General features: G+C 38.4%; 2 protein-coding genes and 1 non-coding gene across 3 annotated transcripts in view; all 3 read left to right on the plus strand.

The window, feature by feature from the left end:
* Positions 1-23,134: 23,134 nt before the first annotated feature.
* LOC127577163 (AP-1 complex subunit gamma-1-like) lies at positions 23,135-94,539 on the plus strand. Its single transcript, XM_052028106.1, is given in 24 exon segments — positions 23,135-23,261; positions 23,264-23,334; positions 24,361-24,485; positions 30,101-30,242; positions 34,680-34,776; positions 36,206-36,282; positions 40,306-40,401; positions 43,004-43,084; positions 43,784-43,895; positions 48,778-48,832; positions 51,332-51,445; positions 52,019-52,159; positions 55,534-55,588; positions 58,193-58,315; positions 61,166-61,255; positions 63,251-63,378; positions 63,505-63,609; positions 66,621-66,762; positions 68,578-68,704; positions 70,445-70,546; positions 77,693-77,725; positions 77,728-77,852; positions 80,128-80,226; positions 89,097-94,539. Coding segments are annotated over 24 exon segments (2,469 nt in total). The 3' UTR covers positions 89,199-94,539.
* Positions 44,236-44,322, plus strand: LOC127577546 (small nucleolar RNA SNORD71). Its single transcript, XR_007957395.1, has one exon. It is a non-coding gene; the product is annotated as a small nucleolar RNA SNORD71 (small nucleolar RNA).
* A 22,346-nt stretch (positions 94,540-116,885) lies between the features above and the next one.
* The window catches only part of LOC127577345 (PH domain leucine-rich repeat-containing protein phosphatase 2-like), a 98,571-nt gene continuing 71,277 nt past the window's right edge, over positions 116,886-144,179 (plus strand). Inside the window, exons 1-3 of the mRNA XM_052028471.1 lie at positions 116,886-118,784; positions 121,623-121,924; positions 138,296-138,429. Coding sequence (XP_051884431.1) covers positions 118,368-118,784; positions 121,623-121,924; positions 138,296-138,429 — 853 coding nt within the window. The 5' untranslated portion in view covers positions 116,886-118,367. The remainder of the gene's footprint in view (positions 118,785-121,622; positions 121,925-138,295; positions 138,430-144,179) is intronic.

Raw genomic sequence — 144,179 nt, forward strand, 5'->3', positions numbered from 1 at the left:
TTTCGAGACAAGTTGGTTTTGCAACATTCTATTCTCGGAGACAGCCAAGGAATATTTGGCTTAAAAGAAGTTAATTAATTTTCGGAGTCCAAAGACCACGCTAACCTTTTGTATGTAAACTGAAGTGGTATGAGACTGCTCATTAGTCTTGCACATTAACCTGAATCCTGTTTGGACAGCTTTACAACTGAGTTGCATCTAAGTTGTTCGCCATTTTTGTGCAATCATTTGACCTGTAAAGTGCTGTGGTAAATTGACATAAGAAATGCACTGGATACTGAACAGAATTTTATCATTATGGAAAGAGAAAATGCTGAAAATACTGAGCAGTTCAAGAGCATCAAGCTGGAGAGAGAAACAGAATTAACATTTCAGGATGATGACCTTTCATCAGAACTGGGACAAGTGAGAAGATGTTTTTGAGTTGTAGAGAGGAGGGAAGGTGTAAAGAACAAAATTACTTGTTTTATAATCACTGCCAATTTACAATATTGTTTATATAGTATTATACTGTACTATTTGTCTTCACATCAAATCACTTTTAGAATATTTTTGCTAGGTGCTCTGTATAGTTATATGGTTTGAAGATTTTGTTTAACCCAGCTCTAGATTTTCCTTCCCAATCCCTTTTCTGTTGCGCTTTCTTCTCGTATCAGAATTATTGAGGTTAGCCAGTGTGAACTTTTTCATGTTTGCTGTCACATTCAACAGGATCATTTGATGTGCAAGGTACGTTGGTTGATCTCTTTGTCCTTTTTCTTAAACTCTTTACTTCCATACCTGACACCTCCCCCAAATATTATGGTCCACCAAATCATAAGTAAAAAATGATTAAAAATGGCCCAGGAAAACCTTGAAAACTGATGTTAAATTGCACAAGGGCTTTTTTAACTGTCAAATTAGGAGAAATGTTGTCAGACTAATATTTAATGGAAGATGCAATTTTGGCAGCCTATTACTAATTGATCTTTGATATTATGAAGAAATGAGTTCCAATGCTTGTGCATCATATTTACTTATAGCAATATTCTGTCAGAATAAAAACTAATCATGGGATAATACATCATGTAAGTTTCTGTCTTGCATGGTGGAGAATGGTGGAGAATGATGGACTAATTTTGATACTGAAAAATTACTTAGTACACATTTACTGAGCTAGAGTTCTTAAATCTCATTAGTAATGTATCCTGTTTTTCCTGTGAATAATTCCTATTATTTAAGTATCTGTTTCTCATTTTGGAATATGTGGTTGTTATATATCCATAGAAAACTTTGAAAATTGACTAAGATTGGGCATCACTACCTCTAGTTAAATTATGATTAAAATGCCTTTACTTGAATTGAGCAAAACATTTTCATATGTTGTACACCAGGTATAAATATTAGAGTTTTGAGATACATTTCTCTGTTTTCATTGAAAATGTATCTTGTATCAGTCCTCATGTTCTGTAAAACAACATTTTAAAATCCTATGTTGTCCTCAGTTCAAATTGTTATATTTTCAATCCGTCATTGATGAAGCATTCTTTTATGATTTTACAATATGTTTTTCTAAGTGTTTGCTTGCAGTAAAAATGGCATGCACAACACTGCATGTTATTCATTTCAAAAGTAAACCTTATCTCATTCGTTACTTGGTTTCTTATTGAGTGATAAGAAACCAGATATTGTAAATTAAATCTGTACTCCATTTCTCACCAGTTTCTCCATACTATAACTTAATTTAAAAAGTAAAATATCATTGGCATAAGACGTCTTGTGATTTATCTGGTCAGTGCCTGTGTACATTGAACAACAGTGTATTGATATACAATTTCTGTTTTCGTAGTGAAATAAATGTACCCATTAAATTTGAATCTGCCTCTCTTTTAATGAAATGAATACATGAAGGATTATTTCTGACCCTCTCCTTTGAGAATCTCAAAATGTAGTTGCCAAGGTTGCCATTTGCAACATCTAAATTTTCAGTAGCTGGTGTGACAGTATCTTTAAAAGATAAGATTTAAAGATAAGATTTTTTTTATTAGTCACATGTACATTGAAACCAAATCTTGGTGACTTTTTTGGCAACTCCTAAAAGAGCAGATCATAATTCAAAACTCTGATTTTGACCAACAGATCAAATTTTGTCTTTTGTTGCATGATTTTTTAAATTTCATTTGTAGCTTAAGAGCTAAATTGTAGTAAACTGATACTACCTAAATGAAAACACACAATATTTGTTCTATGCCCTTTCCTGTTTCACTCTTTTAGAAACTCCTTGAAAATGTATTTTTAATGTAGTCAAGATCACTTGTAACATATCTGATATCAAAGACCTAATAGCATAAAGAATACATTTTTCATCAAAGCTTACTTGATTTCTTTATACGTCAGTACTTGTTAAGTCATTGCCAGGGTGGAAATTTGATTTTAAGCAGTACTCTTTTGTTTCTATTTTGTATGTTCTGATGTAATGGCATTCCATTGTATCTAAAACATTAAAAGTGCAACCAAACACAGAAAGGATATTAAAATATGAAGGAAAATTGAAACACTGCTTTTTCTGAATTTACATGGCCATGTTATACCGTAAAAGTATTCTTTTAAGAATTTTTTCAGTTTAATTTTCATTGTAAATCCCATTCTATTTGAAATAATGTGGTGTTTTGGCATGCCATTTTGCCTTTAGCATGTTTATCATTTTGTAGATAGTCTAGTTTCTTTAAAGCTCTTTTGTTCTTTATCCCTTGCCTTTTATACTTTCTCATTGCTCACCTCCTGTAGTAAAATAGTAGTGAAACTGACCAAAAGCTATCTTTGACATGAGGGCAAAGAGGCATACAAGAGCTGCTCAGGATAATTGAGCTCCAGTTTCTCCTGTTTCCTTTACAATTTGACACAGCACACAAACAAGGATAATGAATACATGTTGATTTATTGCAACAGGACAAATATATTGTGTTATGTGCACCACTGATGATTTTTTTTCTTCTTCTATTTCTCTGAGGTAGTGGGGGGGGGCGGTTTATAGAAGCTTTCTTACAATTTGCAAACACTAAAACATGTTACAAGCTGTAACAAGTTACTCATTCTGCAATGCCTTGCATTTTTCAATTAAAATTTGTGATCTATAGATCACATAAATTTAGGAAATAAACAAATGTTCTCTATGATTGTAAAGAAATTCAAATACTATGAGCCTTCCATTACCAATACCTAATAAATTAGGTATTTTCCTCTATCTCGTGCAGCATATTTTTGAATATTAAGCTAAAATAATATTTCATTTGCTATTGCCCTGTCAGATTATTTGACACAAGTAATTTGCCAAACGTAAACAGTAAATTCAAATGTGTGCTATTCAATGAAGGGAGGAATATAAAATTATTTCTTTATCAATTCAATTTCAAAACTTTAACCCCTGGAAGTTTTTTGTTTGGATTGTCGAGAGATATTTTAAAATTATTACTTTTTTGGTGAATTAACATTTTTGCCTTGTAAAATTAGTTTGAATAATAATTGCTTTCATCCTTTGTCAATGTGACAACAATGCAGCAGTCACTGCTGAAACTCTAGATACATTATTTGTGCCACCATGATACTCATCGCTTGCTTCAAGGGTTGACAGAACATATGAATTTTAACTGCTACGTGCCATAATTTATGTGCCATAGAAATATTTTGTCCCATCTTGGGAGGCAGTATTGCTGTATAGTAACATATTAAACAATGGCAAGGTCGATATACTTTATTCGTATTCCACCATATATGGAAAGATCAGTTATACTGGCTGTCAACATTTTACCCCATTAGTGGCATTTAGTATCAAGATATTTGGGGTTGAAAACCTAGCAAAGCTTATTTTGAGCCATTGCTCATTTCAATATATTTAATGATTTGACCATTGTGCATGTTGCATTAATATTGAAAAATTATTGCAGTTTTATAAAAATAATTAAAATTATTATGCAACTGATTTGAACTCAACACGGCTTTCGCACATTAATTTGTTTTTTATATTACTTTGTTAATGAAAGGAACACAATGTACATTGTGTTTTAAGCCCTGTTGTATTTTAAATGCCAATACAAAATAGCAATAAAAATATGATAATGCATTTGTTTTTTTCTTCTGTCCTAAAGCATTAATAAACAATTGATCTTTACATCATAAAGGGATAGAAAGGACAAAATTATTCATCTCCTAATTAATCAATGGAGCCATGAAAGAGTGCATGCATTATTCATCTATATTAACTAATGTTTTGCACAAACTGAGCTTTTATTTTAATATTTGTAGCTGGACCACATTACAATAGCAGACTATCTATGACCATAATTAAAGTATACTCATGAAATCTAAAAATGTTCAAAATTAACCAGTGGAAATCATTGTCAGGTACCAGGAATTATTGTGTCTTAGAAATTGCTAAGAACTGTGAGTAACCAGAGTTCAGGAAAGTTAAAGGAACAGGAAAGCAGGAGAAGGTTACTGTGTACATAAATGACCCATGTGAATTTACTTGAGCCAGCTCACAGAAAAACCTATGATTTGAAATGTGTTTCTTATGTATGGTTTGTTTAATGATAAAGTAATTACAGTGAACATTTGGAATTGAAATCAAGGGGACAGCTTGTAATCTTGATTTAAATAAAAGGAAGCAAGGATCAATATACTTTGATGAGTCCAAAATATATTGGTAATCCCAAATTTGAGCTTGTCATATACCATGGCTCCAACAAGAGGCAGCTCCATTCCAGTCATGGACATTTTTGGGAGTAGATGCTGAACAGTTAGCTGACAGAGAATGCAACATCATAATTTTCGATCTAATGTCAGAAACAACGCAAAATGCAACCAAACCAAATATGCAACTTAAGACAGGCAATCTTCAGAAGCAGAAGAACCAAATGTATAGGCTGAGACTACTTAGGAATTAACTCTTAATGATAAATGAGCATTCTTCAAAGGCCTTGCATGGAACACAGGACATGCAGAGTTGAAATGTTAACTCTGTTTCTCTTTCCATAGATACTCCCCAATCTTCTGAGTGTTTCCAACATTTTCTGCTCTTTTTTCAGATTCCAGGCTCTGCAGTTCTTTTTTTAATTTTCAAAATAAATAAAAACCTGTAGATTGATAAACAAGAAAATTAAAAAGGAGTTTAGGGAATATAACTGCGTAAAACTGATAGAAGCTGATCAATGGTTAAATAGTAAATTCTACAAAAGTAGATTAGTGGAGGGATTGGGGGAGAAATTAGTTAAAGGCCCATAATTAGTAATATATAACACAGATTGGAATAGCAGTTACAATGGAACATAAATTAAGTGAATGAGATAAATAATGGGATATGGAATTTAATTCAGGAAAATATAAAGTTATTCATTCTTCTGTATCTGCTTAGCCTTACTTATAACTGCTTACCTGTCTCTCTTTTCAATCCAGAACTGAACAAGACTGTTGGGGAGCAGAAGGTCAGAGCATATCAGAAGAAACACTGTCACTCAATCTTATTCTTGCAGGCACTAACTTAGAATGATGTCCTCTATATTTCAGAAGGTAGACTAGAGGGGTCTGGGAGATGTATGCAAATCTGAATAGGATGATTCAGAAAGATATTGCCATCAAACCTTCCTGCAGAGTCCCTCATCTTTATTGGCCAAATCTATTTAACAAAAAAGATGGGAATACACTTCAGAGCTAATTGCACAGTTCTGCCTGCCAGCAAGTTTTCAAAGAGCCTTGAGCTCTGATTTACATGTAGAAAATGGAAACTCCCAGCCACATTTGAGCCATGACATGATACATATACTAAGAACAGATGAGGAGTTTTGATTGGAGTCTTTTCAACAAATTGAACACAAGGGAGCCTAATATTAAAAATAGTTTGTGTTCAAAGAGAGTGACAGAATCAAGGGTGGATAATTATAACCATTAATATCAACTGGAGGAAACAGTCAGAAACCAATTAGAAGAATACCTTTATGAATATAATAAATTATAGTAAATCACATGGCTTCTAGGAGAATAAATTTGAATAGTGCATAGGTTTTCTGAGATGACGGCACACCAACTAACATATATTAGGATTTTCAAAAGATCTTTTGTAAATTATTGCAAAAAATCCATAAAGTGAGTTTTATTATGGGCTGTCTAAGGGGAGGGTAGCCCACAATAATCATTGGGGAAACCAAGTTACATTAAAGGAAAGGGTGTGAGTGAGTTGCTCACCCTTATCACTTTCTTTTCTATCTAGCCTCTGATAGTAGAGACTGCTAGGTGTCAAATTGTCTCAAATGACCACATACCTGCTCCCCCACCTACCTGAACTATTATCAATGTTGGCTTCTGGACTGCTATTTGTCATCAATAGCAATCTCATGTTCCTTTGGTGAAGTTCAGCACTCTTCCTTCTGCCATGCTATTACAATAACTTGTAGATGAGAAAACACAGAAAGGAAGAACTACAAATTTGCACAAGTGTGATTTCTGGTTCAAAACTTTGTGGTAAACAAATCTGAAAAAAGATTGTTCACTTCATTTGCTCTACATTGAAGCAACTGTTCAAGAATCTTAACTGGCTGGGTATAAAGGGCTAGGAAAAACTGGACGGAAAGATGACTCGTTGGAACCACTCATTGACTGCTTAGTGATTTCAGAGCTGAAGTAGCTGACAGCATATTTGATTTTTTTGCTGCCTCTTTATCTTAATATTCCATGTATTCCTTACATGACTCAAGGGCTGCAGCTTCAAGGAGAATAAGTAACAAAAATATACACATGGAGTGTTGCTGAAGATTGGTTTCAGCACCACTGTTCTTTTTGTTGTATATTAATAACCAAAAGTTGAATATACAAAGCATAATTTCAAAGTTAGGCAGAAGACACAAGATTCACAAACTTGGGAGACAATGGGGAGAGTAAGAACGGACTTCTGGAGGATATAGACTGCTGAAATGAGCAGATGGATGTCAAATGAAATTTAATGCAGAGAACTGAAAAGTGATATAGTTTGGTAGATAGGATCAGCAAGGGCAATGAAACCTAAATGGTATAATTTTGAAAGGGTGTATAAATTGAGAGTCTTGGGGATATAAACACAAAAATCTATGAAGATGGAGGATCAATCTGAAAAGTTATGACTAACACCTATGAGATCCTTAAGCTTTATTAATAAAGGCATAGGTCTGGATATTAATTCCAATGAACAAATGGCTATTGGGAACACATTGGAGATTAAGTGCACTGAAGATGCTTGCGTGCTGGGAACTCACCAACTTCCCCATTTAACCTGAATATGTCAGACTGCAGGTGAGCAGCCTCTGGGGGAGGAGGGTTTCAGTTTTTTAATAGCTTATTCAGAATGATATTAACATGAGTTTTTGAAAAGAAAAGAATCTCCCCATTTGTTCACAATTTAGCTACTTGCACCAATGTCAAACTTTCAAGCTGATGCCAGTATTGAGCTTCTCCTACCACTCATACTCACCATTGCCTAAACCTCATCGAAGCTCCATGCTCACCAAAGCTCACACTTGAAGACAGTGCACTCTGATGCTGTCAACTGTGGAGCAGCAAGGATTGGAGCTTCTGGTGCCAGAAGCCTGACAGCACAGACCCTCATCAGGAAGGGAGGAGGAAAGACAGTGCAGACCTCAAAAGATGTGGTGTGCACATTGCTGACTGGAGCATCATCATTATTCCTTCATTTCCGTTCTTCAACCAAGTTATGTCTAGATCCCAAACCCATTCTTTCCACCACTCCCAACCCCCAATGCAATACAAACCAGTTATGGAACCAACACCAATGCATATATTGTACAGCTTCCGTTTCCTAATCATCTATCCTTGTCTCAATTTTCACACATTAAAAGGCTACATGCCAGTATGAACCAAAAATATGCATGACCAGAGAATGGTCAACAAATAACATTTCTGAGTCAAAATAATAGAAACGTACATTTTAATCTTGCGGAAAATTCATGTGACCACATCCTTGTGAAACATGATTCATACTCTTGCTGAAAATTCTACATGGTGCAACCTCAGTGGTAGAGGAAGACTGTATTGATCGCTGGTCCAACTGCTGAGATGCTCTTGGGTAATGTCCTGCATTTTGGAGCCCATGAGGACCTCACTAAAGATGCTCCATCTGCATCTGTGCAGGAGCATCCATGAGGAGTCTGGAGAGCATTAAGAGGGCAGTAATGGAAGAGTGCATTGATCACAGCCCTCACTTCCATGGCCTCTTACTCATATATCCCTTACCCATATATAAGTGATGAACAATTGCTGCACCTCTGAAGGATGCTTATGTATCCAAAGTGGCATTCATGGTAATGCAAGCTATGAGGTCCCATATGCATTTGATTGAACAGTCCATGCACCCACTGTTTTAACTTCGCTCGCTGTAGAGCTAACTCCTCAATTTAGCAAATATGAAGTTTGCAATTTCTTTTTAAATAATAAAGCTCAAATTGAATTATACATATTGCTAACACAACAACTCAACCTAATCCATCAGAGAACACTTATTAATTATACCCTTATAAAAATACATTCTTTTTCTGTTCATCCACTAAAGTTATATATCTAACCATTGGTGGGTACAATGCAAGCCTTGAGTGTAGGCCTGAATTGTGGATGGTTGATCCTCTAGAGTGAGAAAAGTGAAAGGTTTTGCATAATCTGCCTCACATCACAAAAACTAGTTTCAATATAATATTTTGTCACCACATTCCACCATTTTAGCTTGTGGCTGGTCAATTTGGGTAAGGAAACCCAAAAACTGCAGATACTGGAAATTTGAAATAAAAACTGAAAATGCTGGAAAAGCTTGGCAGGTCAGGCAGCATCTGTGGAAAGGGAAAGTGAGTTAACATTTCGGGTCAAAGACCCTTCACCAAAACTGTGAAATGACAAAACAAGTTAGTTTTAAATTGGTAAGGGGACGGAGGAGAGATGGACAGGACAAAGAGAATATCTCTGGTAATGTGAGGCCGGCACTACTGTGGTGACCTTGATGTTTATGGAACCATCTCATTAATAGCATAATGAGAGCAGTTAGACAGAGAGAAAGTAAACAAAGGGACTTGTTAATGCTGTGACGTGGATATGGAGGAATTTTAGGGCATTTCTTTTCTGGCTCAGTGTCAATAATGCCCAATGAAAATTTATAAAATCCAGATGCTGGAAAACTAAAGAGAAACGGAAAAAGCTGGCAACAGTCAGCAGGTCAGGAAAGAGAAATAGAACTAATGTTTCAGGTTGAAGACCCTTCAACAGAAGTGGGAAAAAGAGAAATATAATGCCCGAGATGACATCCCATCAAGGTCTGCAAACCACATCTGCTACAACTTCTCAAAGGTGATTCCAGCAGCACCAAATAGTGCTGATTACTCTATACATTGTCACAACAGAGCTCTGGGTAGTTTTCTGCAGTGGTGCAACTGTATCTGAAGTACTCTGATTACTGATTTCTTTTTCCTTTGCTGGTTAGGCCACAGCTCTCTGGAGGTCTAGTAGGGCTATTCCTGCAAGGATGCCCAAGCTGTTGATACATGTTGGCTTCAGGCACCACTGATGATTCTGCAGCTATCATTCAGCATCTGGTCAATTTTCATTTTGTGTGGGCAGAGCATTTCAAACATATTGACATTGAAGTAACATTGGGCAAGCATAGAGGTTCTTTTGGATGTGCATCCCATTTTGAACGTGCAAATTTCTGAATTATAATGTTTTGGACAGTGAATTTGTGTCTTATCTTCTCAACGTGGCCTCAGTAAGCCACCAAGACATAGTGTCTACGTTGCAGTCTTGGTAGTCTTTTTGACTGCTGATCCTGCTGTCCCCATTTACTGAGTAAAATGGTACGGAAAAACATGCAGGTTTCCTGGAGGCTAGTGGATATCTTCCATCTTTATAGCACAACCGTAATGGAGCATAATTATTCAATGAAGTAAAGAGATTATACTAAACCTTAAAATATCAGTGGTTTAGCTGCAGCTGAAGTTCAGCCTTGGCACACTTGGGATGTTAAAACTTTAGGGTGCAGTAGCGATTTACCAATATGGTCCAAGAGTGGAAAGGTTTCTGTTGAGCGGTGGTAGCCTTGCACTGACACTCCGGTGCATTATTGAAGGACTGCTGCACAGCTGGAGCTGCCATCTTACAGATGAGCCTGTTCATTCAGGTGCATGTAAAGGATCAATGGCACAATTTCAACAGGCAGGGGTTTCATCAGTCCATATTCAGGACAATATTTTTCCTTGAGTCAATGTCATTAAGCAGATTTGGGTTGAGAGTGTAGAGGGAAGATAGCTGGTATATAGAAGTGAGAGGGAGGCAGTGAGATAGAGGCTGGTAGGTGGAACCAGATAAGAGAGGGATGATGGACAGATGGAATAAGGTGGGGAAGGGGAAGAGGCAAAAGTGAGGAGAATAAACTCAGGTAGATAGGTATGTGGGTGATGACTAGATGGAATGAGGTGGGGGAGAGAGTAACAAGTCTAGATAATGAAGGAAGGAGTGAGGAATAGTAAACCAGATCGAAGGAGGTGAATACTATTGCATTCAATGCTCCCGATGATCTGCATCAGTGAAACCAAGCATAGACTAGCTGACCATTTTGCAGGGCAACTGCACTCTGTCCGCAACGGCCAACTTGTGCTTCCGATTGCATATCATTTCAACTCCCCTTCCCATTCCCATTCCCAGGATGACCTGTCTGTCCTCTTCCCATTCCCATTCCCACCCCCTACTACCAGGGTGAGGCTAAACGCAAACTGGAAGAACAGCACCTCATATTCTGCTTGGATAGCCTGCAGCCCGATGGTGGAATTTAACTTTTCAATTTCAGGTAACCTACACACCTTGTATTCCTTTGCCACTCCTACCAGTCCATCCAAGATGTCTCTCTTTTGTCACCTTTTCCATTCCTCCCCCCTTTGTTAACCACCCCCACCTGGTTCCACCTGCCCCTTGCCTACATACATATCCATCTTTCTTTCTTCTTCCTTGATCCACCTTTGCTACCCTTCCCCCCACACCCACACCCAGTTCCATCTGCCCAATCTCCCCACCCCTTCCCCGCTTATCTGTTTCCACCCATCACTTACCAGCCTCTGTCTCACAACACCTTCTCACTTCTATTTAATGGCAATCTTCCCTCTACATTCTCAGTCCTAATGCAGGATCTTGACCTGAAATGTCAACCATCCCTTTGCCTCCACAGATGCTGCTTGACCCATTGAGTTCTTCCAGCACTTTATTTGTTTGCTCCAGATTCCTGCATCTGCAGTCTCTTGTGTCTTCATTAAGCAGATTATCTGATTATCATTATAGTGCTATATTGATACTGAGTATGTGCAAATTAGCTGCCTTGTTCTCTATCAGAATGTCTGTAATTAAAAAAAATATTTTGAGGGTGAGATTATGAAAGGTGCCAGCTTTTTTTAAGATTTTTAAATCTCTGCCATGGCCTCCTGTCTCTACAATCTCCCATAGATCTCAGTGATCTTCCAATACAGGACTCTGGTTTGTAATTCCAATTTCACAGCATATTCAGTCTTGCCTTCTGATAATTTGACCCATAGATCTGGTGTTCCCTCCAAAACCTTTTCACCTCTCAGTCTTCCTTTAAGGCACTTCATAGAAAGTTAGAATTTTGGTTAAACTAATATCACTGCATGTGCAATAACGTTACGTTTAACATTTTGAGATTTTACTTTGTTAAAGGTGATAAACTTATGTTGTATCTATTGAAATCAATATATCGTGCAATTTTATTGTTTTTAGTATGTCCTGTATCGGCATTTATGAGCTATTTACTAAATCTAGTTCTAATTACAGCAACAAACCATTCCATCTCTCAAGATTGTATCAAGTGTATATATATCTGACATATGATGAATTTTATTTCTGGATAATAAATGTATAGATTTAGCACCTAGTCTATACAGTCAGGCCTTTTGATATATGGTGGAATATGAGAAGTGTAATCGGAGTTATGACTCACCTAACCTGCCCTTCAAGATCTAATTGTGTAAAATAAAAAAATTGTTCGTGATCTGGATTTGTTTCTCAAGTTGTTGCTTTGTGAGATGCACCAGGTGTAACCATATTACTGCAGGTGCCAAGTTATAAAGGAGGGGGGGGGGGAATAAATATTAAATTCACATCCACCACCCTGGGTAAAATTTACCCAGGAACAGGTTGTAAAGGTAAGGACAGATTTCATGTGCTCAAACAATAAAACAGACCAGCACCCGTTGTAATTTTTAATGACAATGAATTCAAGGAAGAAGCAGGAAGCCGAGAAGCCTTTCGACCTTCAGCCGAACCACTTTCAACTCGCACCACGTGACCGCCTCCCCGACTCGCCCGCAGTGACGTCATCACTGATTGCCACGAGTAAATCCGCAGCACTCCCTCGCTACTCAAGTCACATCCACGTTTTAAAAAAAACACAAATCCTCCGTCCGAAGCAAGCTCATTAATTTACAGCCAAAATAAAAGTAATTTATTTTTTTTCAAAGAAGTAAGTTATTCCTCCTCAAACGTACAGGAGATAAACATCTAGGAGATATTTGCCGTGAGGATTTTTTTTCCGGAAAAAAAGGTCAGTGTAACTCTCCGCATCCGGTGGAGGGTGCTGAGGCTGGGGGGGCCGCCATTTTGGAGCTGGAGCTGGAGCCGGAGCCGCCGGTCCGCCCGCCCGCCCGCAGGAGTCGCCGTCCGCGCCATCGCTTCGGCTGGTAGGTGTCCGCGCCTCCCCCGGGCCGTCACCCGTCCCTCCGCTCTCCCTGCCACCGCTAACCTGCCCTCTTCTACACCACCAAGATGTGCTCTTCCTTCTCCTCTCCCCCCTGGCCTTGGGGTGGAAGTTTTTTTTCTTAGCTGGGGGCCGGGAAGCCGGGAGCCGGGGGGGGGGGGGGGAGAGGAGCGGGGCTCCGCTGGGCGCTGGGGACTGGGGGGGAGGAGCGGGGCTCCGCTGCTGCCCGCGGCTCGATCTCGTCTCCCTGCCCCTTTCCCCATTCCAGTGAACGCGTTCAGCCGCATTCTGAAAGCACCGGTTCTCCAATTTTATCGGACAAGTTCCTTGTGCTGTGATGTTCGTTCTTCATTTATAACTCCAGAGTAGTTTTACGCGGAAAAATTTAATGTTATCCGAGTCCCACTTTATTGCATATTCGGAGAATGGGATGTCCACAGGGAGTGTACTTGGAGAAGTTTAAAATAGCTTATTGAGATGCAGCAATGAAATATGCTCTGCTAGTACCGAGTGATCTGGCTATTTTGAAAGTTTTTTTTTGTAACTTATGTATGCAGTTTCACAGAGAGGAAAATTTTAAGAGTTGCCAGTCAGATTTGGATAGTTTATGGTTGAAGTAAATTACTGAAAAATTGTTACATTATGCTGGCTGTCACATGAGCAGCAGTGACTTTTATTGTGATAGTTAAACCAAAATTTTTAGTAGGCTATCATAGTAACAATGGTGATTATTCTAAAGAGAAGCACTCTGACTCTACGTTCTAGACCAAGAAATAGTTTAAGGCTATGAAAGTCTCTGGTGCAGTGGAACTAAGTATATGATAATTTGACAAGTAAATGTCTCAAAGTATCATTAACAGTAAAAACATTTTAAAGATGCAACATTATCTAAAAGATTTAAATATGATTGTGGGAAGTATTATCAGATTGGTCAGGTAAATTTTAAGCTACATTCCTTACTTTAATACACTTCAGTTGTTTATGGTTTTTGCTTGAGAATTTAAGTACATCAATGTTGAATTATGAAATGAATATTTAAATCTTCTGACCATTGTTTCTGTTTGTTTGCATCTCTGTATTTTTGTATTCAGTTATCTCATTGAGTTGAGCTGGCTTATTGGTCCTCCACTCACAATTTTTTCTAAGTTTTAAAGTATGGCACCAAGTTAAAACAAATTAGTCAGTTTTTTTAAGTAAACACCATGTATGCTAATCAAGAGGTGACAGGTTCCTTGCAGGGGCATGTGATTTCATCCATTATAACTTTATTTCACCATTGTGCTTTTTTAAAAGGTGATTGCTGCTGCATTGCCTTGATTAGTAAATGGATTACAGATCAAATTGCATGATCGCAAGTGTAGAAGAGCTTAAAAAGTAGTCATCTCTCTTGTGCGAAACAACCTGATTAATCAAATGGATGTGTTTTAGGAGTATTTTAAACTTTGTTGAATTCATTGTAGAGAAAGGGCCCTTTAAAGTCAGAAGATCTAAAATCATTGCTACTCTTGTAGGGTCTTGGAGGTTGCTTATTAAGGGGTTACAGAACTGTTTGAGCTTTACTGCAGATTGTTATTTCGCAAACTGTCCATTTCTCAGTTATTGCAGACTTATTTGCCAACAAACAAAAAAATGTATAAGGCAACTAAATTGGTTCTAAAGATATAAAAAGGTGCTATATGAATGCAAGTCTGTTAACCTCAGTATCTAAGAACACCTGTAAATCCTATAGTACAGTCAAAGAATACAAGGACAAAAGAAAATTGGAGTAGTCCTTCAGGCCTTCCTCACCATTCAATATAATCATGGCTGATCTAAGTCCTTGATCTATCAAATATTTATCCACCCTCCATTTTAAATACTTCTAATGATGCAGCTTCTTTCACCTGCTGGGGCAGAGAATTCCAAATATTTATCACCCTCTGTGAGAAGAAATTTCTACGAACCTCAGTTTTCAATTACTGGCTCCTTATCTGTTAGTGTCCCTTTGTATAAGTTATGTCCCTTTGTATAAGACTCTCCCACTAGTGAAAACATCCCAACATCTACCTGTCAAGCCCCCTTAGGATCTTGTATGTTTGAATAAGGTCATCCCTCATTCTTCTAAACTCCAAGTAGTACAGGCCCAAACTATTAGTTTCACTTGACTGGGCAACCCTCTCATCCAGGAATTAGCCTGGTTGAATCTACTTTGTACTGCCTTCATAAGTTTACCATATCGTTTCTTGGGTAAGGGGACAAAACTGTATGCAGTATTCCAAGTGAGGCTTCACCAACACTTTGTGAAGTTGCAACAAAACCTCTCTGTCTTTAAAATCAAACCCCTTTGCAGTGAAGGTCAAAATGCCATTTGCTGCCTTAACTACTTGTCAGACCAGCCTGCTAACTTTTTGCGATTCATGCACCAGAACACCTAGATCCCTACGTACTTTACTCACTTGCAACCTCTCCGTTTAGATAATCTACCTCTTGATTTTGATACGTGTTGTTGAATCTTCATTAGAAGGCCAGAGATTGGCTGAAAAGAATAATATTTGCAATAGACGATGAGCGTAAACAAATCTCAACCACATTACATGCTATAATTCAATTAAATGACTTGACAGGACAGATTTGATTCTCATAAGATATTTATAGTGAGCCTACAAATTTTAAAACCACCTGAACAAATTCGACTATCTATATATATGTAGTAATGGCTGGTTAAGTTATTTTGTTTTCGCCTGCAAGAGTGCTGTTAAATCATTACTGTAATTCTACTGCCTTCTGGGGTTTTAACACCTGTGTGAACCTGTTTATTGCCAACCTCTCCACCTGATGTAGTTATCAAGAGTTTTCAGTTGTTGCGAAATATTGCAGAAGTTGATTGTTACATTTCGAATAAATATGAAGTCTGAAATCTTCTGACTTCATAGGCAACTGATGTCCTGGAGATTAAAAACAAACAAAAAAATTATGTGCTGAAAATGAAATCAAAACAAAGTGCCTGTGATGCAAGATCTTAAGCATTAACAGTGTAGATGTATCAAAGGTACAATTTCTTCTAAAAATTGAGCTATAAGAGCTGTAGAAATTTACAGATAGAAAAACAGAGTGACAGTTCAGGTCAATGACCTTCATCATGATTTTTTTTAATAAAAGGTCATCAGTTTGACCACATCTCTAGCATTTCTGTTCTTATTTCTGATGCCCTAGGTGGGTGTAAGTTTTGATCTGGTATTTACTTCTCCATTGTGCAGTTTGTTGGTGTATGACATTGGAAAAATTAACTTTCTCAAGATTTCTGAAGCTGTTGTAGAAATTACTAGCTGGGGAAAAAAAAAACTATGGTCAATATAGTTCACCTCCTTCCGTGTGTTTTGAACTTATTATTGGTTGTATACACCTGGCCTGCATTTCTTTTGGAGTACAGAAGATTTGGTGTGAATTTAGTGAGTGTTTAAAGAATTCATCAGGGTAGGTACAGAAAAGCTATGAACTGTGGGTTTACCAAGAATGATGGGGTATAATAAGATTAGAACTAAGCCAATTGAAGTACAGATACTTTTTTCAAATCAACATAGGACAAGTGTGAAATTCGTTACGACTTGGAAAGCTCCAATAGTGAAAAGATTTGGGAACCATAGATCCAAGTTACAAGATCTTAAGTATCAACTTAATGTAGAAATAATTTGATACATGATACAGCTCAAACATTCTTGGAAGAAATTTAGTTATTTGAATAATTAAATATTACCTTTCCATCATTTTCATGGACCAAATGCAGTCAGATGGGATAGCTTCAATGGGCATTTTGGTTGGCATGGATGAGTTGGGCTAAAGGGGAATATACTTATTAATTGCATCTTTCAGCGCTTGGTTTTCCTCTTTTTCAGTGCCCATTTAGACACTTAAATAACATCATCAGCTCTTCCACCACACTCTCAGGCAGTGTATTCCAGATACTCGCCACTCCCTGGGTGGGAAAATGTCCCCCTCAGATCCCTCTAAATCTCTTACCCCTTACTCTAAATCTATGTCCTCTAGGTTTATTTACTTCTAAGGGGAAAGTCTTCTGCAGTCTGCCCTATCTATACCCTCATAATTTTATCTACCTCAATCACGTCTCCACTGAACCTCCTCAGCTCCAGTCTCTTCAACTGAAATGTTCCATCCCAGGCAACATCCTGGTGAATTTCCTCTGCACCCTCTCCAGCACTATCACATCCTTTTGCATCTTGCAGTTCCACTGTTTTCTCTCTATTGCCCTCATTCATTGCTCTCTATTTACACCTCCAAATAGATTAGCTGTGATTGACAAGTATTCATTAGTTTCTCTCAGACTGCATCGGCAGCATTTGCTTCAACTGAACAACTTTAGTCTGCACCTGATCACAGACATTCCTGTGTTCTTTCCATCATCCTGCCACCATTCCCACCCCCCCCCCCCCCCCCAACTCAGCAATTTAACAGCTTGTTTTCTGTTTGGATGAAGGGTCATTGATTGACGACAGAGCCTTTTCCAAATATCAACTATTTACTTAGCACTGGTCCTGATGAAGGGTCTCAACCTGAAACATCGACTGTTTATTTCCCTTCATAGATGCTGCCTGACCTGCTGAGTTCATCCAGCACTTTGTGTGTGTTGCTCCTGAATTCAGCATCTACAGAATCTCTTGGGACATCCTTTGGTGCAGTTTATAGTTCCAACCGGTGGAAGTCTTTCCCCCGATTTCCAGTATCTTTTTTTATTAGTTCTTTTTGGTACAACACTTGTTCAAATGGTACCTTTAGGTCAACAGCTGTTGCTCTCATCTCACCTGAAATTCAGTACTTTTGCTGAATGATATCTTGAGCTGAATAGTTGAATAGAATCCAAACTAAGCATCAATGTGAAAATTATTGGCTAAATGAGTAAATTATTATTACAGACTAGATTCAACAGCTGTTAGTAGTTCAGATCATCTACCTTTTAGAAGTGTATTAACTGCAGTCCTATCACTTAACCTTTTTTGACGTACAGATCATGCCCAATTACTTGTCTTGCAACCCTTCCATACATCATCATTCTGGTTGCCCTCTCCTGTTTCCTTTCAATGTAAATGCGATCACAATTTATAAATTCGGAAGATTCTCAATTTTGGGTCAAAATTGACTTTTTTGTGCACCTCATCTGATTTATACTTGCTACCTTTGTGCATTGTTACAATTGCCTTGATTTGTTTCTAAGAAGTAACATCTTTTATTTTCAATGTCCATTGTTTGTATATTTATCTAAGTCCATTCCTTGATTATCCTTGGCTAATATGCATTTTGCAGTTCTCTACATGAAGTTTCATTGGTAACAGATTTCACAGTTCTCTGGAATAGTCAAATCCTCCCATAACAATCTCTTATGCTTTGGATTCTGATACCCTCATTATTTGAATGTCTAGTCATTTGTATCTGTAACTCCTTGCTCCAGTTTGTTTGTGAAGATATTAAAGATAATGCCAAATCAAGAAATCTTGTAGGAGGGGGGAGAAGGGATGATGGTGTGTTGTGTCCCATAGATAACGTTCTTCCAGGTAAATGGGGAATCCCTGTACTCTAGTCTCTGGGTTCTACCAGATAACCAGTTGGATTGTGTAAAATATTTCATTGATTTCCTGCTTTTATCAGCCATTCCAGAGGAACTGATATGCATGTATGGCTTTTTACTTCCTTGTCTCTTAAGTTCCCTTGACGAACTCAAAGATGTTTCATGCTAACCAAAAGCTTTAGTGCTTTTGTGGCATCAGTATTTATATCAATTGATGTGCCTTTATCTTGTTTTACTTGTAATGGATAGATGTTGTTGCTTGCTTTCCTTTGTTCACTACTCAAGCTTTCTTAGAAATGTTTGGTAGTCTGCTTTGACCAGGAAACCCATTAAGCTTGTTGCTTTGGCTTTGCATTGGTATACACATACAGGTCCATTTCATTCAGAATCATAGAGTAATACAGCTCGGAAACAGGCTCTTCAGCCAACTCGTCTATGCCGACCAGCGCGCTCACCTAGTCTCATTTGCCCACACTTGGTCAAATCCCTTTAAACCTTTCCTGTCCATGTGCTTATCCAAATGCCTTTTAAATGTTATTGTACCTGCCTCAACTACTTTCTCTGGCAACTCGTTCCATATACATACCATCCTATGCGTGGAAAAAGTTGCCCCTTAGATCCCTTTTAAACCTTTCCCCTCTTAGATTAATCATCTTCAAGGAACTCTTTCATGGTATCTTTCCCATTGTGGTTGACTTAAAGTTCCTTACAGCATTCATACTACAAGAATTTTTATGGTTGATAAAGAATTTTTAAAAAAATGTCAAAGTCAGTGTCCCAGACACTACCATCTCCAAACATAAGTATGTTCTGTCCCACCACCAGGACACACCCAGTAGAGGTGGCGGCACAGTGGTATACAATCAGGAGGGAACTGCCTGGGGAGTCGTCAACATTGATTTTAGATCCCATGAATTTTCAAGGCATCAGGTTGAACTTGGGCAAGGAAATCATCTGCTGATTACCACCTACCATTTCCCCTTGGCTGATAAATCAATAGTCCATGTTCAATACCACATGGAGCAAGCAGAGTGACAAAGGTGCAAAATAGACCCTGGGTGCGGGATTTCAATGTCCAATGCCAAGAGTGGCTTGGTTGCACCATTACTGACCAGGCTGGCTGAGTGTGAAAGGACATTGCTGTTGGATTGGGTCTCCAGCAGGTGAGAGAACCAACAAGAGGGGAAAAACCTACTTGATATCATCCTCTCCAGTCTACCTGTTGCAGATGCATTTGTCCATGACAGTATCTATAGGAGTGATTACCACACAGTCCTTGTGGAGTTGAAATCCCATCTTCATTGTGTTCTTTGGCAATACCACCATGATAAATGAGACAGACTGTGAACAGATTTAGCAACTCTGGTTTGGGCACCCATGAGGCACTGCAGGCTATCAGCTGCAGAATTGTACTCAACCATAATCTGCAACCTAGTGACTTGTCATAACTCCTGCTCTACCATCACCATCAAACCAGGGGATTAACTCTGCTTCAATGAAGTGTTTAGAGGGTATGCCAGTACAGCAGCAGGCATACCTCGGAATGAGTGATCGACCCGGTGAAGCTATGAGATAGGACTACTTGCATGCCAAATGACATGCAATAGATAGAGCTAAGCAATCCCACAACAAACAGATCAGATCTAAGCTTTGCAGTCCTGCCACATCCAGTTGTGAATGGTGATGGACAATTAAACAACTCACTGGAGGAGGAGTGGCTCCATAAATATCCCCATTCTCAATGATGAGCCCAGCACATCAGTGCAAAAGAGAAAGCTGAAGCTTTTACAGGAATCTTCAGCCAGAAGTACCTTGTGGATGATCCATCTTGGCTCTTCCAATGGTTGCCAGTCTTTAACCAATTCAGTTCATTCCATATAATATCAAGATCTGGCCAAAGACATTGGATACAGCAACGGTAGTACAGCTACAACACTAGCATCTACCTGACAATGTGGGGAAAATTGCCCAGTATGTCCTGTCCACAAGAAGCAGGACAAATCCAACCTGGCCAATTACCACCCATTAGTCTACTAATCATCCGCAAAGTGATGGAAGGGATAATTAACAGTGCTATCAAGTGGCATGCGTAGCAAAAACCTGGACAATTTTAGACATGAAAGTAAGTGGTCTTAGTAATTTTGTGAGTACATGGTTGGAAGCACTGGATGGCACCAACTGGGCTAAACAGTCTTGTTTAGCCTTGAACAGTTGTTAGGGAGAAGATTCGGAGTTGTTGGCCAGGGAATGGACTTCATTGTCATGAGCAAAGATGATGGTTTTCATTTCCCAATATTTAGTTGAAGTTTCTGCTTACCCAGAACTGATTTTCAGACAATCACTCTGATTTGGATGCAATGAATGGGTCAAATGATGCTGGTGAGGTACACCTGGGTGTCATTATTGTGCATGTGAAGCTGACGTTGTTTTCATATGATATTACTGAGGGGTTGTATGGGAATGGACGAAAGATGAAGCACTAGGACTCACTAGTGATTTTTTTTAAAAAAAAGTAAGAGTGGAAACAAAAGTTACTGCAACCAGGTAGGTAAGAATGCAACCAGATGGGAGTGGTTCCACCCTGCTAGACGAGGTGATTGAAGAGAAGCTTATGATGTCATTTTGAAGAATAGAAATCAAGCGTATCTTTGCATTCCAGAACTATGATGGAGTAATGAGTAACTTTAATAGATGAGAACAGAACCTGATTGTGATTTATATAGTCCAAACAGATATGGCAGTGAATAAATAAACCACTTGTCCACGATATCTTTTCATGTCCACGTCTCTTGGGCAAGAAGGAATGGAGACCATAGAATGGAACAGACCTCTACAATAAGATGGACTCTTGACCTTGCAATCTACCTCGTCATGGCCTTGCATCTTATTGTCTGCCTGCATTGCACTATCTCTGTAACTGTAACATTATATTCTGCATTCTGTTATTTCTTTTCCCTTCTACTACTTTGATGTACTGATGTGATGTAATGATCTGTATAGATGACATGCAAAACAAGGTTTTTTCACTGTACCTCGCTACATGTGATAATCTGTTTACATTGATATGACATAGCATCACAGAGGCTTAAATATTTTTCCATGTAATAACCTTAATTACATGGATTTTAAGCTAAAAATTTCCTGTGAAGTTCAATTACCGCTAAGTTTGAGGGAAATGCTTATGTTGAAGATGTAAATTTGATGATAAAATTGAGCAGTAACTAAATGGTGAGGTGATTAATCTGGCATTTAGGACATGTTTCAAATTGCTCCTATTACTTAGTTTTGTTTGATGCTCGGGATCCCACCCCCTGCATATCTAGTTTAAGCCCACACTAGTTGCACTAGCAAATCTTCCTTCCAGTATATTGGTCCCCCTCCAGTTCAGTTGTAACCCATCCCCCTTGTACAGGTCACCTCTGCCCTAGAAGAGATCCCAGTGGTCCAAAAATCTGAATCACTGCCCCTTTTTCGGTTGATTCAGTATACATCAATATGGTATACAACAAACTGAAATAGGCAGGACATCTCCTACACTATGAAACAGTCACAAAGTTGTCATGATGAGGAATTAAGAGAAATCATTATTTTAAGTCGTTTGTGTAATCACATTCTTAAAATGTGTCATCCTATTCTCCCCCTTCCCCCTGCATCAAGACAGCTTAAGAAATATATCACCATTCCCTTATTGTAACTGGGGCCACTGTAGTTCATAAAGGCCTTTAGTTTACTTAGGATATTTGAAAATGGGCATTATGTGCAGCTTTCAGTGCTGCTGTCTATTTTATGCAAGTGGAAGGGAGTTATACCCAGCCACCATACTGCAAGTTACAGTATGCCTACTCTGAAGTTATCAGCAGAAGAAAATGGAAATTAAGCATTGAACTTAATTGAGATTTGCATCTCACTGCAAAGGGTATATACAAATTTATTAAATCTTTCCTTTTCCAAATATCTATATAGTGGCTAATGGTTATAAAAACAACCCAAATTAAAGATGTGAGCAGCTGTCCTTAGAATGATGCAAAATAGGAGGTCATTTAATGGAGCTGTAAATTTTATCTAGTTCTCTTTTTAAAAATGGCTTCTGATTCTGCTTCCCATCACCCTTATAAGCCCTTACCTTCACAGATTTGCCAATCATCTTGATACCCAATCTGTGTCCTGATTACCAGCCCTTCTGCTGGAAATACATAAGGAAGATTTAAAGTTTCTGATAAGTTTTAAGGGGTTGGTTGGAATCCTCACTAAGAGGATTTGCTGTTTATTTGAATGCTTTATGATAAAGATTTAAAAGCTTCTGCAGTAGTACTTAAAGAAATTTCTTGGCAAGAGTTCTGAATATTTACATTGATTCTGACCTTTTGGTTTATGATTAGTGATTCTTTGAAATATGAATTCAAAAAGCTATTGGTGTGCAAGGTATTTTGGATACAAGTATAAACAATTGTTTCTACAACAAGGTCCATGCTTGTATTTATAGTAATCCTTCAATCATGTTTTCTTGTGTTATACAGTTCCAACAAATGAAAGTATAATTTTTTTGTATTGTAAACATATTTAGATGCAGGTGAATTTGTACAAAGATACCATTAAGTTTTGACCATCTCCTAAATAATGCATACCTGTCAAGCAAATTTGTTTTATAATGAAGGCTTGTTTGGCTTGTATCAAAATTTAAGTTGTCCCAAGTATGTGGCACACAGCTTGGAGTACCATTTTAAAAACCTGTAATTTATCTATTGAGTCAAAATGGTTTGTTTAAAAAAAAATAAACTACAATATTATGTTCAGAGGCTTTTTTTTTTAAACCCTAGAGGATGCCAGCCCCCATCAGATTGAGGGAGCTAATCCGGACTATCCGGACAGCCAGGACTCAGGCTGAGGAACGAGAGATGATACAGAAGGAATGTGCTTCAATTCGTTCTTCATTCAGAGAAGAAGATAACACTACCGTTGTCGAAATGTGGCAAAACTATTGTATATGCATATGCTAGGATATCCTGCACACTTTGGACAGGTAATCTGGGGTAGTTTAAAAAAGAATAAAGTGAGGATGTGGTTCTATTTATCAAATTTATTTTGTTCTGATTAGCAAGCAATGAATATTTGACTAAATAGTTTGTTCTTGTGTTTATCTCTGAATTGCTCTCAGATTTAAGAAATGTCACCGTGTTAACTAAATGTTGAAGAATTGAGTTACACAGACTAGGACAGCTACAGCAATGTACATGGCATAAATATTGGATTGATATTCATTGAAAAGGTGATTTTTGGGTATGCCATTGAAAAAAGTTTCCATTCCTCTGAATTAGTGAAGAAGAATAAATGTCCTTTCTTGTTTCATGTTTGGTGGACATCCCACTTCAGGGTGTAGGTCACCTGGATGTTGAGAGTAGACTTGGGTTTTGGTGCTTGAAACAGCATGAAGCATTTAATCTGCTAACTAGTGAAATGTAGCCTTTGCAAAGTTGGAATATGTGAAGGGAAGAAAATTCATGGGGAAAAATTCATGAATTTTAAATATAGTTACTCCTTTTTATACAAAAAAAGCTTTGCATGGTATTTCCTGAATCTACCAGGTTTTCCTCATCCTTTACCTTTTTTTTTATATTAAGTGTCTTGATTGCTTAGTTACATAAATTTTGACATTGGTTCTCTTTTATTGTTGGGATTACTTATTGAGTTGCCTGTTATTTACACATCTCAATTACAACTTATAAATGTATGGCAGTATTTTGTAACTGATAAAGCTTTCTGGCTTTAGCACTGTTTTATGATGGACTACAGATTTGACTTTGAGTAAGTAACAAAATATGTCTAAACAGACCAGAAACTCATTATACTACGAGCACTTTTCAGTGTCTTGCAGTTTTTTTTTAAAACAAAGTTAATTTTGTAATCAACATTTCAGAGCCCAGAGCCTAAAAAATTGTCTGTCTTGCTGGAATTTGGTGAAGTAGCTTCAACAGTCCTGTTTCTTTTGAATGTTAACGCATTGATTTGTGATGTTTTAAGTATTTTGAGGATGTTTTGTTTATTGCAGCTGGAGTGCCTAAAACTGATAGCCTCACAGAAATTTACAGACAAACGAATTGGTTATCTAGGTGCAATGTTACTGCTTGATGAACGGCAAGATGTCCACTTGCTCATGACAAATTGTATTAAAAAGTAAGTACTGACTTTTAAACAATTAAACTTGGTATTGTGATGTTAAGCATGTAATATTTGCATAATAGCGGTTCATTTCACCAACTGAAGGCTGAAATTCTGTGTGTAACTTATTACTGTTTGGTTAGTCTAAAAGTATATCAATGTAAATGCTTTGGGTTTTTGTTTTCAATTATGTTCAATTTGTATTCCTTTTGATCTAACCACTTCTAAATCAAGTTTCTGTTATTTGTAAATTTTATGACTATGGCTTGGGTGTTACTCTGCATTTAAGATTACCTCAAATGTTTGGTTTGTTGGGTTTGTGTGTTTATAGTTTATTAAAGCAATCTAACACTGAGCAGGTGGCCATTATATTGTTTCAAGGAACTGGGATGAGAAATCCAGAAACTGGGGTTGAAAGAAAGGGTATTCTAATAAGGAAGCAGCAATAATGGGCAGTATCCCTTTTTTTATGACTATATGGTGTAACTGTAGATCGATACCTATTATTTTATACTAGAACATTGAAGACAGCATCTGAAGTGGCAGACTGTATTGCTGTGATCACTTTAGAACATAGAATGATTACAGCACAATCCAGGCCCTTCGGCCCACAAAGCTGTGCCGAACATGTCCCTACCCTAGAAATTACTAGGCTTACCCATAGCCCTCTATTTTACTCAGCTCCATATACCAATCTAACAGTCTCTTGAAAGACCCTATCGTATCAGCCTCCACCACCATTTCCAGTAGCCCATTCCACGCACTCACCACTCTGAGTAAAAAAAACTTACCCCTGACATCTCTATATCTACTCCCCAGCACCTTAAACCTATCTCCTCTTGTGGCCACCAATTCAGCCCTGAGGAAAAGCCTCTGACTATGGATTGTTTATGGATTCTGACTTTGTTTATGGATTGCAGATCGAGTTATGTTCCATGGTCTGTTATTGATTTCCACAGTCACATATTAGTGAAGTTCTTAATTTCTATTTGTACATTAATTTTCCACATCCGTGATTTGTGGGGATGGGTTCAGAGAAGACCACAACCCATGTTGGGGGATTAAAGCCATGGGTGATCTGTATCCAGTCACTCAAGTTGACCTCTTGTGAATTCAGTTTGGCTTTCCAATCTTCATCAGGTTTGAAATTCACTTGCTGGTGATTAGAATGCATGGATCTGGAAGGGCTTGGTGCCTTCAGCTGCTGGCTGGGGTCATTAGGAGATCCTGGTGAATGGGGAAGTTTCTTTTCCTCATTTCTATGGGTTTTGCAAAGGACTGATGTCATGGCATATTGTTAGAGAAACTGTGGGCCAGAAATGACAATGAAAAGGCAATGTAGGATTTGGGGTTCTGCTGAAATGCTCCTTTCACATTGACTGGACTATTATATTTGCAGGGATGAATTTGGTGTTGATTGATCCCATATATTCAGTTATTCAGTCTGTTATTTCATATGGTTAAATTATTTCATTTTGTTGTTATTGGCAGAGATATGCTGCTTTTTCAGATGGTACTAATTGATTGTCACAACTCCAAGGTTAGATGCACGGATTCTGACAATGTTTGTTGAACCTCTGAAGTATTTTCTTCCCCACCAAAATGTACTACCTCCACTTATCTGCTTTGATTTTCATTTGCCATGTGTTCTACTGGTTCACCAATCATCTTATCTGTTACTTATCTGCCCCATTGTTTACCACAGTTGTCTCTTCTGAAAACTTTGTAAGAAAGGCATGATTTCAATCAGGTCATAATTATGTATCAAAACAAGCAGCAAGCTCCAGCATTAATCTTTGGGGGAACATCTCTGTTAGTCCATCTAGTCAGGGAAAATAACAATTTACCACTACTTTGCGTCTTTTATCCAATTATGTGTCATTACTCCCAACATCCCTTTAGTTCCATACGCTTCAATTTTGCAATTTTAATCTGTTGTTTGTTAAATGTTTGCCCTCATCAACTCTCTATTTATTGTATCTCAATCAACTAAAGTGAACTTGATTTGCATTTATTTTTTATTAATTATCCCATACTTTTCTATGTGATGAATAATTGTCTCATTTTATTTGCACAATTCTCACTGATGTCGGGCTGATTAATTGCCATTTTCAGCTCAACTCAAATCTTTTTTTGAGCAGTGTTGCCCTTCTTCAATCCTCGAGTATTCTGGCACCACCTCTAGCTAAGGAGCATTTATAAATTGTTGCTAATGATAATCCGGGATGCATCCTACCAGGTCCCTAACTTGGACTGGTACCAACCTTTAAGTGCTACTACCATATCTACTTTTTCAATATTGCTACCATGCCCTTCTTTTATTCCTACATGACCAGCATCGTTTACTGCCATGACAAGATTGGTGCAAAATACCCACTTTGTTCTTCACGCTTTGGAACCCCCAAGATTTCTTTCTTTTGCACACTTCTTTTGACAACCATTTAATATTATTTACCTTTTAATTCCCTTTATTCATTTTTGGTTCTATTCTCTGAATTCATTTTAATTTTCTATTGTTTTATCAACTGCACAATTCTCATTGGCATCCTGTTTAATATTAATTATATTTTTGGTCATCCAGGGAGCTTAGCTTGAATGCACTTCCTAGCCCCTTTGTGGAAATGCCCAGTCATACCCCAGCCCCTTCAAAATATTTCTATTCTTTCACTGTCAACTAATTGTCTAGCAGTTAACCTGTCTAGCTGGACCACCTCTGTTTTTAATTCTCTAAAGTTATCCCACTTCCATTTAAGCATTTTTATACTTAATTGCACCTTGACGTTTTCCATAACAATTTTAAACCTATTTTGTAAAGCAGTTCCCCAAATGCTCCTTGATTTGAACGGTTCCTCCAAGTACTTTTTTTTGTTTTCCTGAAGTACTAACATTGCTTGTTTCCTTGTTATGCTGGAATTATTTGATATCAAAATTCTTTTGTATGTCTTTCAGGCCTTCTCTCTTTGCCTAAATATCCTGCTATTTTACAAGTTTATTTTTGAATAATTAAATATGCTTCATTAAATCTTATTGAAAGGCAGGCACAAGTTATACTTCCATTTTAAATATTGAAGAAAATAGCATGAAGTAGCTGGATGTATTGAAATTAAGATTTTATGATGATGTACTGGTGTGAGTAATGAGCTAATTATTTCCATTAAAAATCCCTGCCACCAGTGAAGGTTTTAAGAAATAAGAACAGGAAATGCTGGAAACACTTAGCAGGTCATGTGGGGAAGGAAACAGGTAATTGCAACTGGGAAAGAGAAAAACAAGTTAATTTTAAGTAATAGAAAAGGTTTAAAGAAATGTTTTGAAGCTTATTCAGTTTAACCATACTAGTTGAGCTTTTTTCTGTCACTTTATCAATTACAATTTGAAACTAGTTTAAGTTTTTAAAAATGAAATATTTTATTCATTGACTTTGCTTTTTACCAGAAGTTTAATTGGAAAATTTAGTGATTTAGTCTATGACCATTTGGTGTACTTTTTCTGTGCTTATTGCATCTGGGGCTGCAGTTGTTTGGAGTTGTGAATGTACAGCATAATAGGGTGAAGGTTTCTAATTTTAATTGTGCCAAATCCTTTTACAAAAATTATTATATATCTATAGAGGTCGTCAAAGGATAAAGTAGGATGTAAATCAGTTACAGTTATGGGTGGAGAAATGGCAGATGGAGTTTAATCTGGGCAAGTATGAGGTGTTGCACTTTGGGAGCTCAAATGTAAGGGAAAAGTATGCAGTTAATAGCAGGACCCCTAACAGCATTGATGTACAGACAGATCTTGGGATCCAAGTCCATACCTCCCCAAAAGTGGCAATGCAAGTAGATAGAGTGGTAAGGAAGGCACATGGCATACTTGCCTTAATCACTAGGGGCATAGAGTATGAGTCAGGAAGTCATGATGCAGTTGTGTAAAACTTGGTTTAGGGCACACTTGTAATATTGTGTGCAGTTCTGGTTGCCTCGTTACAGGAAGGATGTGGAAGCTTTGAAGAGGGTTCAGAAGAGGTTTACCAGGATGCTGCCTGGATTAGAGGGTATTATCGATAAGGAGAGGTTGGACAAACTTGGATTGTTTTCTCTGGTGTTTTGGAGGCTGAGGGGAGACCTGATAGAAGTGTGCGCGTGTTTGTATATATACATAACATTATGAGGCATAGATAGGGTAGGCAGTCAGAATCTTTTTCTCAGGGTAGAAATGTTGAATACTAGAGGACAAATTTTTTTACACAGTGGTAGGTGCCTGGAATTTATGTGGAAGCAGATACGATAATGGCTTTCAAGAGGCTTTTAGATAGGCACATGAAAATACAGGGAATGGAGGGATATAGTTCATGTGCAGACAGAAGAGATTAGTTTAATTTGGCATCATGCTCTGCACAGACATCATGGGCTGAAGAGCCTGTTCCTTTGCTGCATTGTTCTAATGTTCGATGTAACATGCAGTAAAGGGGTTGCTTTAATGGGCAGATCATGCTCAACCCAGTTCTTGCATTCATTCCTTGTACAATCCCTATGGCTATATTAATCTTTTAATCTGATACATTAAAAAATTGACTTTAATAACAAAATTAGATATTTATAAATGTATTTAAGTGATATAAATTAAGTAAAAACATTAATGGTATGCTTTTCAAAAAAAATATAGAAACCACTTTTCATTCCAGGCCAGGTGAATGGAGCTAAGCTACAGAAGTGAGTCCCGTGGTACTGCATGACTGAGCTTTGTTCCTGAACTCAATGCTAAGTCTAGAAGGAAAGCAGGAGATCAGAATTCCATCAGGTTAAGTGACAAGTTTTGGAGTTAGCTATAACCTAGACTTCCAACACAGTCAAGAGTTTATCTGAAACCTTTATTTCAGGGTCATTAGTGTATGAAATGTTTGTGGTTTGTGACATGCTGAGGTTGTGGTGTTCCATTTATGCAGGTCAAACCACCTTGTGCAGCATGTTCATCCTGTAAGGAAGTTAAAGACTTCAGCTGTATTGGTGAAAGTATCAAATGACAAAGGGATGTTTTGCTGTTTATATCCATCTGGACTGTTGCACATGTTTGAGTAATCAACTGAAGTAGAATGGGTAGCATGGGTCAGGTTACCTTCAGGTTACTGCCAACCTTGGCTCAGTCTCTGCTCACAAGAAATTGTACTTCATAAGAAATACTAAGACTAACAAATCAGTGTGGATTAGGCTTCATACTTCATGACTGATAGGAATTTGGTGATTGTCATTATTTACAAGTGTTCAGTGGTGGAGTTCCAACTGAAACATCGATTCTTTTCAGGGGAAGGAAAAGGGAAGATAGGAACTACAAGGAAATAAAATGAAGCCAGCATTCCTTCAAAATTGATTGTACTTAGTCCTTGAACAATTCCTGTTCACTTGGCAAATTTTAATCTATTTTAAAAGCTTAAACTAGCACGAAGGAGGTGAATATCTTTCAGAGCCACCTTTTTGATTGATTCTGACTCGTATCTGGATGCTCAGTTGAGGGAGCAATCAGGATTGGTGTTGCTAATGACTGCTGCACCCTCTGATCAAATAAAAGGAAGGAATAACCAGAGAATTAAGTTCAATTGTGAAACTGAATCATAATTCTACATTGAGCCTTTTAATTTTGTTTTGCAGTGATTTGAATCATAGTACTCAATATGTCCAAGGTTTGGCACTCTGCACACTTGGCTGCATGGGATCATCGGAGATGTGCAGAGATCTTGCAGGAGAAGTGGAAAAATTACTAAAGACATCCAACTCCTACCTAAGAAAAAAGGTAAAAATTTTTTTGGTCTTACTGCACTGTTAATTATAAGGCAGTTTTTAATTTCTTCAAAAAAACTACTAATTTAGTTAGAAGTGATATTCCTTTAACGAAGCCATGCTTGCTTTCTTTAATCAATCCACATTTGTCCAAGTACAGGTGATACAAACATACCTATTTGGTTGACAATGAGGATGAAAGCAACAAATTGCCAGAGATATCGATCGTTAGTAAAGGGACAATAAGGAAGCGCAGGGTAATTAATTTGCAGAGAACTAGCAAGGCAAAGTAATGAACCGTCAGTAACAAAACCAAGAAGGAGAGGGAGTTTGGAGTATATGTCACACAGATCTCTGAAGGGACATGAACTGGTAGATAAGAGGTTATGGCATATGAGATACTGACATGATTACACTTGAAAAGGTAGGGATTGAGCAATGATCGTCAGCATGGATTTGTTAATGGGAGATCCTGTCTGATTAATTTGAGTTGTTTGAAGAGGCGACTAAATAAATTGATGGCCCTGCAGTTGATGTGGTTTACATGGACTTCAGTAAGGCCCTTGACAAGGTGCCACATGGAAGACTGGTCCAAAAGGTTAGAGCCCATAGGATCCAAAGCAAGTTGGCAAATTGGATCAAAAACTGACTTGATGGTAGAAGACAAGGTGATGGTGGAGTGTTTCTGTTGTGATTGGAATTGTGTGACCAGCAGTGTACCACAGGGACCTGTTCTATGACCTTTGCTTTTATATACATGAATGATTTAGAAGTGAATGTAGGGGATATGATTAGTAAGTTTGCAGATGATATGAAAATAGGTTGTGGTATTGATAGTGATAGTGATAGATGATAGTCTTAGGCTGGAGAATGATATTGATCAACTGTTAAGTTAGACAGAGCAATGGAATTTAATCCTGATAATTGTGAGGTGATGAATTTTGGGCATCCAACAAGGGTAAGAGACAAAATGAGTAGTAGTTCCATAAGGATTATTGAGTGTCACAAACCAGCAACAAAAGAAACACACTGAGCATGATTCAGTGTTAAAAAATTTTATTAATCACTACTTATGATAATAGTAAAATAAAAGTTAAAAATGTTAGTATGTTAGAATTCAAGAATGTTAAACCTCGAACGTTAACCCCAAAACTAAACTCTTCGTGTGTGTGTGTGGACAAAGTCCAAAACTCCCAGTTCCTGAATGGTTCTTAAAGTTCAGTTCCGCAAGCCATAAGGTGAAACATGAGCAAGGGCTTCTTCAACAACCACCGTTGTCTGAAGATAAGATGTAGATGTAGAAAAACATAGAGAGAGTACATACGAAATCCAAATGTTCCACGATGGAACCCAAACGACACTTCAGTGTTTACTCGGTAGTGACTTCCTCACCCCGAAAGCATCCGAACCGTGGTCGTCCACACATAAATACCTGTTTCCTTCTACAGGTCAGCAACAAGTGAACTCCACCGGATTACTTCCAACTTCCATACATGGGTTTCAGTGGCAAACACAGTTATTGTTTCTCATCCATCGATAGAGAAAACAAGCAGGCTGGTGTCTCTCTCCCTTCTCTCTCTCTCTCCTTCTTCTTCTTCTAACCTCTTCAACAACGTCATTACGTCCTTTATCTTCTATTGACGTAAGCACGCCCCACACACACACACACACACTCTATCTTAAAGGGACTTTCACTGAGTCCGTAACATGAGGAACAGAGGAAGGGACCTTGGTGTGGAAGTCCAAAGATCCCTGAAGGTGGCAGCACAGGTAGATAGGGTGGGTGAAGATGGCATACAAAACACTTCATTAGCCAGGGTGTAGAATGTAAGAGTAGGGAGGTCTTGGTCAAACTTTATAAAATGTTGCTTCGGCCACAGCTACATGATGAGAAGTACACGATTGCACTGGTATGGCTGCAGAGGAGATTGACCACGTTGCCTGGGATGGAATTTTTCAGTTATGAGGAGAAACTGGAGAGGCTGGGTTTGTTTTTCTTAAAGCAGAAGAGGCTGAGGTGTTCAAAATTGAGAGGCATAGCTATGGTAATAGACATGAGGCTGTAGTTTGAAAAAAGGAACAGGAGACCTGAAATGGACATGTTTTAGAAGCATCTGGTCAAGCACTTGAATCGCTAAAGAATTGTAGGATGTGGGCAAAGTGCTGTTAAGCGAGATGAGTGTAGATGGGTACTTGATGGTTCCATAGACATGGTGGGCCAAAGGCTGTACTCTGTTTTTAAAAGGAAAGTCATAGAGATTAAGGTAAAATTGGTTAAGCCACAACTCAAGTGCTGGGAGCATATATTCAGAGAAGACTAATGAGCTTGTGGCCAGGCATGGAAAATTTTTGAAATGTCCTGAATGGTGGGTGGGAAGGCCGCAATTTTCTCAGCAGCAAGGCCGATAATTTTGTTACATAGAATTATGACTGTCAATTAATTGCTTTTAACATTTAGTTAATGTCAAGTTGAGTTTATTGTCATAAGCACAGGTGCAATGAAAAACTTGCTTGCTGTAGCATCACAGGCACATAGTATTTGAGTCACAACATTCATAAGGAAAGCATGTTAATCATAAATTATACTAAACTAATAAAGAAGGACCACAAGTGGACAAAAAATAACAGAGTCCATTGCAGTGCAAAGTGAAATAATGCAATTGCAAATTAATGCATTAATTGCTTGCACTAACCAGAGTTTTTAAAACTTGACTTTTTTGGTCCACTGGCCTGGCATATTTCTTTACCATCCTCTGACAGACATTGCATTTCTGGACCATCCTCCAAAAGAGAATGCGATTGAAAGCCCCCGCCCTGACAATGTTTTTCATACCATCTCAATGATGGAAATGTCAACAACTGCCTGATCTGATCTGCCAGGGGTGCTGCCAATAGATCTGCTGGGGTGAGGGTGTAGGGCAAAGAGGAAATGAGCCTTGGCATTGGGACTGATGGAAATCTCCCTCCCTTGCATCTCGTATGACTTGGGACTAAGAGAAGGAGATGGTGACTCAGCCCCTCAGACTGCTTTGCCATTTAATAAAATGACTGATCTGACTGCAAACTCAACTCTGCATACCTGTCTACCCTGGTAACCTTTCTCCCCTTTTGCTCATCATATATTTATCTGCCTCTGACATTTTAAAAAAAAGTTCAAAGGCACTGCTTCCACAGCCTTTTGAGGGAGTGTTCCAAAGATTGATGACCCTCTAAGAGAAGTTTGACTGAAGTGGGAGACCCATTTATTTTAAAATAGTGGCCCCCTAATTTTGAATTCTGCCACGGGAAACATCCTCTCCATCCACTTTGTCAAGACCCCTTGGAATCTTTTGTATTTTGATCAAGTCCCCACTCATTCTTCTAAACTCCAGTAAATGCATGGCTAACCTAGCCAGCCTTTCCTCCACAAGACAACCTGCACGTTCAGGTATTAGCCGACTAAGCCGTTGAACTGCTTCCAACACATTAGCATCTTTCTTTAAATAAGACCACCGGTACTGTACACAGTACTGCAGATGTGATTTCACCAATGCCTTATATCGCTGAAGTATAACCTTACTACTTTGTTATTTAATTCAACAACAGTCTGTTACCCCAGATTCCTCTGCAGTCTATTATTAGATATGCACATTTATTTTTTTCCTGCCTAAATGGACAATTTAACATTTTCCCACATCATTTTTCCAAATCATTGCTCATTCACTTAACCTATCTATATCCTTTTGTAGTCTTCTTCACAACCCGAGTTCCTTAGTATCTTTGTATCATGAGCAAATTTAGCAACTATACCTTCAATGTCTTCAAGTCATTTATATATCATAAAAAGCCGATGCTCCAGCACTCCATTCCTGTTCCATATCATTGTTAGATTATGCCAACCAGAAACAGTTAATAATTTGTTAACTAGTTAATTTTTGATCAGCACCAGAATGTTACTTCCACCTTCTACCTCCTCCTCCCCTATCCCAATCCCTCCTTCCCTGTCCCTTGGTGCCCATGTTGTGCTCCCCTTACGCCCCCACCTCCAGGGCCTAATTGTTCTTTCACTGGAACCCAACCTTGTTTTTGTAATGAATTTTGGTCCTCTGGATTTGTCAGCAAGTACTGGAGTCAGAGCACAGAAGCCACAACTTTGGTACAACCAGTGCACTTTGGCCCATTTTAACTGTTCCAAAGAACACAGGTACTACTGATCATTTCTTGTGCTTTCATTCGAATGGTTGATTTAAAGAGCAGAAACTTAGTTTTGTACTTACTTGTACAAAAGTGATTTTTTTGGGGTGCATTTAAAAGGTACATTACAATATTTAATAAATACAACATAATTACATAACTTGCTAGATTTTAACAACAAATTGTGTGTGGGCCTGTTTAAGTTTATATTTAAAATGTTTGCTTGCAAAGTTTTTACATTGTACTTTGAAAATCAAAGATTGATTTTTTTTTTCAGGCAGCATTGTGTGCAGTGCATGTAATTAGGAAAGTGCCTGAACTCATGGAAATGTTTCTGCCAGCTACAAAAAATCTGCTGAATGAAAAAAATCATGGTAAATTTTCCACTTTAAACATATGTCATTATATGCTAAATTATATTAATGTTTGAAAGCTGATTTCTTTGTAATATAATGCAATTTCATTTGTTAAGTTTGTGTACTTAAAATGCACGTATTGCTATTAATAAAGTTACCCCTATTAATGCAGGCTATTAAAGCAATTGCACATTAACGTGTATTTATCTTGATTCATTAATTGCATGCCAATGAGAAAATGAAGTTTTCAAAACATAGCTCCACTGTAGTTTTGGGCCATTTTTGACCTGGCACGTCATGTCAGAGCTTAGGAAACACCTCGTGTTGTTAGAATTGTGCAGCACAAAAGCGGGTCCTTTGGCAAACTTGTCCATACCAATTGTGATGCCTATCTACGCTAATCTCATTGGCCTGGATCTCCCTACTCCTTTCCAATCCAAGTACCTCTCCAAATGCCTATTAAATATTGTAATTTTATCTGCCTCTACCAGTTCCTCTGGCAGCTCATTCCACATAACCACCACCCTCTGTGGAAAAACTTGTTCTCTTCGCTGAAAATCTCTGATCTCTTCCCTGCATGCTGAACTGTCTCCTTCCACCACTTCTTTCCCAATGTAAGAGTTCAGATTAACCCTGTCCCCTTCTTGACAACCATTGTACTTGCTCTGCTGAACTCCAGAATTGCAGGTAATGGCTCTGATTCCCACCACCCTTCAATCTCTGTAGAAGCAAGAGAGAAAGGAATTTATTAAGATTCTTCTGATTTGACAATGTCTCCTCATAAACAGGTAACATTACACCTAATCCCATTGTAGACAACTAGAATTGATTTTTTTCTCTGCAAATTTCTTATTTTCCAGATATGTGGCTAATTATAGTTTGACTGCTATAAATCCCACTGTTTCTATGGGATGTACTGTGTGAGAGTAAACTTAACACAACCAAGGAATCACTGAAAAGTTGGGCATTTGACTCTTAAGGAATTTAAAAGTATGGATTTTGATAGTTGGGTGGTCCAGATAGATGATGGATGTCTGTGCTTTTTAATGCAATTTAATAAGTCAGAAACTCATTTATAGGAATCATTTCAGGCCCTTAGAGGAAATGTACCTCTTATGTAGCACTTGAAGAGCCATAATTGCTCATTAATGGAAAATTATAATGGGACTGAGATTAAAATTAATACAAACTGTAGAGTTTGTCATGCATCTAACTGGGCAACATCAAGCCCAGTCTTGGTGCCTGAAAGAGAAAGTATTCCCTTGAATGATGACTCCACACTTTGAAAACTATTAAGAATGGCAGACATTAGGAAGGAAGAAACTAAACTGAGCTTTATTAAAAATTGAACATTTCTGTAGTGCAGTTATATTTAATCCAGAATACATTCTCAACTATTAATTTTAAACTAGTCTTCCTGTGGTATAATGTTTATTCCCTATTCCAGGTGTCCTTCACACATCTGTCGTACTTCTCACTGAAATGTGTGAGCGAAGTCCTGACATGTTGGCACACTTCAGGAAAGTAAGTAACCATACTTGTATGTTCCTTATTCTACTTGCAGTTTTTAATTTGTTTATACACTCCTGCAGTTGTGGTTGTAGACTAAACTAATTTTAATTAACAAATAATCATCCCATTGTATTTCTGTGCAAGCTGGCACTCTGGCTAAAATGTCAAATTCACTGCTAGTTGAATTCATGGATCAATTAGTAGAAACCAATAAATTGCACCCATGAACTATATATGCAAGATCACATTTGTAATAGTTATTAAGTTAAAATATAATTAAATATTAAATTATTACTACAGGGGTTGAATTTGAATTCCCTATAGAATTGTTGATGAAAACACTTTGTTATATTAATATCATGTACTTGTTACTTAATTTATTTTGGGGTGTTGCAGATCCTTCATATAAATATACCCTTCATTTTCTGGGATGGACGCAGCTCCAAAAGCAACCTAAGACCATCCAGGAGAAAGCAGTCTGCTTGATCAGCACCCCATCCGTCACATTAAACATTTGCCTCCACCACTGGCATACCATGACTGCAGAGTGCTCCAAATACACTCCTGTTATTGCCCAGACTATTCCAATAGCCTCTCCCAAACTTGTGACCTGTTTGAGGAAGACAAGAGCATCTCCACCTGCATATCCTCCTCCAAGTTGCACGGCACCCTGACATGCTAGTATATCAGCCTTGCTTCATTTTTGCTAGATCCAAATCCTATAATTTCCTACCCAAAGCACTGTAGAGTACCTTCACAAGAAGAATCTCAGTTTAAAAAAAGTGGCTCCCCACCACCATCTGAGGTTCACTTGGACTTTGGCAATGATTATTTCTAATGGCTGCTTGCTAAAAAAAAATGAAGAAACATCCTCTGTCGGAGAATGGTTAGTTTAACTTTAGCTCAACACTTACCAGGATGTGGCAAGATTATTCCCTGTTCCATGCTTTCTCTTATCATTTTAAAAAAAATCGGTCCAACGCATAATCTCATCAAATGCCTTCTAAATAGTGTAATGAATCTCAGCTTTGAGTTATTATTTCCAGCTTTGAGTCTCCTAATTGAGGTACAGTTAACTTATGGAACAGAAGCAAAGAATTTCTTCATGGTATTATGTACAAATAGAACATATCAGGAAGTTGTAATAAGAGAAGAACTGGGGCTCCTTTCACTTAAACATTACCCTACTAAGTAGGGTAATGAATCTCTGGAATTCTCTGCCAAGCCTCCAGGGTGATGGTGGCCAAATCCTTAAATGAATTTAAGGTAGAGATAGATAAACATTTGAAAGACTGAGGAATTGAGGGTTATGGGGAACTAACACAGAGGAGTTGAGGCCAGCATAGATCAGCCATGATCATATTGAATGGTGGGGCAGCCTTGAGAGGCCTCCTGGCCTACTATTCTTGTGTGTTCTAAAAGTCTATATAAATGACTTCAAATGGACACTCCCCATCCATTATGCTACTGACCTCAAAATTTTGGACTGGATTGGTTAATGTGGTCAACCTTTCACAAATTCATGCTAATACCTTGACTTGTTCACATATAATTAAGTGCATGGGAGTACTTTCCCTGATGGTACTTTCCATTTATTTTCCAACAACTGATGTTACAATGGAAGGTAGGTAGATACTTGCGTACTTCCCAAATAACCAAGCAACAGTGGAAATTTTCCAGTGCAATGCATGATTCATGAAACTAGAATGCTTTGGAAGTTAGGAGTATACCCTAGGTGGAAACAATGAGACCTGGAGATTTGCACTGTTATTTTCTCCATCACAATTATATTAAAAAAAACTGTCAATAAATAGGACCCCTCCCCTCCAACCCTGTTTATTTTAGTCCTTCTTCTGACTCTTGTACTCTTGCTTAACTGCAAGGAGGAAAGTGCTAATTTATCTATTTTGGCACTCCTTTTGTCCATTCTGTTATAAATTGCATTTGTCTTCAGTGGTCCCACACTCACCATTATCACTCTCTGACACATTCTAATATTTGTTTGCTCTGGTCCTTGAAAGTTTTTGAATTTTTCTACATGACTTTTTGATTTCTCTCTTGGTTGCCATGTCCAGAGATTGACTAAAATTCATCAGGGAAATTTGGCATGTTTTCCTGAAACTTTCCTAATGGAAATTCTCCAATATAACAGCATGGTTGATAAAACAAGAATGCTTTGGAAGTAAGTAACTAATACCCTGGTTGGAAACACTTGTACGTGGCAGTTTGTCCCATTACTTTCTCCATCACCATTATTTAAAAAGTCCAATAAATCCAATGAACCACAAATCCATTAAATAGCACATTTCCCTCTCTCCTCTTTCCCCCTTTTCCCCCCCCCACCCCCCCCCCCCCCCCCCCCCCCCCCACCCCCCCCCCCCCCCCCCCCCCCCCCCCCCCCCCCCCCCCCCAAACACACACCATTACTAAAAAAGTGTTAAAGCAAAAAGGTAGAGACCTAGGAAGAGGATAGCCTGAAAGGTAGATTGCTTTCATGTCAAAATATTTTCCAGATTTCCATCAAGAAATTTATGTCACAATGTCTTTTAGGTCAATTTGTTTTAAATAAGAGGGGAAAGATTTAAAGGGTACTTGAGTAGCAAGTTATTCGCACAAAGCGTGCGTGTATATGGAACGAGCTGCCAGAGAATGCTGTGGAGGCAGGTACAATTACAACATTTAAAAGACATTTGGACAGGTACATGGATAGGAAAGGTTTAGAGGGATATGGGAGAAATACAGGCAAATGGGACTAGCTCGGGCAAGTAACCTGGTTGGCGTGGACAAGTTGGCACAAGTTTTGCCCCAGCAAGAATGACCCTATTTGTGGAGTTTGGAAGAAAGAGGGCTGAACTTACTGAAACATAATTTGAATTCTGCAAATGTTATTGAACCCTGGTCAAGTACTTGGATAGGAAAGGTACAAGAGAGAGAAGGGCCTAATGTGGACAAATGGGATTAGCATAGAAAAGCATCATGCTTCGCATGATCATGGTGGACTGAGAGGGCCTGTTTCTGTGTTGTACAGTTAAATGGTTCTTTGATTTTAAGCAAGATCTCAAGGAGGCATGGCATGTTAAATGTTCAAATGCTGCCGCTAGTGGCAGAGTCCGAATCAAGGAGCATAGTTACAAGATGATGAGTCATTTAAAATGGGTGCATGGGAATTTCTCCTCATGGAATTCTCTACCCAGAGGATTGTGGAGGCTTGAATATTGGAGCTGTTTAAAGAGGAAGATCAGTTTTTGAAAATGTGGCAATTGAGGACTTATACGGAGGTGGCACAGAAGAGGAGTTGAGGCCTGGGGCATATCAGCCATGATTGTATTGAATGGCAGGGCAGGCTTGATGGGCCAAGTAACCCACTACCAGTACTATTTTCTTGTGTTCATTTATATTAATGAAAATAGATGCATATTTCTTGCATTCTTTAATATTTAAAGAAGGGGTTTGAAATTCTGTTTCGTGTGGGTGGGAAAAGGGTAATTTGTAGGTTTGCCTTTTGCTTTTTTTTGTCAAACTTCGATCTTCACAACAAAAACATAGACTGCTATCTGCTAGAATTGATTTTCTTTGAACATGTTTCCCAATATTCTCACAAGTATGTAATTTTTTTATTCATCTCTCATTGCAAATCCTACATGATTCTAGAATGAAAAGGTAAGATTTACATTCTGGAAATGAAAACTACACACTGCATGCTGGTTGGGGGAAATAAGTGTAAATTTATTGTTCAAGGCCAGTGTACATAATGGAAATCACTTTCTTAAATGTTTAATGTGCAAATAAGTATATCAAAATGTACTTATTTGAAGTTGTATTCTGATGCAGAAAAGAATGATTTGCTTGTTACATAAATGAAAATATAAACAATAAAATATACATTGCAAATCCTTGTTTAGCTGAGATTTTTAATCACTGATGTGGCCTTGTTTTTGTCAGTATGGTTCTATTGTTCATGAAGGCTTTAATTTTAAGGTTTTTGTTTCCAATATTGTTAATAAGTTCTGAGATCTAACACTTTGTTTTTTTCAGTTGGTTCCTCAGCTTGTTCGGATCCTGAAAAACCTTATCATGTCTGGCTACTCACCAGAACATGATGTCTCTGGCATTAGTGATCCTTTTCTTCAGGTCAGTCTTTGTGCTCCTTGAATCATTTCATAAGATTTGTAAATAAGGGAGGTGACATAATTCAATGTCATCTAGTGTCTTCATGATCTTCAGCTGGGTGGTTAATTTTGAGACCAACGTTATCTTTTAGTGGCACTGTGCTCCCAACTGTTTTGATTGTACTTGGAAGAACAATTCAACATGGTTTATAAATGCAGTGCAGCCTTCCTGACACAATTCATGTATTCACTGAAAGAGCTTCGGATGAGATAAATAACCCAATAAAGTCTAAGATTTGAGCTACTTGACTTGCCCACCAGCCTTACTATAGTATTGTGCAGTACTTTGCCAGCATAATTTTATATCTTTATGGGTGCACAAACTGTGTAACGTGATATAATGCTACACAACAAAAATTTTATATTTTATTTGTCTCTTAATATTATAAGCTGAATTTAAAAATTGATAACTTGGATTTCAGGATGTCATTGGTGAATTCTTAAAGCCATTTCATCTTGGAAAAAATATCTATTTTAACCATGGAAATTGAATGTCATTATTTATGGCTCATGGATCGGCCCCTAAAGGCTTACATCCCTTGCTGAATACAGTAGAAGCTTTAATTAACTCTCAGTTTTTCCTGTGCAATGCTCCATCTTTTATAGTTAACAATGCGGCGCGTGAATGAATGTTACCCCTTAAAGATATTGATCCTTGGTGCCTTGTGCTCAATGAGCTAAATGATAGTCACATAAAAACAAATTCTAGAAACACTCAGCAGGTCAGGTAGCACAAGTCGAAAGTGAAGCTGTTAATGCTTCAGGACCTAGATCCGTACCCAGTTCTGACAAAGTATTTAGAACTTGAAATGTTAAGTTTGTTTCTCTTCCCACTAATGCTGTCTGACTTGAGCTTTTCCAGCATTTTCTGTTTCAGATTTTCAGCATCTGCATCTCTTTATCATGATACGAGTTGTGGGTTATACTACAGGAAGTCCCTGGGTTACGAACGGGTTCCGTTTTGAGACTGTTCGTAACCCGATTTTGTGTGTAACTCAGAACAGTGTCCGCGCATGTGCACTTGGCCCGGGGATCACGGCCGCACATGGCCTTGGCCGGGGACCATGAAGGTCTGTTCGTAAGTACGGATGTTTGTAAGTCGGGGACTTCCTGTATTTGAAATTTAGTTCCATTAGTATCTACTTAAAAATAAAGGACTCATTATTGTACTGAACTGTCAGCCTTGTTTTGTGTGCATGGTTTTTGATGGGCTAAATTAATTTGCTTTAAGAGAAGAATTTGGTTTAAAATGGAGGAATAACTAAAGGGCATGATACTTGGTTCTGGATACTTATCAAGAATGACAATTTGATGTGCTTAAACGTGATCTTACAAATGGCTGGCTAGTAAGCAAGAAGTAGTGACCAATGTCATTAGGAATGAAAAAGGACGGATGCAAGACTTTGTGGTCTCTGAATTGGAAAATGGGTATTTAGTTCAAATATACTTGCAGTGCAATATTTGGAGAACAAATTATAGTCATTAGAGAAAGGTGAAATTTGCCAGTAGGGTAATAAGAGGGGTTTCTGAAAAATGTACAAGCATTGTTGCCATTCTCAATTCTGTGCTTTCTACAGCTACGTGGGTAGGGGAATTACTTGGTAAATGTGAAAGATTTTGGAAATGAATAAGTATTATTCCCAGCTTTGAGTCTCCTAATTGAGGTAAGTTAACTTATGGAACAGAAACAAAGAATTTCTTCAAGATATTATGTACAAATAGAACACATGAGAAAGTTGTAATAAGATAAGAAGAACTGGAGTTCCTTTCACTTAACCTGAGAAAATATGGAGACATTTAGATTTATGTAGGCTTTGGGGTTATCTTTTCTCATCTGAGTCAGCAACTGGTGGCAGAAAGATCAAAGATATATTGTTTTGCATGTGGCTTGCTGGGTTATGATATGCAACAGTGACCAAGGTTGAATTTGATTTGTAAGCAGAAGTAGATAAATAATTGGGGGGGGGGGGGGTGTTGAAGGAATCACATAGGCAAAAGAAAAATATTGCAAAAGCTGGAAATCTGAAAGAAACAAAATGCTGGAAGTCGGGCAGCTTCTGGAGAGTGAGAAATAGATTAAAATTTCAGGCCAATGACTTTCATGATGAGAGGTCATTGAGCTGAAAGGTCAACTGTTTCTCTGCCCACAGAAGCTACTTCATCTGATTATCTAAAACCTGTAATTTTTTATGTTTAAAAATTCTAAAGGCTTTGAATAAGTGACAAGGGGATGGATATAAGTAAATAATTCTGAAACTGATGTAAAAGTGATAAATTATAACTGTTGTAAAATTCTGGAATGGAATCAATCCCGAATCCTTGAGGATACTGATTTGTGGAATTGCAAAGTGCATTAATAAACTGAGCTGAAGGTACTTCAGTGGAGTTGACAGCAAAATAAAGCATGGTGCTGAGTGCCACAAAAGAAACTTTGTTCTACTGTTGTAAAACCTTTTACACTTGCACTGGTGTTGAGAACAAAGTTCAGTTAATGTCACCTTTTAAATATTTTTTAAAAAATCACTTTTTTTTTACATTCTAAATACTTTTTTGTCTAATTCTAGGTTCGAATATTGCGGTTATTACGAATGTTAGGAAGAAATGATGATGACTCAAGTGAAGCTATGAATGACATCCTTGCACAGGTGAACACAACCCATCAAAATTACTAATCATCCAGAGTTTATGTAAGAACTGGAAATAATCTGTTTTCAGAATGTGTAGTTGTGACTGGTGTCTGCTTGACTACATTTCTACATGCTTTTAAGTCTACAGATAAAAATGCAATTTAATCCTGACCAATTCCATTCTTTGTATAATGTAAATTTTTAAGGTAGGAAAATGGGAAAATCCTGACTAGCTACTGCTTGAGGCTTTTTCTGTGGCACGTAATCAGTGTCAATTTCATTTTTCTACTGTCTACATCATTTGCTGTTAGAATCTACCTGTATTTCCACGCACACATGAAATGATTTAAACCATTTTCTTTTAACAATTCATGCGCCTTAACTATTTCAGGACTTGGGGTGTATTGCCAGCTTGGGTTTCCTGCTCTAAGACTAATAGTTTTTTAACTCACCATCTTGTGTTATGAATCAAATTTCGCCTGTATTGCAGATCTGCACTGCATACCTAATGTTAAAAGAACTGGATGTAATTCTGCGAAAGGTTACGTTCAAGAGACTGTCATCCATTACTTTAAAATGGATCCAACACAAACTTGAAGATGGGATCAATCCAGATTTTAAAGAAATACTCTTGTGCTGAACGGAATGCTGGACTATCTTTTTCAAGATAGTTTGAGGAAGACTGAGATTTTCTTATTGTGTATTTTCATTTCCTAGGTTGCAACAAACACAGAAACCAGCAAAAATGTGGGTAATGCAATTTTATATGAAACCGTTTTGACTATTATGGACATCAAGTCAGAGAGTGGACTGAGGGTATGTAGCATAAGTGTTATCTTTTTGAGCCATCTTAATTACAAGGTCAAATGTGTAGTTCAAAATTTGTCTTGGGAATAAGGAAAATACCACTAAACTGCCTGGAGAAAGCACTTGAAATGTGCAAAAGGATATTTGGGATATTTGCTAAAGAAAAGAATAATGCTGCTCTGTGTTTTTGTGTTGGATCATCAAATATCTTAAGAAAATCTATATGAACCTCAAGCCAGTAAAAATGAGATGTGCACCAGTTTATGTACTGTTTGATATGATTTTGATTGAAAAAGGAAAAATGACTAGTCCAGTTTCCGTATGGAGGTTATTTGACTTAAGTTGGAGCCGTTCCTCTTTCTGGTGTTGTCAGATGATGAAACCATTGAGTGATCCACTGGCAGAGTTTTCTGTAACCATGCTGATCATCAACTTTCTGAGACAATATCTAACCAGAAAAAGGAATGTTTGGATGACTATCATGAAAAGCTGAAATTGTGTACGTTTGCCATTTTTCTTTAGATGAGTGGAACAGGTTCTAAAACTGTTCAGGCTTTCGTTCTTTAAAATAATTCATGGAAATCGTACTATATATAGCATACAAATTGTCTGGTTAATAAAAAGCACAATTAACCCCATCAAAATAATTACAATGTGATTTTGGCTGTGGTGGCCTTTGATCATTTTATTGTAGCTGTTATGTTAGTTTGGACAGACTTGTCCTCCTTTTGAAAGTGGTAGTGAAGGAACTATATTTTGCATCACTCTCTCTCAATTTACAGCATCCACAGCAAACATAATTTGGCAGTGCAATGGTTATTCAAATGTTATCAGTTTTACTGGACATGTGGATGTATGAAATTCACTGTATTCAAGACAACTTGTTTCTTTTGCTGCAGCAGGTGATATTTAGTTCCAGGTATCGTGCAGCTAGCATTTGCAATATATCACAATGGTATTTCAAAACGGAATAGAATTTAACACTGTTGAACCAATTAACTGGTCCATTGTTATCTGTATAATAGGTGAAGTATTACAGCTTTTGAATTTGAACTTGCACCTCGTGGGGTCAGAAGTAATCTTGTACTAATTCGCGTTCTGATTCTATTAGCATGTTTTCATACAGCATTCCCAATTTATATTGTGTGCCTCAGTATCTTAAGAGCACAGGCAATTCAGAGTACCAATAAATGTTAATTGTTTTTGCTAGATGCAATCTTTCAGATGTACTGCTCTTTCCAGAGCCTAGATGCATTTCAAAGGACAGAATATGGAAATTGCAGGATTTCCTGGATTCTGGATATCATGGGAGGTAGCTGACTGTTAACCAGCGGCCTGGATACTTGATTAAGGAATTTAAGTTCAAGTGATTCAGTAAATCTTGAATTTGAAAAGTTAGTATCAGAGCATTTAACATAAAACAACTGGATTGTGGTAAAATATTTGGTTTTTTGGGAAGGAAGTCTGCTATCCCTATCTAGTCTGATCTGTGGAACATCAGATTCACCAATGATGTAGAATGGTTCAGCAAACCACTCAATTCAGGAGGCTGTGAGGAATAATAAACACTAATCATCTCAGTATGTCATTGTTCTGTAAATGAAGGAATAATAAACACTAATCATCTCAGTATGTCATTGTTCCATAAGTGAAGGAATAAGGTGGTGGTCAATGAGGGAGAACCAGTGAGGAATTTGGCAATTAATGTCACTCAAGGAAATTTCAGAGAGATTAAATGGACTAAAATAGGAAAACCCTACAATAGCCAGAATCCCAGGTGTCAAAAAGTTTAGTGCTGAAATGATGGAATGCTTTCATAAAGATCTTTCAACATTCTTTAGATTCTGCAACAGTCCACCAAGTGAAAGGTAACAAATGAAAGTGCTATTCAAGAAGGGAGGAAAGAAAAAAATAGTAAAATTATCTGCTGTCAGGAAACTGCTAGAATTCATCAAATATGCAGAGCAGGATTGGGCAGAATCAACATAATTTTATGAAGTGAAAATAACGTCTAATAGATCTTTGAGGCTATAACTGGGCAAGGTAAAGAGGAGCTGCCATTGGATGTTGTATATCTGAATTTTCAATTGCTTTTGATGGGGTGTAGCAAACGTAGTGGTTTCTCAAAATAAGGGTCCACTGGGTTGGGAGTAACTTTTTAGTATGGAGAGAAGATTGGTTAAAGAGCAGAAAAAAAATTGTAGATATTTTTCTGGTTAGCAGTCTGCCATTAATTGAGTACCACCAGGATAGTACTGGGCCCTTAGCTTTTCACAATTTATATTAATCTAAATTACCATTAAAAGGAGGAGGTATTAATCTTGGCTGGCTTAAAGGTGGATAAATCACCATGGCTTGATGAGATTTATCCCAAACTACTGTGGCAGGTAAGAGAGGAAATTTTTGGAGCACTAACAGACCACACGTGAGATGCTGGATGATTGGAGGATGGCGAGTGTAATACCTTTTTTTTCCCCAAGAAAGATGGTAGGAATAGGCTAGTTAATTACAGGCTGGTGAGCCTAACATCAGTAGTAGGGAAGTAATTGGAAATATCCTGAGGGACAGGATTAATTTGACAAGCTGCCACGTGGGGAACTGGTCCAAGAAGTTTGAGCCCATGGAATCCAAAATTGGCTTGGTAACAGGAGGATGATAGTTGTTTTTACATTGGAGTCAGTGACTAGTGGTGTACCACAGGGAATGGTGCTTGGGCCCTTACATTATATACATTGCAAGTGAGTGGAGGTGTGAATGTTCACAGATACATGAAAATTTGTGCTGTATATAATGACAAGGGTAATCTTGGTTTACAGGATGATATTGTATATTTGGTAAGATTGGCAGAGCAATAGCAGGTGAAGTTTATTCCTAATAATGCATGATGGAAGGATTAACAAGGCTAATGAATTATAGATCCCTAGAGAATTGAGGAGCAGCAGGACTTTGCTGTAAAACTCCTAGGTAAACAATGTGGTGGTGAAGGCAGAAAGTGCATTTGCCTTTATTAACCAAAGCACAAAATATAAGTGCATGGAGATCATGGAACAACTTAATAAAACACTTGTTAAAATAGCTGGAGTACTGTGTTCATTTCTAGTTGTCTTGCTCTAGGAAGCTCATGAGTGTACTGGAGATGGTGCGGAGGAGAATTACCAGGATGGTGTATTGAAATGAAACATTCAGCTGTGAGGTGAGACTGGATAGGCTGGGTTTCCTTTGGGGAGGAAGCTGAGGCAGGACTGATTCAATACTGAGTTATGAGAGAACATAAACAGGGTAGGTCACCAAGAAAATTTTCCCAGTAGTACCATTGTCTAAAACCAGAAGGCATAGGTTTAAGGTAACAGGAGGTTTAGTGGGGATCTAAGGAATTTTATTTTTACTCAAGTGGTTGGACTCTGAAGCACACTGCCTATGATGGAGGCAGAGACGCTCAACATTTAAGAAATACCTAGATGAGCACTTGAATTGCTAAGACATAGAAGACTGTGGACGTAATAGTGATAGATGGGTACACATAAACATGTTGGGCTAAAGAGCTTGTTTTTATGCTATAAGAATCTGACTTAATTGGATTTTGAATACTATCTTTTCAACTGAGATGGATTTTAAGGGTAAGGAGTCAGCCAGATAACTGAGATGAGAAGAAATTTCCTTTTGGAGGGTTGTGAGCTCGGGAGGAAACTGCTAAAGAATTATGGATAGGTGGGCAAGAAGATGGCGGGAGTATAATGGGGAAATAAAAGATTATCCTCTTTAGTAGGGAGATCAGAGGTATTTTTGAACAATGAGAAATTAGTTAAAAAGTATTTTGGTATGCTGGTTTGTGGGATGCTGTAAGTAAACCTGTAGGAAGGAAGATTGAACTGATAAGGGCTTTATTCTCTGGAATTTGGAAGAATGGAAGGTCATCACATTGAACAGATTCTAAGGTGACTTTACATGGTAGATTCCCTGTGTATCTTTGCCGTGGAAGGAAGCTGGAACACACTATTTGTGGGTAAAGGTTCAGCCACAAGACTGAGATGAGAAATTTCTTGGAGGTTGTGAAGTTTTCGAATCCTCTGCCCCGAAGGATATGGATGTTTATTTAAGTAAAATCGAAGCTGAGATATTTTGGGACTATAAGAGAATCAACTATTATAGATCAGGTAGTAAAATAGAATTGAGCCAAAAATCAGATCTTACTAACTGGCAGAAAAACTACATGGCTTCATCCTATTTATGCTGTTAGAACCATTATTGTGTAGAGTCACCAGACTGAATCCTGGACAGGAAAATTGCTCCAGGAATGTGAATAAGGACAACCTATTCTCACTAAGGTTCTGAAGTAAATTTCATGTAGGCATACAAGATTGAGGATGATTAACAGCAGAGATAGCACAGGGCATTTTCACCTAGTCAGAAAGTTTTGCGATGCAAGGCATGGTCTTGGGCAATGGGTTGTTAACTCCTTGAATATCAAGGGAATTGGAAGATATGGTGTTTATGCAGTAAAGTGTACTTAGCACAGGTTTGGTCATGTTCCTGTTTAGTGGAGCAAGCTCAAGGGAGTATGGCCTATTCACTTGATTGGAAAGAAACACATTATATGAGGAGTCCTCGGATTATTGCATTGTTCAATCAAAATGTGTGCTGTGCTTTCTCGTTGCAAACTTGTAAATATTTAATAGTAAAATAAATTAATATAATGCACTTGTGTAGAGATAATCCATCTGTCAAAGAAGGTGAAGAATGGACATTTGGAGTTGGCACTGTGGCAAAAAAAATGTAAATGACATAAAACTATGGAAACCTCCAATAATGTATTCAGTTTGACTTTGTGTATAATTTAAAATTGTTTTAAATTGATTACACATAATTAACCCAATATAAATGTCATACTATTTGATTCATTACAGGTTTTAGCCATCAATATCTTGGGCGATTCTTGCTAAACAATGACAAAAATATTAGGTATGTTTGTAAACAAGCAGTTTTATTAAAACTTAATATATTGACAAAAGCAGAATGTATTAAGAAAAGAGGGAAACAAACCTTTCATTTGGTTTTTATACAAGATGGGTTGTCTTAGGAGGGAAACAGGTAGGGACAGAATTGAATCACTTACTCTACAGCTAATCTTATCAATTTATGGGGTCACAACATTAGCTGAAGGTGTCAAGATCTGCAGGCTGTATTCAAACTGCCACTGCCTTAAATGTTGGACCCCTCATTGTGCTTGCCAATAATTTCCATATGCTCTGTGACCACTTACTCATACAACAATAAAACGATGTGGATGCGTGGGTGAGAATCTCCAGATCAGTTGCCTTGTGATCAGGATGCTTTGCACAAATTTTGCATTCATTCAGGTTATTATAATATATGAAGAGTTATTTTCCTTGGGATTATCTTGCTTTTTTCAACTTGAGTTTAGAATACAAAAGTAATAGTGAAGTACTAGCAGTCCACCTTCATTTATAATTTTGTATTATAAAGTATGTGCATCCTGATACCACGGTATATTTCAATGTTTAAAAGCTTAATGGGATTTCTTCACAGTATTTTCAATCCACAGTTAAAGCAAAATTATTAATTATTTTAGACATTATACTCTCTGTTTTTAATCTTTTTAAAAATTAAGACAATGGACAGTTATTCAAAGGAATATTGATGACATATTGATTGCATCATTTTATGATTGTGCAAGATTTCCACTTTGGAAGTAGGGTCATGCTTAGGAATCACTGCATTAGTGTTATGACTGCTCAAAGAAAAAACTTGAGTGCTTGGTTCTGTAGGGCCTTATGGTAAATACTTTTTGCATGTTTTATACTTAAAGGTAGAGTTGTTCATTGTTATGAAGTTAATTGTGATATAGTTAAGATCAATTAAACTCTTTCAGCAAACTAAATGTAACTTTTTTTGCTTTAAGTAAATTAAAAATAATTTACAGTTAACAGTTTAATTTGACTAAAATGCAACCAAAGCTTTATAAAGTGTACATTAAATGTGCATTCAAATTGTATACATAAGTGGGGTTCTCCAAAGTACATAATTTGTTTTAAAATGCTATTGCATGTTCCTGAAGGTTTGAAAGGGCTTCAACTATACACACACTTCAAAATTCTTCATTTCCACCTTGCATGGCCCATCCTCTCCTGATTTGTCATCATACTAGTTTGACATCAAAACTGAATGACAGAAATTACATGCACCAATATATTGGGAGGACTGAAGTCATTATCGGTTCCAGACCACCTGTTGCATCCCTCGCCCTGGTCATGATCTGAAACCAAAAGGCTCCTTGTTATGTTAGCATCCTATTAGTTCCAGAGGTGAGCTTCCAATCCCATATATCTTCCATCATCAACACTGGCCACTTGTACCTCAAATACCACCTGCCCCAGCTCATCTGCTCCTGTAAGCCTCATCTGCATCTTTGTTCCCTTCTGACTTGAATATTCCAATGCCCTTGTGATTAGCCTCCCATCTTTTCACTCTGGATAAACTTAAGCAAGTTGTAACACCACAGAGTGATTGGTCCAAAACTCTCCTGCCCTTATTATTTGCAGTGTTTAATTTACCCATAATTACCATCTATATTACAATTTGTTCTGCAAAGTCTGCTTATTTTGTTCTAAAATCCCACCCCCACCCTTTGCTGCTTCCTTCTCCATCACTAATGTTTGTTAGGCTCACTATCTTCCTAGAACTAAACATCAATTCTGGCCAAATGGTGAGCATGCTTTCAATTGCCTAAACAGTAATCATTGGAAATCCTCTTTAAATCTGTTTCTTTTCCTTAACCTTTGAATTGTTACTTAAACCATACCTCTTTGATAGTTTGATAACCTCTCCAAATTTTGTATGATTCTGAATGAGACACTGCTTAATAATACACCTATGCAACACCTTGGGATGTTCAACAAAGTTAAGACTTTGTTTAAATGCAGTTTGTACAGAGAAATGTTCACAGAACTCCATTTGCCTCCCCCTCTTTGTTGTACCAGATGGTGGGAAGAAAGAAAACGTGGAAGCATGATAGGAACTGGAGGAATATACAAATATTTGAAAGTTATGGGACTAGTGAACCTTGCAAATATTGGATGTGCTTGGTGGATTTTGAACATTATAATTTTAAATGGTATTATTGGAGGTTAGGACAAACCATATTCTATTGCACCATTCATAATTAATTGAAAAAATATTTTTCTTTGGAGCATTCATAAAACTTGATATTCAATTAGTTATTACTGCAATTAGATGTTTGATTGTTACAAAATGTGTTAATTGTGTGCTTAATCCTTGCGATTTTTATTCACTCAACAGCCCTAATTATATTTTTTCTGCAACTGTTACATGTTCATTTTGAATTTTGTGTTTGTTCAGATCATTGATCTCTTTTGAAATGTCTATGGTTATTACTAGAGATTTTAAACTTCTACAATTTTTCTTTTCCACCATCATAAGGTATGTGGCACTAACATCGCTGCTCAAAACTGTCCAAACAGATCATAATGCAGTCCAAAGACACAGAAGTACAATAGTGGATTGTTTGAAGGACTTGGATGTATCAATTAAAAGGTAAAGATAACTTTATTGGATGTTTGCAGATTGTATACTTTAATCTTCTACATACTTCATAATAACTACAATATTTATTAATTTCATTAAGTGACTTTGCTATCATAAGCAGAAATTTGTGGGTCCAGTAACCCTTTATGGGTGATGAACTTGGTTATCTCATGATATTCTGTACTTGGTTCCTTGTAAGTGAGCTATACTTTGGGTATTTAGTAGACTAATGTTGAAAATATTGCAGAATTAACTGCACAGTTCCACTTTTTGAAATATAATGGTTTACTGAGAAGAAGATTGTATGCTAGTTTAACATTGCTGACTTGCAATCTGTACAGTGAGAATAATTGTAAAAAGAGTTAGTGTTTCACCATTACTGGTTTCTTGTTCAACCTAAAATTTGAGTTGTTTATTTTGCTTTATAGCAGTAACTGTATTAGATTCCTGTTTTCTAAAGATGTAGTTTGTGAATGGGGCTAATTTACCAGGTTATAATTTCAATAATTCCAGTGTTAGAAAAATGTTCTTTCTGTTTATTAAAGCAGAGTATAAAACTTGTTTCTTTATTTGCTTAATTAGGCGTGCAATGGAGCTGAGCTTTGCTCTTGTAAATGGAAATAACATTAGAGGAATGATGAAGGAATTGCTCTATTTCCTGGATTTATGTGATCCTGAATTCAAAGCAGATTGCGCATCTGGCATCTTTCTTGCAGCAGAGAAGTAAGGCTTGAAATTCTGATGCTGTACAAATGCATTGCTAGTTGTTACTGATTTAGTATAATATTAGACATAAGTTTATTCGAAGCAGCAAAATTGTGCACTTGTATGGCATTATAAGAAGTATAAGGTTAATAGGTGATTTTAAATTTTCCTCAATTCATGGACTGCCTAGGATTGTAGACTTTGTAAGATATCTTGTGTACTCTTAAAATATTCAAGCAATTTTTATTTAAAAATCATGTAAAGCTATGACTCCAAGGCCATTTGAGCATTGATTTAGTGACGCCTCTCAAGTGCAATCTGGTTAGTCTCATTTGCTGGCTTTTTCCCATTTCCTTCTCAAAGTAATTATCCAATAATCTTTTGAAGGCTGTTTACTTAATCAGTATCCACTATCTTGTAAGTCAATGAATTCCAGATCCTAGCCACTTATCATGATAAATGTTTCTTCATATTCCATCTGGTTCTTTTGCCATTCATTCTATATCTCTACATTCCTGTTATCAATGGTTCAGCCATTGGATACAGTTTCTCATTGTTCACTGTGTCCAAACCATACATAATCTCTTGACCTTCTCTGCTGAAAGGAGAATAACCCGTGCTACTCTGTATAACTAAACCCTCAAACCTGGAACCATTTTAGTAATTCTCTTCTGGAGCTTCAAGACCTTCATGTTGTTCCTAAAATATGCTGCCCAGAATGGGGAACAATCGACTGGATCTTCATGGATCTGGTTAACCACTTGTGATTCTTGCCCATTTGTAATGTTCTGATGGCACAAAGGTTAAGTTACCAGGCTACTAATCTAGGGGCCTTGATCACAATCCAGAGATCTCAGTTTGCATCTCATCCTGGCAGCTGTGGAATTTAAGTTCAGTTACTATTTCTGGAATTTGATGGAAGGAAAAAAGCAACAACCAGTCTTGGTAATGATGACCACGCAACAAAAAAATTACATTGGATTGTCGTGTGAACTCATCTGGCTCGCAAATGTCCTGTGGGGAAGGAATTTGACATCCTATCCAGTCTAGTCTTCTTGTCATTTCAGACCTCACCAAGGTAGTTGGGTCTTAAATGCCTTTTCAACTGGCCTGGCCAAGTACTCAGTTGTACTGTTACTGCTACATTCAACAGAATAAACTGGATGGATCACCTGGAAACAACCTGGGCACTGAGTTGGAATTCAAATTTGCTCCAACCCTCCAGTTGACCTTGCAGAGTCCTCCTCGTAAACACTTGAGGACTTGCATCTCAACTGGGAGTGCTTTCCCATAGATGAGTCAAGCAGCAGCTAATTGTGCCTCAGGTAATGCACCACACTCCTCCATCTCAAACCCTGGGTACATCCTGTCCCACCAAAGGGGCAGGCATATAGGCAGAAGGGAGTAGCCCTTGGTGTCCTTGACACTGACCTAATGTCAGGAGACAATGGGATCTGAAGTTGGCCAAGGAAATCACCTGATTCTAGTTAATTCCCTTCCTCATTTGTTGAAACAGTGCTCCTCTGTATTGAACATGAAGCAGTGAATGTAGCAAGGGCAAAGAATGCTTTAAGGACAATGTTAAATTCTCCACCATCACAAAGAACACCTCCAGTAACTCGGCTGGCTGGGTCCTGAAGGACTGCCACACTGGGTCTGCAGTGGGTATTGAGTGGACCAACACAAAGTAAATCTGCTTGACCTCGTCCTTGTTAAATCTGTCTGTGGAAGATGAACAGCGCACAATCACATTGGTAAAAGTGACCAATGCATCATCCTTGCTGGAGACAATTCTGCCTTCACATGGAGAACAGTCTTCATTTTATTGGGTGGCACTGCAGTTACACCAAATGGCCCAGATCTGGCAGCTCACAACTAGGCAATGATTTGGTTCATCAGCAGAAATATACACCACAGTCAGTGACCTCATGATTTGGCATATCTCTCTTCAACTTTGTTATCAAGCCAGGGGATCAACAGTGGTTTAATGAGTACAGAAAAGCTTGCAGGGAACAGTAAAAGGCATTCCCAAGGATGATGGAGTGCAGACTACATGCATGCTAAATGACAACGTAGCATACAATAAGAGCTGAAAAATCTCATAACCAATGAATTAGATGAAAGCTCTGTTTGTAAATAGTGGAAGATAATAGGACACTGTTCCAAGACCATCCCTATGCTCAAGGATGGTAGGCCCAGTGAGTGCTAAAGGTAAGGTTGAAGCAGTCATAACCATGTTCAACCAGAAGTGCCAAATAAATGATCCGTCTTGGCTTCCTACTGAGATCGCCATCATCACAGATGCTGGTCTTCAGGTAACTTAATTTGCATTGCGTGGTGTCAAGAAATGACAGAGCACTGGATTGCAGCAAAGGCTATGGGAACAGACAACTGCAGTCGCACTATTGATGACTTGCACCTCAGAACTAGCCATGTCTCTAGCTGAGCTGTTCCAGTACTGATATCTATCCAATCATATGGACAATTGCTTAGGTCTTACTCCCAAGCTTCACTAAAGCATTGGAAGCTGTCATCAACAGTGCCATCAAGCAGCACTTACTGGCCAGTGACCTGCTGACTGATGCCCACTTGTATTTCTCCGGACCTCATCATCGCCTTGGTTCAAACATGGACCAAAAACCGAATTCGGAAGGTAAGGTGACAGCAACTGCCTTTCACATCAGGGCAGCAGTTGACTGAATTTGGCATCAAGGAGCCTTGGTAAAACTGAAGTCAATGGGCATGTAAGGGAAAACATTTCAATAGTTGGAGTCATACCTTGCACAAAAACATGGCTGATTGTTGGAGGTCAAAGCCTGATTGTAGGAGTTCCTTAGAACATTGTTGACGTTCCAGACATCTTCACCTGCTTCAGTAATCTTCCTTCCATCATGTCAGAAGTGGGATATGTGTCGATGATCACAGAATGTTTGATTCCATTTGCATTCATCAGCACATGATGCAACCTAAGCTTTTCCGCCATCTGCAAGGTGCCCATGTAGCTCCAACTATGATGAAGCTGCCCTTCAACCATCTTGAACTTTTCGCTACACCACCAGCTCCTGTCCCACTCCTCCCCTGCATATATACTGACTACCTTTCCTCTTCCCTTCCCCACCAGTCCTGATGTAGGGTCTTGACCCAAAATATTGCCAATTCCCTTTTTCTCCTCAGTGCTGCTTGACACACACTGAGTTCTTCCATTGGGTTTATTATTTTTTGCTCTCTTGTTTCTGCTGGTCTCAAAGCTGTTGCTTTTTGAACATAGTGACTGCCCATTATAGCTGAGGTCATTTGTCTTTATTTTAAATAGGCAAGCATATTTGGAATATTCGTTAGCAATTCAAATAATTCTATTGGCAAGAAAAATTCATATCACTTTTCTTAATTAGGTATGCACCATCTAAGAGATGGCACATAGACACAATAATGAAGGTCTTAACAACGGTAAGTGTGATCTTGGCTTAAACAGCAGTATTTATTTTGTTACTGTCTATATGTATTCGACTTGATGGTTTCTTGGGTTGGTCTCTGGATTCTGGGCTCTCAGCTCCATCTGAGAAAAATTAGGGCAAATTTAATAACATTGCATCTTTTCAACTTGGTAAATATCTGAAAGAAAAGATGGGGAAGAGTGTCTTGCATTGACTATAGTTATGTATTGTTTGAACAAGATCCACTGTAACCATTGTAACACTCTTGAGATTCAGATGCTGACATTTAGGCAAGAGCAATGAGCTTCAATAAACACGTTCTGTAGCAGTTTGTTTTTCTCGGGCCATCCTTGTAGCCATAATCTGTCTCCATACTTTGTGTAAAGTTTCATTTGTGTGAAGGTTCCTAAACAGCTAATTTGACCAAGAGCAGGTTATGTTTTATTCAGTGTAGGTGTCCTTTTCTGAGACTCTCATGGTGTTAGGCAATGAACTGAAGGCAACCCCTGTGTTACAGGGGAAGGGGTGCTCATTCCCATAAAACAGTCTATATTGTGACTCTCGGTGACAAGAAGCTGCACCATCTGCACGTGCGTCAAAAACACCAGTTATAAGAGAAATTATTTATAATATTAAAATTCCATACGAGTGATTTTTATTATTCCATACGAGTGATTTTTATTCCACATCTCGAATTTTGATCTGTGAATTCTGTAAGGTTGAATTTCCATTACCTGAATGGCTGTAACGTGGGTGTCATTGTAACCTGGCTATTCTGCCACATTTGTTTGCAAGGGTCACGGTTGTCATTCTCAAATCATAATGCTTAGTTGGTCCAAGATGCTTGCAATTTTTATTGCTACAGCATAAATGCTGAAACTACTGAAGTTGGGGAAAATCAATCTTCAGCATTTGAAGATAGTGATAGGAAGTTCATAATCCGTCAAGTTTTTTATGTAAACTGATGATGTCAGCAAACCAAGTAAGGGTAAAATAAAAGATTTTTTGTAACATATTTAAAGTGATGCATAACAATATACTACAAGATTTAAATTTGTGAACTATTTGCGTTCTGGAAAGTGATGTAATGGGTTATAGTTCCAATGACCTGGGTATGGTCCTGATCTCAGGTCCTGTCTGTGTGAAGTTTGCATGTTCTATGGTGGCACAGTCGGTAGTGATGCTGCTGCATTGCTCCTGCAATCTGGGTTTAATCCTGATCTAGGGTGCTGTCTGTGTGGAGTTTACACATTCTCCCCATGATCATGTGGGTTTCCTCTGGATGATCTGGTTTTCTCCTGTATTCCAAAGACATGCTGTAGATTAACTGACTATTAAAAATCTCTTAGTGTATGTAGGTGGTAGGAAAATTGGGAGTTGAGAAATTACCTATGTGGGACTGTTGGGAAAAGCTCAGATGGCATAACTTGATAGGCTGAATGATCGACTATTCTGTAAGAAAAGATGTTAAGAAATTTGGAAAAGGGGGAATTCCTTGGTTGCAACATCCTGATTAAGAAAAAATGAAGTATTGTTTGGTTAGTTGATGCCATCTCCCCGCTTCAGCAGGAGGTGTAGGGGAGAGGGGGCAAGTCTGTGATTCATGTTCAACTATCAGCTTATGGCTTGTGAAAAGATGAGTGTTTTCAAAGAGCAATTGTCTGGAGCATTATGGGTGAAGAGTTCAGCTGTATCTGGAAGAAAAACCTTTTAAAGTGAGCTCATGTTTTTGGTTGTGAATGTTTTAAACCCTGTGGTTGCACAGAGCTATACTTCCCTAATGATCATCTACATGGCACACTAAAGACTATGATGGTGTGCCAGATTTGGTATCACGCAGCAACATCACCACCTACTGTGCTGCAATGCCACCGCAGATCATGCAAATCAGACTGAGGTCAGATTTTTCAGGTCACAAAAGATAGAAGATTTCAAATGTTAAAAAGTTGCTTTGTTAAAGAGTGACTGTAGAGAGCAAACTGAGTTAAGGTGGATAACTGGCTAGTTCTGATGCAAACAGGATTGAGTGCCAAGGGCTTCAACATGCTTAGATGGGAAGGCGAGGGTCTGTTCCTTGAGCTTGCAATTAGGGGTTTGTTTACAAGAGGCCAAAGATAGAAGTCAGAATAGGATGGAGAATTCATGTGATGGGCAACTGGAAGTTCTGGTCCTTAACTCTTTCTATGTCGTAAGTTAATATGAGTAATGAGTATGGGAAGAGGGTATTAAAGAACAAAATAGAGAAGTGTAAGGAAAGAATTCCCAAAGTTAGAATTTAAATAGCTGAAGGCTGGTGGTCGAGAGCTGGGCAAACAATACTAATGCTGGAAGAACGTGTGTTCTCATGCTGGAAGTAGTCAAAAATATCTTGAGTTCAGTGTGTGGATGAAAGTTTTAAAATGGAGTCATTGAGCGACCATGATTCTTAAGGTAAGTATACTCACAAGCATTGTTTCATTCAGGATAGAATGTTGCTTCAATGTCTGTAATTTACATTTCCTGTATTATGTTGGTTTATCTCAAAAGGTTTAAGCTGAAGTACAGCTTGCGTCAAAAAAAGTTTTTCACTGGAAGTGCCAGCAGGATTGTAAAATGCTTTGTTTTTTTTAAATTTTAGGCTGGAAGTTATGTACGAGATGATGCGGTGCCTAACTTGATCCAGTTGATAACCAACAGTGTTGAAATGCATGCCTATACAGTACAGAAACTTTACAAAGCTGTCCTGGAAGATATCTCTCAGGTACATTGAGGTGTTATATTTGAACTTGTTCATGATTGAAAGCACAGGTGCCAAAACCTAAATTGCATTATTGATTGAAGCGAACCTTCGTGTTTTAATTTTACAAGAGAAGACAGTTTTATTTTTAAAATCCAGTTGTAGTTATTTTGTCACTGAGTTAATACTTTACCCCATTCTGATCATTGATAAGCAAACATTGTCAGAGAGTTGCTGCTTGACATTTGGGCACTGTAATCCTTCAGCTGCTTTGTCTTAGAATTTTAAATTCTATCATGCAACAGAATGAAATTTGGATAGCTTTGGGCCAGTAGGTTACACGTGTAATTTAAAGTGGGGAAATGTACATTGATATAAATAAAAATGAGGAAAAAAATTCTTTCAGCCCATCTAAACTTCTTGAACAACTGAATTCTCCCTTTGTAGCACCTAATTATATTTTAAACAAATACACATTTAAAAAAAACAGAAGCAGGCATGGGCTCTTCTGTCCCTCATCCACAGTCTGCCTTTCAGCTTGATCTTTCATATTGGATTACCTTCCTGTTCTAAACACACAACCCTTGATTTCTCCCAGTATACAAAAATGTATCGATCTGCTTTAACTGTATCTCTGCTACCTTGTCAACATTTGAGTAATTTTATCAAATTGATTTTAAACTAATTTCCATTTAGATCCTGGGATTTCAATTTTTAAAATATACACTAACATCTCTTATCTGGGATGTGCCAGACTTCAAGTGTTTATGTATCACATATGATGGTTAACCTGATGTTGGCCTCACTGTTGTGCCCCAGGGTTCAGTCCAAACATTCCATCTTAAGTGTTAGTTGACCAAGCTTTTGCTACAATTTAATACACTTGTATTAATGTATTTCAGTGTCATCACTACTGACTTTCCAGACTAAATTTAATCCTTTCTAATTGTTCATCATAGCTTATCATTGTTCATTTTGTCTTTTTTGTACTCTCCTGACACTTGAGAATTCTTTCTCATTTCCCCCTCCTCCTATCTAAATGCTGGTGGTTATTGTGCAGATAACCATTCAGATTTTTGTGCATGGACTGATTATAATAAAACTGTACAATAGTACACTGTTAGGATAACTGGCTTGTAAAGCCTTAATATCAATTTTGTAGATTTGCATTTCCTGTCATGGTTTGAATTAAATTACTGGATGCACCACATGGATATTAGAAGCTATATTACTGAAGTTAAGCTGCTGAATTTCTGAGCTATTTTAGTCTTTTGGTTGAGACATTTTTTTCATAAGTTCACTTCCTTGATGTATCTATTTTAAATCTTTTCTGTTGGCATTTGCTGCATTCCCCTGTTACATTGCTGTCTTTATTTCTATCATCAGGATATTTCACCTCAATACAGTTGGCCTTGGCCAGCTGGTTATTTGTGTACATGAAAATCTTATGTTTTCACTTCATAACCACTTAATGATCCCCTGCAAGTATTCTGCTTCCTACTTTCCAATTGGTTTCTCATGTAGATCACATTTTGTTTATAGTTGATTCCATGTTTACAAATGGAGACATGACAAAGCTTTCTGAAAAACTAAATTGTCTATATACTGTATGTATCTTTAAAGATTACAATAAAAAAATGGAATATTTTTCTCCCTGGTTTAATAGCTGTTGTCAAGTAGAAACTTCAGTCTGCTTAATTTGTCAAGTGAAGGAGACTGTGACTAGTGAAGAGACTTGAATTCTATCATTCAGTTTATTCCAATAAGCTTTAAATTTGAAATGTTGCAGTGTTATCGAAGTAAACTTGGCAGCTAATTTTTGCACAAAGATTCAAATATAATAAATGATTAGTGAATTTGTTTTGCTCGGGTGTTTCATGGCTGTGTTATTTAAACCATTGGAAGTTGTCCTGCCGTTTAAAAATCATACAGTTGGATTATTGCATCATTCATATTGAGCTTGAATGTCTGCAGTGTGATTGAATCTTGTGACTTGTTTTAAAATATTCAATAAACAAGGTGACACTTGAGAATTCTTTCTCATTTTTCCCTCCTCCTATCTAAACCTATGCCGATTTATTATTGTGTGGATAACCCCTCAGGTTTTTGTTTTGGAATACATCCTGTTTGAATGCTCTTTGCAGTATATTCATTTATTTTGTCATTTTGATCAGACTTTTTGCAAAAAAATCTGCTCTTTGCTGATTAACATTTATATACATCTTTTTTTAATAGAGTTGTTTTGGACTTCCTGACTAGAAAAGCAATCTATCAGTTCATAAATCTAAGAAATGTTAACTTCAGTCCATACCGACATTTTTAAGACCCCTTGTTTCTTGTATGAAAGCCATTGCAGCTCCCCCTTAAAAAAATACTAATTATCCAGAAATTCAAATTAAGCAATGTGTGAAAGCATGGTTGAGTTAGAATTTAATCCTGCAAAATTTCAAAATATTAAACTGATTGATCAACATGGTGAGAAAGCGACCAGATGGAAATAAGATTTAACAAAAGTCTTATTTGCCCATACTGCCTTAAACTATTCACAACAATTCTGATGTAACTCTGGATGAGGTTGCTTTCATCATATACTCCTGTTCACCTAGTCATGAACATTTGGATGGATCCTGCTATTGGGACTAGTTGTTGGACAATATTCATTTTATGTTTTTATGTGGATAAATAAAAAGGTGTTTATCCTATCCTAATATGTGCTCTTTAGTTTTGATCCATAGTTTAGTGCCTCTGAAAAGGTGCTGAGGTGTGGTTGATCTTCATTTGACATTTAATAAATCAACAAATTGTGACTAGAAATGGTTTTAGTTTCAATTTGTAAGTATATTCAAGGCTTATTAACTGATTATTTTTCAACAGCAACCTCTTGTACAAGTGGGTGCTTGGTGCATGGGAGAGTATGGTGACCTTTTAGTTTCTGGCCAATGTGAAGAAGAGGAGCCTATTCAGGTAATATTGCTTTTTGAAAGCGGGCTATTCAAATAAATTCCATATGAGTCATTGCGCTTAGAAGTAGAACATGAACATTCTTTAATTTAAAAAAAACTGCACTGTTGCATAGCAGCTGCATGGCTTAATTAAAAATTGAAGCAAAATTACAAATTAGAAGTACAACAAAGTGAATTGCTGGAATATGTTTCCAAATGTACTACATGGAGCGTTGTACTATTTGGTTGTAGAAATATTGTTACTGTTTAGTCGTTTTTGTGATTTCATGCAGTTTATCTGAATACTTGCAGCGGAAACCAAATGAACTTTGAAAGTCAAGTGTAGGTGATTAGATTTTCTCTTGTTGGTAGATGGTGATTTAACTTGCAGATTGTGTAAACTAAATTTTAATGTTCTGAACTTTTTCATAGACCCTGTATATATTTGAATCACAGAACATTTATGACATGGGCAGTTTGGCACATTGTGAAGGTCAAAAGAGCTACTCCATCTACTACCACCTTCCGACACTGGGGCTCGTAGCCCTTCAGGTCATGGCATTTCAAGTGCACATCCAAATATTTTTTTAAATGGGATGTATGTTTGTGCCTCTACGATCCTTTTGAGATGGTGAATGACCTGACTAGTGTTTTGTAGATATACACTAAAGGTCCCTTTGCCTCCAGTCCACTCACTATCCTCCCATTAATTCCCTTAATTTATTGCAGTTTCCCAAATGCATCACTTCACACTTTTCTGGAGCAAATTCCAGTTACTATTTTTGTCCAACATTACTGCAGTCTGAAGGAGGCAGTGATTTTTGTAATTTCTGCAGTTTTTTTTCTGTCATGTCTCTGTTTCGGTCTAAATTATTAATGTATATTTGTAAAAGCAAAGGACTGACTATTGACCCCCACTGATAAAAGCCATTTAGCCACAAATACACCCATCATTAGCTTTTGCCTCGTGCCGGTGAGCCAGTTTTGGATCCAGTTTGTCAATCTCTTGGATTCCATGGGCTTTCACTTTGGTGACTAGCCTGCCATGTGGGAATTTAAAAAAAGCCATGCCAAAAATCCACTAAACAAAATGCAATGCTGTCAGTGCCCTCCTTGTTACCTGATCAAAAGTGATTGATTTAGTCAGATGCTATCTTTAACAAATAGAGATTCCTGATTGATCTGTCTTTCTGTAAACAATAGTTCTGTCTTTTTAAAATGGATTCCAGTCATTTGTTTATTACCCAAGTTAAACTTGTCTATTATTCCTCCTCTTATAAACAATTGTGTAACATTAATAACCTGGTGTAACCTTCAGCTGGAAAGAATTGAAAAATTGGAGTCGGTCTCTATTTCCTCCCTTCCTTGCCTTACCAGCTTGGGCTATATTTCATCCAAGCTGGGGGATTGATTAATTTAAGATGATGGACCCCTTAATTCTTCCTCATTTTCTGTGTTTGTCGTATCCAAAATTTCACAAGTGTTAAACAATATTGTTGTTCCACAACGTTGGCATCATCCCTGGAATTGTTAAGTATTCATTGAGAACATTACCACTTCTTCCACCTTCCAACATGGGGTACATTTTTATAATCTTTCTTTTTATTCATAAACCATTTTTGAACTTAATTTCACTTGACAATTTTTTATACTCTTTCTTTGCTAATTTCCCATTAATTCTCCTATGTTTTCTATATCTTCCTAGCTTTCTGCTATGTGATAGGAGCTGGCGTAAGCTTCCCTTTTTTTTTTGCTTTGTCCCACCCTCTACGCGTCTTTTCATTCAGTGGGCTCTGAATTTGCAAAATCAGTTCAGTTTTGTAATCACCCTTAATCCAAGTTGGACTTCAACTCCTCTGTTACCTTTGTCCTTCAACTTAGATTTAGCATAGTTTCATTAATTAGGTTCATTTTGATTGGAAGACAGAACAGAGGACAGCTTAATACACTATTTGAACTTGTGTAGAGTTTGTTGAAAATGAATATCTGATCATTGTCTTTTTTTTTGCCCCAACAGGTGACAGAAGATGAAGTTATGGATGTATTAGAAAACGTACTACAGTCTAACATGTCAACCTCTGTAACAAGGGGCTATGCTCTCACTGCAATTATGAAACTAAGCACAAGATTTACTGTAAATGTGAAGTAAGTAACTGTTTCTGCTAAAGGTAATAAAGGTGAGGAAAATTAGTATTTTTAAGTATTTAGTGACCCAGTTTAGTTTCCAAGCCTGTTATTTATGGGTCTAATATAACAAATCATATTTTTCAGTCGAATCAAGAAGATCATATCTATCTATGGAAGCAGCATAGATGTGGAACTTCAGCAAAGGGCTGTTGAATATAATGCACTTTTCAAAAAATTTGATCACATGAGGTATGTGTAAACTATAAGTAATTGGACGTTGGAATGCTCAGTTGATATAGTTTGAACATGGCATCCAATTTTCAGTAGCTCAGTAAATTTCTTACTCAGGCAGATTATTGCTTGTTAAAATTACAGAATTTATGGCAGCAATCCTAGTTGTCTGTGGTATGTTGTTGATTTAATAATATTTTATTAAACTGCATACACTTAATGTCTAAATCAGCTTGGGTAACTAGTTCAGTTTCAAATAATTAAAAATGCAAAACTATAAAAGCAATCCAGCTAGTTCCCTAATCCTGTAACTTCTTTCCTTTCAGATGGTTATCCAACTCCCCTTCATTCTGCTTCCACTACTCCTACTCTTGGCTATGCATTCTTGACTTTAACCACTTGCTATGTTTTTCAAAAAAAAATCCTCATATTAGTTTTGGCTCTTTTGTAATTATCTTCATTTTGTGTCCTCTAGTTCTTGAGACCACTGCCAAGGAGGACAATTTCAGTCTGTTTTTGTAAAAACTTATTTTGCATATCTCCATCATATATCCTTACTACCTTCTCGGTTCAAGGATAACAGTATGTAAAAGGGTAGGTGTAGTGGTAAGCATTGCTGTCTCATGTCTAGGTTACCAAAAAAGTAGATGAAGGAAAGGCTGTGGATGTTGTCTACATGGACTTTAGTGAGGCCTTTGACAAGGTGCCATATGAGAGGTTAGTTCAGAAGGTTCAGACATTAGGTATCCATGGAGAGGTTGTAAACTGGATTTGAAATTGGCTGTGTGGGAGAAGACAGAGTGGTAGTGGATGATTGTTTCTCAGACTGGAGACCTGTGTCTAGTGGTATGTCTCAGGGATCTGTGCTGGATCCATTGTTGTTTGTTGTCTATATCAATGATCTGGATGATAATGTGGTAAATTAAATCAGCAAGTTTGGAGGTGTTGTGGACAGCGAGGAAGGCTTTCAAAGCTTGCAGAGGGATCTGGACCAACTGGAAACATGGGCCAGAAAATGGCAGATGGAATTTAATGCAGACAAGTGCGAGGTGTAGCATTTTGGAAGGACAAATCAAGGTACGACATACACAGTAAATGGTAGGGCACTGAGGAGTGCGGAGGAACAAAGGGATCTGGGAGCTCTGATACATAATTCCTTGAAAGTGGCGTCACAGGTAGACAGGGTTGTAAAGAATGCTTTTGGCATCCTGGCATTCATAAATCTAAGTATTGAGTATAGGAGTTGGGATGTTATGGTGAGGTTGTATGAGACATTGGTGAGGCCAAATTTGGAGTATTGTGTGCAGTTCTGGTCACCTAACTATAGGAAGGATATCAGTAAGATTGAAAGAGTGCAGAGAAGATTACTGGTATGTTGCCGGGTCTTCAGGAGTTGAGTTACAGGGGAAGATTGAACAGGTTAGGATTTTATTCCTTGGGGCGTAGAGAATGAGGGGAGATTTGATAGAGGTTTACAAAATTATGAGGGGTATAAACAGAGTAAATGCGAGTAGGCTCTTTCCACCTAGATTAGGAGAGATAAGTACAAGAGGACATGGCTTTAGGGGGGAACATTAGGGGGAACTTCTTCACTCAGAGTGGTAGGAATGTGGAATGAGCTGCCATCTGATGTTGTAAATGCGGGCTCACTCTTAAGTTTTAAGAATAAATTGGATAAATACATGGATGGGAGAGGTCTGGAGGGTTATGGACTGGGTGCAGGTCAATGGGACTAGTGGAATAAAGTTTTGGCACAGACTAGAAGGGCCGAATGGCCTGTTTTCTGTGCTGTAGTATTCTATGGTTCTCCAGAGACCTTTGTTTAATTCTTGGGTGCTGTTTGGAGATTGCACTCTCTTCCTGTGACTACATGGGTTTCCACAGGTGCTCCAGGTTCCTCCCACATGCCAAATCTGGTATTTTAATTGGCCACTGAAACTACCCTTAGTGTTGGTAGATGACAGGAGTGTGACTAAAGGTCTAATAACTGCAATTTTCTCGTTCTTAGGCACTACTTGAATCTATAAATGGTTCAAAAATAATGGCCAGAGCCACTGCAATTTTCCTCCATTAATTCTTCCGGCATTCTAGGACACACCACAGCTGCATTGGTTGATATAAACCATGCATATGTGATTCTAATTTATCTTTGATACAAAGTTGTAAAAGAGACTTAATTTAGAATAATGGGTTAAATACATTTTAAAAAGTGTTGTACATTTTCACAAATATGCAGAATCAAATGCATCTGAATGTTTCACTAACTCAGTACAAGTTGATCTACAGCTGATTAAGCACTAGAAAGATAGAAGAAACACAGAAATCATTTTATGGCCAAGGTGGTTGACCACAAATCTAGTCTGTACGTGAATGGAACCAAAACTAAGATATGAAATATGTCATTAGTCAAAATCTTGTGAGCATTTTGTACATTTGCATAACTTTGTGGAGTTTTGGTCTAATAGTTTCAGGAAAATTTGCAGAGAAACTGAAGAACCATACCAAGTGGATTTCAGTGCTGACTTTTTATCTAATCATAACACAATACCACATGAAGGCCTTTTAAGCAATTGAGCTAATATTGTTCTCTCTAGGTGTTTTCCTTTGTTTGTAATTATATTTTCAGGATATGTCTTTCATACCATTCTAAGTTATTCTTAAAACCCATGCTCTGTGTTTAAATTAGTTATGTTTCTTACGAGTTATCCTGAATTCACCACACAACCCTCCACATCAGAAAGATTATCTTGCCAAGTTGCTTGCATGTTAAAAATAATGAATGTACTGTTGCTTCCAAGTACCTTTCTAACTTTGATCCTTTGGCTATATATGGTGTAGATATTTGATCAGAAAAAGTAGCTACTTATTAAGACCAACACTGCATATTGGTAAATGATTTAAGTGCAATCTTCATTTTTTTCATTTTAGGGCAAACATTTTCTCTGAAATAAATTCAGAGCTGGTGATAAATATGAGGAATTATAATGCTTTGTAAATAGGTTGAAAGGTTAAAATTTTGTACACGATAGGTCTGCACTGCTGGAGCGAATGCCTATAATGGAGAAGATAACAACTAATGGGCCTACAGAAATTGCACAGACTAATGGAGAGGCAGAACCCATAATAGTGGATACTAAATTAGCATCTAGTACCACTCAGCCTTCTAGCCAGGTAAAACAAAACCTTGAGACCATATATCTTTATGTTGTACTTCAATATATAACAGTTGTATCCATTGGATATCCTATTTCTAAATACTGAAATGTACTGAATGGCATCAAAGTGACACCAACTAAATTTAATAAATCCTTTGATTTAGTTTAGATGCATTTTTTTAAAATAGTTCCAAGCTGCTTATAGCATGTCACTTTGTATATTTTTCTGCATGGGTAAAGCTATGTTTGAGGTCATTTGATCTATTTAAGGTGATAAAATCACTTGTAATTAAAAACATCTTGATCAATTTAAGTGGCTGTTAAGAAGCTGAAGGTTGGTTCCAGTACCTAACTGGAGAAAAGCAATCTAATTTTTTTCTCTTATGCATCTGACATTTTAAGATTTAACATCTGAAATGTTTTTTTATGTTGTCTATGGTCAGAATGCAATTGCTCAAGAGAATCAAATTTTTCTATCCTAGTAATTTGCACCTTGAGGTTAATGATTAATGATGAATGGCCCTTATCAGAAGGGTAACGATCAACATGCGCAAGTCTGTGTTATTACAAAGTTCAGATGTGTTATCAGGAAGTGGCTGCAGCACAGTTTGGGCATAAGGAGATATCTACAGTGTTCTGAGAATTACTACCCAAACTTTAACTTCCAAGTTTTCATTAGAGAGCACATTTCTTCACATTTCAGGATCGGATGGGCATCGGACTTGAGTATTTAGCTTTGTGTGATCATAACCATTTGCCAAGTTTTATAGGGAACATTTTTGTTTTCCCGATTTACAACAGACTTGAGTTATATGAATGTCTTATCTTTAAAGAAAACTATGTTATTAATGCCATAGTAGTGTTCATTTTGAATTTAATTAAACTTGACTGTAGTTGATTTGAGAGAAGACATATAGGCAGGTATAGCATTTTTTCATATTGGATTAGTAGAGAATCAAAGTATTACAAAATCTAATTTAATCTATGATTATAATTGATAAAAGTAGCTTTTATTAAAAAATGCAATAAATTCTTTCTTTTCCATTTTCATCAGAACAGAATTATGCATGTCTTTGGTCAATGATATTATATTCTAATCTAATCATGACTGCCGGAAATACACACTTTTTTTTATGGCAATTAATGGCAGATCTAGGCTAATGAAGAAAATATGTGGTTAAGGCTATAAGCTTGTAAAGTCATTTAATTTAATTTGGGGTACTGAGTAGTCAAATAAGAAACAATAACTGGAAGTGTGTACTTACAGTGATATCTAGCTTGGACATGGTACCCACTTTTTTCTTCAAACCCAAATGTGAAATATCTTATTAACGTGCCTTTTGTGGGTCAGTTTTTGGGAAGCTGGCTACTTGAGCAAAATATTGTTGGTGTCTCATGGGCCAGAAGAGAATATGTGTAGATAAAGTAAGGGAAAATATTTAGAATTTGTTTGTGATTCCTGTTTTATCTGAGAGTTTTTAAAAATATACTATTCTGACTACCAATTTGAAATCTTCGGCATTTTGCAGTATGAATTTTAAGACAGTTTTAAGTTTGCACTGCCAACTTTGTAATTGACCAATGATGCTGACTTTTCAGCTGTCTCATGGTATGATTATTGTAGTTAAAGATGACATTTTGAACTAACTCAGGCACATAAATATTAGTACCTTGAAATGGACTGGGTGCTGAAGGAATTTGATGCCCATATTCATATATCAACGTGGTGGACCACCATTCCATTGATGACATTGAACAGTTTAGAATCATTACCAAATTAATTATCTAATCTCTGAACATGAAGATGTATACAATACAATTTCTTTTTCAGGCCAATGACTTACTGGATTTGCTTGGGGGAAGTGATGTGACACCAGTGATTCAGACCCTCCCACCCAGTAAACCAAACTCAGTTGGAGGAGAACTTTTGGATCTGCTAGGAGGGCTGGATTTATCAGGTTAGCCTCATATGAACTTTCTCAAGTTAAGTATAAGACAGGAAGAACTTAGACTTTTCACACAATTAACACCAAGGATGGGTTTAAAAAGTCACTACAAAACATGTAAGCATCTAAATAGATCACTTGGATCGTGCTTGTTTCAAGTCAAAAAGGAAACTGAATGAGGTTCACGGATGAGCCAGATGTAGTGGTTTGTTATGAGGAAGGAGAAGATGTTTAAACTTAGATGGAGGAAATATACAAGTAACTAAAAGATCCTCATCAAAATGAATTAACACATTGAATATAATTGTATGTTTCAATTGAAATTGAATATGGCAGAATGAAACACCAATGAATTGGCCATCCTGAAACATGATTGACCAAGAAGGGTGCCATGTTTAACATGACTAAAGTGTGTTCAGGAAATTGGAGAATAGGTGCATAGTTTTATTCGGGATCATTCTGAGGAAAAATCCTCTGATTATTAGATCTTCTGTTCACGAACCAGAAATTCCCAGGAGTCTGGAGACGTACTTCACGGAAGCTTTGAGCACATCCATATACCAGATAATATCCTCCCATGATGGACCTCAAGATAGTTCCCTGTTTCAGGAGTCTGATGTCTGGCGTATGAAGGAAGAGGCTTGCCCAACATAGCTGACTGAGAGTAACTAGAGCCTTAATGCCTGGGAGAGGATCAACATTGTATTCGTTATCCTTCCATGAATTTGGAAGATTTTGTGGCATTTTGGTGGTATTTTCCTAGGAGATGCCATGAGATGCCCGCTGAAGGTAGTCAGAAACATGTTAGATCATTGTAGACTGTTTGTCAGGCTTGAGGTCTCTATCTTCAAAATGCCATTTTCCTCAATCAACTGAAGGTTGTGCTGGTGCATTGAAGACTGGCTAAGACACTAAACCCTGAGGTATGAGAAGTGGTGTGTATTTGCTCACGTCTTGCCATGAGCCTTTATTGTTGGAGGGCAGTGTGGTGCAGCAGAGGTAGGTAGGTAGCAGACCTTGGTCTTCTGGGTGTCGAGTGGAAGGCCTATCTTCTCGTCTGCTTCTGTAAACAAGTTGACAATGTTTTGGAGCTTGACTTGCAAGTGCGCACAGATGCAAATTTCTTCTGCAGACTACAGGTCAACCACTGACATTCAACTGACTTCAGTTCTGGAGTGTTGTTGCCTTAAGTTGAACATTTTCCCATTATTTCAGAAGATTAGCTCCATTCCCATGGGAAGTTTGTAGGTGAGGTGTAAATTTGCTGCGAGAAAGATTGAGAAAAGTGGCAATGATGCAGCCTCATTTGAAAATGATCTTCACTGAGATTGGTTGTGAGGAAGACTGTTAGTATCATAGCTTGATGCCACTGTGAAACAGAAATAAGATGGAGATTAATTTCTGTGAGCCATATTTAAGGAGGGTGTCCAATTCCCCTCCAGATTGATGGAGTCAGAGGCTTAAGGGAAGTTGAAGGCCATGGTGATGCTCCATGAAAAGTATGGGCAGCTGTTTCATTTTTAAAAAAACTGAGGTACGTCATTTCATTTATTTAGTATTTCTCATGCTATAGAAGGACTACTGAATTTATATTGGTTCTCTCAGCATTGCCATCAGTCCCATTTCCCCACTTATTTCCCAATAACATGTTCTTGGATGCCCATCAACTCTCCCCAGTTCTCCTCTCTCAATATTGTAGCTACCAACAAATCTGGTTTGTGTGTAGGTTAACTGAGTTGTTTTTATTTGCAGGGGGTAGCATGCCATTAAATGTCCAAGCTCCACAATTTCCACAGGCACCATTTCTGTTGGATGGTTTAGCGTCTCAGCCGGTCTTCAATGATCTAAGTTCAGGTAAGTTTTGTTTTTGGATTTCAAATGAATGTTCCTTGCTTTATTCCTTGCTACTTCACTATCCTGACAGAATCTGAGTATTACTTAGTGGGCACTGCTCAATGCACAAATTCTGTTCTGATATCAAGAACATTAGATATTGACTAATTTCACTTGAACCCCTTTCTGTTAAATACACAAATATTGTTATAATTCACTAAAAAAATAATTATGAAAATTCTAGACAGTTTTCCCTCCTTAACAAAGAATAAAAACTGTTGTAGTGTCTCTGCTTTGCTCTGTTTAGATGAGTTATTCTTTAGTAGTAAGATTGTTTTAACTGTTCAGAGCCTTCAGAAAGACCAATTCAACTTTTGTATGTTAAGAGGAAAAGTATATTCATTGATATACAAGCTTTCTTTTTAAAAACATGCACCTTGAACAAACTGTGAATATCCATAATGAGTTACCAATAACATTTAAAATATTGTGTGCATTGAAACTTTAAAAAAAAATTTGTTCCTGTTTTCCTCTCGCTAGTGAGATGGTAATTCATTGTCGGGTCTAATCAGTATTACAGTGTAATAGTTCATCCTGTGTACCAGAATCATAGAAAGTACAGCACAATACAGGCCCTTCAGCCCACAATGTTGTGCCGACCTTTAAACCTTGCCTAAAAACTATCTAACCCCCCCCCCCCCCCCACATCCCTCTATTTTAAATTCCTCCATATGCTTATCTAGCAATCTCTTGAATTTGACCAATGTACCTGCCTCCACCACTGCCCCAGGCAGCGCATTCCATGCCCCAACCACTCTCTGGGTAAAAAAAACCTTCCTCTGATATCTCCCTTGAATGGGCCCCCCCTCCCCCCATTATTTTAAAGCCGTGCCCTCTTGTATTGAGCATTGGTGCTCTGGGAAAGAGGCACTGGCTGTCTACTCTATCTATTCCTCAAATATTTTGTATACCTCTATCATGTCTCCCCAAAGAGTAAAGACCTAGCTCCCTTAGCCTCTCCTCATAATCCATACTCTCCAAACCATGCAGCCTTCTGGTAAATCTCCTCTGCACCCTTTCCAGCACTTCCACATCCTTCCTGTAATGAGGCAACCAGAACTGGACACAGTACTCCAAGTGTGGTCTGACCAGAGTTTTGTAGAGCTGCATCATTACCTCGCGGCTCTTAAACTCAATCCCACGACTTATGAAAGCTAACATCCCATAAGCTTTCTTAACTACCCTATCCACCTGTGAGGCAACTTTCAGGGATCTGTTGATCTGAACCCCCAGATCCTTCTGCTCCTCCACACTACCCAGAATCCTGCCATTAACTTTCTACTCCGCCTTGAAGTTTTTCTTCCAAAGTGTACCACCTCACACTTCTCCAGATTGAACTCTATCTGCCACCTCTCAGCCCATCTCTGCATCCTATCAATATCCCTCTGCAATCTTCGACAGTCCTCCACACTATCCACAACACCACCAACCTTTGTGTTGTCTGCAAACTTGCCAACCCACCCTTCTACCCCTTCATCCAGGTCATTAATAAAAATCACCTCTTCCCTCTTTCTAGATTTTTTTAATGACTTATGATTGTCCACCTAAGTAAAGGATCATTGAAGTTGAAACATTTATAATTTGTTTAGTTTGCACATTGACATTCTGAAAATGTAATTAAGACAGATATGACTTGACATGGAATAGGCTGAGCTGATGTACTGAGCATAATTTCTCTCATGGCTACTATCTTCCAGAAATATCTATTTCAGCAGTATGAAAGATTTGCTCTGCTTGATACACTTATGAATTCACAATGAGGGCTTGAAACTTCAGTCCAACATTTCTATAGAGCAGTAGGTGGTTTGCTCTTGTGTTTTTGTATTGTGACTTTTGATATTGGACACAGTGCTTAAATATAATTAATATTGACTATTTTAATTCTGTCAGTTTGGATTTATCCAGTCTAAATCCAAGTAATGCAAATTAAAGCTACAAATCTGCAATCATAGGAAAAAAAGTTAAGTCTTGGAGTTGGGTGCAGATAAGGATTGATTAAAAGTGCGAGAACAGATGCAAAGGAAAAGAGTGATAATGAGACTGGAACAAAAGATGGGTCTAGAAGTGGTGTTCATGGTAGCTTCGGGATAGCAGAACACGTAAACCATGACCAAGTATAGAAATTGGGAATGTAATAACAGATCCTGAATATGGGCCACCACAGAAGGTGATGAGAATATAGGATCCTTACTCTGTCTACCAATCCATTCCATCACAAATGCAATACCTAAGTTACTGGACTTATAACCAAGAGACCTGGACATTGATATGGAGACATGAGTATGATTTCCATGTTTGAAGTTGGGGAATTTATATTCGGTAATTGTTATTTAAAGGTTACTGAAAGTAATGATAACTTTGAAATCTTACTCCATTCAGGGGTAATTAGGAATGGCAAGAAGTTCTGATCTAGGAAGAGAAGCTCAGATCCCATCAATGAATTATTTGAAATTTTCGTTCAGTGGCCTTCTTTATTCCAGCATCTGATGTGAAGAATAAATGGGAGTAATAATTATGGTCTAAAATTGTTCATCTTGGTATTGAGATTGAAAGATATAAAATATGAAATAAGATGGGCTTGCATTGAGTAACATTGGAAGTGTGAACATTGACTGTTTGCGTTTTGCACTTTCTACCCTGGCAAAATGTCAAAGGTTGTCGGTCTTTGTATAATGCAATTAATCAACCATTTACAATAGGGGACCTCAAATGACCATCTTCATAAAGGGAGCATCCAACTGTGGTAACTATAGGGGGCCTCCCAGCTGTTTGCCACAGAGAAGGTCATCACCAAGGTCCTGTTCACCACTTTTCTGAACAGCTGGTTCTGGAGTCGCAGGATAGATTCTTTCTATCCATAAGTATGATTGCTGCTCTAAGAGAAATGAAGGGAACAACCATTATTCGCAACTGATGGGTGAAAAAATGTTATAAAAAAAAAATAGCCATCATCTAATTGCTGTTGTAGAAAAGGTGACCAGAGTTGAGAACAGGATTTTAAGGAAATTCAACATTTAGGAAGGACAGGCCAAAAGGAAAAGCAGCTGGGGTCATATGGTTCATAGTTCCATAATGTGGTGAGAAACAATCTTGGTTTAGCAGATCATGATGTAGAGTCAGAATTAGTTTAGGTCAAGCTAAGAAACCAGAAAAGGCAGAAAACATTGGTAGGAGTTATTTATAGACCACCTGATACTAATGTTGGATGTGGCATAAATCTAGAAATTAGAGCATGTAACAGCATTAATAAAGTAATCATGGTGAATTTTAATGTACAGATAGACTAGACAAGTTAAATTAGCAGGAATAAGGTGGGGGATTAAGGGGGGCAACTAGGGAAAGGGCTATTTTGATCTTTGTGCAATGAATAAAGCATTAATGGATCTTGTTGTAAAGGAGACTTCAGAGAATGGCTGTAATATGGAATTTTACATTGAGCTTGAAAGTGATGTGGTTCAGTCTTGGCAAAGAAAACAGAAGGTATAGCCAGTGAGTTGAATATAGTCAATTGGGGAAAATGTATTGAATGACATGGACAGACAGCGGCTTGCATTTAAAGAAATAATGCAGGCCATCAGGGTCCCAAGGCATGCACCCTATTCTGAACCTAGTCATGGGAAAAGATTATCAGGCCAACAGAGGATGTGCTGAAAGCCACCTTGGAAAGAATGCAACCTCCTTAATGACTCTTGGGTATTCCTGAACTGTTACTACTGAAGATGGAGAGGCAGCATTCAGGATGGTATTGAGAAACTCCATGCCTTGGGAACATAAGCCCTGTGCAAACGGTGGAAAAAACGCAGTGCGTCACAAACAGCGCATCCACCTACCATCAGGAACTTCCTGCCCCATCTGTGAACATTCTGTGGTTCCCACATTGGCTTCATGAGTCACCTCAGAACCCATAAAACCAGAGTGGAAGAAGTCCTCTGTAATCCTGAGTGATTGCCTTAGAAATTGATGTTCACCATGTATTTTGTTTAATCAGCCTGATGTTGGTTAAATCTGGCCAATGTTCTGTTATATAACAATGCATGAAATGCTAAATTCTTTAAGAAGCTTTAATTCTTTGGAACTCTTACCAAAATTTAAATCAAGAACTTGACAAACTTCCTTTAGAACATAAGAAATAGGAGCAGGCCATCTGGCCTGTCGAGCCTGCCACACCATTCAATAAGATCGTGGCTGATCTGGCTGTGGACTCAGCTCCACTACTGCATTTTCCCCAAAACCCTTAATTCCCCGACTATGCAAAAATCTAACTGTGTCTTAAATATATTTAATGAAGTAGCCTCTACTGCTTCTCTGGGCAGAGAATTCCACAGATTCACTACTCTCTGGGGAAAAGCAGTTTCTCCTCATTTCTATCCTAAATCCATTCCCCAAATCTTGAGGCTATGTTCCCTAGTTCTTGTCTCACCAAACAGTGGAAACAACTTTCCTGCCTCTATTTATTTATCCCTTTCATAATCTTGTATGTTTCTATAAGATCCCCTCTCATTCTTCTGAACTCTGCTAATAGTCCCAGGCGACTCAATCGCTCCTCATAGGCTTAACCCCCTCATCTCCAGAATTAACCTGGTTGAACCTCATCTACACCACCTCCAAAGCCAGTATATCTTTCCTCAAGTAGGAGACCAGAACTGCACACAGTACTCCGGGTGCGGCCTCAGCAGTACCCTTTACAGTTGCAGCATAATCTTCCTGCTCTTAAATTCAATCCCTCTAGCAATGAAGGCCAGCATTCCATTTGCCGCCTTGATAACCTGTTGCATCTGCAAACCAACCTGTTGCAATTCATGCACAAGCACTCCCAAGTTCTCTGCACAACAGCATGCTGCAATCTTTCACCATTTAAATAATAATCTGATGTATTTTTCCTTCCAAAGTGGATGACCTTGCATTTACCAACATTGTACTCCATCTGCCAGACCCTTGCCCACTCACTTATCTATATCTCTCTGCAGACTCTCAGCAAGCTCTGCACAATTTGCTTTTCCACTCAATTTAGTGTCATCAGCAAACTTAGATATGCTACACTGGTCCTCTCTTCCAAATCCTTAATGTATACATTGAACAGTTGCAAGCCCAGTACTGACCCCTGTGGTACTCTGCACACCACGAACTGCCAACCAGAGAAACACCCATTTATCCCAATTCTCTGCCTTCTATTGGTTAATCAATCCTCTACCATGCTAATACATTACCCCCAACTCCATGCATCCTTATGGACAAGTCTTTTATGCGGCATCTTATCGAACACCTTCTGGAAATCCAAGTATACGACATCCACCTGTTCCCCTCCATCCACTGCACTCATTATATCCTCAAGGAACTCCAGTAATTTTGTTAAACAGGACCTGCCCTCCCTGAATCCATGCTATGTCCGCCTGATGGAAACACTTCTATCCAGATGTCTCGCTATTCCTTAATGACAGCTTCAAGCATTTTCCAGACTACAGACATTAAGATAACTGGCCTATAGTTACCTGCCTGTGCCCTACATCCTTTTTTAAACATTCATTGTCTTCCAATCCTCCAGGACCTGTCCAGAGAATTTTGGTAAATTATCACAAACACCTCTGCAATAACTTCTGACACTTCTTTCAGTACCCTGGGATGCATTCCATCAGGACCAGTGGACTTGTCTACCTTAAGACCCATTAGTTTGCTCATCACTACCTCTTTAGTGACAGCAATTGTATCGAGGTCCTCACCCCTATCGCATGCTTAACACCTCTCTTTTGGCATGTTAGACTGGTCCTCCACTGTGAACAAAATAGTCATTCAAGACGTCTGCCATTTCCACATACCCAATATTAATTCCCCTTCTCATCTTACAAGGGGACCTACATTCACTTTAGCCACCCTTTTCTGCTTTATATAATTAGAAAATCTTTTACTATCTGTTTTTATATTTGTGCTGGTTTACTTTTCATAATCTATCTTCCCTTATTGCTTGCTTAGTGGTTCTTTGTTGATTTTTAAAGTTTTCCTAATGTTCTGGTTTCCCACTACTTTTAGCTTGATGCCTCCTTGTATTTCCTTAGTTATCCAAGGCTGGCTCTCCCCACCTTTACTGTCCTATGCTTTTAACTGGAATATACTTTTGTTGGGCACCGTGAAAAATCTTTGGAAGTCTTCCACTGTTCCTCAACTGTCCCACCATATTGCCTTTAGTTATTAAACAATAGACTTGAGTAAGTTGGAAGGTGCTGGAGGGAGATTTTTTCATTTGGATTGGAGCATGTAATCCTCCCTCTTCAGGTCTCCATTACAGTGTACTGTTGACTGGAGAATCAGGACTGAATAGCCCTGAATTCAGTGACATTTACGTTATCATAACTCATGGTTTGCTGCCAGTGTCATTGTCTTAGCTGTGCAGGTCTCTGGTTTGCAGCCAAATAAAATTATTCAGAATTCCCATCAATATTGTTAACCAAGTATATGATTGTAGGTCATATGGTTGTCAGTGAAGGAGATTTCAGAGCTTGACACCCGGGCAGCCAACACAATCATCAGTGTTTATGCATTAGACGGACCCAAATGAGTGGAAGTATGGATCTAATATAGTTTTCATAGAAACCTGAGTGGGGAATAAACATGCACAATGATTCCCAGGGTCCTTGGATCCTGTTGTAAATATTGGTGAATGGCCTATGAAAAGAGGAAAGGGAGAGAAGAGGCAGATGTACATTTAGAATTATGGGCAGGTGGATATTATCCAGTTCTGGGTGACAGCAGGAAGCAACAACATGAGTTATCAGTATGTCAGGTGGTGCCAAAGGAGGGGTTGAGTAAGACTGGAGCAGATTTCTACACATCTCAAAATCCAACATGGATAAGATGCAGTGCAGATTAATCAGTAGCACCTTTAAGGAAGTATATAGGGTTAAAAGAAAACCTGTTCAAGGTGAAAACGAGTTTGGATGGCATTCAATATGGGCAGGCTGGTCCACCATTCAAGGAAGCATGGCAGTTTGATGAATGATGGAAATGTAAAACACTTGATGTCCATAATGAAAATAAAAGTTTTGATGCCATAAAACTGAAAATAGCTAAATTAGGAAAACTGCAGTTATTAAATTTATTTATTTTATTCCACAGGCATTCCTTCCGTTACAGCATACAGCAAAGGTGGTTTAAAATTGATTTTAACTTTGAACGTTCCAATACGAATCCTAATGTAACTGTCGTTACTATAAATGCTACCAACTCCACAGAAGGAGACATGACGGACTTTGTATTTCAAGCTGCAGTACCAAAGGTATTTGTTGAATTTAACCTACTCTTAGCCCGAGGTCATTGATGTTTTAACAAAATGTCTTTGTTGTCTCATAGTCACAACTTCAGGGTAACAGTCAATGGGTGATAAGCTGGAATAGTGATTTCAGAAAATCACAACTTGGGCCAAAACCCCTTAAAATCCACAGCATTTAAAGGATTTACAGGAAAAATATTGTGAAAATACAAAACCCCTGAGTGATTTTTTGTTCATTCTTGAATTTGGGTAATGCAGCCAATCCAATGTACATGGAATTTTAAGATAGTGCTGAACCACTTTGAGCTGCTGCAGTCCATTTAGTGAAGGTTCTGCTATTTTGATAGAAATTTGCATCACAAGGAGAACATTCAGTCCATCATGCACATGGTAGGCTTTCAGATTAATCCTTACGAGTTCTTGGTCCATAGATTTTTCTAGCTTGTGTATTCTCAAAAATCATTTCAGGTACTTTTTAAATCTAATGAAGATTTCTGCATCCACCCCTTTCTCAGAAAGTGTGTGGCTGATCAAGAAGGTGGCTCACTACCACCTTTTCACAGGCATTTACTGTTGGACAATGAAAGCTGACCTTGCTGGCAAAGCCTAGTTCCTGAAAATGACTTTTTAAAAAAAAATCCAATTCATTTTGAGTGAAATTGGCTTTGTATGATTTATTTTGATGTGGGATGGCCATTGCATACCATCTACCTTGCACATCAAAGCCCTGAAGGGAGTTTCCAAGAAATTGAAGGCCATACTCTGCTTCATAGACTTAACACATATGGACATGCGCACAGATGTAAAGGCACTTACTCATGCACACAAATAGGTTTGACCTCACGCAAACTTGTGTGCACATATAAAGCCACCAAACCAGAACTATGTACAGACAAACTGAAACATGCATTCTTTAATTCTACGTCCCACCCTTCCCCAGATCCACTCTTCCTCTTCTGCCTCCCCTTCCACTTAATCACCCTATCTCTCAATATCCCTGTCCTAAACTGCCATCTCAGTCCCACCCTCATTCAGTCCTCGTCTCTTCCATTCTACATCCCCTGCCCACACCTATCTCTGCTTAACAGCAACCACCGGCTATTCTCCTGCAGTATGATGGTGTTCCCTCTTCATTCACTGCCTCCATCAGCAACTGCCTGAGGTCTGTCTGGTCCTGAGCTTCCTACAGAAAATCATTCAACCAAACCTGTCTCGTGTCAGTGGGTCACAGTTACCTGATGCTGTCTGGAAGAGTTGATGGATCCTGCCGCATGTTTTTCCAGCTGTTTTATTTTGTAGAAACGTCTAACTGCTGTCTTATTAGCCAGCTGGTGTAAACCCTCCCAAGGAAACTATTACAGTCCCCCTCAAGAAGAATGATGAGATGAAAGCTATCAGTTTTATCTGTACCTTGCCCATTCCTTCTCGGACTGCATTAGCTTAGGCTGTGAAGTTTACCACCACCTGGAAAATGTTATCCTTGTATATCCATGCTTTGCATAATTAAAACCTAACTTAACTCTTAAAAAAAATTTATTAAAACTAAGTGTAACCATAGAGTAAAAATAAGTTAAAAAAAAATGAATGAACTGAACTGAACTGAGCTCACCTTTTCCTAATCTCCAGGTAAAGAGTTCTCATTCACTTGAATGTGGATATTAATCCTTGGCCTATCTATTTGGCATAAAATTGCAGAGCTGGAGTTACCAGCGTTATCAGGCAAAGCAATGGACTTGCATGGCAAATGCATTTGCATCTGCCATGTGGTTCATTCCAGACTTCGTGAGAGTTCATGGCATGCTTAATGAGCAGACTGCCAATGATGGGCTACTCACTTTGACCCATTTTCTTGTAGATACACTCAAACTTTAAAACAAAACACCTTTCCCGCTTCACCCATGTTTACCAAATTGTTGATTGCTGTGCTCTGTTGGAAGTGCTGCTTGAGTAGTGTGCAATCTGTAACAACAGAGCGTGTTCAGGATTTTGATCCAGTGCTGAAGTTGAAGTAATGACATATTTCCAAGTGAGGACTATGTGTGTTCCCATACATCTGCAGCTGGAACCTTCTCAATGGTAGAGATTGATGTTTTAAGATGTGCTGTCAGAGTCCCTAGTTACTGCATCCATGCTTTGAGTGAATTTTATGGGAGATGAGGTGTAATGTGTTTGTGGTACATTTCAAGAGAATGCATACTGTTTATTGTAGAATTGATTAAGGCCATAGCTCCTATCGGGTCAGAACATACTTATCAATTTCATGTTTTCTTTATTTCTGCAGACATTTCAACTGCAGCTTCTTTCTCCAAGTAATAACGTAATTCCAGCACGAAATGCAGGAGCTGTCACACAGGTCATTAAAGTGCTCAATCCACAGAAGGTACGTTGGAGATTTCCCATAAGAATTTCAATTTGTGTGCAAGTTCTTTACAGCTTTTGAGCAACCTTTGTGTTGTCTTCCAAGTGTAACCTGAGCTGGACAGAATTCAGCAAGCATGTGAAAATGTCAGATAAAGGCAGTAAATGCAGGTCGGGCAGTACCTGGAGAAAGAAATAATCAACTTTTCTGGTTAGTGGCCCTTCATGAGAACAGAGAAAAACTTCAAAAACAGGCACGTTTAAATTTGTGTCTGCTAGTCTGTCTGGAAGAGATGTAAATAGAGGGAGAGCAGAGGAAAGAAACAAAAATGACATGGTGGAATTTTGAATCCAGAATGCATCAGTTGCTGATAATCTGAAATAAAGGAAAATGCTGGGAAAGCCCAGCAGGTCAGGCAGCTGGAAAAAGACCGACTTGTATCAGAACTGACCAGGGATTGAAAAGCGCAATACTGCAGAAATCTGAAACAGAAATCAAAATACTGGAAATACTCAATAGGCCAAGCAGCAGATGTGCCGTGAGAAAGAGAACCAACATCCTGGTTGATTCAGTTCAATGATCCCTCCATGAAAAGTCAGTAACCCAAAATGTAAATCCCATCTGTCTTTCCACAGATGCTGCCCAAACTTCTGTCAAGCACCCCCAAATTTCCCTGGTCTTCTTCCACGACTCACCTGTTTTGACAAACTGGAAAGGGCACTACAGTTAGTAGAGTTGCTGCCTCGTAGCACCAGAGGCCCGAATTCAATCCTAACTTTGAGTGCTGTCTCTGTGGCGTTTGCACATTCTCCCTGTGACCACATGGGTTTTCTCCACCTGCAACCAGCACGTCTTTAAGTAGGTTAATTGGCCCTGTAAATTCCCCTTGGTGTGGGACAGTTGATGAGAAAATGGGGATAATAAAAAATGGAATTAACGGATTAGTATAAAATGGGTGATTGATGATGTGGACTTTGAGTTCTGAAGGGCCTGTTTCGGTGCTGTACCTCTCTGACTCTATAAATTGATCTCAAGTTGTTGCAATCGATGTTGCTTACTGAGAACTAAGCACACCTAGATAGAAATCAGATGTTGATGAGCAGATGAGGAAGTCTGAGTAGAATTAGGATGGAGAATTTGCTTCTTGCAGACTTAACAGAGGTGTTCTGCAAACGGTGTTCCCAATGTGCAGTGTAGAAGAGAACACATTGTGATCAACAAATTGGAATCCTCTAAATTGAAGAAGTGCAGTAAATCACTGCTGAAACAGGAGGGGAGGTGAATATGTGCATGTTAATGGTATCTCATTGGGTGGAAGTATAGTCTAGATAATTGTAGTACTCTGCATTGCTGACCTAGAGCATGGAGGTTATATGGAGATGGACAAGTTAAAGAAGGGTAGAGTCATAGACAATGTGAAAGTGAGAGTAGGGAGGAAATTGACAGTAAGGGTGAGGAAACATTTGAGTTGTATATAAGAGCAAGAAGCAGCACTAAAGAAACCAATGTACTGGATAAAGGGGTGAAGGAGGGGACCGGAGTCTGTCTGAAACAGGATGCATCTCAGAGAGAGGCACAGTTTGGACTCGTAGCACCCATAGCTAAACTTTTTGAGGAAGTAAACAAAGTTTTAAAAAGAAATTATTCACTGTGAATGCGTTCTACCAGGCAAAGGATGCTGGTGGAGGGGAAGCTCTAATTGAGTGGCAGAGTGAAATAAATCAAATTATGGTGCAGGGATTTTTGATTTTAATCAGAAGTAAAATGGAAAAGTATAGAAACATAGACCAGATTTGGGGAAAATACTAGCAGTGTTACGCTGAACTGTCAACATTAAATGCCAGTAAATCCAGATTTTCATGAGAGCATAAGTCCCAAAATTGCTGGCAGCTGATCATTGACACTTTCCCAAATTCCTCCAATAAAACTTCTAGTCAATTGCTGGAGCACCATATTGTGGCAGTTCCCTGGTACTTCAAGGAATCTATGCCCAGTTTAACCTGGTGTAGGGGGCTTTCTGTTGATTTGGGAACAGCTATGAGGGATTACACTAATCCCAAGTATTTGTAGTTTTCAAAATTTCAGCATTTAATTTTAAATTAAAAATTTAATATTTATCATAGTTGTTTGAGCAAGTATTGGATAGTCCTACTGAAGAGGTAGTACTGAATCAAATCTTAAAGAATGTAGCCAGGCAAGTCATTGAAGGAGGTCGACAATTATGGAGGAGGATTTGTTAAATATGGAGCTTGGTCAGTGGGGGAGTATTTCAGAGATGGTGACTATAACCCTTTCAAGATAGTTTTGATAGACTTATGGGGATAGATACTTATGGGATATTGAGATCCTAAATTGGGGGATGGCCAGTTTTTTCAATATCATAAGCTAAGACCTGAAAAGTATACTGGGAGCAGCTACTTGTAAGCAAGTCCACGTCCAACAAGTGGGAGTCATTCAAAGATGAGATACTGAGAATTCATTACCATTGTGTTCCCATGAGGGTGAAAGATGAGGACAGCAAGTTCAAGGACCCCTGAATGTAAAGGGATATTAAGGGTTAGATAAAGAAAAAGAAGCATATATCAGGTGTAGAGAGAAAAACAGGGAGGCCCTTCAGGAATATAAGAAGTGAAGAGGACCTACTTAAAGAAGATATTGGAGGGCAAAGAGAGGGCACAAAATATCACTGGTGACAAGATTAAGAAAAATCCCAAAGCACTTCAAGTATATCAAGGGTAAGAAGATGACCAGGGAAAGAGTGAGGTCCATTTGGGACCAAAGGAGCAGTATTTTTGTGAAGCCGGAAGATGTAAGTGAGGTTATAACTGAATACTTCTCATCTGTATTCACTAAGAAGGACATGGTAGTTGAAGAATTCAGGGCTGGAATATTGGATATCTTGGTGGACTTAAAGATGGATGAGTCCCTAGAGCCTGATCAGGTGTATCCCAGGCTGCTGTGGGAGGCAAAGGAAGAGATTGTTGGGCCCTGCCAGATTTTTAAATCTTAAATGGCCGTATGTGAGGTGCTGGGAGGTTGAAGGAAGGCAAATCTGGTACCTTTTATCCAAGAAGGGCAACGGGGCTGCCAGGTAATTACAGGCCAGTAAGTCGAATATTAGTGGTAGGAAGTAATTGGAAAACCTCGAGACGTTGGGGGGGGGGGGGGGGTGGTTGTGGAGGGGGTGGAGAACCTGTCTGACCAATTCGATTGAATGTACTGATGAGGGCATGAGGTTGATGTAATCCATGTGGACTTCCATACGGCCTTTGATGTGGTACAACATGGGAAACTGTGCAAAGGGTTTGACCCTATGGGATCCAAGATAAGTTGGCAAATTGGATCCAAAATTGGCTTGGGTGTAGCAGATGCAGTGATGGATGGTTGTTTTTTGTCATTGGAAGTCTGTGACTGGTGGTGTATCACAGGGATCAGTGCTGGGCCCTTCCTGTTTGTTATAGAACATAAAACACTACAGCACAGTACCGACCCTTCAGCCCACAATGTTGTGCCAACATTTTATCCTGCTCTAATATCTATCTAACCCTTTCCTCCCAAATGTTAACCCTTCTCCCCCATTTCTCTATCGTTCATGTGGCTATCTAAGAGTCTCTTAAATGTCCCTAATGTATCTGCCCTCTGCTGGTAGTGTGTTCCACGCATCCACCACTCTGTAAAAAAAACCTTACCTCTGACATCCCCCTTATACCTTGCTCCAATTACCTTAAAATTATGCCCCCTCGTGTTAACCATTTTTACCATGGGAAAAAATCTCTGACTGTCCACTCGATCTATGCTTCTTATCACCTTGTAGTCCTTTAAGTCACCTCTCATCTTCCTCTCAAAAGAGAAAAGCCCTAACTCACTCAACCTATCCTCATAAAACATGCTCTCCAATCCAGGCAGCATCCCGGTAAATCTCCTCTGCACCTTGTCTAAAGCCTCCACATCTTTCCTATAATGAGGGAGGGTGTGTCCTATATACATTAACGATTTGGATTTCAGTGTAGGAGATATGATTGGTAAGTTTGCAGGTGACGCAAAGGTTTGTTGGTGGTGCTGTTGATGGTGCTACATGATGAAATTGATCAGTTGGTAAGATGGGCAAAGCCAGAGCAGATGGAATTTAATCCTGAAGTGCAAGGTGATGCAATTTGGGAAGCCTAAGGTAGGACATAATGAATGGGAGGTCCCCAGGGAATATTTAAGAATGTAATGATCTTGATGTGGAAGTCCATGGATCCCTGAAGGTGGTTGCACAGGTAGATAACGGAGTTCATTATCTGGGACGTGGAATATGAAACCAGGAAGGTTATGGGATAACTTTATAAAATGTTGGTTAGGCATCAGCTGGAGTATTGTGTGTAGTTCTGTTTTCCATACTACAGGAAGGACATGATTGAATTGGAGAAGGTGCAAACAAAAAGCCAAGATGTTATCTGGGTTGAAGTCTTTCAGTTATAAAGAGAAACTGAACATGCTAGGTCTGTTTTCTTTGGAGCTGAAGGGGACTGATTGAAGTACACCTAATTATAAGGGGCATACATAGGGTAGAGTGTAAGAAATTTCCCCATAACAGACGTGTTGAAGACCAGAGAGCATAGATTTAAGTTAAGGGGTAGGAGATTTAAGAGGGAATATGAGGAAGAATATTTCACCAACTATGGTTCAAATCTGGAACACACAGGCTCAGGGGTTAGTGGAGGCAGAAACTATCACAAAATTTAATATATCAGATGAAACTTAAATCACCGGAAAGATGGGGACCAAGTACAGGCAGTCCCCAGGTTACGACTGGATTCCTGTTTGTTACCCAAACTGTTCATAAGTAACAAATGAACAAAAATAGTGTGTGCGAGAGGATCACAGAACCAGCTGTGATGTGAGAGTGAGCAGGTGCTGGAAGAGTGGCCAACAGCTGGGCTCACTGACTCGAGGACTGTATTAGCAAGTCTGCTCAGTGTTCCCACTTCTGCTCGGTCTGACCCTTGACTGTTGTGGCTTGAGTTGGGATAGAGGAGGCATGTGGAAGTGCCCCATTCCCACCCTACAGAAGATGCCTGCAGCTCAGTGGTAGCTAGCAAATCCCTCCCCCCAGTCTCCTCAGCACTCAGTCATATGTACAGGCTGTCTATTGGGTGTTCGGAACCTGGGGAAGATGTGTATAAGTAAATGAAATTAGTATAAATGGGTTCTTGGACATGATGGGCTGAAGGGCCTGTTTCTGTGCTGTATGACTATGACTCTGGTTTTGGTATATTTGACAGCTGCCTAAGCCAAGGAACATGGCTTAACAGGTTGTTAGTGTAATTTAGCATACATGAAGCTTGTTCTGTGTCCCCACCAACCACCATCAAACGTCACCAGATTTCATAGTGAAGAGATACTGCACCTTGGCAAGGTATTCCGCTGAGATTGAAACTGGTAGTTTTAGCACGTTGGCCTTGAGACATCTGCATAAAGTAAGTTCCTCTTTCAGGACAGTAGCAAGTTTGAGCAAGATGCTGCTGACTGCAAATTCTGTGCCAATATATATAAGAGCAAATTACAGCCAAAATGGTTTTAGTGTTGAATCTTGCCTGCTTGTGGATTTTTTTTAAGAGGTCACATCCTCCTTTGGGGGCAGGGTTGTTTGAAGGAATAATAGAGCAGGAATTGGCCACACAACTCCTCAAGCCTGTTGTTCCATTTAATAAGATCGTGACTGATCTGATTATCACCTCAAATCTGCATTCCCATCTGTCCATGGTAATCTTTCATCACCTTGCTTATCGCAAAAGCTGTTTAACTCTGCCTTAAATTTACGCCACATGGAGGAAGAAAATTTAAGACACATGGCCCTCAGAAAAATTTCTCATTTGTTTTAAATCGGTGATCCTATATTTTTAAACACTGATTCCTGTCAACCCTGCTAACCAAAAATAACACCAAAGAGAGCGTCTAAAGGTTTTGAATACTTACTAGTATCACAAGTATTTATAATTCACCAGTTGCATTGTAGGTTAGTAATCAACCAAAAGTAGGGAACAAAGGTAGTTGTTAGGAAAGATAGATTAAGGAGGTGAATCTAGAGCTGAGACCTAATTTTCTCTAGGGCAAAGATGAAAAGAATTTGCACATAATCCTTAATTTTGCAATCATTTGATGTGTAATTGTCAGGAGCCTTAAGTGATATTGATGCCTGTCCATCGAAAAATGTTGCCTGCCGTTCTTCTTGCTGAACAGTATACTGTGAGTTATATGGATGGGAATGAATAACAAAGCCTTTTAGTTCATTCCTATCTTTATAACTTTCAACACTGGCATCGAAATAACAATTTATGTGACTGACCTTGGATTCATCCATGACCTCAAACAAAACAACCCTCAAGGTTAATCTGACATGGATTTCACCTTTAAAATGTCATTTAATGTCTGAAGGGTATCTGACATCCAACAGTGATGTTATCAAGCAGATGAGTACTCAGTAATTTCAAATTCTCTCAGACAGCAAAAAAAATGAATATATACATGAGATTTAAGGTAGAAGATGAAATATCATAAGCAGAGAAAATTAACTTTTATAAAAAGACAAAATTTTGAAGTGGAGAGGATGACTGTCCTTGATATTTAGTCCCAGAAAAGTTGATTAGTTAAAAATGGCTTTGTTTACTGTTAAAGGTGCAGTTACACCCCTCATTCAGCAGGGCAAACTTGAAGTTGCAGGATTATTTGGAGCAAGCCTAGATCATAAATATTTCACTGATTTGTCACTGATTTCAGATCTTTTCTGTGAAAGAGCACGGGATTACAAGTAAAACTTTTTGGATTTCCACTTGTCCATGCAGAAATTGCAGTATGTTTCATGGTGTTATTGTGGTGAATGCCAACAGATTGGCTTTCATAGTTGTACAGCACAGAAACGGGCCCTTCAGCCCACGACATCCATGCAGACTTCTTTGCCCATCTACAGTAATCCCATTTGCCTGCATTGAGATCATTCATGTTCTTCTATGTTTTACCCATTTAAGTTCATAAGTACAAAATTCAGGCCACTGATTCATTACAAAATAGTTTTCAGACTACATGTGTAATGTTACTAATACTCTTGGATATTCACTATGCAAGTCATTTCTGAGATGGAATTCCAGAGATGAGGGATTTGTGACGAGAGAAACAGGATAGGCTGGATTTGTTTTCCTTGGAGCTAAAGGGGACTAATTGACTATGATGTCCTGTAGTGGTTACCAGTAATCCAGTAAGGGTAACAAGTGCAGAAATTAGTGCTGCTGCTTCACAGCTCCAGGGTCTCAGCATCCAATCCTGACCTCAGGTACTATCTGTGTGGAGTTAACATTTTCTTTCCATGACCATGTAGACTTCCTCCAGGCGCTCAGGTTTCCTCCCCCAAATCCCAAAGACATGCTGGTGGGTTAATTGTCTACTTTAAATTACCACATAGTGTAGGTTGATTGCATACAAATCTAAAGGTGTTGGATGTATGTGAGAAAATATAGGGGTCCAGGGAAGTAAAGAGGGAAATGGGGGTAATGGAATTGCTCCCCTGGGACCCAGTTGGCCAAATGGCAGCCTTCTGAGATGACTACTATTTGGACTCCATGGGGGCAAGTGTCTTTCCTTCGAGATCAAACAATTGACAACAGGTTTTAGTGCATTCTCACTGGTAAAGGTAAATGACAGTAAGCATTGATGGATAGTTAAATTGAAGGTAAAACATTAAATACGCTAGGAGATCAGAAGGAGCATTTTCATATCATGTTGGCAGAATTTGATGGTTTTCCCAGAAGTGATTAGATTTGAATTTACTGCAGCATTCAATGTAAAGAGAAAAATGCAACCGTCAAATCAGCTACAGAGAGTGGAGCAAATGCTGCCCTCCTGTGTTTAAAAATCCTTTGAGGAATTGATGTTGGCCTTGGCTCAGTTGGTGGTGCTCTTGCCTAGTTCTCATGTTCTAAGCTGCAATATTTTGCTGAGGCATTCTAATTATTTTTAACAGTTCTGACGTGCCACAATGTAGGTCACTTAGCTGATTTCAGAGTGAATACCTTAAGTTTCAATTTCAAAAGTTTCATTTGAAATTTGCCAAGAATTATATGCATAAAAATCCAAATCCCATTTTGAATTTTTCTTTCCTGTTTAAGTGCCAGTTCCCTCCAACTTCATATTTAAAAAAAATCATTGGCTTTTCCTGAAGCTGTACCTTAAATTGGGCAACTCAGATTATTAAGGAAGTATCTTTTTATCTATTTGCACTTAAGTATATGGATCCTGTTTTTGTTTTATTTCTTTATGGCTGTGGACAATGCTGGCATGTCACAGTTATTGCCCACTTCTAGTTGTATTGTGCAAACAGTGGTATTCTTGTACAACTGCATTGCTTACAAAGCCACTTTGAAGAGTTCAAATCATATCAAGAGGGTTAATGACATTTCAATCACATTAGTCAGTTATTGAAAGTTCCCAGTCAGTATTTGTTACAGATTTAAAAAAAAACTGCTGGAGGAACTAAGTTGGTTAGGCAGCATCTGCAGAGGGAAATGAACAGTTGACCTTTCAGGCTGAGACCCTTCACGTCTTGACCCGAAACATCAGCTGTTTGTTTCCCTCCACAGATGCTGTCTGACACTGAGTTCCTCCAGCAGTTTGTTTTCCTTTCTGTACTCCACCTTCCAGCATCTGCATTCTCTTGTGTCTCTCCTTTGTTACAGATAACAAGGGTGTCTGTGGTAATTCTCCTTGTTTAAAAGTTACCAAATCTTTTGTTCAATTTTGCACTTTGTATTGTGGTAGTTAAAGAATCTCTTTCTGGGTTGATGATCCAGTGCCAGTCACTACTGCTTTGTTCCTATCTGTCTGGTAATGCTGGTCAATTCTGTCTTTGTTTATAGCAACAACTTCGTATGAGGATCAAGATCACGTATAACCTCAATGGATCACCGGTGCAAGATTTAGCAGAAGTAAATAACTTCCCTCCTCAGTCATGGCAGTGATTTTTTTTTGTTGGAAGGCAACACCCCTCTTTTCACCCAGTGGATTTTGGTAAATCATTGGGAAGATCGTATCCTAAGTGTGCCTACACGCACATCTTAATATGAGTCTGGAATGTGGGATACAAAAATAATGAACAATTCTGAAGAATATCATGCCTACAATTGCTATTCATTTTTCAAAACATATCCATGTTAGTCTCTATCAGCAACATGCTCATCGTTGGAGTATCAGCCCATGGTATGCACTACACATTGTTTCTGCTTTACCCTACTGATCTTTGCAGAACTTGGAACAATTACACAGGAGGTGTGATCTGGTTAGTGCTACCCTAGAGTCAGTAAGAGTTCAGCGGTTTTACAAGATTTCGGAGTCAAGATATCAAGAAGCCATTTCCTCTTGTCACTCGCACATTTATTGGGAACTGGAGTAGAGAGCATTATAAATTGATTGGTGGGTTCTGTACTGTAATGATTTTCAATTCATTCTGGAATGGATCTTTCATAATAAAATGTCCAATGGTCTTCAGAAGCATTTTTGCCCTCTTAGCATTTACCTGTGAACAGTACAGATTATTAATTGGATAATGACACTCAACCAAAAATGTACTTGTACAGATGGTCCCCAGGTTACGGCAGTGTTCTGTTCCCCTGAATTGTTCGTAACCCGAACAGTTCTCGAGTAAGAAATGCAGCCACCAACTGAGTTACCAGACAACAAGTGATGCCTGTGGCTCTACAGCAGCCAGCAAATCCATACTGCCAGTCTCCCAAACACTTGATCATATGCACAGGCTGTTTATAAGATGGGGAGGACCTGGAGTGGTAGGGGATTGCTGATGCTTGCTAACTCGGTTCATTTTCTGAATTTTAATAATGAGCGCTAAATGTCTGATATTCAAGTTTAGTGGTAAACAAAGAACCTGAAGTGAATTATTATTCTCCTGATCTGAAAAACAATATCTCATTTTTCAAAAACCTAAACTAGGGAATTAGATCTGCACAGAGATTAGCAAACTTTTTCACTTTTCTGAACTGGCATTTATGATTCATATTTTTTTTGTTTTGGAAGTTGATTATTTCTGTCAACAAAATGTCTGCAAAACATTAGCAAACATTTCAGCCTCAAAGTCTGATCCATTTAAAATCAAGTGACAAGGTTTCGTGTTTCCAGGACAACTTTATGTATATCATGAAATGCCATTTTGTTGTTATTATGTAACAATTATTTTGGAGTAATGGACTTTAGAAATGGCAAAAACTGAATTTCTGCTGGATATATATTTTAGTCATTTTGTTAATTGGTATCCCATGAATCTTCATCAGCGAATCCTTTGAAAATGAACTAGATAGGGTTTTCAATTTCATGGACTTAATTGCAGAATGGTTCTTGATATATTTGCAAATAGATGCATTAACTCAAATGTATTAAAACGATTGGGATTAAGTAACAAATTTAGAATACTTTGTAATGGCTCTCTAAATGAAGAGTTATTGCAATTCAACGCTTTACCCAACAAATAACAAGTATTAAAGCAAAATGCCTAATAAACAAACATCATGACCTTGCTTTTGGTGTGAAGTTTAAACTGGCTTATAAGATTAGTTTAAAAAATGTTTAAGTATCCAAAAAGAGCAGGTCACCTGCTCTGAAAATATTACTTCTGCTTGCTATTTTATTTGATCTTTTGGTTGGTAGGATGGGGTTAAGCAAAATGGGTTATTTTTATCAGAAACATTCGATAGTCTTTGACGAGTCCTGAATGTACTACAGCAGTTGATGGTATATCTACTTGATGCTCTTGCTCTTACTGCCTGCATCTATAAAAGTGTAACTGTTTCAGTAAACTTTACAGCAAGGGTAGGTTGAAGTTTTTAAATTTAGGGTGCCATATAAAAGACGAGAACTGTTCCTGGTCTTAAAGAGGATTAATATGTACAGTAACTGTTCTGCACACAGTATCTAAGCTACAGTGTGTTTTTGTAAGCACAGTGTGAAATCAAACTAGTTACTTGGAGCATCGTGACTGCTTCCTGCTTACGAAACCCAGTGGTTAACTGAATGGAAGAATGGATTCTCTGCTATTATACCTGTTGTGTTGAAAATAACATTTAGAGTTTAAAGTTATCATATTCCTTAGTTTTAATACATGAAATCATAATGTTGTGATTTTCTACTTTGGTTCATTTTGATCTCAGAGTAAAGGAAACATGGAAATTGCTGGGAATGCCTTGTTAACATATTTAATTTAGATATTTGTGTAGGAGCATAAATTACAGGACATAGCTTACCTGTTCGTAATTATGGATTGTTATTATCTCCATGCTTCATTACAATGTTAATTAACATTGAGCTAACTTTATTAGTTCAGTACCATAATTAAATAGGTGTGGCTGTGCCATCTGCATTTTAAAAAATATGTATAATTTTCTAAAAAAAGTAAATCAATTTTTTAACAGGCCATTAGTAAATTCATAATATTTAATAACCTCTATGGCAGTGTAAATTTGCATTTATAAAAATGCATTGAATACAGTTAACCAGTTAGATGGAAGTAGTTTTTGTAATTAATTTAATATGATAAACCATCCATTGTCCATTTAAAGATTTCAGTTAATCTGTGATGGAAGTGGTAGTAATTGATTAGCTATTAAAATATTGCTACTGTGTAAGAAACATTAGGCAAAGAAATATGTAGCAACTTACTCCTCATCCTCCCCTGAGTAGGTTGATTAATTGATGTGTTATGGGCTCTTACAAGTATTGCGATGGTTGAAGAGATTTCCATTAAGATAGCAACAGTGACCTTATTACAGATATGTACAGCATGCTGGCACTTACGTTAAATGCTGATGACAAATACCTTGGCACTCTTTAGAAATTATTTTCTAGTTTATTGCAGACCAGGATATATTTTAAGGTAGAGCGTAAAATCAAAGTAAAAATTTTGCATTTGTTGAAAATCTGAAATAGAAAATATGGGAAGTAATCAGCTGGTTGGGCAGGACGTGGAGAGTAAAATAGTTGATGTTTTAAAGCTGTGACCTTTGACAGCTGATAAAGGTCATTGACCTGAAACATTAATGTTGTTTGGTTATACGGTCATTTAATTACTTCCTCTTTGGCAGGGATTCAAATGCTTTTAGTCCATACCAAGGATATTAATGTTTTCAATTTCTTTTTTAGTGTAGTTTAGAATCTCCAGACATTTTTCTACTATTTAGTGCAGCACATCTTTTCTCATCAGTTGGTAATGTGCTGGAACCTCGGCTATTATATAAGTTAATGAGCATCTGTGAGGAATAGTTAAATAACTTCTGAGTTTGTTCATCATGATCTTATCTACTTTTGGTCACTTTTTCTTTGTTTCGCTTCTACCTAAGCCGTTAACTGAACGTGGTCCAGAAATTGAACATATTGACTTGAGATTGTGTCCTATGTATACAGTTTTTTTTAATGTAATTAACAAAGTCATTCATTATCCTTAAACAGAAAACATGGAATTTATCTAAATTGGAATACTTAAAAAGAATGCTGTCTGCATATGATTTTAATATCCCAGTTTTGAATTGTAGGTAGGCCAACAAGATGTATGTACATTAAAGAAATATTCCCACAAAGCAAGGCCACTAACCTGTTAATCTTTTCCAAATTATGCTATTATTCAAATTCACCATAGCACAAGATTTTTAAAAGTTTTGGTGATTTGAGTTCCAAGCACTGGTGGGTGTAAATATTAAAATGAGTGAAAAGGAGATGCAAGCACTCCCATGCTGTTGTATAGAGACTTTCATATTGAATGTATTGGAGAAATGCGTAGTGTCTAATAATATTTGAAGAGGGGGGCAGTTTAATTAAATATTTGTATTATTGAAGTCTGCTCGTGACTTTTTAATGAAGTGGTGGATAAGATTGAGAAATAAAGCAGACATTTTGACTACTGATTAAATTCCTTTCATACACTGTGCAATAAAGTCAAAATGTGGGTCAGCATGTTTTAAAATTTTGTGTTGATCTACTAACATCTGTTTTTATTGCTTTGAATCTTTGTGCTGAGAGCAAAAGATAGCTGTTTCTGCACTTGCACCTTTCTAATGCTGTACAGCCTTCATTTTTGAACCCATAGATTTGCTTTATCACTAACTTCAAAGCTCTATGAGTTCAGCTTTCATTTTGTTGCTGGATCATGGACAACAAAGTGTTTTGAGTACTGAAGAGATTTTTTTAATCATGGCTTATATTCATAGAAGGTGTAAATGTTCACTTTTATTGTGGGATTGCTTTATTAAATTTTATGGATGCGTTCAAGAATTTTGAATTGGGTTAAGCATGTGTTAATATACATGAGTTAATGGAGTTTTTAGTCTTAAATTATCTGCCAGCACCTTAATTACTGCCAGATTAGTTCATTTACTTAAGTTGATGATAAGGCTAAATCAGTGCAGAAAATTTCTTTCACAAAGATTATTCCTCATTGGAGATTATTTCATGCAATAGACTTTGCTAGTATGCTACATATTTTTAACTACCAAGCCAACATAGCTGTGGGAAAGGAGTTTCATTGTGATGTGTAACATATACCCGAATCTGGCAGTTTGTGCAAATTGCTATCCCTTTTAGTGGCTGTATGCTTTTTTCCCCCATTATAAAAGAAAATACGGTTATCAGGTTTATGGAGGAGTGCAGCTCCACTTGCCTGCTATTCTTTCCTAGAGAAAAGTTTCAGAAGCATTATAAAAATTGAGGGGTAAATACTTAAGAAGCTAAGTTTGAGAATAAAAGTTGCCTTGATCTGAAACAAAATGTATAAAATACAGGTAAGAGTTGTCTAACTTTGGGGACTTGTTTGAACTATCCGTACCTCTTTAAAAATTGTCAGGATGCATGATTTAATGTGTAAATAGCCTTATTCATATTTTATTTCTATTACCTGATGCGTTACAGCAAATTTTACTGATGAAACTGAACCTACAGTTTTGAAAGCTGGCATTCCATTGTTCTACTTTAAGATTGCTTTGTTACTGTACCACATGATACGGAGAGAGGGAATTAAGTCTTCAATTGCATCAAATTTTTCCACTTCTTCCATTTCATAAGATGTGCCTCACCTGTGATTCTTTATCCTTAACTATATTGTAAGTTTTATGAAATACGTCTATCATTGGGAAAATAAACAATTACTACAAGCTTATTTTTGAGATATTGTACAAAATGATGTCCATTTGATCTTGAAGTGGATGGGACATAAAAGTTAAACACTTAACTGGGTCATTTTAGATTTGTATGTTTTGTCTTTTGGGTTGCAAAAATTGATCATTGACTAATAAAATAAATGGAAAAGTCCATAGTTAATTTTTTCAGTGTTTTATTACTAGGATGTTGACGTCTAGATAGCATTGTTACATTTCTTTATTGAATTTGTTGGTTATATGGTGAATTTTAGAACATCTCTGGGTATACTGTGGTTTCCTCAGTTGCCCTTTAATTTTGCCTGTCTGCAGTAGATTATTTCTGTAATCTAACATTCAAGTTGAAAAATACAAAATTTAGTTCAGCTTTCAGTACTTCTATTTATTGGATAAATTTCATTTGTGTGAGTAAATCTGTGGCAGCAGATCTAAGTGACACATTGGTTAATTGCACAAAAAGAGCGCTGTAAGCACTCAACAGGTCAGGCAGCCTAAATGGGCAAAGAAACTGAGTGAACATTTTTGGTTAAGGGCCTTTCATCATTATTGGAAAGGTGAAAAAGTTTTAAGTTGCAGCAGGGGGAAAAACAGATTTTTCTGTTTTGCACCCCCCCCCCCCCCCCCCCCCCCCCCCCCCCAATTGTTTCTGTGAACAGGTGCAGACCACATCATGAGCACTGAATGATGCAGTTAAGTAAACTGGAAGTACAAATTCCTGTTTCACTTGGAAAGGCAGGTTAGGTCCCTGGATGATGGTTAGGGAAGAGCTAAAAGGGCAGGTGTTTGCAAGAGATAACAATTACTTTAAGATTCAATAGTTGGAGACGAGAAAAATGAACAAGGTGAAATTGGAAAAGTACAGTCACATCTGCAGAGATAATCTCCCAGAAAATTTATTGGTACCATCTTCTGGCTCTTTGCCTAATTGCAGTCATTTCAGAGTTACTTTCCCTTGATTCATACAAGATTCTCATACAGCTTGCTGATTCATACGTGGCATTTGTTGGTTCACTTTTTGTTCTCACTCATGAAGACAGTTGTTACAGTTTTCAAAAAAATCTCAATTCTTCAACTGATGTCTCCTTTCTGATTTAAAACCTATCATCACCTTTTAAACAGGTTCTCGTCTTTTTTTTAAATTAAAACTTACTTGGTCAAAGTCTCTTATGAAACATATATTTTGTTGTGTTTAAAACAGTTTACTCTCTGTGTGCTCTCTACCTTCCTCTCTCACTTCTGATCCACCTTCCAGGCACTACCTTAGCATTGCTTCACCTCGGCCTTGTTTCTTTGGGGTTAGCACCTCTTCTTCCGTCTCTGCATAATTTCTTAAATGTGCCACACAAATCCATTTTCATATCCAATTTGTTTATTTACTTGCCCTGCAGTGACCAAATTTGTAGGCTTAGGGGTCTTTGCATTTCTGTTGACAATTTTTATTTGTCTACTACCATCAATGTGCACTCAGACAACTTGGTTGATAAAGCCCTGGATGTGCATAATCTAAATATCAACAATACTAAAGTCTTCAACTTTTGCTTCAACTCCAGCTTAGGTGCCATGTCCACTGCTTTCCTTGGCATCTTACTCATCCATGAATACTCAGTGTTCCATGAGTATTCATGGATACTGAACTAATGTTCGAGTCTGGCCTTCAAGACAAATTATTTCCACTTTGGCAACTGCTCTTAAACTGCTTGTCTGTGACCTCTATCACCTATCACCTGTAAATTTAATGTTATTCCTGCTGGCTTCTGACATTTGAATGCTAATTACAACTCATTCAAAATTCTACCTTTCCTATCCTATTGCACACCAAGCCCCTGTACACCAACGACCCTTATCCCAGTGGGCCTTCATTCAATGTGTTGTGTAGGGAGGACAAGTTGAAATTTTTTCCCTGGCCTTACTGTCTTTCTACTAATCCTCCAGCTTTCCTGCTTATCTTGTTGCATCATTCCTTTCTTGCTCTAAATTTGGTTGACCTCTTGTGCTGGAACTTTTAGAACAGCCTTGGATTCTCTTAATACCCAGTCACAATACCACTTCTCCCACTCCTGGATCTTATTTCCTTGGTTCCTCCAATATCCCTTACCTTTGAATATATATTTTGTCCCAGACCTTCCAATGCTGTCTCTAACATTTACTTTTGAAAGGCATTAGGATATTGCTGACATAACAAAGGACAAATTTTCACTACTTGAGCTTCAGAAATACCATACTAGACCCAAGTGTGGGATCCTAATTAGTATGTACGCTACAAAGGGATAAAATGCAGTAATATCAGAGAAAACAATATTTGGCTGAGTACTACAACAAATAAGGCAAGATCATTCTACATCCTGCCTGTAAGAGCCTGTTCCACATATGGAGGGCATACAAAAAAGACCCTCTGAAACTGAAACGCAGATCTACATTGCAAGAGGCTTCTCGTACCAGGTCTGAGGCCCTCAACCCAGAACACCCTGACAACCTTTAACTGCTCTCTACTGTCAAGGGATAGTGGAACTATTTAAGTATCTAAGAGACATTTAAAAACTATTTAAATAAATAAAGTAATTAAAATCACTTAAATTTTAAAATGTAATTAACGTTAACCAACTCAACTACATACCTTCACATTACCTTTTTCCATATGATCAGTGACACCATACAAATGAATGGTATCATAATTTTCCAGTCAATCTTGATGTTTAATTGTTCGGTCAGATGTCAAGTGCACCTGACCCCTCAGCATGTTACCTGTGCTGGCATCTGGCATAGGTATGTTTCAGGCTTCCATGTTTGACCACATATGTGCTGAAGTCTGAGACCTGAGTAGCAGACTACACGTGGCCAGGAAGAAGCCATTGGCTAAAGGTAAGCTTGATCCAGGGCAACAACAAACTGGTGTTTCTTATCTATTTAGACTGTACAAAGTTATTTCATGTATTTGTGTAATAGTTCACATCATAAATGTCTCAGCCAAACAAATGTTGATTTAGATAAAATTGAAATGTATTTCTCCTAACATATCATTTGTGATCTGCACCTTTTGGATTCATTTACTTGTCCCTTTCCTATATTCCTTGATGAACTTGTGTAACAAAAATCTGTCCTAAATTGTCATGGTCAGTCATAGATTTTAGGAGAGATTTCCACCATCTTTTGTGTATGTGTGTGTGAAAGTGTTCACATCTGAAACTAATTTTATACTAAATTCTAGTGGAAATGGCATCTTATTTATTGAATTCCATTATCATTTTGATCTGGTCAATGTAATCAGTTTGTGGAACCTACCAATACACTTAAATCCTGGGATGATTAGAAATGCTAATCAAATCTAAGGTTTAAACAAAAGTCTCGAGCAATGGAAGATGAGCCATCTTTCTATACAGGGCTGGAAGGGGATAATTAGGTGGGGTGTAGTTATCTGACTGCCTAATCTAAACCTTTTTATCTAAATATTTAAGGATGTGCTCAAACCTTCCTCAAAGTGCAACATCCCTAGTGACTCTTGAAAACCTTTGCCATACAACTGCTCTAAGTGGAGAGGGAGACTCCAGGATGTTAAAGAATCTTGAGGCTATGTATCAGGAGCACACAGAACCCTTGCATAAGTGGCAGAAGGAATACACCATCTTGCAAATTACCTGCCCCATCAGCCACCCCTACATCATCCGTGGAAGAGTTTGTAATTCTCAACCTGACCTCATTAGCCACCTAAGAACCCACAAAATGGGAGTGGAAACAAGTCCTCCTCAATTTCCAAGGAAGTCCCTAAGGAGGAGGATGTGGACTTGCTTAAATGTACCCACACATTGCTAATAGCAAGGGAATATAATTGTAACATTGCAAAGAGCATTGCCAACATGGAGAAGTTAAGGAAAATTATTTCTATGCCAACTGGATAAAGGAACAAATGTATACATGCAATTGAGAACTGAAGTTTAACTCTTTGATAGGTATATTCATCAGTGCTATTGGGAGGAAGTTGAAGGTGAAACAGACATTTGAGAATTGATAAGCTGTTACATAAATACATTAAGCCTTTCACCTTGGGTGTTTATCACCACCCTTTGCCACAGTGGTACACAGTGAGTACAGTTCCAAGAGCACTGCTGTTGATCCTTAGTAACTCAAAAGGATGTGAAAATATTGATAATTACAAGCTTAAAGACTTTGATCTATTCTCTTTACCAGTTATCAAATAGCATTAACTTGTTGCTATATACAGTATGTATAAAATAAACCAGATCATCCAATCTAGGCCAATCTGCGATCTCAGATATTGATCATTGGGAGACTATTGATATTGCAGAGACGGTTTGGCTTATTACAGTAAAGCATCATGCCATTTTGTAAATAAACTATAATTATTTACATGACATTTAAGTATTAACTATGATTCTATGACTGCTGCCTTAAAACTGCTGGGTAATTACCAAGAGTTACTTTATCTTTTTAATAGCTTAGGTTGGTTCATATCATAGGTTGATAGTGCAAAGATCCAAACAGGCTGATGCAAGATATTTTGAGCCATATTTCACCCTTGAATAAAGGTTGGTGATAAACACCCAAGGTGAAAGGCTTAATGTATTTATGTAACAGCTTATCAATTCTCAAATGTCTCTGTTTCACCTTCAACTTCCTCCCAATAGCATTGATGAATATACCTATCAAAGCATTGATTTCAATTTTCCTGCTGGCTTTAATTCATAACTCTTATTTTACTTATGAAAAAGTGGTCTTAAATGACTGTTTAAGAATTGAGCATCCTCTTCCAATGTTAATGTGGCATTCTGCCTGTGATTTGAGAACTGCTAATCATAACATTTAGACTGTTTTATTTCCAATGTACATACTTTATTGCAGTATTCAGATTTTAATAACTTCAATTCTTGTACAATATAAATTGTTTGCAGAAGTTGCACCAAAGGATTAGTTTAAAGTTAGTGGCACTTTTCTCTTAGCCCAAGTCTCAGCGTACAATTCCCATATTTGTAATAATAACACTCTTCCCTAAAAATTCAGATTGTAAACTGCTTCATCACTTTAAAAAATATTGTGAACCAAACTGGTACGGTTGTCTGAGACTTTAGTTAGGAATAATTGAATGCCTGGAATATTTTAGTGGTTATGTATTAAAGTAGATATTTCTCTGTATTGGCTTTCTTCTAATAGCTATTTTCTGAGGAACATGCAGTTTTTGTATACTTAACAAATGCATGAAGGAATTTATCAAAAAATGGGACTAAACTATTTACAAATGGCCATGTCATTTGCTTTGGAAATCTGATGGCCAATAAATCATAAATTATTGCTCTTTCACTGATGAACACAATTTTTAACCTCTGCTTCAAGTAAGGATATATGGAATAAATATGATGTGTTCTGATAAATGTGCATGTTTAAGCAAAAAGTCCAGAATCCCTTGATTCAGTCATTGAATATGGTGTTACTGACAAGGTATAACCAGGAGATCCAAGGCTCCCATTTAAGTGGGAAAGTAAAGTTGAGGTTACCCAGCCACATTATTGGATGGCTAGGTGGAATTGTAGTTTAAGATGAGGTTAATTCACTTAATGGCTTGCTGCAGGTTCATTTTGTAGCAGGCATTGTTGAAGCCCTGGTTTGCTAATGGTGGATGAAGCAAAGGTTTCAGATTTTGGATGAAGTGCAAATCTATTAGAACCTGTTACTGAATGATCTTGAGTTGTTGGAACCACTTTCAGTCAAGAGTCACTTTTGTTTTCATTGCATTCCCAAAGGCTTCAGAAAGTCAGAAGGTCACTTGGAGTTGCTCCTATAGTTACTGTGGTTGTGTGACTAGTTCGTGGTGATGACTGGGAAGTTGATGGGAGCTTCATTGATTAAATGTCACATGTATGTGGTTAGATGATCAGTTGCTGGAGATGGTTAATGTCAGGGGATTGTATTCTTTTAATGATCCATATCAGTTGATCACAGCATTTAACAAATAATCATTCAGAAGCAAGTTGTGCACAAAGTTGTCAAGAAGCTTGAAATGGACTAAAATTATTCTGGAAGAATACTTATCACTGGAGGAATCCAAATAAAGATGCTTGTAACTGTTCTGGTCTTTTAGATTATCAAGTCAATTTTGTTAAATCTGTACTGAAACCTTGGAAGTTACTAACCTTGGAAATCACAAACAACTCGTAAGTAGTGGTAACTGTTTAATGAAAAGGTCTGGCATTGCAGAAGAGTTCAACCCAACAAAGACTGAAAACTCCCATGTAACTGGGAAAGTGAAGTTCACCAGCCATGTTAAAGGAATTGAGCAAGTATGGTCATGTGATATCTGTAAATAGTACTGCTTTATCTTATGAAAGTTGGATGTCCTGTGGTTGTAGATCTTTTGGTTTTGGGCTAGCAGTAACCATGTAAAATATTCCAGGAAACAGGGAGGCTACTGGAGAGAAGATGAGGAAGTAAAGAAACTGAAGATGGGTTGAGATTCACTTTGGAGAAAATGAGTGCTGGGGAGAACTTTTATTTAACCAGTAATCCAGGGACTATGGGGAAAATAGTTGCTAAATCAACACTGCTTTTACATGGAAGATGCTCAGGAACAATGCGACCTCCCTCCTTAGTATATTACGGATGTAAACAATACAACTGGGTTGGGGGGGGTGGTGGGTGGAGGTTGGTGTGGCTTATCAATCGCCTCATTGGTGGTTCTACTGAACCCTGCAGGAAATTCTTGACTTTATGTCTGTGTCAGTATTTGCAGTAGAGGAAGAAATCATATTTCTAAAATCTCTGAAGACTTTGAACGAGAGTTGGCGGTTGACCAATATTGCCATAAGCAAGATAATGAAGAAAATGACCCAAATGAGTGGCAGATTGCCCAGCATCTGTAATTTTTCATCACAATGCTTTAAAGAGAATTAGAAATGTAAAGGAGAACTTGCCCCTACTTTAACATTGTTTTCTTGATTTGCAAAAGTGCTGAAAGTACTTGGCAAGTCAGGCAGCATTGGTGGAGTGAAAAAAGGGGATGCAGTTTTTGCTTTTTGACCTCAAGTTTTCAATTGGTCAGAGAGGGCCAATATGGATTTGAAAAGGATAACTTGTGCTCAACAAACATAACTTAATTTCATAGATATGACTTAAGTAGAGGCTGGGGTAATGTCTGTGAATCTTATCTGCACTTCCAGGAGGTATGTGATGTAATTCTCTCCAAATACTTCAATATTCCTCACTTCATAATTTAATCCCATTCCATTTTTTAAATGATATTCTCATTTTAGCCTCAAGAAATATTGCAGAATTTTGATAACTAAGTTAAAAATCATTGCCTTTCTTTATCATCATTGTTCATTTTTTTGTGGAAATCCTTGATCTTTATTGCCCGTTTTTTCTCGTGAAAATGCTTGCTCTCCATTCTTGGGGGTTTTGTACAAGTACATTTCATCCCTTATGTTCTTCCCTTCATTACCAGAGGAAATTGTTTCACATCTTTTCCGCCTATTAAAGTCCCTAATGTTATTCCCCTCTCAATCACCTCATGGGTTCTTGTACTGAACACAGTCTTAGAGAAATGATTTATTTACAAAGACAAATGTGGGGAAAAGGTAACGGGAGCAACACATACCTGCACACCGGTTATAGCGAGTGTGGGAAAATACACACACACACACACACACACACACACACACACACACACACACACACACACACAACGAACTGGGTACAGACAATCAAGGAAAAATAATACGATACCCTGTACCCCTTGATTTGGTGCAGGCACATCTCTATGCTACCAGGGATACTAACTAGAATGCTCCTAACCCTATTGACAGTGCACACATTACCAACGATCTCTCCAGCGCCATTCCACGAATCCTTAGCCTGGGATGAAGCAGGGTGAATCCCTTGGAGCAGTCAAAAAAGAGAACAAGCTGGGCACATGTGGCACTCTTTATAGTGCTTGGGGGGGGGGGGCGGGATCGAGCCCAGGTAGTTCAAAAAGGCCAATGGCCCAGTCAGTGCCAGCAAGGACTAATCGATCACAAAGGCCAATGGCCCGAGGCCAAGTACAAAGGTGCTTAAAGGGACCAATGGGCAGGCATGCACTGATGGGTGGGGTGGAGCCAGACCTTGATTGGCAGTGGTGTGTCTTTTGACCAGGTAATGGGCAGTGCTGTCACGTGACAGCCACAACCCTCCTCAATACAACCCTGTAGGAAATTTATGGCTAAATCCACAGAGTTTCTCTGTGCTCCCCCGGTCCTCTCTGTATTCTAAGCATGCAGCTGCCACCCTGGGTGTCTCTCTGTTCTTCAGATTGTTACTCATCCCTGATTGATTTTTTTTTTGTTTATTCCCCCCCCCCCCCCCCCCCAGTCCTTAATCTCCAGTTGTCTGTCTCAGTTTCTCCCTCTAATCTGTCTTATTTTCTCCTGCTTGGAAGATTCTCCCTCAAAACATGAGAGATGCCCAAAGAAACTGAAAAGGTTGGTGATTTTAATACTACAAAACCCATTCATCTTAAGACTTCTTGCCTGTCGTTCAGACACAACCAAAAGTGAGATCAGATAACAGCTAACCAGTTATGAGAGATTCTATTCCTCTGATTATTTTATATGGTTCATTTTGATAATATCAAATCTCACTGGATATTTAATGGAAAAATTGATGGTTTGTGTTACTTTTGGAGCCATTAAAATATTATCCATGAAGTGTAATGAAATTCTATTACCAATTCTAGTGCCTTTGTGAAAGTTGACCCGCACTGCAATAAATCAGACAACAGCAGAACCAAGGAGTATACGATTAATGCTTTATTAGTTTAACACTAGCGGGAGTGAGGGATACAGAGAAAGAGTAAACAGTGTAACCTAAGCTCTGTACTGATCCTTCTCAGAGATCTGTGGTCAGTGTCCCTACTCTTATACCCACTTCATGAGAAACCTTCGTGGGAAGTTGCACTTACCAAGGCAGTTGCTTACAGCAAGCTTTTAGCAAAACAAGGTATGTCTAAAAAAACTTTTTTCTTTCTCACCCGCACCTGGACATTTTTACAGCCATAACTATAATCACCCCATGGTTGAGGCGTTATCACACCATGGGAAGAATAACTGCACACCATTAACCTTTTGTCAGTCGTTAACCCTTGCATTCCCAGTTATCTTTTACACCTTAACTTTTCCATCACAGAAACATTCCTGTCAACGCACAATCTTCAGAACTATTAATTAAACCCTTTTGTGAAAAAAGTTTCTAAATTAGCTTTGTGTGGAAATTTGATGTCCACTCTTAATAACCAAATAATGTAAGTAATTATGGAGCTGAAAATAACAAAATGTAGATACTAGAAATCTGAAATAAAAACAAAAAAAGTGCTGGAAACTCAGCAGGACAGGCAGCAACTGTGGAGAGAGAAACAGTTAACATTTCAGGTTGAAGATGCTTCATCAGAAATGTGATGTGATTTGTTTTTGCACATCATTAAACTTTGTCATAGTTAGTACATAGAATAATTGTTAAATTGAAATGCTTAATAGAAATGGGTTATTTTTAGCTATGATGTGGTTTGGTTAATCAGTTGTTAAATGAACTTCCTGCTCAGCATGCAAATCTATAAACAATTCACCTTTGAACATTTAATTTAAATTGAGCTGAGCTTATCATTTGCTAACACAATGGCAATTCCAAACAGAATGTTTATACAAGTTTCTATTACACAAATTGTGAAGTAACATTTAAACCAATAAAGGCACAATTATTTATGTAATAATTATTTGCCCAATAACATTCGTGTTCTTGAGTTGATGTACTGAATGATTTGGCTTCTGAAAGCTTTCTGCTCAGAGTTGTATAACAGACCAGTTATAAATTGACATCACGGTGGAAATTTCATCTCCATCTTCAAAGTCTTTTTTTTAAAAATATACCTGTTTGGGCAATCTCAGGTGTATTGTGAACTTGAGTTCAGAGTACAACAGTTAATTATACCGAACCAACATTGTGTCTTGATGGTATGAGGTTTAGGAAATTTCCATATTTAGGGAGTGTGTCATGAAATGGGTTAAAACACTGTTGGGACTGAAATCTCCCATGCCATTTCTAAACTTGGAATACTTGGGTTATTCTACAGACATTCCTTGTCTTGCTTAAAAGAATTTACGCTTATTTACATAACACCTTATTATGTTGTCTGAGGGATGTACCAAAGAATTGGTTGTGTGATGAATTTTAAAATTCATAAAAAATTCATTTTAAGATAAGCACCTATGGCGATAAATTTCCAGACTGATTACATGAACAGAAAATGAATGACCAGATCATTTGAAGTTGGTATGACAATGATGAACTAAAATGGGTTGCTTAAAATTACTTTTCTATGTGTAATGCTTCAAAAAATAAGCTTTTAGCACAAACTATGTCATTTAGGAGGAGCACCAGATCAGTGATCCTGGTCTCTACACATAGCTCAGTTTTGAACAGTATTACCAGAACTGCTGAATTGGCATAAAATTGCATGTATGTATATTGTATATCAGGACAATCTGGGAAGGGCACCTGTTTAATACCTACTCGCACATTCTATTCATTTCATTTTGTAGTCAAGCAATCACAATGACATAAATGCAGAAAACAAAATCATCTTTTAATTTGGGTCTGGGATGAGGAATTAAAGATGGGTATGGAACTCGTAGAACATAGAACATCACAGTATAGGCCCTTTAGCCCATGCTGCTGTGCTGACATTTTAGCCTACTCTAAGATCGATCTAACCCTTCCCTCCCACATACCCCTCCATTTCTTTTCTATCATTCATGTGCCTATCTAAGTGTCTCTCAAATGTCCCCAATGTATCTGCCTCCATCGCCTCTGCTGGCAGTGCATTCAATACACCCACCACTATACCTTCCTCCAATCACCTTAAAATTATGACCCTCATGTTAGCCATTTTCACCCTGGAAAAAAGTCTCTGACTGTCCACTCGATTTATGCCTCATCTTGTACACCTCTATCAAGTCACCTCTTATCCTCCTCTGCAAAGAGAAAAGCCTGAGCTCACTCAACTTATCCTCATCAGACATGCTCTCCAATCCAGGTAGTATCCTAGTAAATATTCTCTGCACCCTTTCTAAAACTTCCACGTCCTTCCTATAGTGAGGTGACCAGAACTGAACACAATATTCTAAGTGTGGTCTAACCAGGGTTTTATAGAACTGCAACATTACCTCGCGGCTCTTGAACTCAATACTCTGACTAATGAAGGTCAACACACCATACACCTTCTTAACAACCCTATCAACCTGTGTGGCAACCTTGAGAGATCTATGAACATGCACCCCAATATCCCTCTGTTCCTCCACACTGCTAAGAGTCCTGCCATTAACCTTGTATTCTGCCTTCAAATTCGATCTTCCAAAGTGTATCACTTCACACTTTTCTGGGTTGAACTCCATCTGCCACTTCTCAGCCGAGGTCTGCATTCTATCAATGTCCTGTTGTAACCTACAGCAACCTTCTACACTATCCACAAAACCACCAACCTTCGTGTCATCTGCAAACTTACCAACTCATCCTTCCACATCCTCATCGAAGTCATTTATAAAAATCGCTAAGAGCAGGGGTCCCAGAACAGATCCCTGCGAAACACCACTGGTCACCGACCTCCAGGCAGAATACTCCATTTACAACCACCCTCTCTTCTATGGGTGAGCCAAATCTGAATTCACACAGCCAAATTTTCCTGGATCCCATGCCTCCTGACTTTCTAAATGAGCCTTCCATGAGGAACCTCATCAAATGCCTGACTAAAATCCATGTACACTACATCCACTGCTCTACCTTCAATGTGCTTTGTCACATCCTCAAAGAATTGTGGCATGACTTGCCCCTCACAAAGCCATGCTGACTATCCCTCATCAGCCTCTGCTTCTCCAAATGCCCATAAATCCTGTCTAAGAATCTTCTCCAGTAATTTGCCCACCAATGAAGTAAGACTCACTGGTCTGTAATTCCCAGAATTATCCCTACTCCCTTTCTCGAACAAAGGATACACATTTGCCACTCTCATTCACTCTACTATCCTTGCCCTGCCTCAATGGGACAAACCTATCCAGAACCCCATGCAAGTACTCCCTAAACACATTTCCATGGTGCATGCTCTAATTTCATCAGCCTTGTTCCTGATACTTTTTGCATTAAAGTAGATGCACTTCAGCCCATCCAACTGCCTGCAATTTTGCCCTTCCAACTGCCTGTCCTTAGTCTTTCTACACACCGCATCTACTTGTACACTAAATGCACCAACCTCTAACCTATCACAGTTTCCCATCCCCCTGCCAAACTAGTTTTAAACACCTCCCTTCCCATCACCCCCCCCCCCACCCCCAACAGCTCTAGCAAACCTGCCTGCAAGAATATTGGTCCTCCTTCAGTTCAGGTGTGACTCGTCCCTTTTGTACAGATCGTACCTTCCCCAGAAGAGATCCCAATGATCCATAAATCTGAAACCCTGCCCCCTGCACCAACTCAGCCACGCATTCACCTGCCATATCAACGTTATTCTTACCCTCACTGGCACAGGAAGCAATCCAGAGATCACTACCCTCGAGGTCCTGCTTTTCAGCTTCCTACCTAACTCCCTATATTCCCTCTTCAGGACCTCATCTCTTTTTTCTTACCTATGTCATTGGTACCAATATGTACCATAACTTCTGGCTGTTCACCCTCCCCCTTCAGAATGCTGTGGACCCGATCCAAGATGTCCCTGACCCTGGCACCCAGAGGGCAACATACCATCTGGGAGTCTCTTTCACATCCACAGAATCTCCTGTCTGCTCCCATAACTATAGAGTCGTCTATCACTATTGCTCTCTTCTTCCAACCACCCACCTCCCCCCCCCAACCCCCTTCCCTTCTGCACCACACAACCAGGCTCAGTGCCGGAGACCCAGTCACTGTGGCTTTCCCTTGGTAGGTCAATTCTCCCAACAGTATCTGAAGTGATATACCTGTTATTCAGGGGAATGGCCACAGGGGTACTCTGCACTATCTGCCTTTTCCCTTCCTATCTCCTGACAGTCACCCAGCTGCCTGCCACCTGCAAAATAGATGTGGCTACCTCCCTGTAGCTTTTATGTATCACCTCCTAATTCACCCATATGAGCCAAAGGTCATCCAGCTGCAGCTCCAGATCCCTGACGTGGTCTGTAAGGAGCTGCAGCCAGATGTACTTCCTGCAGATGTAGCTATCAGGGAGAGTTGAGATCTCCCACATCTGGCAGGAAGAACACACTACTGACCCTGGATCCATTTCACAACTTTAGCTGGGAACTAGAGACTGAGAGTCCTGCTTCTTGCTCCAAGTCGTGGCCCTCGCTACCTGGAAAAGGAAAACTCTTCCAATTATTGTGCAACTTTACCACATTTAAGGGTATGAAGTGATCTTCTGAGGCAAAAGCGATCTAAAATGGCACTGGCACAACCCAATTGTCTCTGACAGACCACATGCAGCAACGTTTGTTAACATAGGTGCCCAGAAAGGTCGATCAAAAATTATCTTTGCCTGCCTTTTAGAAATTCAAGCCCAACAAAAGCTGGAAGTAGTATCTGATCTTATTAGACATGTTAAACTCAGGGCTCAATGTTGAATACAACAATTTCAACCTTTCCACTTTATATTAGTACTGAGTTCTGATGAAAGGTTATGAACTTTTATTTCTCAATCTCTTTCAATCAGATTTCCAGCAATCTGTGTGTTATCTCTCAGCATTTTATTTCTCTCCTCCACTGTTCTCATTCATCTCCCATTTACATCTTCAGGTAGATCATCTGCAATTAACTGGATTTCACCACCATTTCCAACACCATCTTTCTTCTTCTCCACCCTTCTTCTCCATCCTATCACAAACAGCCCCCCTTCCTCTACTCCCCTGTGCAGTTTAAAACAAGTTGATTTTATTTCTAATATTCTGATGAAAAGTCAAGAAAACACAATATTAGTTCTGTTTCTCCCTCACAGATGTTGTCTGACCTGATTATTTCCAGCATTTTTTAATTTCATTTGGAAGTTCAATATTTTTGTCAACATTGTTTCTGGTGACATCACTCTGCTGGAGCCCTGTGTACAAGTGCACAACAACCTCAATATAAAAGTAATTCATGTGATCACCTTCATTTTGCAGGTGAGGTATGAGAATGCCCTGTCCAAATCACAAAGCTGCTTCTAAATTTCTAGCATTTTTATGCTGTTGATTCACCCCCATTAACTTTCAAGAAAGACACCAAACAATTTGAAGGATCATGAAGGACCTCTCTGCTCAGTCTGCAATTCTCAACTCTCCCCAATGTCTCTTTTTTTAAAAGAAAAAACAAGCACTTTATGGAATAATCCTTGGATTAGATATTACAGGAAAATACACTAACATTGAAAAGAAATGATGAAGAGCAGTAAAATCATGCTGAATTCATGCCAGAAAAATTAATATCTTAAAACTTTTGTATTCTGCAGCAATATATTTCAAGGGGTAGTACTGATTTTTGGCATAATCAGAGGTGTTTTAATCAAATTTAGAATTTTTGTGTACTGAATAAAGATTAGAGATTTTAGATTTAATTAATGTAATTTTTGATAACATGGATATACTAATAAATCAAAAGTTTGGGAACGTGGGCAGGGGTAAGCCACTTGGCCTCGAGCTCGATGAGATCGCAGGTTACTTCATATATTCTTATTTGGTTCATGTTGCTTCATAACTTTGAACAAAAAATCATTAATCTCAGATTTCAAATTAACCATTGGCTTTGTATTAATTTGCCAATTGCAGATGAGTTCTACATTTCTACAACCATTTGTGTGTAAAATGAGCTTTCTAATTTCACTTGCAAAGGCTTGGTTCTAGTTTCAGATTAGCCCTTCATCATAAAATACCCCAACTATCAGAATTTAAAATTTCAAATTGCCTTTAACCTTCAATATTACAGGTATTGTAATCTCCTCCTACATATGTAATCCTTGGAGTTCACCTATCATTCTAGTGAATCAATACATGTCTGAAGGACATTATAACCTTGCTAAATTGTGGTGCTTAGAACAGGACATGGTACTCCAAGTATAATCTAGCCAGTGTTTAATAAAGCTGTTGCATAACCTCAAATCCCTGTACTTTAGTCAATTGGATATAAAGACTTGAATTCTGTTAGTATTTAAACTTCTTTGTAACATTGCATATTTTTAATAACCTTGTACATGGATCTCCAAGTTTCATTGTTAACTATGTTAGCTTTTCAATTTTTTTTAATTAAGTGCTCTATCCTTATTAGGTATTGTTTACCTGTCTGTGTTGACCATTCCATTAATGACTTTAATTTTTTGCATCCACTTATATTGATTATATTGCTGCCTACTTTTGTGCCTTGGGCAAATGTAGATACATTATCACCTAATTTATTAAATACATTTAGAAGTTGAGGGTGTAAGCCTGATTCTTTGGAAATACTACAATGTACATGCTGCCTTTAAGAGAACTTCGTCCATTGTCTTGACTTTGTATTTCCTGGCACTCACCCAATTTCCTAAATGATCCGTAATTTGCCTTCAATTCTATGAGCTTCAACTTCATTGAATAATCTCTGAAGTGCTACTTCATTGAATGCCTTTTGGAAGTCCACATAAATATACATTTTCCCCATCCAGTATTTCAGCTACCTCTTAAAAGAAAAATTAATCAGGTTCATAAATATCCAATCTTCTGAGCTCAATGAATTCTCAAGCCATTTCAGCTGTTTAGAATCATTTAACTAAACAAAAAAATCACACTTTTAATTTTCTATTCCATTTTAGGGTTGAAAGAGAGCGGTCAGAAATGCTTTCACCATCGAATCCCATCAATCATGTTTAAGTTCAGGCAAAAGTAGATAGCTTTATTGAAGGTGCAAGTTTGGAAATAAATGGAAATGTCCAAAAAAAAAATTAACTTCTTCCAATGGGATCCTGTCACTGCAATTTCAATAGTAACAGCTGTGTTGAATAGCTGGTGTTATCACTGGTTATTCATGTTTCTCCTATTGACTATTAATAAAAGAAACCTACTGAAAACTAAGAATAATTTCAATGCATAAGATTATGAATTGAGCAGAATATTTAACATGCTGTTAGTACATATTGTGCAATTACTGCTGCTTTCCAATAGCTGCAAAATTGTTTTAAAAAATGTAAAGCAGATGTAATAGAACATTGTTCAAATATATTAGAATCTACATTGTTATATGCTATAAATATGCACCTTATTCTCCAAGATTCCTAGAGGAATGTTAGATCTTTAACTTATCTAAGATCATCATAAATCTTAGAATTGGATACATTGAAGATTGCAGGATGGGAAGCATATGTAGATTTTAGTAAATGCAGAATGAACTCAGCAGGAGGCAGATCATAAGGATTTTAACAGAAAATCAAGCAGGTATTTAATTTTGGCATTAGTCAAAAAAGGATTACCATCTTTCTTAGACTGTTTCTTTTTTTAAACACAGAAATGTGTTTTTGCTAATGGTAAACTTTAAACAATGTCATTTTCTTAATGTTTATAGCAAAAAGCCCCAAAGATCTCTGTTCCTAACCTGTTGGAAGTGAATTAGGTTCCTAACCTGCAGGAGGCATTCACTGTTCTAAGGAAAAGGAATGGGTGAGAGAATAACTAGAGACTGATGTTTCTTTTGTTATATTGTCCTATGTTATGTAGTAACAACCAAGCCCCAAATACCAAGGTCATTAGATTGATATCAAAAGACAAAAAAATTCTGCGGATGCTGGGATCTGGAGCAATACACAAAGTGCTGGAGGAACTCAGCAGGTCAGACATGGAGGGAAATAAACAGTCGACGTTTTGGGCCGAGACCCTTCAGAGAGACTCCAGTCCTGATGGGTCTCAGCTCAAAACATCGACTGTTTATTTCCCTCCATGGATGCTGCCTGACCTGTTGAGTTCCTCCAGCACTTTTTGTAGATTGATATCAACTTGTTTCCCGAGTAGGCACCACATTAGTTACCGCCTTGAATTTGTAATATTGTGTATTAAACCATTAATTGACTCCCACAAGCACAAGAATGGGGAGAATGAATTGATCTCGTGAGCTTTTTCACACTTACATAATATTACTTCAGAGGTGCAGCTGAGCCTAATGAGTTGAACTGCAGAATGAAAAATGTATATAAAACAAAAGTGTTAAAGCGGTGAATTCCATTGAAGTGCCACGCCTGGAATTTTTTTCTTCTGTTTGGAAATGAATTTGGACTTTGAATTATCTTCCAAATATTTGGAATATCACATTAGAATTTTAGAATACTTTAGCATTGCTATTTCCAAATTAAAAATTAAAGGGAAGTAATGGTTTGAATAGGAATCTTTTAGGATTTGAGAGTTTGACAGGTTTGTGGTTCTGAGAATGCTCTGCATGGATTTTCTGGATTTACAGAAAGATGCATGGTGCTAAAATTTTAATATTAATCTAAAAATAGCCATAACCTTTCTTGACTGTTCATTCAGCCATCCACAAACTGTCACTGGAAATCTATTTAGTTGGTTTGCTGCTGCTACATGATTTTTCTCCCCCCAGTGTTAAGCAGAGGTTAAAATTGCTAACCTTCTGCCGACAAAGCTCCACATGGTGCAATGCTACTGCCATTTTTTTGTGATAGTTTGACAGACTCTGCACTCAGTTGTGTCAATGTGAAGTAATTATTCCTTCACCATTGTTTTTCCAACTTACAAGATTTTACGTGCTAATGGCTCTGATGAAAGGTCATCAATCTGTAATATTAACTCTTACTTTCTCCATAGGTACCCGTTTCCAATATTTTAGTTTGAGATATCCAGATGAAATATTTTGCTTTTGTGATTTATATCTACTTAATATCATAGCCTCGGTGAAACTGCAGAATTCTTTTGGGGGGGGGGGAGGTGAAAGAATATCTGCATAATTTTGTGGGTGCAGAGCAGTTCATATGTTTTGTCTTTAAATCTAATTTGAATGTCTTTGTCATTGAAGCGTAGTACTATCAATATTTTTTCAGTATGATATTTTGAAAATTTTCAATACTCACTGAATTTTAACGGTTGTAATTGGAAATATTTTTTTAAAAAAGATGCTGGAAATCTAAAATGGAAACAACTTCTGAAGAACTGAGTTCAAATTAAGGGTTGTTGACCTAAAATATTTAAACTCCACAGAAACTGCCTGATATGTTGAATATTTTTGATACTTTCTGCAATTATTGTTGTAATTTTTTAGGATAGTCAGAGGACATGAAGGGTGCTACATAAAATTGTTAAACATTGTTATTAGCATAAAATACATTTTCAGTGAACTGCTTAAAGGAGATCATGTTGCACATAATCCACTTGCTCTTCCTGACTGCTAATTACACGGCTCTGCAATGACCTGGTTACTGCCTTCGTGCAACATCCACATGGCCTCAGTATAATCTTTTATGATCTTATTTACAGATTACTCCAGTAACATTTAGATCTGGGAGAAATGGAAAATCACAAAAGAAATGATTTAAAAAAAGCACATGAGAGAGTGCATGCGTTGCCAACTTTGAAAACTGCTTATAGAGCCATGAGGCATGTAGGGCTAGCTGCAGATTCCCGTGGAGAGTGGCAAACAGGTTTTCATGTGCTTCACTTCTGTACTTCATGTTTAAAATGGAACCAGATAAAATATGGCAAGTCAGGGAAGTTATCTGTTACTGTATTCCTATTTAATTCTGCAGTTTTCCTATAATGCATTTTTACAATATTCTCTTTTTACCATAGGAAAGCTTGTTCTTTAATCTTGTTACTGAGCCATCTCACTTACCAGTTAACAACTGTAGTTGCTATTATATTATGTGTCTCTATTAATGATAACCTTCCTTCTGCTCCTTTCTATTATCCTTCGTCCTGATTTAAGTTCAGCGTGACAAGTGTCCACCTCAGGGATCTTTTCTGTTCTCCAGTTAAATTTACATCTGAATATTGTTTCAGATTCACAATATCATTAAGTTCTATTATAAACTTTGTTCAGAAAATATCTGTAAAATGTATTTTACTGCACTGAGATTTAAAGTGTAAACTGAGTGTGGCATCAGGGCTGGAACAATGGTTCCAATTTAAGATTACATATGGATTTAGTTAGGATTCAGGTGAATTACTTTCATTAAAATTTATGTTGAAGATATAGCTATATAGCTACCCTGCATCTCTTTTTTAAAAAAAAATTACCCTTTGAGAAATTTGTAAATAACATTGTAAAAGATTATACTGTGTGGATATGGTACTAAATCAGTAACTGGCTGTTTAGAAAGCTGTGTTATTGACAATTAGGAAGAATGAGTGGATAAAGGGATTATGGTGAAGAAGACTGATGCCATGAGCTGTGAATGAAGAGTTTAGGACCTGTTTTAGCCCAGATATTGTCACAGGAGCATATGTACAGTTTGGTCGGGCATTATGGAATGGTGAAATTGTGTGCCCAACTTGCAGTATATCATTTGGATTGGGTGGAAAACAAGATGGAGACTGGTGATGTACTTCACCTGATCCGCCACTGCTCTGCTCACCATTTTTCCTACTGTTGTAGATAAGCTGTTGCTCCTTTGCCACTGAGCTTGTGACAAAATATTTTGCTTAACAAGATAGGATTTTAAATATGATATTTCTAAGTGTCATGAATTGATATGGTGTATTTCTGAGTGATGTATGTAAAAGCTAGTGAATCTTCCATGATATTTTTCATGGTAATTTGAATATGTTTCAGATGGACTGGAACAATGCACTACAAAGTGTTGAATAGATTGTGTTTTTGCCACTGTATAAAATTAAGGTTTAGATATAAATATGAGAACTAGTTGTTTATGGAAGTGATTATTACTTTCAAAAATTAGATACATTAAATGCACTTTGTACATTGCTAATTACATCTTATGATTTTCTATTTTTTCCTTTCTCTCTAAAATGTTACTTCTGAGTAATTTGTAAGTAACAACAAATGGCCATGCTGAGGCAGTAAACTGAGACTTCCCCCTCAGCAAACCCTGACAGCCTTTGACACACAACTACTTGGGTCTTTTTCCACAGGATTGATGATCACACTCAAATGAATAGAGTAGCAATGTTTGCACCAGCCAGTCATGGCAGGGAGCCGAGAGACTAGCTGCAAAGTGCAATCGGCCCCTCCTCTCAGCACATGAAGTTCTCTATTGCTGGACTCGATGCTGAATGATCTGCCAGCTAAAGGTGAGCTTGATTAAGCTGAATGAATGGGGCTGAGGTCTTGCCAAAATTAATGTAAGCAAAATAATGGCACTAAAGAGTGACAAGTTCTCAGAATTGGAAGGTTTCCTTCCCAAATTTTTAGATGAAGTAGGTGAAAATTTTGCAGATGTATGAGCTATAATTTTCCAACATTCTCTTGATTTATGGACCCATTCCTTTAAATAATAAAAAAAACAAAAAAACTTAGGAAATTATTAGAATCCATAATTAAGGACTCAACTTAAATTCTCAGTTGATCAAAAAATAAACAGCATGGCGTTGTAAAGCTAGATAATTCCTGATTGTTAGTTGGATTTTTTTTATTAATTAGTGGAGAGTGATGTCACTTGTATGGACTTCCACAAGTCATTTGATAAAGACCCTCATTAGAAAGTGTTAACTAAAACTGAAGAATGTGGAATTGAAGGGCATTTATTGACCTGGCCAGGAAAATGGATCAGCTGCAGGATGCAGACTGGGGATCATGGATGGGTCTGCAAATTGATAGGTTGTGACAAGTGTGGACTCTGCGAGCATCTGTAATACTGTTCCAATATGTAACGTCTATAACATTGATTTGGATGTTTAGATAGAAAGCTATATATACAATTTTTCTCATGGAACAAAGAAAGCAGTTTGGATGGAAGAATTTACAAATAGTAAAATATTGAGGGGAGAGGCAAATCTGTGGCAACTGGATTTTAATAAAGGCAAATAAGAGGTCATCCTTTTTGGACTTGTCTAAATGGTGAAATGCTCAGAGCAACTGAGGCTCATCAAGAGCTTGGAGTTACAGAAATAATCAAAGGCCAATGGAATGCAGGCCTTTGGACAGAAATACAAAAAAACAAGTTATGTAACAGCTAAAGGAAAACTGTTAGATCACAGGATTTTGTGGTGTGTTCTGGGCACAGTATTTACATTGTATAGCCTTCACAATAATAATTTTTTGTTCAAGGAACATAATTGAGTTTAACTTTAACTTAAACCAAAGACACGCCTACTGGGCAAGTGACACTATTAACAACTCATTACACAGGACTAGTATCTTAATGTGCTGATAACTGTCTTGGAAGGTTAGACTTGTCATTGAACACTAATGAACTTCTACAGATGTACTGTTGAAAGTATCCTGACTAGTTGCATCATGGTCTGGTAAGGCAATTCGAATGCACAGAAATGTAAGAAGCTGCAGAGAGTGGTGGACTCTGGCCAATACATCATGGGCACATCTCTTCCCACTGTCTAGTATCTACAGGAGGGACTGCCTCAAGGAGGCAACATCCATCATCAAAGATTCCCACCATCTGGGCAATACCATCTTCTCACAGCTACCATTGGGCAGGAGGTACAGAAGCCTGAAGCCCCATACCACCAGGTTCAAGAACAGCTACTTCCCTTCAGCCACTCGATTCTTGAGCCAACCAGCACAACCCTAATCAGTACAGTTTAGCAACACTATGATCACTTTGCACAAAAATTGACTTCTTTTGTTCTAATTGTGTTCTTTCTTGTAAAAAGTGTATAATTTGTTTTCTTGTGAATGCTGCTTATATGATGCTATGTGCCTGTGATGCTGCTGCGAGAAAGTTTTTCATTGCACCTGTGCATACATGTACTTGTGCAGATTACAATAAACTGGACTTTGACTGTCCCCACAAAGCCATTTTGACTCATCCTATAAAAGACACTCCCTTTGTTCAACACATCTCTCTTCCATCTTCCCTCCTACTGAAAAGCTGCATGAATCTCTATTTCCCTGTTCAGATGAAGGGTTGCAATCCTAAAAATATTGACTCTTTCCACAGATGCTGCCTGGCATCTGTGTTTCTTTGGCACTTTCTATTTTTTGTTTCTGATTTCCATTATCTGCAGGTTTAAAAAAAATTTTTTCCACTCAGGCCAACATTCCATTTTCCCTCCTAAATGCTTTTTGAAAGCTTGGTTGCAGTGACTGGTGTAAAAGGGCACTAAGTAAATGCAGAATCTTTGGATTCTCAAAATGTTTTTAATAAAGTACCAAACAAGTTATTCCATAATGGCTCACAGGTTTGCATGTAATAAATTTACATGGATAAAGGAATGGTTAAAAGACAAAATGGATAGTAGATATAACGGGGTCTTTTTTTTTCAGGTTGGGTTGTTATCGTGTTCTTCAATGGGATCTTGCCTATTTGCACTTTGTATCAATTAGTTAAAGGCACTATAACACATTGATAATTACTGATAATAATAAGCTGTTGATGATACAAAGCTAGGTGGGAAAGTGAACGATGAGGAGTATGTGAAAAGTTTGCAGAAGGTTGTAGAGAGGTTAACTAAGTGGGTGGGAAGGTGACAGATGGAGTACAATGTGGGGAAAATGAAAGGTTATTTTCTTGGTTGGAAGAACGAAGACTAAAATTCTGACAATCAAGCAATTATCAGTGTTCAGGGTGATCTCAGTGTGCTCATTCATGGACCAAAGTAAACATGGAGGTATAGCAAAGAATTTATGAAGGCAAATGGTAGGATGACATTCATTGGAAGGATGTTGGAATACAAGAGGAAGAAAGTCTTGTCCATACCTAGAGTAACATTGACAATTACAGCAGGACTTCAGTTTTGATCTCTCTACCTGAGAAAGGCTGTGCTTAGAGTTTAGATTTCATTCCTTGGATGAGGCCTTTTCCTGGGAGGAGAGTGAGAAAGATGTAGTTCTGCTTAGATGAATGAAATTGTGATCTCCTTGAGATGTGTGAGATTCTGAGAGACATTGACAGTTTAGATGCTGAGATTTGAGAATTTAGAACTAGCAGGTATGGTTGTAGGTTAATGAATTGGTCACTCGTGACACAAAATATTTTATTCAGAGAATTATGAATTCTTGGAATTCTGTCATAGAAGACTTTGGATGTTCAATCGATGAGTAGACTGAGATCAATAGATTTTTGGGGCTCTGAGAAACTAAAAGACATGGTAATTAGGTGCATGGGTCCAGTCTGCTTATGTTCAATTTATATGCCAAACCCACCATTCCCAGAAATCAATCTGGCAAGCCTTTGCTTCACTCCCTCTCTCGCAAACATATCCTTTCCTAGAGAAAGACTAAAGCTGTGCACAATATTTCAGATACAAATTGGTCATGACATTTTCTACTCCAACTTAAATCCTATTTCAACTATTTGTATTAGTTATGGCCTGCCCTAACTGCGGAAGACTCTATGGTTCCTAGATTGGCTTATCAGTCACTATTTCCAGCATATCCTATTTTTAATAAGAATCATAGAATTGTTACAGTGGAGAAAGGAGCCATCGATCCACGGAAGTAAGTCATCCTTGATCCCAAGAGGCTACCAAAGAAAAAGTAGGGTTTGAAAAAATAGCTTCAAATTTTACTAATTTACTCACTGGAACTTGCTGTCCCAATCTCCTGGTGCACACTAAAGCCATCATGCACAAGAGATCAGCCCACCCATAACACTGACGAGACCATAACCTATTTTTGTTAAATGGCACATTTTCCACTTCAGGTTATCTCGAATCATACAGTTCAACCTTGATCATTTTAAATACCCGTGCCACCTAGAGGGGACAAATGATCAAAACCATGTTATATTACAACTTCCAGCCCGCATTCAGATTAGGGTGTTCCCGTGTTAGCTCTTCAATGACGCACTGTGAAGCAGGTCGTGAAAACTGCAAGTTACTATGCAAATGACGCACGGGCTTATGAATAATGCATGAGGCATATTCAGATGAACGCTGGTCGCCGCTGAGGCGACGCGACCGCCTCTCTCCGGCACAACGCTGTCATCATGGCGACGGGCGCAAGCTGAGGAGCCCTTGGAAACTGCATCACCTCACACTGCCAGTCTCCCCTCACTCGACATTCTTGGCTCTTTCTGGTTTTGTTTTGGATGCGGCTCTAACCGCAATGGCTGAGGTATCGTCGCCGGCGGCGGAGATGGAGGCGGGAAAGCGAGCTTCCTGCTCGGCGGGGCTGGTCGGCGATGGGGAGTCCAAGTGGCAGCTCGCAAACGTTCCGGCTGCCGGCGCCGCAGTGATGGTGGAGCCGCTCTGCCCTCCGGCAAAGCCCGGCCCCGGATGCAGCTCCAGCTCGGCGGTTGCAGGGAGGGGAGTGCGCGTCTTAAAGGTACGTTCACGCTCTGGCGGCTGCTTATTGGTATCTGAAAAATACTGCTTTTAATGTTATGCCTTTTTTTTAAAAACGTGGTTTGGTTTTAAATATCCCTATAAAGTTGTTAAGGCTTGAGTAGCTTAAATAGTAATTATGGCGCACAGTTTCGAAATATTGCGTTTGCAGTGCAGCTGATTTCAGGTCTTTGAACAGAGAAAACGCAGTGAAAATGTACGGTCGCACTACCTTTAATTAACTGTTAATAGTCATTTGAATATTGGAAATATAGATATATAGTACCTAAATTGAATATCATATTTCCGACTTAAATTTATTCCCATGTAACTTATTGCACAAACATTTATAGTAAAATAAATTTAAAGTAAACAATACTGTCGCTTGTCCACTATCATGCCATTCTCTTAATGTTATCTAATGTCGTGCTAAACAGCGAAACCTGTAGGAACCACCAATGACTAGGTTATCAGATGTAGAAGATACAAAGGGACATGTATTTATTGTCATTTTTAAAACAATGTATATAGATCAGTATCTTTTAAAGCATTTTGGATATATTTTATTGGAGTATTGGTGTTTTGAAAGGGAATGTGTGGAGTGGGTGGGAGCGAGTTGGGGTTTTGTAATAACATGTCAAAATTAAATATCAAAAAATGAAAGTTAGGAGACAAATTTATGGCCAGTTCTGTTCTTCTTGCGTTCCTTGTGATTTGATACTCTGTGACAAACAGATTACAACTTATAGTGTCATGGAATCATACAGCATAGAAACAGACCCTTTGGCCCAACTGGTCCGTGCCAACCAAGACGCCCATTTGCCCACGTTTGAACCATATCCCTCTAAACCTTTCCCATCCATGTACCTGTCGAAATGTTGTTATTGTACCTGCCACAACCACTTCCTCTGGCAGCTCCTAAGGTATGTATACCTTATGAAAGCCAAAAAGTTACCATTGATCAGTAGTTGTTGGATTGAAACGTCAACTCTGTTTCTTTCCACAGATGGTGGCTGACCTGCAGAGTATATCCAGCATTTTCTGTTTTAGTTCAGATTTACATTGGCCTTTTATTTGCTTATATGGAACGTTGTGCACTATCTCTGATTTGTTGGTGATTTAAAATATGTACTAAAGCTTTATTCTTGTGACTGGTGGGGGTAGTAAAGTGATTTAACAGAATCAGACCATGCAATACTAGGGTTATTTCACTGAAGCCCAGCAGGTAACTTTTTGAATGTTTCAAGGAGTTGCACAAGTGCTACTACTGAATGTTCTGTGGATTGAAAGCTTGTGCTGGGCTGGTATTCATTGCTTCCTCACTCCCTTTCTCCTTGGGCATTTTTCTTGTAATCTCCTGTTTCCTTGCAACTGATCAAACCGTAAGTAATTTGTAGGGTCTCTAATGATGATGTTACAAATAAAATTATATTACGATAAGAGCACTAATGGCACTGGAAGTTAGCTGAAGGTTGGATTTCCAGTATACTGAAGAATGGCTTATAATAGCATTTTTCAGCACAGTGACACAGTAGGTCGTGCTGCTGCGTCATAGCTACAGTGACTTAGATTGGATCCTGACCTTGGGTGCTGTCTGTGTGGAGATTGCAAGGGGAGTTGATTGGCACGTGAGAGAGAATAAACATAGTGGGACTACTAGGAGATTAAGGAGAAGGGGAATAGGACTGTTGGGATAGCTCTGCTGGAAGCTGGCATGGGCCCAGTGGACCAAATGGCAGCCTCCTGTGTTAGTAGATAAGTTAAAACCATGTTCACCATTGATTTATTTCTGACAGATGCTGAATTTTGGACTTGTGAAGGTAGATATTGTATAAACTGAAATGCACTACCAGAATTTGTCATTTGATTGTCACTTTACCTTTGACTATTGGAGTCACCAGAAAGTTGCACTTGTTGATTGATCACATGATTACTTGTTATTTATGAGACCATTGGAATGTAATGATCAGGAAATGGTCAGTGACATTATGTGTTGACATCCGCTGTGAAACATACCATGTTTGCCTGCAACTGTTCTATTTATTTTGCCATTACTGCAGAAAACAGTTGCTGAGCAGTCTGAAATGCACTTAAATGTCCTTGTAAAATGTAATGTGCTTTACATTTATTTCAATGTAGGTCAGTTGCTTCTTGGGTAATGATGTTTAACTTGAAAGAATGCTGTCATATTTGTGGAATTTTAGAGACAAGTTCTGTAGAATTGTTGGATTTGTTAAATATTATGCTGTAATAAAATTTCATTGCTCTGTAACATTAACACTTCAATTTTGCTAGAAGGATGAGATGCATTGTAGCAGTTATATTTGATCCATATTTAAAACTTTGTGAACAAATTGATTTGAATAATAAAATTTTTTTATTTCTGCAGTGAGAATGAATAAAGTAGTGTTTGTAGATCCCAACATTTAATGTTCAAAAAATCTCATTGTGTAACATTTGAGATGTACTGAAAATTCTTTTGTATAATAGCCAGAATGTAAAATGCATCATATATTCTCAACTCCTGAAAGCTATTTCTTTCTTCTGCTCATCTTTGGCTCCCCAAACTTCATTTCTAAAAATTAGAGATTATTTTACTTTACAGCCTATGTATATTTTCTTTCACTTAAATATTTACACTGTATATTGTTCAGTATTTTAAAATTCAGCTTTTATACCTTTAGTAAACTATGAATGTACCTAATCCAGTTACCTGTCTTATTCTGTACATGCTTAAAGCATCATGATTTTGCCATGTTCATCTGAGCATTGAGTGTTAGTGTCCTCAATAATTGTTCGCTTGTGTTCTGATAGAATTTATCCATCTTTCCTTTCATAGAGGAACATGAAGCGCAATGCCAGTAGGAGTTGCCTTGGAAAGAAGAGTAATTTGGGTTTACGAGAGAGAGAGTGGCTCAAAGGAGATGCAAGAAGAGGTTGTGTATATATTCATGGAAAGGAGATGATATTGGCAAGTGCTTCTTCTTCCACCTCTTCCTCGGGTACATTACTATCGTCCACTTCCTCATCATCTGGCCCAGATCTTCAGGTGGTACTCTGCAGCACTGAAACAACAACAGCAGAGCTGTGTACTCAGGATAGTGATGATTTGTACCTGCAGCTCCATGGTGATTTCATCAGGTAAGAAAAAACATCTAAGGAAATATAGTGGGTTTGCAGATAGCCCACTGAATTTTAACGTGCATATTTTTACATGCCAGTAGTTTATATGGGGGAATCCATGATAGCATTTGGGCAACAAATCATTTTGTTGGGCTGTGAATTTTAATTAAGGTGAGAGTTATTTTTGACTGGGGAGGTGTGATTGGTGAGAGAAGTTAATCAACAGTCATACATTTGTAATTCAAACCCTCAAACTAGCCATTTTCAGCTGCTTCGTCAATGACCTCCTTCCATCGTAGGGTCAGAAGTGAGGGTGTTAACTGGTGATTGTACAGTATTCACTTTCTTTCATAACTCCTCAGGAAATGAAGCAGTCCATACTTGCTTGCAGCAAGGCAGAGCCAATGAGAGCTAGCTTCCGGAACCCATGATGATAAGCTGAAGTTTTTTCAAAACATACGCATCCAGTGGCCATTTTATTCTAGGTGAAGCCGACCTAAGGTTTCTTGCAAAGATATTCTAAGTTATGCTTTGTAGTGTTTCGTCCCCAATATTATTTGTCTTCAGAATTGCTTCTTGAGTATTTGTTGTACATTAAAACAGGTGATTTTTTTTTCTGCTATCTTTTTTACTGATGTTCTTTGAAATGTATTGAATTCACTCATGAGTATGATGCAAAGTCCTACTGCTCCAAAATGTGGTTTATTTACATATTGTACTGTTTAATCTAAGTGAGTTGATATCCACCTTGATTTACTGGGTTTATGGTTGTCCAAACTGCAGACTGGTATCTTTTGGTCTGTTTAGGTTTCAGTGTGACTCAGAGTTGGGAACCAGACATCATTGATTTAAGTTCCATTCTTCGCTTATTTATTGTTTCTTATAAATCAAAAAAGAATGGTTTTTAGATGACCTTCAACATTCTGCCCTTCTAAGCATAATCTAAGATCACATTACTGAATAATGGCTTTGTCCTGAAGTTCTCTATTTCAGTTGGTTGTTCAAATGCCTTGATGTTCTTGGCTCACTGCAGAGTTCCTTTTACCCACGATGTGTACTTATTATATTCAGACGTTAATTATCTCCTTGCTTATACCCTTTTTTTCCTTATCGTTTTCTTGGCTATCCTACAAATCTTGTTTATTGTTGCTTTTCTTCCTTATCTTCTGCTATCCATGTTCAAGGTTCTTCTACTTATTGGCACTTTGGAATCTTGTCTCGGAGTTCAAAAGTCCCATTTGCATGTAATTGCATATGAGGAAAAAGTCTTTATGGTGTGAATGATTGATTGTTGAACTCTGCTTTAACTCAGTCTGGCAGTACACAATAAGCCTTAAGTCATACAATTATTTAAGTTTAATAGTGTACCAATTAAACCAGGATGAACTGTATAATAGATGACAGAAAACAGTTGTACATGACATGTGCGCTATTGTATTAGGAACTTCCTCTGCAAAACCTTGTGTCAGTGCCCCATCAAGTAGCAGTAATCCTATCCCTAAATGGAGCTGTTTGATATCTAAGAACAAAATTAATGTTAAGAGCACTAGATATTTTCAAGAGCATAAACTGAAGCGTAAAATCAAACTCTCTGTGGTGGAAAAATGTATTCTTTTGTAATGCCGATTAACTGAGTTATAATGCAACCAGATTTAGAAAAAGATACAGCTTTGTTCCTTACATTTGTCTTGCTCCGATGTTTATCAGTGAATGTATTTTTCCCATCCCTGTCCAACATAATGTGATCATTAACTTGATTATGTGTTTCTTATGTCCTTGGATAATGGTTTTACAGTGTTACTTTTTACCATTCAGGCGAACCTATATTTTGTTTTTGTCCAAGTAATTTTATTTTGTGAATCTGAAGTTTTTGGTTAGCTAGATTTTCAGTTGGTCCTTGTTGTCTTGTAAGTATGACATCCAAATAAGATTCAGAGCTTTACTGTTGTGAAATAATTTATTTTGGAAGAAGTGGCTGATGAACCCATGCAAAGAAATAGCAAAAGATAAGGAGTAAATTTATGAAAGTAAATTGAATTGTAGGCCAGCCAAGGAATACTGTTTTGCATTCCCCCCCCCAACCACCTAGCACTTGTGGGAAGAGACTTAAAAACTTGCTCATGTGAAACTACAAACCGATTGTCTGATACATTAACCTTAATATCCAATAATAGTGCATTATATCCATAGATATACATTTTCTGAAATAGATTTCGGGAGCACTGCCTCTGATACTGTCATCTATGACTCTTGCCCCTCATCAATCCGTTTGTTACGCTAATCATTTGTAATATGTTCAGTAAGCTAAATGGCAATGGGCAGATGGCAATCAGTAGCAATGAGCATATGAACAGAAGAATTAGGAGTCAGAGTTGGCCTCCACCATTCATTAAAGTGCTGACTGAACTTCTACCTTGGCTTCATTTTCCTACACCATGCGTATGTCCCTTGATTCTCTTAATAACCAAAAATCTATTGCTCTTGATTTTGAATAGACAATGACTGGACCTCCACAACCCTCCAAAATTCTAAAAATCCACCACCCCCTGAATAAAGAAATTTCTCCCCATTTCAGTTCTAAATAGTTTATCCCTTATTCTGTGATCCCTGGTTCCAGATTCCCTAACCAGGGGAACCATCCTTTCTGAATCCACCTCGTTGAGCCCTATAAAACATTCTGTAAGTTTTAATGATTTATACCCAAAGAATTAGAAGTCTACTCTGTCTCTCTTCATGGGGAAACACCCTAGGAACCAGTTTGGTGAATCTTCATTGCACTCTATTTATGGCGAGTATATTTTTTGTGTAAGAAGACCAAAACTGACGCAATACTTCAGGTGAGGTCTAACTAAGGCCCTTTATAATTGCAGTAAGACATCTCTACTCTTGTACTCACACTATCTTTTAATATAGGTCAACAAACCATTTGGCTAATTGTTTGAGCAATAATTATTCAACTGCATGTTAAGTGATCTATTTAGCTGCGATGTTGATGCAGTTTTACTGGGCAGGGTGGGAAATTTTGGAGTCTTTCTGATCCATAAATATTGATTGATCACTAGTTTATAGATCTAACCAGATAGCTAACTGGCTGGAGCAATGATGGAATAGCCATAAATAGAATATTTCTCAAAACTGTTATTTGGATTATTTTCTTGATGGACTTTTGAAAGATGCAACTTTGCTGACCAGTATTTCTGACTGAGAGGAGGCAGATTTATAGTTGGCTGTCAGAATATTAACCAAGTTTTTGGGACTGGTAACACAGAATCTTCTCTCCTTAAAGCCTCTGCTTTTGGGTGGATTATTCAAGAAGTCTGTGGCTGATTCATTACCATTCCAGCAAAACAAAGCCTGATTGAGGGTATTTGGAAGAGGTGAGGTATAATATTTTTTATCATTCCTTTTTTTCTGTTAAGGTGGTGTTGGCAGATTCAGTGATATGATTCAATAAATATCAGCAGCCATTTTGCTAATTCACAAAATAGCCGTATTTCACCAATGAGCCAGGGCATTAAACAATAGGGCATTCATGCATGGACTTCGAGGGAGAAAGTGGCTCTCCAGCTTAACTTTGTCCTGCCTTCAGCTTGTGTGCACATGGACAATTCCCAAAGGGGTCATAGGCTAGTAATGGGGAGTTGTGGGACAAAACCACTCAGAATCAGAAATGAGCTGGAATCACAAATTCATTATTGCAAATATGCAGGGGAGAGCAGACCAAAGACTATCAAAAATAATTTACAGTAAGTCTATTATATAGCAGCTTATCAGCAATTGATGAGGCTGGCTAGACAGTCTGTCCTTATTTGTCCAACATCTTTGTGTTTTGTGCACATTTATCTCAAAAGTACCGGTAAGTACACTGAGAATTCATCTCGAAGACAAAACAACTTTAACTTCAGTAATCTTATCAACCCTGACAAAATTACTTTAACAAAGCAAACTTCAATAACCTTATTATTTTTTGTTTTTTTAACATTAATCTTTCCTGTTGGTCCCTGGCAGCCAATATCTGACCATGGTGAGTACAAGTCACCAGCAGGATTTTCAGTTGACAGGACTGTCCAGAAATCATTTGAATTTTTTCACATTGTGAGCAGCAGATCCTTAATACTGTTTACCTCCCTGAATAATTGGTAGTTTTCTTACAACTTCGCTGGATATTGTACTGTTGTCCAACTTGGCTTGGAATAGGTTTGATAACTATAACTGGCATATTTGACCCCTATTAGAACCCTTGTTAGAAATCATTATCATTTGTACAGTATGCAATGTTAGTTTCGGGTGGCAGCAAATACAAGGGATTTAGCCATTTCTGAATCACATGGAACTGCAGGTGTGAGAGCTATGCTTCATTGCAAGTTTTCCAAGCATTTCTACAGGCTTATTGCATTACTCATAAACAACTACATTTGTGCACTAACTGCAGAATCCTGGTATCATGTCAGAAGTGCTGTTTAATTTTTGCCAACTTTTGTCTCAGGCAGTGATTAATTATCAAATGCCATTCCCTGAAAACGTTCATAGACAAGGACAGAAACTTCTCCAAGGAAAGTAATTAACTAACTGTATGTAACTTCATCTTTCCTGTCTTGAACATCAAAAAGTAATGTAATTTTATCCCATTCAAAAAGAATTTGGGAAAGCTTTCCATTTGGTGGAGTAAGTTGTGATTGAGTGATTGAAATTACCATTTTGTCTTATTCAAGAGTTCCAAAAAGACTTAATCGTCTAATATAGTATTTCCATGATATTTTAAGAATATTATATTACTAACACCGTTTGATTATTTAAGTCCCAGAAAATTCCTGATTAAACTGTTGTTTTCCCCATTTCTTAAAACATATTCTATTTATGACAGGTTTTTAATCAAAATCTTGTTCATGTACCTCTATTAAGTCCCCCCCACCCCTCAGCCTCCTTTGTTCCAAGGAAAACAAATCCAGCCTGTCCTTTCCTCTTAACTGAAGCATTCCATCCCAGGCAACATCCTGGTGAATCTCCTCTGCATCCTCTCCAGTGGAATCATGTACTTTCTCTCATCCGGTGACCAGGACTACACAATATTCCAGCTGTGGTGTAACCAATGTTTTATAAAATTGTTTTTCTGATAGGTAAGGCCTTAAGTCCAAAATGTATCTGTGCTGTAGCTGAGGTTTGCAGAAAAGTTCTTAAATTCTTGCGGCCTCTGGATGTCTTGCTGCATCTATTGCAGCTCATTGATTGTTTAAAAGATAGAACAGAATCCATTCTGGCTCTGCATAAGAGCCAAGGGGTTTAATTTGACAATGTCAGTAAAATATCCATTTAAAACTATATAAAGTCAGTGGAAGAGTTAACTTTGTTGCAAACTTGTCCAGACTGGCAGAATTTCAACCAACAATAACTTATAATAAGTTTGTTCATTTAGGTTGCTGTTAACTATTAAAACTCACACAAAGTCCATCTTAAGAATACAAAATTGAGCAGAGCATTTGAAATAATAACTAATATCATTGTTAACTCATGGAAAGCAAATGTTCCTTGAGGCAGATGATATCTGAGATTACACCCCAATTGTTCACAAATGATTTTCCCAAAATGACAATTCACAACTGCCATTTTTTTAATAGATGGTAATTTCATATCCCTAATTGGAGAACCGTGCATAATTTGCAATATTGAAAGGAATTCCATTTGGGCATTATAGAATTCAAGTCCTTATTCTATCCAGTATTAATTCAGATCAATACTCAATTGATAAAGTAGGACACGAGAGACCAAAAGTTGAACTGGAGATGTGGAAAGCTTGTGAACAAACTCAGTAAATTACAGCGTGTGGTTATTCCTTCATCAGGGGCTCTTGGGTTTCCTCGGGTAACTGGGGAAAAAATAAATTTGGAAAGAAATTACTAGTTATGTTACCAAAACCTTCATGTTCTTTTGGGAAAGAGCAGAATCTTTTCCTTATCTCATGTCTGTCACTTTGAATTCATTCCTTTTTGTTCGAGTTTATGGTTTCTCCCTGACAAACCTCTATCTGTGCATGTGGGAGGAGTCAATCCAAAAAAAACTAGTGCTCAGATTTGTAGTAATTGAATTAAATTGTGCTTTAATAAATGTTGGAATTAATACCAAACGCTACCACATTCTTAAAGTAGACTGCATGAAGGATAAGTCATTTCATAGCTGTAACTAAATTAAAATGCTTTATTTTTAAAAGTTCTATGAACTTAAAACCAGGTTTTGTAACTTCGAATTTAGGTTTCAAGGTCTCCTGTCTTATTTCCCATAGCAGTCAAGAAGTCCATTGGTTAAAAGGAAACATACCAATGTCTGCAATTAGAACTTTAATCTTTAGTTTTTGGTTTAAAATTCCTTTCAAGAGTGGGTCTACAAACCTGAAACTAAATTAGAAAAATCCCTTCTCATCTCACAATTTAGTCATTTTTATTCCCTCTACTGCTGCCCCTTGTTTTGTGTGTCCCAAGTTTCCACAGTTCTTACATTCTACCTTTCCTCTGCCTTCTCTATTGCAGCAAACTCAAACCCAGTGACTTTGTTTACCACAGTCTGAAATAATTGCCTTTCATTCTGTCTGCCATTATTGTGATTTTCTTCTTGGTGGATTTCAGTTTCTATCTTTCTTACTCCCCCAACTCACTATGTTAACATTGCCGTTTGCTTCCAGGATAGCCATTCTGGTCTTGATGTGTTCTGCTGAGATTCTTTAAACATTTTTAGGAATACTGCATGTTCTCTACCTGGATAGGGAAACTCCGGAGTTTCTTGGATGCCTGTGGATTTTCATTCCTTATACTAATTTGCAGCTGCTTTATCTTTCTGGGTGGCACCATTGAAGCTCCTTAGTTACTCTGCTCTTCCTCAAGCTAGGCCCAAATGGCTATCCTAAGGGGTGAGTATGCTTGTTTGTTCAGTGGCTTGTGCCAGAGCACCATTGTTCTGTATGTCAGATGGTGCCTTTCCCATTCATCGAAACATTTTGCCTTTACAGTTTCAAAATAACAAAAAAGGAAAAGGGCCTGAAGCAAAAGTTTGGGCACCCTGCATGGTCAGTACTTAGTAACACCCCCTTTGGCAAGTATCACAGCTTGTAAACGCTTTCTGTAGCCAGCTAAGAGTCTTTCCATTCTTGTTTGTGGGATTTTCGCCCATTCTTCCTTGCAAAAGGCTTCTAGTTCTGTGAGATTCTTGGGCTGTCTTGCATGCACTGCTCTTTTGAGGTCTATCCACAGATTTTCGATGATGTTTAGGTCGGGGGGCCATGAGGGCCATGGCAAAACCTTCAGCTTGTGCCTCTTGAGGTAGTCCATTGTGGATTTTGAGGTGTGTTTAGGATGGTTATCCTGTTGTAGAAGCCATCCTCTTTTCATCTTCAGCTTTTTTTACAGATGGTGTGATGTTTGCTTCCAGAATTTGCTGGTATTTAATTGAATTCATTTTTCCCTCTACCAGTGAAATGTTCCCTGTGTCACTGGCTGCAACACAAGCCCAAAGCATGATCGATCCACCCCCATGCTTAACAGTTGGAGAGGTGTTCTTTTCATGAAATTATGCACCCTTTTTCTCCAAACTTTCCTGCAACCTCACCACAAAATTCAGCGTCAGAGGTTTGCAAAGGAACATCTAAACAAGCCTGATGCATTTTAACAAACAAGTCCTGTGGACTGATGAAGTTAAAATAGAACTTTTTGGCCACAATGAGCAAAGGTATGTTTGGAGAAAAAGGGTGCAGAATTTCATGTAAGGAATGTGCTATGTTGGCGCCGGAAGAGTGGCGACACTTACGGGCTGCCCCCCAGCACATTCTCCATAATGCAAAAAGGTGCATTTCACTGTGTGTTTCAATGTACATGTGACTAATAAATATCTTATCCTGAAATTTGACCATTATTTGAAAGTATGACTTTCCTCAAAGTGGGCACTAGTACATTCAGAGGTAAATTGTAAAGGTAACACTCCAGGCCCTTCAGAAAAAGTACCTAAGAGCAATGTTCTTTTCTTTAGAAGAAGCTAGTCATTCACAGTTTGCTCTAAAGCAAACATTTCCCATTCCTCTAAGTTAGCAAATTGAGCACATTTTTTCCATGTATACCATCATCAATTAATATTCTTTGCATCTTCATCTGAGAACCTTTCAGTTTGACATGAAAGTGCCTGTCTCCGATGAGAGTAATATCTAAGAGGAGGCAGGGGCACAGTTCCCAATTCAAAGAATCTTACCACCTGTTATGCCTGGAACAGCAGTTTCATGGAGCTCTTTGAAATTGAAGTTGGTGGTAATGAGTTGTGTACCCCAGTGTTTTAGTGAATATCCTATATCCACCATTATCAGACTATATAGTGTTATATGGTAACAGACCTTTACCCACCAGTACTGGGCTCCAGTATTATATGGTGACTGCATCCATTGTACTGTTTCTGTGTTTTGGTGTCATATCTGTGCCTACTAGCATGGTATTCCTGTATGTGAACCTGAGCCCTAGAAGATGGGACTGGACTGATTGGATCCTTGGTGCCATGCCTGATCTGGTTCCCTTATGGTATAAGTGAATTGCTGGTGTCAGATGATTCTGGCCAAGATTAGGATGTTGCCTCAATGACAGGACAGCAGACCACACACACAAGCAATATAACTAATATAAGTAGCTATACTTTGCTGGGATCTCCCAAAGAATGTTTATAACTGAATAGAATAATTTGGGATAGGAATTTCAGAAAATTCATCAGCATCTATTTTCTAGTGTGTAACAATTAGAAAAAATTGCCACACTTTTCTCACTCTTCATATATCCTTGTGGGGGGAGATGTACGGGAAATATATCAACATAAATGACGAGGCCCTGGGCCAGACAAAACATGGATCCCAAGGACTGATAGACATGGAATTTTGGTTTGATTTTTCAGCCACAGGGTCCACAGTATTCCTTTTGGACACATTCAGGGTCAACAGGGTAGCGATGTCACCATCTGCTTTACTTAAGGATTTATGGCTGTCTTGGAGATTCTAGATTCCATTCCACATCTTCTGTTTGTTTTCATGGGAAAATTGCCATTCTGTAATAATACCTTATGGAACGGCTACTTTTCTTTTCGGATATGGGAAGTTCCGTACCATATGAGACTGTTGGCAATCCCAGCTGTGCAGTTCTCTTGAAACATCCTTGCCATAACTTTGGCAACTCTTTCTTTGATCCACAGTGAAAGCCTTCTGCTTCCAGACATTGCATCCCCATGTGCTTACTGGTTACAACTTCCTGCTAGTTTGGGTCTGTCAAGTGAGGCCTTGCAATTAAAATTGCTGAATTCGCTTACTGCTGAGGTCAGGATGATTTCTGCTTGTCCAATTCCTGAGCCAAGTTAAAACTGAGAAACTCTCTTTCAGACTTTCCAATAACATATTGTTTGTGGGTGATACAACATTCCTTCAATAAACTACAGAAAATCAATTAAACTAGTGGATGTCAATTAAGTAATCAAAACCCAAGCAATATGTATATTCTGATTCAAAAGACAATTGAATATGTCAGTAAAGTTTTAACAACGTGGTAGTATCACAACGAATATGTTATACATCTAAAAATAATCAAACCTATTAATAGTAAACAAAGGGCTATTTAAATGCCCTTGCACCTATAGCAAAGATCTCTAGTTGACAGTTGGACATTGGTATCTTGTCCATTTTCTCCTTCCCTTCAGTTTTGAATAAATCAGTGGGCTGCAGAGACCAATTTGACTGCTCTGGATGATAGTCTAGCTCTGATAAGACAATACAGAACTTATCAGAGATTGATTTAGCATATCTACGTTCTAACCAGCTTCACTAGTCCCCTGAATTCTCCACTTAGTCTTGTTACTTTTCCGCATTTGTTTCTAAGGAGTGTAGTATCACTGGCAAGGCCATCAATTTTTGCTCATCCCTAATTGGCCGTGAAGTTGTGAGTCGCCATCTTGAATCACTGCTGTCCCTTGATGAAGGTACTCCACAATACTGTGGGGTAGGGAGTTGAGGATTTAGATCCATTGATGGAGTAGCACATATTTTGTTAAAGTGGTGTGCAACTTGGAGGGGAACATGCAGGTGATGGTGTTCCCATGTGCTTGAAGCCCTGTTACTCACCCCTTATGATTCCATGCCTGAAAGCTATCCAGGTCTTGCAGCATGCAGGTGTGGCCTCCTTCATTTGCTGAGAAGTTTTGAATGGGGTTGAACGTTGTGCAATAATCCACAAGTATCCTGACTTCTGAGTTTAAGGTGGATAGAGAGTCATTCACATAGGTAGTTGGTCCAAGGGCACTGCTTTGAGGAACTTGTGCTTTCTTCCTGTGGGGCTGGGATGATTGACTTCCAAAAACCACAATGAGCTTCCATTGTGTTTGGTATGAATCCAGCTGCTGTTTTATTCATTCAAGGAATGTGGCTTTCACAGGCTGAGCTAACATTTAATTAACCATCCTTAATTGCCCTTGAGAAAGTAATGGTCAGCCACCTTTTGAACTGCTACAGTCCTTGAGGTGTGGGGAGATTCTTTTAGGGAGAGAGTTCTAAGGTTTTGACAGAGTGGCAATGTATTTCCAAGTTAATATGGTATGTGGCTTGGAGGACAACTTTCAGGTGGTAGTGTTCCCATGCTTTTGCTGGCATTGTCGTTATAGCTGGTAGAGTTCGTGGGTTTGGAAGGTGCTACCTAAGGAGTCTTGGATAAAAAACATGGTGAAAAAGTTATAGAGCTGAAAATATAGAGTAACAGATTTATACTGCACGGAAACAGGCACTTTGGCTCAATTCGTCCATGCCAACCACGTTGCCTAACTGAGCTGGTCCCATTTGCCTGTGTTTGGCCCATATTCCTCTAAACCTTTCCTGACCCTGGAACTGTCCAAGTGCCTTTTAAATGTCGTAATTGTTCCTCTGGCAGCTTGTTTCATATACTCACCACCCCTTGCATGAAAATGTTGCCCCTCGGGTCCTGGTTAAATCTATCCCCTCTCACTCTAAACCTACATCCTTTAGTTTTGGACACCCCCTTTTTCCATCCTGGGAAAAAGACTTTGGCTATTCACTTTATCTATGGCCCTCATGATCTTACAAACCTCTGTTAATATAAATGACAGAGAACAGCAGACCCAACACTAAACCCTGTGGCACGCCACTGGTCACAGGCCTCCAGTTTGGAAAAGCAACCCTTCACCACATCTCTCTCTTCCCTACTGTGAAGCCAAAAGATTTGCTTGAAAGCACTGTCACTGAAATCTTCCTTCACTTTGCTGCTGATTGAGAGCACGCTGATCAGGAGGCAATTAGCTGGATTGAAATTGCCCTGTTTTTTGTCAACAGGGCATATACCTGGGCACTTTTCCATGTTATCAGGTAGATGCCAGTGTTGGAACAGCTTGACTGCTTCTGAATGGAATGTTGTTTGGTTCCATGGCCTTTACAGTATCCAGGGTACTCAACCTTGATATCATATCCAGTGAATCAAATTAACTGAAGATTGGCACCTGTGATGGTGGGGGATCATCTACTTAGCATCTTTGGCTGAACATTGTTGCAAATATTTCAGCTTTGTCTTTAGTACTCACATGTTGACTCTACCTTTATTGAGAATGCGGATGTTCTTCCTCTTCCTTTAGCTTTTTACTTGACCACCATCATTCATGACTTAATGCAAGCTCTAAGAACTGCAGCAGTTTGATCTGTCTATTGATTGCAAAGTTGCTTAATTCTGTCCGTTGCATGCTATTTTTGCTGTTTAGCATGCATGTAGTCCTGTGTTGTCCTTAAGGCTGACACCTCATTTTTAGGTCTGCCTAGTTCGACTCCAGCATGCTCTGCTGCATTTGTCATTGAACCAGGCTAGTAATGGTAAAATGAGGGGATGTGGCACTCTGTGAGGTGGCAGATTGTGGTGATGTATGTTTTCACTAAGCTGATGATCTGTGGTGTCTAATTGATGCTCGGTTTTGAGCTGCCAGACCTGTTCCAAGTATATTCCATTCAATGTGGTTGTGTTGCTATAAAGGTAGTGTAGTGGTTAGCGTAATGCTTTACAGCGCCAGTGACCCGGGTTCAATTCTGGCCACTGTCTGTAAGGAGTTTGTACATTCTCCCCGTGTCTGCATGGGTTTCCTCCGGGTGCTCCAGTTTCCTCCCACGTTCCAAAGACGTATGGGTTAGGAAGTTGTGGGCATGCTATGATTGCGCCGGAAGTGTGGCGACGCTTGTGGGCTGCCCCCAGAACACTCTATGCAAAAGATGCATTTCACTGGATGTTATGATGTACATGTGACTAATAAAGATATCTTATAGTGTTAGGGACTCTTTGGGACATGTTCAGGAGTGATGGGGTAGGGGGAACAGCTAGTTGATTCAAAGGAGAACCAGTCTTCAAGGCCATTGAAACTAGTTACCAGGTGTGGAACATTCTGATTCTGTACCATTGTAACAGTGCCGGGTAAGACACTAAATGAATGCTCCTGTTAATCGGCCCTCAATGAAACCCATATGATAATATCAGGGAAAACATTAATTGGCCGTCTCCAGTATTAGCACATCATTAAAGGCATATCCCTGCCAGTTAATACACAGTTCAGGACATGTCTGTTACTTAATGTTCTGGCTGTTTGTGTATCCAGGGAGCCATCCCTCAACACTAACAAAAGTGGTGTATTTTGGATATCTGGGGTTTTGTGCTCCAAACCCCTCATACCAGCAACCAGTATTTGAATATTCAAAGCGGTTCTGTCAGTTGGTCAGGTGGAAGAGGCAAAGGGCTGAAGAAGAAGGAATCTGGTAGGAGAGGGCAGTAGACCATGGGGGGATAAAAGGGAAGGAGGTGGGGAATAGATGGGCAGGTCATGAGGGCAGGGGAGCAGAAAGAGAAGGGGTGAGTGGGCCACAGGAATAAGGGAAAACAAAGGAGGGGATAGAGAAAAGGGAGGGGTTAGCAGAAGTCAGAGAAATCAGTGTTGAGGCATCAGGCAGAATACGAGGTGTTGTTCCTCCAAACTGCTTATGGCCTGAACGTGGCAGTCGAGGAGGCCATGGATGGACATGTCGGTATGGGAGTGGGATGTGAAATTGAAGTGGCTGACTATCAGGAGATCCTTGTTTATGTGGCAGATGGAGCGAAGGTGCATCAAATCTGCGTTGGGTCTCACCAATGTAGAGGAGGCTGCATCAGGAGCACTGGATGCATTAAATAACACCCTCGGGTTCACAGGTGAAGTGCTGCCTTACCTGGAGGGACTGTCTGGGGCCCTAAATGGTGGTGAGGGAGGAGGTGTAGGGACAGGTGTAGCACTTTGCATGGTTGCAGGGATAAGTGCCGGGAGGGACAAGTGGACAAAGGAGTTGCGGAGGGAGCAATCCCTGTGGAAAGTGGAGGTGGGTGGGGGGGGGGGGGGGGGGGGGGGGGGGGGGGGGGGGGGGGGGGGGTGGGGGGGGGGGGGGGGGGGGGGGGGGGGGGGGGGGGGGGGGGGGGGGGGGGGGGGTGGGGGTAGGGGAAGAGGAAGATGTGCCTGTGATGGGATCTTGTTGGAAGTGGCTGAAGTTGTGGAGAATTACATGTTGGGATGCGGAGGCTTGTGGGTGGTAGGTGAGACAAGGGAACCCTGTCCCTGTTATGTCAGGTGGGGTGGGGAGGAATGGGGTGAGGGCAGGTGTGCAGGAAATGGAGGAGATGAGGGTGAAGGCTGCATTGATGATGGTAGAAGGGAAATCCTGTTTACTGGGGAAAAAAAAGCTGGAATGGAAAGCCTTATCGTGGGAACTGATGAGGCGGGGAACTGGGATAAGGGGATAACTCCTTGCAAGTGACAGGTTTCATTGGTGGGGAGGGACGAGTGCACACTTGTCCCTACACCACCTCCCTCACCACCATTCAGGGCCCTAGACAGTTCTTCCAGGTGAGGCAGTGCTTCACCTGTGAATCCAAGGGCGTTATTTATTGCATCTGGTGCTCCTGGTGTGGCTTCTACATCGTGAGACCTGACGTAGGTTGGGTGACCACTTCTTCGTGCACCTTTGCTCCATCCGCTGCAAAAGCAAGGATCTCCTGGTGGCCAGCCACTTCGATTCCACATCCCACATCTCACACTGTCATGTCTATCCACGGCCTCCTCGACTGCCAGAATGCAAGTTGGAGGAACAACACCTCGTATTCCACCTTTGTTGAGGCCATCAGGTAGAAGACTACATCGATTTCTCTGACCTGGTGACCCTCCCCTTTCTCTACCCACCCCCCCCCCCCCCCCCCCCCCCGGCTTAGTTTTCCCTTATTTATGTGGCCCACTCACCCTTTCTCTTTTCCCTCCCCTGCCCTCATGACCTGCCTATCTATTCCTCACCTCCTTCCCATTTTTCCATGGTCTACTGCCCTCTCCTACTGGATTCCTCGTCCTTCAGCCCTTTGCCTCTTCTACCTATCACCTCTCAGTTTCTTATGTTACTCCCTTTCATCCCTCGTCCACCACCCACATACTTTTCCCCTCTCATGTAGACTCACCTATCACCTGCCAGCCTTATGCTCCTCCCCCGACCTTCTTATTCTGGCTTCTGCCCTCTTCCATTCCAGCCCTAATGAAGGGTGTCGACCCGAAACATCGACTGTTTATTTCCCTCCATAGATGCTGCCTTCCCTTCTGAGTTCCTCTAGCATTTTGTGTGTGTTGCTCCAGATTCCAGCACCTATAGAATCTGTTGTGTGTCTGTCATTTGGGATGTGCTTCCATTGTAAATATGTAATTCTGCGAAGTTACTTGTCTACATTCAAAATGTTGAAGTTAAGTAAGTAATAATAGCTATGAAACTGCAGTTATCTGTTATCTTTGTGCTTAAAACACAATATCACTGTACTGTTGAAAGGCAGGAGAGGAGAAATGGATTCTCCAGAAGACCTGCCTGTGTTGAATAAAGACTTCTTGCAACTATCAGCTCAGTCTCCAGAGGCTTAGTGACAGACACAACAGAGAGTATCCTTTGTGAAGATGGCACTTTGTCTCCACAAGGACTTTGCAGTGCTTAGTTCTACCAATGCATCTGTCATAGCTGGGTTGGTGATGATATGGTTTATCCCTAGTGTTGGTTTCTTCACTACCTGCCCAATATCAGTCTGGCAGTTATATTCTTCAGTAAGTGGTGGTGCTACCAAGCCACTTCTGATGTTGAGTATTGAAGTTCCTCACTCTGTGCCTTTTGATACTTTTATTGCTTCTTTGATATGTAGAAGAGCACTGATTTATCAGCTGAGGGAGGATGGTAGGTGGAAATGAGCAAGTTTCTTTATCTGGCCAAATGGTGTGTGGAGTTGATGTTGAAGATTCCCAATGTGCAGCTCCCTGTGTTGGGTTTGTCTTGCTGGTGGGAGTGATATTGTGACTTTGCCATGTCTGAATTGGTCCATCTGGTTGTATTCTTTCTGTGTTTCAATGTGGTATAATGGAGTGGTTTACCAGGTCATTTCAGAGAGCATTTAAGAGTCAACCAGTTACGTATCAGTCAGACCAGGTAAGGATGGTGTGTTTCTTCACCTGAAGGCATTAGTGAACAAAATAAGTTTTTTACATCAACCTGATAGTTTGGTGGTAACTGTTATTAATGATTAGTTTGTTTTTTAAATTCCAAATTATTAATTGAATTTAAAAGTAACAGCTGCCATGGTGGTATTTGAACTCTGGATTACGCCTATAATAACCTAGCCACTCTGTCACTACTGTACAGCAAAACAACATTCTGAGGAAATTGTATAACAAAGTTCAGTGTGTCATTCAATATTGTAGGAATATTGTGGGGGGGGGGGGGGGGGGTGGAGGGCGGTGTCCACACAAGGAGCAACTTGCATATACGCTGATATTTATACTGGTAAGTCTTCCTAACCTACTTGTTCCTAAATCAGCTTGGGCCACATATGGTCTGCTCTGGTGCTAGACATTGGACTTGCCTCTTCTCTCGAGTTGCTTCGCTTGTGGGTACTCTGCTAGTGTCCATGGACTGCAGGTAAGGACACAAGTATCAAGCTTTCCTTTGCACGCCACCTCACAATCTGGGCAAGTTTTCCCTTTCTTTCTACCCTTAGCAAATTGAGCAACTCCCTGTCCTATGAACTGAAAAGAGTTTATGTAAAGATATTGGGGATTTTTCAAGAAGGGTTTTTTTCTGAAATTGAATTCCCCCAATAATAGAGAACAACTTTTATACAGATGCAACTTGTACAACCTTTTAAAAGAACAAGTGCCTCAACTGTGATTACTAGAAATGAGCTTTTCCCCAAGAAATTGCTTTAAGAATTTCTTGGAACAGTGTAATGGTTTTCTTTCTGGAGTTTGTTTTTGCTTTTCAAGAATTATAATTCTTGATTCTGATGTTTAACTCTTCATCTTTTACAGGAGACTGAATCCTGATGAGAGGCCTCTGCAAATCCTTTATGATTATCTGTCTGGACTAGGTTTCCAGGACCCACTTCGGATACAAGAGGAAGGTGCCATTGCTGATCTGAGCTGCATGATTAGATACTTTCATGGTAAGGTTTCATTTGCTAAAGAGAAATAACATGAGTGCTTTTTTGCTGTTTAAAATATACAAAATAACCCAGTGGTTGATTGAGTTACAAGAATATTTTGTGCACAATGATCAGTAGTAGAGTTCATAATTTTTCACCAAATGCTTCGATTTGTGATTCCTGATTATTGGTGACTAGAGATTGCTAGCCCACTGCAAATGAGTAATTTCTTTGTCAGTTCACCAAAAGGTGATACCACTGTGGCCTCTTTAATGTGTTGTTTGGGATATGGGCATTGCTGGCGAGACCAGTATTTAAAGCTCATCCTAAATTGCCTCTTGAACTTATTCGACCATTTCAGAGGGCTGTTAAGAGATAACCACATTATTGTAAGGATTGAGTCATTTATAGGGCAGATTGGGTAAGGATGACAGATTTCTTTCCCTGCAGGACATTAGTGAACAAGATAGGTTTTTATCACAATCCAATAGTTGTGTGGCCACCAGCTTTTTAGTTCTCGAACTGCTGTGGTGGGATTCAAACCCTTGCTCTGAATCATAAGAGCGGGCCTCTGCATTCCACTCCTGTAATTTTACTGCTGTGTTATCCCTAATGTTACACTCAAGGAGAGGGGATAATGGTTGGTAGTCTCTTCATGGTTGAAATGAAGACCTTGTCATCAGATTGAGGAATAACATTGATGGTTGATTGAACTGTACACCCCTAGCTTTTGCAGCTAAATGGGGACATAAGGAAATGAAAAATTCCAATGTTCTGGTAGTTTTAATATTTTGAGAAGCATTGAAATGAAACAACAGATTAAGTACTGCAGAAGCTGAAAATCAGAAATAAAAATAGAAAATTCCAAAAATAATCAGGAGACTGCAGATGCTGGCATCTAGAGCAACAAACAATCAGCTGCTGGAGCTCAGTGGGTTGAGCAGCCTCTTTGGGTAAAGGAATTGTCAACGTTTTAGTTTGAAACCCTACATCAGGACTGATTTCCTCCAGCAGATTGTTTGTTGCTCCAAAAATAACCAGCTTGTCAAGCAGCACCTTTCAGAGGTTTTTGTCCTTTTCTCAGAATTCAGTGGTTAATGGAGCATATGATGTAAAGGAAAACAGTCAAGAAAGAATAAACCTACATTAAATATAGTATCTTTCAGAACCTCCTGGCATCCCAAAAATGCTTCTCAGCCATTTAACTGGATCCCATGGTTCGTAGCTGCGTACAAAAATGTCAGCTATAAGGTACTGTTTCTGTGAATAAGCATGGCAGACTTTGGGTGCACCACTCTTGTAATGCGATAAGAAAAATCGGCCAAAATTGTTACCTTCATGTCCTTTCAGGTTAAGTATGGCATCATTCCTTTAAGGTTGCAATATTTTATCAATATCACTTTTTCTTTACTTTGAGCACCAATGGTTCTGTGTTTAAAAGTATCTGAAGCAAATTCACAAAACCCCTAAAGTGCATTTCAGTCAGCATCTGAGAAAAAAAGTATATATTTCAGATTTTCATGAATGCATTTGTGGTCTTCAAATGTTGTCATTATTTGCAATTTGCCTTCTGGGTTCCAGATCAAATATTAAGTTTACTAAACTAATTTGATGTAAGATTTGTAAATTCATGAACAAGTGACATACTTAAAGGATAATTGCTAATCTACTGTACCACATAGCCTTAATATTTTCTTAATTGATTCTATGTAATTGATTTCATTAACAGGTAGCTCATAGGGAACTACAGTCCACAGTTTTATAAATATTATACATGTTATTCTGTTTGGCTATGGTACAAGATTAACTTTGTCTACATCAAGGTCATCATCTCAGGAATCAACCTGGTAAATCTTTTCTGAACTGTGTGCAAAGCAGTAATATCCCTCCTTAGATAAGGAGACCTAAGCAGATGAACAGTACTCCAGGTGTGGTTTCACCAATGATTTAAACAGTTGTCACAAGACTGCTATTTTTGTGCATCATATCCTTTGCAGTAAAGCTCAACAACCCATTTGCCTTTCTAATTACTTGCGGTACCTGCATGCTCACTTTCTGCATATAATGTCTGAAGCCAGCTAGAATCTGTACAGCGGCATTCTGTTGTCCTCTCTCCATTTAATGAACATTTTTTTAATCTTCATATTTGATTGGATAACCTCACATTTCCATACAGCATCTGACATATTCATGATGCTCATGCAACAGTGCAAGTGTACACTTTTTTTCCACGTTATGAAATAAAGAAATCCACAGGAATGTTGTGTGGCTGCTGGCACTTAGCCTCAGAGGTGCAATTTTGGCCCTTTACTCTAATAGCGACCTGAATACCACATAAGAACCACCATTACAACTTGTAAAATGTGTGGAGAATGGCTGGCAAGTGGTGAGGATGGTAGTTCTAAAAAAAAAGGAGAGGCGGCACCCATTTTCACGGACAGATTTAGAAATGTTTGTAGAGGACATCACCTTCAGGGGAGAGGTCATTTAAGAGGCTGTTGAGGATGCTGGTATGGATATAGATGCTCACTCCCAAATTCCATGTTATGGAGTCATACCGCACAGAAAACAGGCCCTTCACTATTGAAACAAAATGAATCAAGTGTCCACAGTTCTACTAGCCACATGTTAGATTTTTCCAAATTCATAAGTGAAACGAGGATTTCTAATGGACAGTTAGCATAGATCTGTTAAGCTGTCATTCAGCATTAGTTCATTCTTTTTTGTGTGGCTGGAACCTTCCTGTACCAAGCAAGCATACTCAACACTGAAGTAACAAAGGGTGAGTGCAAAAATTCTAATCATGAATTTACCCCCATTTGAATTTACAATCTTCCATATGTTGTAGTTCTGAGTACTAATTTTACTTTCCATCTGCTTATTACTAAAAGTGCACAGAATTCAGGCCTGTTTCATGATAAATAGCTTTTATGCAGTGAGCAAGATGGACATTGACATTTAGCTTTATACTCACATCACAATTGCAGAGAGGAAAGAAGTTAACCTGTGATTAGTTTGGGTTTGATTTAAATTAACGAACAGTGAAGTAACAGTCAGCTGTTACAGTCTACTCGATCTGAGTGCATGTGTGACATTGTACATATATGCATATGTCTACGTGTGGTTCAGTATTTAAACTAGTTTGGCAAGGGGATGGGAACCAGAGCACCAGGTCAGAAAGTGGAGGGAGTGAGATGAAGGTAGATGTCATGACCAGTAAGTTTGTAAGGAGAAACAAGGTAATAGACACAATGAGATGGACAGTTTGAAGTGTGTTTATTTTAATGCTAGGAGTAATAAGAGTAAGGTGATTAACAGAGCATGGATCAGTACATGGAACTATGATGTTGTGGCCATTATAGAGACTTGGTTGAGAGAGGGACAGGACTGGATTCTTAATGTTCCAGGGTTTCGATTTTTCTTTAGAAAAGATAGAGAGGGAGATTTTTTTTTAAAAAAACAAAAAAGGGCAGGGGAGAGAGGGAGGTACAAAAAAGTGTAGGGGAGAAATGTTGCACTGTTAATCAGGGACAATACCACAGCTGCACTTGGGACATAACGAAGGCCTCATCCATTGAGTCTATATGGGTAGAACTCAAAAATAAGAAAGATGCAATCACTCTGATGGGATTATACTACAGACCCCCCAGTAGTCATGGGACATTGAGGAACAGAAGTGCAGGCAGATTAGGGAAAGGTGTGAAAACAACAGGGGTTGTTGTCATGCATGACTTCAACTTCCCCAAAATAGACTGTAACCTCAAGTGCAAGAGGCTTAGATGGGGCAGAATTTGTTAGGTGCATCAATGAGGGTTTCTTCAATCAGTATTTAGGTGATTACTCTAATGTGGAACATCAGTGCATATCATCCCATATCTGGAATGAAAATCAAGAAAACTGCAGATGCTGGAAATCCAAATTAAAAACAAAAATTGCTGGAAAAACTCAGCAGGTCAGGCAGCATCTGCGGAAAGAAAAGCAGTTAATGTTTCAAATGACAGACGCTTCATCAGATTTAAAAAAGAGAGAAATAAGTTAGTCTAGGTAGCAGTGATGGTAGGGAAGGGCAATGAATGGAATAAAGGGTTTTTCTCTGAAAGGGTGAAGTAATATGGCAGGTAGGATCAGATTTAGCTACTATGGCTGCATAATCTGTTGCTAATGTGGTTCTGGCCTACTGGAACGTGCCCATCAAGGAAAAAAGTTTGGCAGATAAAAATGGTGGTGGAAGAGTAGACTAGACTCATGGAAGGAAGAGCACATCTCCACCAACACACACACCTTCCTGTACAACTTCAAAAGATACAATGATGCTCTTTAAACTTCTCCCATCTCACTAACTAGGAACCCAAACAGGCTTTCTAGGTGTTGCAGCAAAATACTTGTTTTGAACTTGTGAATGTTCGACTAAGGGGCAGAAGCAGGCCATTTGAACTTACTCTTATAATCTTTAACAAGATCATTGTCAATCTAATTGTAACCTTAACTCCACAAACTTGCCTATCCCTGGTAACCTGTCTTTCCCTTGCTTCCAATTTAGTGTACTGTGGTGCCCACAATGTAGGTTCCTCTGCATGGAATAAGACCAACAGACAGATTGGGTGATTGTCTATTTGTTGAATATTTGGAATAGTCATTGTTTTGGTCCTATTCAGGGCCCTTCCCTCAATTCTTTTTCCATTACAGTGATGACTTTTAATGGTGCTGCTTCCTGCATTTGTATAAAATTCAAAGATTGCATTACCTTCCTAGTTGATTTCCACTCTGTTCTCACATACACATAGTCTGTTTCTGACTCTTCCCTTTCCTGCCATCTCAGTCTTCATCTCTGGCACCAGTTTATTTACCAATTTCTATTATTTCTATAAATTTCAACAGCTATCTCAAAGGCCACTCCTCCCATCCTGCTTCCCGTAAAAATTTCATTCCATTATCCAAGTTTTTCTGTCTCTGTCGAATCTGCTCTGATGACAAGACTTTCCATACCAATGCCTTTAAGATTTTTTTCCCCTTAACCATGGCTTTTCCTTTACCGTAGATGACAGGGCTCTTAGCTGTTTCTCCTCTGTTTGTTGCACATCTATTCTCACCACCTTCTTGGCTTCCCTTTGTCTTCATCTTCTACCCCACTAGCCTCGACCTCAACAGATCATGCTCCATAAGTTCTGTCACTTTTAACAGGATTCCACCAACAGAGACATCTTCCTTTCACCTTTAAGGATTCTGAAGCGACCATTTCCTTTGCACTCCAAATACACCCCATCCATCTGATCTATTCTACTCGTCACATAGTGTCATAGAGTTATACAGCATGGGAACAGGCCCTTTGGCCCAATTCATCCATCCTCAAATAACACCAGCAGATTAGTCGGATGTGATTTTCCTTTCATAAATAAGGAGGCTGCAGAGAAAGAGGGGTGAGGCGAAAGAAAGGTTTGAAGCCAAGAATGAAAATTAAAACAAACTGAATAATAGCTGAATTTGGAGCCAGTGTAGGTCAGTGTACAGAGTGGTGATTGGTGAAAGGAATCTTTTGTGCGTTAGGATATGTCCACAGAATTTTGGAAGAATTAAAGTTTATAGAGGCTGAGAATGGGGGATTCCAATCAGAGAATGTTGGTCTACTTAAGAGGTAGTAAAGGCATTGATTAGTATCTCAGCAGCAGGTGAGCACTGAGGCAAACATAGAATGGCAAATTGTAAAGGGAAGGAAGGGTATGCTAGATTCTCAATCAAGTTACAGTTACAAGAATGTAGTAAATGTGACATTT

This window comes from Pristis pectinata, chromosome 13 (assembly GCF_009764475.1).
Source record: "Pristis pectinata isolate sPriPec2 chromosome 13, sPriPec2.1.pri, whole genome shotgun sequence".
Classification (NCBI taxonomy): domain Eukaryota; kingdom Metazoa; phylum Chordata; class Chondrichthyes; order Rhinopristiformes; family Pristidae; genus Pristis; species Pristis pectinata.